Source organism: Pelmatolapia mariae, linkage group LG12, assembly GCF_036321145.2.
Source record: "Pelmatolapia mariae isolate MD_Pm_ZW linkage group LG12, Pm_UMD_F_2, whole genome shotgun sequence".
Taxonomy (NCBI): Eukaryota; Metazoa; Chordata; class Actinopteri; order Cichliformes; family Cichlidae; genus Pelmatolapia; species Pelmatolapia mariae.
The window spans coordinates 30,778,132-30,922,310 of NC_086237.1; the positions used below are offsets into that span (position 1 = coordinate 30,778,132).

General features: G+C 40.1%; 4 protein-coding genes across 5 annotated transcripts; 3 read left to right on the forward strand and 1 right to left on the reverse strand.

Moving 5' to 3' along the window:
• Nucleotides 1-2,877: 2,877 nt before the first annotated feature.
• gpat2 (glycerol-3-phosphate acyltransferase 2, mitochondrial) lies at nucleotides 2,878-94,148 on the forward strand. The gene is made up of 22 exons (XM_065471811.1): nucleotides 2,878-2,943; nucleotides 56,150-56,260; nucleotides 56,494-56,564; nucleotides 56,659-56,769; nucleotides 57,203-57,325; nucleotides 60,642-60,741; nucleotides 63,729-63,862; nucleotides 64,051-64,150; nucleotides 66,986-67,165; nucleotides 68,472-68,570; nucleotides 69,268-69,350; nucleotides 74,518-74,648; nucleotides 74,755-74,825; nucleotides 75,086-75,239; nucleotides 75,343-75,456; nucleotides 80,461-80,642; nucleotides 81,239-81,316; nucleotides 82,032-82,157; nucleotides 89,368-89,488; nucleotides 91,164-91,232; nucleotides 91,612-91,667; nucleotides 94,032-94,148. Exons 1-22 carry the CDS (start codon nucleotides 2,878-2,880, stop codon nucleotides 94,146-94,148), a joined length of 2,397 nt encoding a protein of 798 aa, XP_065327883.1.
• A 1,921-nt stretch (nucleotides 94,149-96,069) lies between these two features.
• Nucleotides 96,070-107,237, reverse strand: fahd2a (fumarylacetoacetate hydrolase domain containing 2A). Of its 2 annotated transcripts, none has more exons than XM_063490252.1 (8): nucleotides 107,118-107,237; nucleotides 105,312-105,577; nucleotides 103,214-103,430; nucleotides 101,793-101,852; nucleotides 101,539-101,701; nucleotides 99,413-99,521; nucleotides 98,819-98,906; nucleotides 96,070-96,655 (listed from the first exon to the last, which is right to left on the reverse strand). In XM_063490252.1, the coding sequence occupies exons 2-8, from the start codon at nucleotides 105,575-105,577 to the stop codon at nucleotides 96,593-96,595; spliced, it is 966 nt and encodes a 321-aa protein (XP_063346322.1). In that variant the 5' UTR covers nucleotides 107,118-107,237; the 3' UTR covers nucleotides 96,070-96,592. The 2 variants fall into 2 exon arrangements, with proteins under 2 accessions (XP_063346322.1, XP_063346321.1); XM_063490251.1 differs by having other exon boundaries at nucleotides 107,055-107,167.
• A 325-nt stretch (nucleotides 107,238-107,562) lies between these two features.
• Nucleotides 107,563-116,848, forward strand: zgc:152830 (uncharacterized protein LOC767682 homolog). The gene is made up of 16 exons (XM_063490249.1): nucleotides 107,563-107,679; nucleotides 108,484-108,525; nucleotides 108,612-108,702; nucleotides 110,937-111,085; nucleotides 111,189-111,297; nucleotides 111,587-111,714; nucleotides 111,782-111,881; nucleotides 112,063-112,138; nucleotides 112,223-112,308; nucleotides 112,797-112,901; nucleotides 113,140-113,215; nucleotides 113,292-113,410; nucleotides 113,496-113,579; nucleotides 115,022-115,079; nucleotides 116,062-116,243; nucleotides 116,334-116,848. The coding sequence occupies exons 1-16, from the start codon at nucleotides 107,669-107,671 to the stop codon at nucleotides 116,466-116,468; spliced, it is 1,551 nt and encodes a 516-aa protein (XP_063346319.1). The 5' UTR covers nucleotides 107,563-107,668; the 3' UTR covers nucleotides 116,469-116,848.
• Nucleotides 116,849-117,780: 932 nt separating this feature from the next.
• pcna (proliferating cell nuclear antigen) lies at nucleotides 117,781-121,003 on the forward strand. Its single transcript, XM_063489379.1, has 6 exons — nucleotides 117,781-118,177; nucleotides 119,104-119,201; nucleotides 119,290-119,357; nucleotides 119,450-119,644; nucleotides 120,216-120,339; nucleotides 120,442-121,003. The coding sequence occupies exons 1-6, from the start codon at nucleotides 117,957-117,959 to the stop codon at nucleotides 120,516-120,518; spliced, it is 783 nt and encodes a 260-aa protein (XP_063345449.1). The 5' UTR covers nucleotides 117,781-117,956; the 3' UTR covers nucleotides 120,519-121,003.
• The last annotated feature ends 23,176 nt before the right edge of the window (nucleotides 121,004-144,179 follow it).

Below are 144,179 nucleotides of genomic sequence, written 5' to 3' on the forward strand. Positions count from 1 at the left end.
GGCAAGCGGACCGCCTCCTTATCTGCAGTAGCAGGGAGGCCCCGCATCGCAGACCCCAATCTGACGGCCAGCACCTCCTCCCAGCCCCCCAGCCCTGACGGCTAACAGAACTGGGGTGAGTGAAGACCCCAAACCTCCCTCCGCCCGCTCATATGTAGTGTTGCTGTGTGCTGTTCTAAAGTGCATTTAAAACACAGGAAGGCACGGTGCTTCCTGCCAGAGAGCAGCACGGCTCCTCCCGAAAACCCTCAGTGTCTATATGCATTAAAATTGAGGGTAGGGCACCAGCGCCAGAGGTGGGTTGGAATACACCGACCATCCTCTGGATGCTGTAAAACGTGCCCACCCCCAAGGCCCTATATGTATGTGTTATGTGAGAGTGTGAGTGTCATGTCTCGGCTGTGTGCAGGCAGGCAGAGAGGAAGGACCCAAGATGCAGGACTCACGGAGGCGGAAGTAACTCAAAGGACACAGCTTTATTGCTGGGATGGAACAGAACAGGAAAAACACTAACTAAACTGGGAGAACAGAATAACTAGACAGGTTGGCAGGCTGGCAAACGGAACACACAGAGGAAGCGAGGGCAAACTGACGTTAACGACGCGACACCGAGTAGGGGAAGACACAGACACTAAATACAAGAGGTGAATGGAACGAAGAGGAAACAGCTGGGAGACACGGCTGACGCTGGTTACACTGACGAGACAGGGAGAGCACAAAGCTGAACGCACTGACATAGGACACGGACCTACAAAATAAAACAGGAAGCACACGACAGACAGAGACACAGACGCAGACTTATAAGCAAGCATAATGACATCATGGACAGACAGAGGGACATACGGACAGAGGAGACTAAGCAGAGGCAACCTAAACTAAACATGAGGACAAGATAACAAAACCTAAACCAGAAATAATAATAATCATCATCATCATCATCATCGGACGGCTAAAGAATCAGGATATAATTATAATCAAAACAGTATCACCAAAGAATAAGAACTAATCCACAATGCAAAGATAAACCAAAACCTAAGGAACTCAAAATGCTGGGTCGAACCGACCCAGGACCGTGACAGTGAGTAATGTGGATGTCTAGGTTGCAGAATAAAATTGAGGCACAGGTGGCCAGAAGGGGACGGGGGGGGGGGGTGCCTCCCCTGCACCCTGGTGACATATCTGCACCCCAAGCCCTGCGTGTGTGGGTGGGTGTGGTAGAGCGGGAAGAGGGAGGTAGCTGAGGATGGGGAGGGAAGAAAGGGAGGGGCAAGCGGCCCCTCCCTGGGGCCAGCTCCCCCGCTGACCCCAGTAGGCACCCCCAACTCTGGAACCATCAGGGCAAGGGGGCCCAGGCCCATCCGGACCGGGGCCCACAGCAGCTGCACCGCCCAGCCCTACAGAGTCCGGGGCAGCCCACCCGACTCCACCGCAGAGAAAACTGCACCCACCCCATCATCCAATCATCTCCCAAACTACACAAGACAATAGACACCCAGGTTGAGTTCATTCTCTACCTCTCCTATATCTCTCCCCCACCTGCAAAGTTGTTGCTCCTGATACAAGTTCAGAATCAGAATCGCGTTTATTGGCCATGTATATGCACAGACACATACAAGGAATTTGGTTCCGGTAGATGGTGACTCTCAAGCACAGCAATGTATATCTCAACAATGTAAGCAACACAATCCCCCCCCCACACACACACACATACACACACACACACACCCTTCACACACACACACACACACACACTAAATCTTATATATATAAAATACAGGATAACAGAAATGAAATGAAGTGAAATGAATACCACAGAATGTACATAAGGTGCAATTGCAGTCTGGCAGTGGGAGCAGTGTGACAGTTCAACTGTTTAGGAGGGAGATGGCGAGGGGATCCTATGTCGGGTGGTCCTGGTCTGCAGGCTTCTATACCGTCTTCTACAGTCCGCTGCAGTCTGCGCCTGTGCTGTTTAGTGGCTGCACCATACCAGACTGTGATGGAGGAGCACAGGACAGACTCAGTGACTGCAGTGTAGAACTGGATCAGCAGCTCCTGTGGAAGACTGTACTTCCCAAGCTGTCTCAGGAAGTACATCCTCTGCTGGGTCTTTTTGAGGATGGAGTTGATGTTGGTCTCCCACTTCAGGTCCTGGGAGATGGTGGCACCCAGGAACTTGAAGATCTCCACAGTCGACACCGGGCTGTCTGATATGGTAAGGGGGAGCAGTGTTGAGGGATGTCTCCTGAAGTCCACTGTCATCTCTACAGTCTTAAGCGTGTTCAGCTCCAGATTGTGCTGACTGCACCAGAGTACCAGCCGCTCAACTTCCTGTCGGTATGCAGACTCATCATGTCATCTGCAAACTTTAGGAGTTTAACAGCCGAGTTCTTGGAGGTGCAGTCATTAGTGTAGAGGGAGAACAATAGTGGTGAGAGGACACATCCTTGAGGGGCACCAATACTGAGGGACCGAGTTTCAGAGGTGATCTCCCCCAGCCTCACTTGCTGCTTCCTGTCTGTCAGGAAGCTGGTGATCCACTGACAGATAGCTGGTGACACGCTGAGCTGGGAGAGTTTGGAGGAGAGAAGTTCAGGCACGATGGTGTTAAAAGCCAAACTAAAGTCCACAAACAGGACCCTGGCATAGGTTCCCGGGCGGTCGAGGTGTTGCAGGATGTAATGCAGCCCCATGTTCACTGCATCATCCACCGACCTGTTTGCCCGGTAGGCAAACTGCAGGGGGTCCAACTGGTGGCCTGTAATGTCCTTCAGATGGGCTAACACCAGTCGTTCAAAGGATTTCATGACCACAGACGTCAAGGCAACAGGTCTGTAATCATTCGGTCCTGTAATGGTGGGTTTCTTGGGGACCGGGATGATGGTGGAGCGTTTGAAGCAGGAGGGAACTTCGCACAGCTCCAGGGATCTGTTGAAGATGCGGGTAAAAATGGGAGCCAGCTGTTCAGCACAGGTTTTGAGGCAGGAGGGTGTTATAGCTCGTAGAACTGTAAAGCCCACAAGACAATTTCCCAGATTTCTTCACAAAGAAATTTGCTTTTAATTAAACCAAGTCTCTCAACAATTAACCTTTGCATTCCCTCACTACAACTAAAAAACAATAAAAAGTTTTATCTTCCTTTATTGCCAGTTTTAAGAACATAATACCCACACGAATGACAATTTAGCGTTGCAGATTTGAGATGTTTAACCCGTTTAAAGTCAAGGATCATTATAAAACAGTGAGTTTTTATGATTAAGCATTGCCTAAATTTTACTGTGCGTGTGGAAGCAATGAAAATTGTGTTTGCCTCTCTCTCTCTCTCTCTCTCACACACAAACTCTCTTATGCAGTTTCTGAAGTGGTGGATGTGTGCAGGCTTCTCTACTACTCCCAAGCCTTAAAAAATTTGAGCAGCACTCAGCTCATGGGGCTCCTGCTTGTATCGAGTCCAACTTGGTAAACTCTGACACATAAATCTGCATCACTGACAAATAGCAAACCCATATAGACAGTGTTGACCTTTGAGGGAACACAGAGCTAGAGAATACAACATCAGGCAAGCTTATTTTCTATATTGTACAATCGAATTTTATATCAGGCTGCACTGCTATGGTGTAGGTCATTAAAAAAAATTAATGGCTTGCCAACAGTTGATTTGTTTGTTAAATAAACTTTGTGAACTCATTGTTTTGTTACTCTCTGATTTAAGATAGCAGGCAGGTCCTGAATGAATTAAAACATTCAGTATATTCCTGCTTAATCAAAGGCTGTTGCCATGTTGAACTGACATTTGGGCAGGGTCACACATAGAAGACAGAGGCCAGACTTTAAACGAAACTTGTTCCAGTGCAGGCAAAAATGACTTTTTATAGTTAGAGGCACATTCTCGAGTGGTTTAAACCTTAACACCTCATGTTCTCAGCCCTTCTCAGCTGCACCTAGCCTTGATGAGGGGCAGGACCTTTGCTAAAGTGCCCCTCATCAAAGCTAGGACCTTTGCTAAGCTGGCAGTCAATCAGATCTGGCAATGCCCTGGCAAGTATGTGAAGTATGCTCTCTCCACAAAAGGGATTTACCACAATGCAGGAAATGGTTTCCAAACTATGTTCCTGTCAAAGTTTCATAGCTAGTAGGTATTTGTTATCAGCTGCAGCTTGTAGACATTTTCTTAACTTTTATGTGGTAACATAAATTTGTGGGCACAGTGGAACAGTGGTTAAGACTGTTGCTACAAGGCAGGTAGTGTTTTAGGTTTGAATCCATCATCTACCATCCATCTTCGACAGTACTTTTTATTATCTAATAGAATAATTTGCTATGAAGTGGATTAATGATTATAAAAAAACCTTTTCCAGTCATGTAAACAAAGATGAAATGTGTTGATTAAAGAAGGATTTCTTTTTTAAATAATGAATGTTGCATACTTACTGTGGGAATGGGATGACCAAAAAGAACAGAAAAAAGCCCTGAACATTATGAGAAACATTCATCACCCTTCAACTTTACAAACACTGGTCTAAACATCAGCAATAGATGAAGTCCTGGATTCTGGGATTTAATAAAGGTTATCCAATAAAAGATAATGATTATTATGGGCAATTCTTTGATGAGACAAATGAGCAAAACAAGGCTTTCCCTTGGTCTCTGATCCCGTCTAATACCTCTATGACTGACGCCACAGTTCACTCCCAGAAATTGTATTAAATTAGAGGGGAAAGTTTTTAACCCAGTCAAAAGGAGGTTAAGTATTGTGTGAAAAATTATACAGATAAGCAAATCAGTGTAGCCATAGCAGTACAGTTACCAGTTACCAGTGGATCTACTGTGTACTATGTAAAAGTGTTGTGGCATGCAGGAGGACGCCAAATTCAGGGCTCAAGAAACGAGAAATAAACTTAAAAGCAGATCAGCAACCAGAAAATCTAAACTAATTCTCATGTTGAAAAAAACAAACAGCAAGGAGAGAGACAGCCATGAGGATGATGATGGAGCAACAGGTGACACTAATTACAGGTGGCGAGACAGGAGAAGTAGGACTAAAGAGAAAGAGGCCACAAAAATAAAACGGGGAGAAACAAAATACAGGAAAAGAAACACAGACTTGACACAAAGACGGAAAGTCGAACAAACATGGAGACAAGACTGACTTGAGGCACGATGACAGAAACAAGAAACAGAATACAAACAAACTAAAACCTAGACCTAAGAATACAAATACTGAACAGAGGAAATCAAACAGATATCCAAAATCAAGGACTAAGCAAAAAGGAATAACAACTATAATAAGAACCAAAGCCTGAAACTACAATCTTAAACTCAGAATAGTAAATGAACAAGAATTCAAAAGTCTAAATACCAGCTGAGGTGATATGAACATGTAAGCAGAATTCCTCCTTGGCTCCTTCCTTTGGAGGCTTTCCAGGCTTGCCCAGCTGGGAGGAAAATGCACAGAAGACCCAGAACTTGCCAGTAGGAATATATATCTTCTCTGGACCAGCAGCATCTTGGGCTTTCCCTGGAGTACCTGGAACATTTTGCTTGGGAGAAAGATTATGGAATACCCTGCTTAGCCCTTGTGACCTGACTTAGGATAAGTGAAAGAAGACAGATTAAGGGATGTCCTATCTATATTTCTTTATTTAAAGACGTTAATAAAAAAAATCACAGAACATAAAACTTTTTTTGGGTGACTTCAAACTTTTCAGCAGTAATGTATCTGTTCGTATCGACACCACCGGACTTTGGCCTTTAGAGGAAACTCATAATTAATAAATCACAGAGCGTTTCAGACCTGCTCTGCACATCAGAGCCTGGTGTTTGATGTTATATCTCCTGTTTCACTGAGCAGTCTTCTTGTTCCTGTAGCCCAAAACCACAAGTGGCTAAATTAGCAATATTTAATCAAAAGTAGTAGTTTGAGAAAAAATTGGAGGAAAAAAGTAAGAACCTTTGAAATGTGACAGTGTTTTTGGATATGTGTTGAAGCTCACAAAGCCAGTTACTCACTGATATCATTGTTCCCCGTTAAGGGAAATCTTGGAGATGCAGAGAGCACTTCACGAACCACCTAGACTATGAACTCCAAATTGAGCTGCATTTTCTTTTTGCGAAGCCCCAAATGAGACTCATGAATGCGAAATCAATTTTCTGAACTAAGTGATAACACAAAAGCTTAAAATTATTTTTTTTATTCAAATATTAAGTGACACTGGGTGTTAAATAACACAATCTCATCCTTTTTGAGTTGGTGATATAGCAGATGGAATGCTGGTACTTGAATTATTCCTCTTCAATTAAAACAACACTCTGTCCCACATTTAGCCTTCTGATGACATTCATTAAAAATGCATTAGCGTCTGCATTCATATTGCATGTGTTTGCATAAAGTATCCATGGGAATAACAACAACCTCAAATTCTGGGTAGTATTGTCATCTTCCACCACATTTCTAGTACACCCACTTCTTTTCTCATCAAAGCCATCATTATCAATTTGCCATGATTCATTCTTGATTTTTTGTGTATTGATTTATACAGTTTTAAAATTTTGGATAGCTTTCCAGGGTTGCAAACAAATAAGGTTTTGTTGGAATCTGAAATAGCAAGACTGAATGTGAGGGAGTGGGCGACAGATGGGAAGCACAGAATCTGGTCTCATGTGACTGAGCTTTTGCTGGAATTATTGGTCAAATCAATCTGAAGGCTAGGGCTGTCAGCCTGCAGGGCAGGAGTAGGAGTTTTATTATATCCTTCTCCTAGAAACAGACAGACGTACACATACACAGACTGAAAATGTACTGGCTTTTACCTTGTAAGGTCTCTTGTCAGTTGCTGTAGTAGGGTTGTACTTAAAAATGTTCTTTAGTGTATTGTTGATTTGTCGACAACAAAGTGTGCTTTATTGTTATTGTACAGCAAATGAAAAGTTCTAAAAAGTATTCAATACATTCATAATTTGAAACTTTTGAAAAAAACTTTTTTGAAGATGCAATTTGCTGTCGTAGTGTTGCACTGGATTACCTTAACTTGTAAATGTGCAATTAGTATATTACTGTATATGAAACCTCTAAGTTACATTGGACAGCCTACCTCCGTTCAGTATAAGGCAGTCTTTCTCGACAGTATTAGAAAGTGCAGCATCACAAATTATCATAGACCTGAGTCAGCACAGTTCTGCTACCAGTCTTAATAAAAGCTGAACATCTTAAGGTGATACAAGGTCCAGGGCTGTTGTGTTTCATTAGATTGTGCAGCTCTTATGTCTTATCTGATTATTTTCTGTAAGTGTATTTTTTTTTCTCTTTACCAAGCTGAAGCATGCCTCCTTGGTGATTGTGCTATGTTCTATTTACAGGAACACATGAAGCAGAAAATTCAGTTATGGTTTCTGCATTTTCAGCAAAAAAGTAATGCATTCCTTCTTTATGGATAAATTACAGCATGTTTGAAAAAATATTCTGTAAGTCTCTCTATATCATTACAGTCACATTAGAAAGGTTTCTAATTATGTAAATATAACTGTGATTATTCAATCTTGAATTATAATAAAGACTAAAAATAAAAACTTCCAAAATATGACAAATGCAGTAAACATTCAGAGTTGATAAGCTTGCACCAGAGCTCAACTGAATTTGATTGCAAACTTTGTGGCACGCGTTGTTCTGTCATCACAAAAAAGACGTGTTAACGGCTCAGTGTTATCTTTGACCTGATTGTCGTTGCTGTGTTTGGAGGAGGGTTCAGCACACAAACACTGGGGCCAGAATGAAGGAAAGCGTATCTTAATTTTTAAAAGTGAAAAAAGTAGGAGACCCAGCTTTTTATCTTGGTCAAAAGTTATTGTGGTGCATCTCTAAAGAAAAAATACCCCTTCCCTATTGGTGGAAAAATGTACCATGTTGACCAATCAAAAATTATATGGCAACATCTGGCATTTTGTTGTTTAGTTAGAGGGGGAAGTTTTAGGAGTGACGGCGCCGAGAGAAAGCGAGCGAAAGAAAGAGGGGCAGCGAGTTTTGAGACGTGAGAGATTTGTGACGTTTAGCGTGTTTGGAGTCTATAGTTAGTGTGTTGTCTTGTGTAGTTAGTGTGTATTGTAGTTACAATTAGAGATGGACCGATCCGATATTACGTATCGGTATCGCTCCGATACTGACCTAAATTACTGGATCGGATATCGGCGAGAAATAAAAAATGTAATCCGATCCATTAAATATCAAAAAACACCTCACAAAATTTGCGACACGGCGTAACTCGGCTCATAACAGTAGCACGTCGGAGCAGTGTGCTCACGTGATAGAGCGGCTGTGTGTATTTGGAGCCTCGCTACCAAACCAGCATTTCATCTCCGAGGAAGTTATCCCAGAGAGAAGTAAAGCAAGTGTGTAAGTTCATCTCTGAATGTTTGTAAAGCGTTCCCATGTTAAGCTTAACAACCGATATATGGAGCGTCTGCCTCTCTCTCTCTCCCTCCCTCTCCTGCTGCTACTTCAATCGTGAAACTGCTTAATGATCAGCTGATCGGCTTTTCTGTCGCGAGTCCGTCTCTCTTCTTTGTTTTGGCCCACTTTGCACCAGAAAGAGGAAACCAGTGGCTGAACAACAGCAGCACGTTTAAGCTTGATAAGCTGTTGTTAGAATTTATTTAATATTACTTTCTAGACCAGGATCCTTTTCTACGTAGCTGACGGCTGGTAACTGTGCAGGGGCGGATCTAGCAAAGTTTAGCCAGGGGGGCCGATATGGCATGAACAGGGAAAAGGGGGGCACAAAGACATACTTTCCTTTCTTATTCTCATTTAAAATGTCTAGCTTTTAATAAATAATTATCTGAATCTTACACCCAAAGTTTTAATCTGATGTAAAATGTATAGAAGTCCATTACTGTATATAGTAACTGTTAAGTCTAATATACCCTAGTAAGCTAGTACTTTTTCCTTTGGGAAAGTACCATCTGTGAATTCTGCAATTCTGTTGAAGAAAGATGTTGAATCTATTTAATTATTCTTGAAAAATAATTTATTTCTGTGCATTTTTTTCACCCTGCATCAAATTAAAGTTGATTACATCGATTAAGCATCATGAGGTGGAGGGTAGGTGGTGGTTCCCTATTTTTTTTGCTGGGAGTTTGCAATCCTATTAGTTAGGTTGCTTAATATTTCTAAAGTACTCTTTAAAATACCAGAATAGGGAGGATGGAGTAGGTTTAAGTTTATTAGATTGATCAGTATTGCTGAACTATGAAATATTTTGGGTGCAGTGTATTTTTTGCATAGGTATTTTTTGCATAGGTATAACAGAATAGCTTTAGTGTTGTTGTTTATTTAAACTTGAGTATGAACTTATACAAAATGCAGCAAGATATTAAAAAAACAGTTTTATTGATTAAAAAACACACTGTATCGGATTCATATCGGTATCGGCAGATATCCAAATTTATGATATCGGTATCGGTATCGGACATAAAAAAGTGGTATCGTGCCATCTCTAGTTACAATACACGAGTGAATGTCACAGCTGCTGCAAAAAAGCCACCAAAGGCAGATTGCAATGTAAACGTTGTCTCCAGGTGGAAGACAGGAGTGATGCACCACCTGCTGTCAGACCTGCAGGGTTTAGGCCTGTGGTGTTCTCCTTTATTTCATGGCGTGGCACAAATAATTTGTGTGACTTCTTATTTGATGCAGAACACCTGATTGTTCTCTAAATAGTTTTAAATGGTTATATAAAAAACGCCTGAGGCATTGGCTGAATTTTTAGGTAAATAGCTGTTTGCAAAACGTGTGCATAATTTTCTTTAAATTTACTATTTGCATTTCAAGTTATGAAAGTGATTTGTTAAGCATGTTTGTGGTTGTTACAGTAAAAAATATCATTTTTTTCTACTCAGATTTCGTTTTTTTGTCTGAATTTAGAACAATTGTGTTAATGCAATATGTCAAGATGAAAAAATAATTGTAAATTCAAACATGTTAGGTTGTGTTGAAAAGAGTGATATGAAACAAGGTAAGATAAATGGTTTTTAAAGGTGAAATATAGAGGTAAAATCAAAAGTAGTCAAAAATGGCCAATTATACCCTGGAGGGTTAATATATTGCTATTTCTGTTATTTTCTTCTTGTTTTTTTCCCCACCATATTACCAAATTTCAATAATTTGTTATGATATCTAAACTAGTCAGGACTACTGTCTTTAAACCAGTTGATCCACCTGTTTTTTGTTTTTTTTTGGGGGGGGGGTTTAATCTCAAAGTAGTTTTTGTATTTTTATACTTACTGCATTTTGCAATTTAATTCATTTTTATTGTATTCCTGGGACAATTTTTTACAACATCACTTGAGACTATCTGGGTTTTGCTTACATATTGTTTGTCTTGGCTCTTATATGAAAGCTTTACCATAAATCTACTGTTTGCAGTAACTTGTTTTAAGACCTTTGTTGTTACTGTCCATAGTTGTTGGATTAATTTGTCAGTCAGATAATTGATGATAACCCCGACTGCCGCTTGGACTTTATTGATTAAGGCAGGATGAGTTAAATGTGCTGAAACAAGAGAATCAGACCACATTTCAATAGCAGTTCTTGTATCCAATTCTTTTTGTAAGCTCTTGGTAAGAAACAGAGCAATCCTGAGAATCTTGCTAATTTTGGAGAGCCACAATGATTGAAGATGATTTGATTGGTAGTCTCCAGAAGGGAACTTCATAAATTAGAAAGTTATGGCCTGATTATCACATAAATTGCGCGTTAAATAGATTTTACTTTCTTGGCAGTGTGCATGCTTGAATTATATATGTGTGTGGAGTGGGAGAGTCAGAAAGTGAGATCCATTCAAGATAACTAGCTCACCATTACTTATATCAACGGCGCAGATAATGTTGGTGTGGTTCTTTTATTACCGTCATCAGTTTTATTGCTGTTGTTAATACTATGGTTTGTTCCCCTGGCAGTCTAATGCAGAAGAGATGAGTGGATCAATCACAGCTAGATTGGGTCCTGGAGGAGAAATAACCAGCATCAGGCACAAGGAGAGTTGGGTAAAGTGAGCGGCAGAAAGAGATAAAAAGCAATAATGAGAGAATCAGGTGATATGAAAGAATGAACAAAATAATTGAACAAACAAATGGGAAGAGATGAATAATTTGTCAGGAGAGAGGAGCTGAAAGGGAAAGATCAGAGGAAATGGGCTTTCTCTCTTCTATGGGCTTAAAAGTGATTTTAACTTCAGAAAAAAAAAATATCCACACAAGGACTGTCTTTTTTTTTTCTTGAAGGTGAAAGAGTGAGCTTTTGTAGGGAATGAGGAGTGCCAAGATGAGAATTATAGAAAGACTGCCAGAGCAAATAAAGTGAATGCTTTACTTTTGTCTGTGTTGCTGAGTAAAGCACTATCAGCACTACCAGGACCAGAGTCTCTCTAATATTGATACAAACTGCTGTGTGTCTCCTGCTGTAACTCATTCGTTTCACTGATGGAAACCTTGGCAGAAGACAAGATGTGTTGGATTAGGTTTTGTTTTTTTGTTTCTTGTTTTTGTCTTTTACTGCAGCCGCTCATCATTGTGCACTTTATTAAGTACTCAACACTACAGAGAATAGGTTGGTTTGACAGCTTTGTGCAAAGACTTAACACACATAGCCACCAGTCCCAATTTATTAAACTATATCACTAATTTATGGCAAGTTGAAGACAAACAATAGGCTGTTCAGTCTGTTCAGTTTCAGTCACTGAGTCCGCTACTGGAGCTCAGAGTTAGGAATGCAAATTTTAAACTTACTACTAACACTGTTGCCTCATGGCAAGAAGGTACTGGGTTCAAGTCCACAACCTGAACCTTTCTGTGTGGAGATCTTACACTGTCTGTGTAAGATCTCTTTGTGTACTCCAGTGTACAAAGACATGCCATTAGTGGGGTTAGGTTAATTGGTTCTAAATTGCCCATAGATGTGAATGTGAGTGTGAATGGTTATCTGTCTCTCTGTGTTAGCCGTGTGAAAGACTGGCAATCTTCTTCGCGCCCTATGGCAACTAGTATAGGCTCCAGCACCCCCATGATCCTGACTTGGATAAGCGGAAGAAGATGGATGGATTTTACTATTTCTTCTTCCTTTGGCTGTTTGTTTAGGGATTGTAATAGCAGATTTTCTTCCTCCATCTCACCCTGTCCCTTGCATCTTCTGTCACTCCAACCGACTGCATGTCCTCTCTCACTACATTCATAAACCTCCTGTGTTCTCTTGCTCATTTCATTTTGCCTGGCAGCCCCTTATCCACTATCCTATGTTTAAAAAAAAAAAAACGTATTTTCACCCCTGACATGTACTGTTGGGAATTTGAAGAACAGAAGGCCACTAAAATTAAAAATTTAATGGCAAAAATTAACATCTATATTCATAACTGAGCTTTAATTCTCCCAGCAATTTCTAAAGTATTAAATACAGTAACTAACCTGCAGTCTTCCATAGTATATAACCTGTAACTTTAGAAATATTTAGTTATTTTAGGTTTGTTGTATTGATTCTTTAGTTTATGAGCTGCTGGCAACAGATGTTCATCTGTAACAGATGTCCACAAATATAGTCAGAGAAACTTTAATATAGTCAGGGGAAATCTGTCATGATTTACTGCCACCTCTAAAATGTTTTAATATATCAGTTTAATTGTAATGTTGTTGGAAGCATGTGTAATCAGAGTCCTGCTGCTCTTTCTAAACGTCAGCAGCGTTAGCAGCTAAAGCTAATCTCTGCTGACAGAGACTAAGCTCCCGGCCTCTGTTAGCATTTTGAAGTCCGAGTTTAGCACGAGCCTTTGCTAACCGTTTAAACTGGACAGGGTCTCATTTGGAAATTGAGATTTAAATGGTCTCAGTCCTTCAAAATGATAACTAATACTTTTTTTTATATACTGGTGAGTAGTGCTGGGCGATATGGAAAAAATATTTATCACGATATGAATTATTTTATATCATGATAACGATATATATCACGATATACGACCTGACCTGTGGTCATCTAGAAAGTACGCAGTCTGTAAACAGCGAGTGCCGACGGTGCAGTCTTTGTTTTGAGTTACCGTAGAGTATGTCGCAAATCCGGGTGCACGTACAGCAGCACCAGCTCGCAAACCACGAGATGGAGTTTCTTTGCGAAAAATATCTTTTTTTTTATACTTTATTTTTTCTTGCATAAAGTTAAGAGCATGTATAGTCAGAAGACAACACTAATATATTTGCCACAGGCTATTTAACCCTTTAAGACCTACCATAGAACCAAGTCCGCCAGAGCTTATCTTTATGTTTTTACATGCTGTAGTGCCATTTGTGGGAGCATTTCAAGTTTCCATATATCAATACAACCGTTATAGCCCAAATTTTAATAATATGTATGCATTAAGTCCATAGTAACTACATAAATTGCAAAAACTTGTAGTGCAATAAACTACAAAAAAATTGAAAATCGTTTTTGTTTTGTTTTTTACATATATTTCTAGTTAAAAAGAATTTAAGAGGTGTATCCCTCAAAACTGTCAATTCAAAAGTTTCCAACCACGAGAAATTTATTTTGAGTGTCTTCATAGTTTTATTTTTGAGATATACTAATTTTTATATACTACAGGAAAAATGAAAATAAATATTATAATGCATCAAAATAAACTATTTCCAACAGTGTAATTTGAGTTCTAAGCATCCCAGAAAAGCATAAAGTCAAACATGTCTTTTAAAAACACCAACATAGGCTTATAAGGCCCTTTCGCGAAAATGACGTCACTTCCGGTTTCGGGCAGGTAATGGCGGACATGTGATAGTTCGCGCTGACGTATATGCCAACGTAGGAAGTCTTATGACCGTCGGCAAAGCATGTTTCTGGAATATTATCATTTTGTTGCTGCAAGTTTGGAATATTATGTTTTTGTTGCTGCAAGTGCTTCTTATGCAATTTTTGCAAAGTTATATGTGGAAGGAAACCGTGACCTTGGACAAGCTAATGGCATAAGATGTAAGTACAACTCCGGTTTCACATGCAAAGAAAAATATTGCACTACCTTACGTGGTTCCAGTTCTACAGGGATTTAAAAATAGTTAGGTAAAACGGAGTGTGCCTGCTCTGACCGGTTGTAAAGGGTTAATGATATATTTTATGTAATAATTTATAAAATTTGGGTTAGTACGATATAAACGATAGACGACAAATGGCACGATAGACACTTTTCTATCGTCCACACGATATATATCGTCATATCGCCCAGCACTACTGGTGAGAGAATTTAAAGTTTGGATGCATCAGTCAACAGCAAAATGTACCAGCTGTGATTCACTATAAGTTGCTTGATTAGATTATATTCAATAAACAATGACTAAATAAAAACACAAAAAATGATTTAAAAAATGGAACAAGCACTGTTTTCATGTTTGTATTAGTCCATCATCGCTACCAGGTCTCCACACCTCAGTTTCCCAGTCGAGATCCACACGGACTCTACCTTTTGAGCAGAAGGGACCAATATTTTTAATTTGAGGGAACCGATGCTAGAGGTGGAGGGAAAAAAAATCAGTACAACATAGTATTGTGATATTCTCCCGAGAACAGCGGGAGGGTTGGGAGGGGGCAGCAGGGAGGAGGAGGTGGTATCTTTGATTTTAGTTTATCTTTCAGGGTGGCTCAAATAAGTCAGACCAAAGATATAGACCAAAAACAAATGACCACTATAGAGGACATGAATAATTGGGCTGGGTCTCATGCGGATTTATTATTATCTCAGGATGCGATATTGTATCAATTCAGGGAATCCAAATATCAGTATTTCATTAAATAAACTTAAATATTTAATAGTTAAAACAGATTGACAAAGTTGAACTTTGAGGGCATAATTACCTTTGAAAAAAGGTGATAAATTGCAAACAAAAAGGCAATAATATGTATCGTGAGTGATATTATTGTATTGTTGTGTGTCTGGTGATCCCCACCTCTAATTGATGCTGAAAGTAAAATGATAAGTGTTACAGTTTTTTGTACTTCACATCAGGAAAATGTTGTGGCCACAGTGGATTTTAGTATATATAGGATTTGTATAGGAACAGGTGTTGGTGTAAAGAGAGCCTGGAATGCTACCAGTATAACTGCTCGTCACTGTTTTTAGAACCCAGATAAAGGCCACACAGAATTCCAGTAGCAGACACATCTCTACATCAACTGTGCAAATCAGGCCCTTGTGGTCAAATAGCTGCTAAGAAACCAACACTAAGGTAAAGCAACAAGCAGAAGAGTTTTGTTTGGGCCAAGAAACACAAGAAATGGGCATTAGACCTGTGCAAATCTGTGCTTTGGTCTGATGAGTCCTAATGAGATATTTGGTTTCACCCCCCATGTCCCCCGCAATTAGCTGGGCTGACCTTATGGAATATGTTAGGTTAACCGAAGACGAGCTGGAACCATGCAGCTCAGGCTGAAGCCAGCGAAACGGCTGTCCCACTGGATTATAGAAGTTATCTCACTGGATTACAGCACCAAGGGTCTGGCTTTGCCATTCCCCTGGTGGAATGAGCTCTCGCACACTGAGGTAACCTCATGGGGTCTTTTTAAAGGGGTCCCCGTAGGTGATATTTGTGCTTCAGCTAGTACCACACACATTTTTTCAGTTCTGTCGTTTGATATTACAGCTCCTTTGGTGGCACACTAAGGTGCTTATAGTCCGACTCTAGTTTGGTGGCTGCTCTACAGGGCGTGTATATATGTCCCATACGAACAGTTATATCTATAACTTTTGTTCTCTGAAGGAGAGGAACGAGGTGCAACACAAGGTTGCCGCGCCACACCACTTGGCTTGGTGAAGAGTGGCTATCGAACTGAGGGATGACTGTGATGACAGGGGTATATGTCCAGGCAGGGCCGTGCGCATCTCATCACAGTTCATCTACCTGTAAGGCATAAATAGAGGTTTCTTTAGCCAGGACCCGCGGCGGCGTGATATCCCATACTTACTTCATTGAACAGAAGTTATAGATATAACTGTTTGATTTGGCTAGGGCCGGCATCTATAATAATAATAATAATAACTTTATTTATAAAGCTCTTTCAAACAAAGTGCTGTACAGCTATTTGAAAATAAAAAGATAAATAAATAAAAGCGATACATAGCAATACAAGTTAACAACACAATACAAGTTATAAACGTTAAGAATTTAAAAACTAGGCATAGAAGGCGTAGAATTAAGACATGTAGGATAGGGTGAACAAGTGGGTCTTCAACTTAGTTTTAAAAACCTCCACAGAGCATGCCTGCCTAATATCTTGAGGGAGGTTGTTCCACAAAAATGGGGCACAAAAAGAAAAAGCACGCTCTCCAATAGTCTTTTTTCTGGCTCTAGGAACTACTCAGCTTTAAGATCACTCTGGGTTCTACACAGCTAGGTGTGCATGTTTTCTTTATAGATGCTTGGAAAAAGTTGATGTCATATTAGTGGCAATAGATAGTTATTTTTGGCCTACTTGTAGTTTGCTCTTTACCACTGCATTCTTGTGTTTTGTGGCATTAAAAATAGCATTAATATAGCTATTCTTCAGAAGTTGTCACTCTATTGACATTTCGACCGGCTCAACTTTTACTCAAAGATGAATGTTTGGTTTGCACGTAGTTGGCAAGTGTTTGCAGATAATTCAGCATCTTGCATGCAAACCATAATGCAGGTATGCATCAAGGTATTTGATGCAGAACCCTCTTTGCTATCAATCTCATATTGCAACAGCCAGCAACCCCTTGCCAGGAAGTTACCAAGGGGTCGTTGACCAGAGTCTAGGCCTAACAAACTGATTACAAGAGAGGCATGATAAGAAATAAGACGTTCTGTTTTTCCTGGTGGTTCATGTGAAAAGACAGAATGAAAGGCTAGTTGGGAAAGTTAACTGTAAATAAGAGGTTTGGTATTTTGGTGATGGGTTTGGACTAATATAACATGTGCTTTTGCCCATTTTTGTTACAGTGGTGGATGTTCCTATTAAACCTGGCCAAAGTTTCACACATCAGCATATGTACAAGTAATTCCTATAAGCCTAAAGCTTAGGCTTCAGACTGCTCTAAATGCAGGGTTGGAGACTGTAGAGCGTTTTTTTTCTACTTTTGACAATTGGCAGTCAATTGGAAGAACGCTGGTTTTAGGGAATAGGGAAGAGTACTGAAACAGCTCATTTCAGACAGTGTTTGAACTAATTATGCAAATATTTTAATAGAGTCTAAGGATAAAAATACGGAGCTGGAAAGGCCCCTTTGTCAATACAAGTTAAGTCGGTGGTGTTTTTAAAGTTGTTGCTTTTACAAATTTCTGTTGTTAGCTTTCTGATAAAATGTGCGGAAAAAAACAACCAGATATTGGATGAACTCATCCATGACATGGAAATGTTGATATGCATTGGCACTAAAAGCCTCAATCAAGTACACTATTTGAAATGATGCTAAATATTGTATCAACCTCCTTCCCTAGTTGTTGTGATATGGGTAGAAAATCTGAGGCGGTGGAAAAGAGGACGACTGTTATTACCAGGCAGAAGAAGATGGTGCAGATAAGCGAGTGATAGCAAACGGGAAAAATATGTAATAAGAGGAAAGGCAGCAGATGATAAGAAAAAAAAAAGGCAGAACTTTAGAAAAGGAGAAGACAGATGGTGATGGGAAAAGAGACTCAATATAGACCAGTTTCAGTCTGTGTTTCACATTAGCAAATGCAAAGCAAATGAGGAAAATGTTTCTTTAGTTCTTTGTCGTGCTGGTTAAAATTCAAGAGAAGCAAGAAGAGGAGACTTGAGTGCCAAAGAAGCAGAGTTAGGAGGAGCAGAACAGAGAGAAGGATGACAGTAAGACAGAAGATGCTTAGGCAGTGTTTTGTAGTGTAATTAGAAGAGCTCTTACCCCGAGCTGTCATTGGGGATGTTTCTTTTCTCCACTTGAGCGCTTGGTTGTTTATCTGCACAGCTGGTTGAGAGAGGAAAGGGGCAGGGGAGAAAAAAAGACTAAATGTGCAAGTTTGAAACAGAGGAGGAAAGCGCTGGGAGTGTGTTGTGTTTTTGAAGAAAAATATGTGCACACCTGTGGAGTAGCTCATCACTTGTGCATTCTAAGATCTACTGTATGTGCATTTAACTGTATGCGACCCTATTAGCTACACTGCTGGGCTTTGATAACTGCACAATAAGGTAAAGAAAATAAGTAAGTAAAATAAGTGACTCAGCATTGCTGGATCACTTTGGAAATGATAAATTAGAAATTATAGGTTACTGAAGTTTTTCTTTGTACGTTCCTTGCATGTAATTGCTTTTTCATCCCATTTAATTGTTACAGATCTTTGACAATAGAATGATACAATAGTATAACTTCAGAACCCTTATGGCAATTGGGATAGTCTCTACAACTCTCGTTATTAAACGTCTTTAAACTTTTTCTTTACTTTCTTGATGTGCGTTTGATGTGTATAACACAAATTTGAGGCCTTTTAATTGGAGAACTGCCTTATGCTGCTCAGAAGTGAGTTGACTTTGAATTTGCTGGCTATAAGACAAAAAAGAAGTCAGTGTTTTCAAAGACTTATCCATCAGAAGCTGCCAGAACCACACCGCACATTTTTCAGTGAGAGTGAACAAAGAAATGATCTTTATTTGGGATGAGCTAGAAAGACCAGCAGAAGGGTGTGATAAAGTGTCAAGTTGTTCAGATGAGGAGTATTCTGTACGGAGAAACTGAAGTCACAAAAATCACAGCTTTATTTCTTGTCTCAGCATCCCCTTTACCTTTTATTTTCTCTTTCTTTTGCTGCAGGAGAGAAATGGAAACTGTATACAGTATAGAAGCAAAGGTCGCTTTGCCCTGACAAGACTGTTTTGTTAGAAAATGTGAAGTGTTCATGAGTTGGGTGCCTAATACCTAAAGGTTATATAGTTCAGAGTACAAGGCTCACTGCACACTAGAAGACAACCCCAAACTACAAATTAGGGCCCACTACACAAAAACAGAAATGATATAAAATAAATATCTGCTGTTTAAAATTTTACAGCCAGTGTAGTGTCATGCCTGCACACAAAGTATTGCAGGCATTCATACAGAGTTTACATTTTCTCTAGTTTACTAGTTTTCGAGCAATTTAAGATTTGAAAATGCCCACACTGAAAATAATTCTTGTGTGATCGGTTTTGTTGGAAAAATATCTTTGAGGTGAAGAGTGATATTGTTGTCCTTGCCTGTGCTCTCTCTGCTGTACACCAAATGTTGGTGGACGGCTCACACCTACTATTACACGCCTCCACTACACCGAACAGACGAAGAAAATAAAGGCAGCTGACAAAAAGACCACATAGTCGATGTGGGCAGAGGAGGTAATTCATTCATTTAAATGCACACTTGGGTCTCTAAGGTTTATAACTAATTATATTGCTGTCGGGCATCCCAAATCCAGCTTTAACACCAATGAAATCCTTTATTACAATGCGGATTATTAATACTATAAATCCTTTAAATTATCTAATCTCCTGACTAACTTCCAAGCTCCATAGCTTCTAATGATCCCCAAAACACTTTTAATTATGAAAACAAATATTATTTTATATTAAGTAAAGTTGTACTATTATCTGTTATCGTCATTTCAAATGCAACACTAATTGAAAAAAATATCTTCTTGTAACTAACATATTTGAAATGAGGAATACTCATTAAATACTGCTGTGGGTATGATTCAAATCTGTTGAATTTGGGCAAAAACCTTCAGTAGAGGTGAGACACCGTTAACTACCTTTTGCTTTCTTTTTCAGTTTCTTTGAAACTTGCGAGGAATGATTTCTAAGGATCTGTGCTGTGCTGTAGACTTCTTACTGATCAAATGGATATTCATTAAAAAAAATTGTCATATGTGACAAATAAGTAAAAAAACACAACAGTTACAGGTGATCCAAGCCACGCGCTCTGCATGGAAAACTTAAGACATGTTCTGAGACATGTTTGAAAGTGATGAGCAGGCCCAAGTGATTAGGTTTTTTCAAAATGCCAAAAAGAAGAGATCAAAGTGACTTTGAAAGAGGGTTCATGTTCAGTGCAAGGGCGGCAGAAGCTTTGGTCACATAGTCTGCTCAGTTGGCTAGTGTCTGAATAGTAACAATGACTAGAGTGACACATCTGATCTACTGGAACGATATCAGTGAAAATTATGAGCAGTGCACATTTAACAGTGATGCTCATGTATTAGAAAAGACAGAAGTGCAATTATTCCTCAGGTGACTGAGATTCCCCCCAAATAGGGACCCGAATGCATTGGTGAGAACAATCCCCTGACAGTTACATAGAGAAGAACATTACATTTGGGTTACAGTGCACAAATCCTTCATTACATCTGAAAAGTCAGTGATGCAGAAACCATAGAGGTCTGCAAAGATGAGTCATCCTTCACTATATTCTTGACAAGTGGGCGAGTGTATGTGTGATGCAGACTAAATGAACAGTACAGACTTGACTGCTTTAGCGTTAGGGGATCCAATAACTCAGTTAATGTTGTTAGGGGTATATTGCTAACACTGTTTTGGTCCACTTGTCAGCCTAAAGGGATGGGTCACTGCAAATCAGGGGGTTGGGAAGCTCATCTTGTAACCGGAAGGTTGCCGGTTCGATCCCCAGCTCTGTCTGTCGTTGTGTCCTTGGGCAAGACACTTCACCTACCGCCTACTGGTGATGGCCAGAGGGGCCGATGGTGCGATATGGCAGCCTCGCTTCTGTCAGTCTGCCCCAGGGCAGCTGTGGCTACAACTGTAGCTTGCCTCCACCAGTGTGTCAGTGTGAGAGTGAATGAATAGTGGAATTGTAAAGCGCTTTGAGGGTCTCGAAAATCACCTTTCAGGAAATATTTCTACCCTGATGGAAGTGGTTTTCTATAATCCATAGGGCAAAAAGCATCACTGAATGGGCTTTAAAGACTACTGAAGACAACTGAATACATATAGAGCATGCTTGATATCTTGCTATAATTAAACTTTGACTGAGAAAATATTTCTGAAATAATAAGATTTCACCCCACCAGTAGACGTTCAATGCCAAGACTCAACCTAATATCTCTGCCATTATACAGTGCCCAAATACTTACTAAGATCATTTTTTGTTGAGGTTAAATCTATATACCCCCCTTGTGCCCTTGTGCTTGGATGTTACAAAAATTCAGTTTCAACACAAAGCTCTTGTTTTTTTAGCTCATCTGTCTGAGGAACGGGCAAGCTTACGTGATTGTCTGTCCACAGTTCACGAAGATCTCTGATCCTCCTCCGGTATTGGTCAGTATTTATTGAAACTTGTACAAAATGATCCACCCAAACTGTGCTCAAGATCACTGTTTGCAAGCCTCCATGACTTCACAGTGGATTTTTAATTGCCATTGTGTTTTAGTCATTGTGTTCACCCCCCACCCCTCTGCGTTTCTCTGTCTTTCTGTCAAAATCTGATTAATTCTTGGTGTGTAAGGCCATCACATGCACACGAGGCCATATAGCATTGTGTGCAACATTTCTATGTTGGTTATTTACTAGGCTGTTTTCACAACCAGCAACTAAGATTATGAACTGTACCAAAAAATCCCATGTAAGAAGGATATTGATTGCCTATGTCTTCACAAAGCCCTTCTGAATGGGTTGTTTTTACCTTACATCAGCTGAGTTTATACCTGACAGGATCACAAATACGCCAAGTGCTGGAGGACCTTCAGGTTAGATTTGAGTAAGAAAAATCTCCTTTTAGGTTGAGCACCCTGGGATACATGTTAAGCTGTGCTACAGTGAGAGAAAACCATAGACACAAACAGGTTTAAACCATCAAACACAACTTTTACACTCAAGAGGTCGGCCAAACCATGTTTACAAGACATGAAAGATACTGAGGCAGATGGACTCACATCATCAGTGACGTAAAAGCTGGTGATGCACAGTTGAATGCCAAACAGAAGCCTTTGAGACAACTAACAAAGTTCAGTGAGGCTAAATTATTTATATATCAACTACAGGTGTATCTACTGACTTCCAAAGAAACATATTATAGTTATAAATCATCTGATTCGTTTGTCACCTAATGTGGCGCTGCTTGACGTCAGCGTAGTAAGTGGTGAGTTATATTTCTACCCAGTTTATGGCTCTTAATATGAAACTTTTCTTTTGGTTGTGTGTCTCAGCAGCCCAAGTTGAAACACTTTGCCAGTTTTAGTGTAAATTATTCACAGTTGCATTTTCAAATTTGTTTTCCAATTACATTTCCTGGTACAAATGAAGGTTAACACATCAAATGGACCCAAGCGTACTGTTCAGGTGAAAACCAATTTGTAGTCCTCCCCAGGTGACATCAATGGGGGCAGCAGCGTTGCAAACAGAACACGGTCTGACTAGGCTGCTGCCTGTTTAATTTGTTTCCTGTTTAAAAACAAAACAAAAACATTTGTCACTGAAATTGAAGTGTGAGGACTTGAAATGTAAGTGCCTTCAGTACTTTAAATAAAAGTGCCCTCTTCATTTTCTGTCTTTTTAAATGAAATCACATGAATGAGATGGGATTTTGAAAAATCACAACTATGTTAGAGTCTTATTCATTCAGTGCTGGTAACCCAAAAGATAAGTTTATAGTCTGTTCGTGAATCCTGTGTGACATAATTTCTTTTACAGCTGCAAATATCCTGGAGCATTCGACAGCCAATTTTATCAGTGTATGCCCCTAACCCCCCCCCCCCCCCCCCCCCAAAAAAAAAGAAAAAGAAAAACCCTAACATCCAAGTTACTGCGTGAATCTGCACTGCTGTCCATTTTAGAGTATCCTTAGGGCATTGAGCAAGCTTTGCACTCATTTCAAACTGTTTGTCATGTGGTCAGATAGCTTCAGAAATTTCCACACCTTTCCGGTGTCAGATAAAGCCCTGTCAGTGTTCGATTTCTGTGATTTCACATTCTCACCCACTTCACGCTATGTTTGGCCAGCTGTGAAGAGCGAATTAGGAGCCAGGCATTGTACTTTATCCTGCAGTTGTCTGCCCCCCCCCCCCAAATTCTTCTCAGTTATTTGCAGCAAATATGAACAACAGAGTGCAACACTTCAAAATTTCTTCCTGGAGAGACTTTCATTAAAAGTTAAAGCAATATCTAGTAATATCCTCATTCTCTTGACCAACTTTTCACTCTGACTTTGAGTGTTGTTTTTTTTTTTTTTTTTTTTTTTTTTTTTTTTTTTTTTTTGTCTGTCCCATTTGGTTCTTTAGCCGTCAGAATTGTTGTCTGAAGACCAACAAGGATACCAAATGGATTTATTTTGCCAAATGGATCATCATGGCATTGCCGTATTGGTCCATTTGATCAACTTTTGTTGTTATTATTTATTTTATTTTCAGTAGTTACAGATGAGACAGACATGATTGGGGGATAGGAAAGGGAGAAAGAAAGAGAGGAAGGAAAAGAAAAACAGAAGGGAAGAGGGACAGTGAGAAAGGGCACTTACAAAGACAAAGAGAAAAAAAAATCTCCTGGATCACCTGTTGAGAGAAAAAGAATAGAAAACAAGCAAAAAAAAAACAAAGCAACATACTAAACACAACACCATCATGTTAATCTAGCTAAGTGTAAACAGCAATAAATACTAAATATTGAATGTTGTTGTGCAGCACAGACAGCGCACAATGTGCTTTGAAGTAGCAGCTAAGAAAGGTGTAGTTTATGTCTACGAACAGTGAACACCCATGTGCACACCCGTGTGGATCAGCGCGCTTGTATACAGAAGGTTTCCCCATGTAACGGTCTGCTAGAGGGTGTGGAGGGCCATAGCCCCGTCCCCCAGGGCATGAAGCAGGCATGGAGGAGATCCAGGCTCCAGACATCCAGGGACCCCAGAGTGCGAGAGCCCAAGGAGTACCACCGGAGGGGCATCCGTGCCACCCTCCTGGGAAGGGCTGAGGAGATCCCCAGACGAGGGGTCACCCAGTAGCCACGGAGCAGAAGCCAGAGGGGGCTGCACTGGCGCGCCCGCCGGCTCTGCCGGCAGCCAGCTGTGCCAGAGTGAACCGAGCTGCAGGCCCCGAGGCCGGAGGTTCGAGGGCCCCCTTTGCCCCGGAAGAGGCCTGACCGAGCGACAGGCACCAGGCCCCGCCAAGTAGCCACCGGGAGTGAGCTGGTGTATACCTGAGCGCCCAGCCCCGGACACCAAGAACCACCAATGCACCGACCCCTGAGTGCATCAGTTACCGGCAGGGAGTGTGGTGAGGGGAGATAGGCCTCCACACTTTGGAGGGCCTGGGTGTTCCCAGGGAGGTGGAGTCTAAGACCTGACCTGACATATAAACACAGACAAACAGGCACACACAGACACAAACATGCATTCCCACCCTCATGCACACATATACAAACACTCAGCACTCATCCAACGTAGGAATAGACATATATGCACATGTACACACAATCGCACTCCCCAAACATACTCTATACCCCTGGGTCCAGGTACCCTCGCCCCCAGAGGGGGAAACGGCACCCAGACCCAAGAGATGTGACCCTTTCCCCCCGGGGTGGAGGCAAGCAGACCGCCCCAGGCCCTGCGGAAGCAGGGAGGCCAATCTGTCAGCCAACACCTCCTCCCAGCCCCCCGCCCCGATGGCTGGCAGAGAACGGGGGTGTGTGAAGACCCCATACCTCCCTCCTCCCGCTCATGTGTAGTGTTGCTGCGTGTTGTTCTAAAGTGCATTTAAAACAGGGGAGGGCATGGTGCTGCTGCCGGAGAGCAGCAGGTGTTAGCACGGCCCCTCCCGAGAACCCTCAATGTCTACATGGATTTAAAATTGAGAGGTGGGCACCGGCGCCAGAGGTAGGGTTGAATACTCAGACCATTCACTGGACGCCGTTGGCGTGGTCACCCTCAAGGCCCTATATATATGTGTGTGTTATGACAGTGTGAATAATGTGGATGTCTAAGTTGTGGAATAAAATTGAGGCACAGGTGGCCAGAAGGGGACAGAGGGGGGGGATGTCTCCCCTGCACCCTGGTGACACACCCACACCCCAAGGCCCTACCTGTGTGGGTGGGTGTGGTGGAGCGGGAAGAGGGAGGCAGCCGGGGATGGGGAGGAAAAGAAAGGAGGGGCAAGATGCTCCTCCCTAGGGCCAGCTCCCCCGCTGACCCTAGTAGGCACCCCCGTCCTCTGGCACCCACCAAGGCAAGGGAGTCCAGGCCCATCCAGACCGGGGCCTACGGCAGCAGCACCGCCAAGCCCCACAGGACCCAGGGAAGCCCACCCTACCCCACCGCAGAGGAAACTGTACCCACCCTAACATTCAATCATCTCCCAGACTACACAAGACAACAGACACCCAGGTTAGGTTTGTTCTCCACCTCTCCTATGTCTCTCCCCCACCTGCAGAGTGGACTTCTGCAAGGATGGAACAACCTCCCCGCCAGTTAAAGAGCCCCCCAGTTAGGCCGATGCACCAGAGGCCCCCTGCGCCAGGGCTGAGCCCCCGTGCACCCACCCGCCCACAACCTCGGCGACACACCGACTAGGACCGAAGCCCCAAGGCCCAGCCAGAGCCCCATCATGGAGACGAAGCACCCCCGAACCCCAAGCCCCCCCGCCTGCCCCGGATCCACTCAGGGGCAGCCAGGCCACCAGGCCAGTAACCTACGTCCGCCAGCACAGACCATCCCCCAACCCCCGCTGCACGCAGCCACGAGGAGAACACCCTCTAAGAGCGACCAGAGCCACTGACCAGGTTATGACCACAGCCCCCCGGGTTGAGCCCTCCCGGGATAACGTCTCTAGGGGTCCTCCAGGCGCCCTAAGCCCGTCCCAACCTCCACATCAACCACAATAGCTAAGACGGGACCAAACCACGACCCCCCACCCCCTCTAGGTGACGGAGCCGATCAAAGGAGCCCAGAGGGATTGATCTAATGTGGTGGCAGAGGCTGTATCAAGACTAATGTGATCTATTAGATGGTTTCTATATTGGCTAGAATTAAGATTATTTTTATTTTTCCAGTTCATGAGGATCGTTTTCTTGGCGATGCATAGGGCAGTAAAAACCATGTGGACTGTATTAGTTTCTGTAGTGACATCATCCAATTTTCCCAACAAGCACACTAAAGAGGAGGCTGGAATTTTACATTTCAGACACTTTGATAAGTCTTCACATATCTCACGCCAAAACTTCTGAACTGGTGAACAGAACCAAAGAGCGTGGATGTAATTGTCTGGTGTATTGCCTTGACAGTGTGAGCAGTTGTTGGAAGATGTAAAGCCCATCTTGAACATCCGATGACCAGTATAGTGCACTCTATGTAGTATTTTGTATTGTATTAATTGCAGACTGGGATTTTTAATCAATTTAAAGGTTTTTAAGCATACCTGAGACCAGAAGTTTTGGTCTAAGCTTACTGATAAATCTGCTTCCCACTTTGCAATAGGAAGGGATACTGATTCATCTATTTTAGAAAGTGTTCTGTATATTTTAGATAATAATTTGGGGGATTTAAGAGTAAGAAAATGTACCACACTTGGTGGTGTTTGTAATTCAGCTTGACTGGGGTAAAATTTCTTTTTTACTATGGATTTAATTTGTTGATATTCTAAAAACCTTTTCTTGTTAATCCCATATTGTGCAACTAGTCTGTCAAATGAAATAAATTCTGTTCCCTCTAATATATGTTCTAAGTATTTAATTCCTTTACAACTCCATTCTGGAAAATTAATCATATTATTGTTTTGTAATATGTCAGGGTTATTCCAGATAGGTGTACGTTTGCATGGGATTAATGAAGACTCCGTTATTTTTAGAAACTCCCACCATGCTGTCAGAGAAGAGCTGATGTTAACACTTTTGAAGCATTCATATCTTTTGATGTTTGAGCTGATAAATGGTAGGTCTGAAATCTCTAGATCATTGCATAGTGCCTGTTCAACATCTAGCCAGGGCTCATCTAAGAGGGTATGTTTTAACCATTCTGAAATGAACTGAAGCCTGTTGGCTAAAAAGTATTGTTGAAAATTAGGCAGATCTAATCCTCCTTTATCCTTAGTTCTTTGTAGCGTTTTTAAGCTGATACGCGGGGGTTTATCTTTCCAAAGGAATTTAGAAATATATGAATCCAGAGATCTGAACCAATCTTGTGATGGTTTGTTAGGGATCATTAAAAATAAGTAATTTATTTTTGGCAAGATCATCATTTTTATAGTGGCGACCCTTCCCATGAGTGATATGGGTAAAGATTTCCATCTAGTCAGATCACCTTCTACTTTCTTAAGAAGTGGGATGTGGTTTAATTTAGTTAAGTCTGAAAGCTTAGGAGAAACATTAATACCCAAATATTTAATGTTTCCAGATTGTAGTGGGGCAGAAGAAGAGTTATGGAAGGAGCAGTTAATGGGAAGAACTGTAGATTTTGACCAGTTAATTGAATAATCTGAAACTCTTGAAAACCAGTTTATTAGAGTAATTACCTCAGAAAGGTTGGTTTGTGAGTTTTGCAGAAAAAGCAACACATCATCTGCATAGAGATTGATTTTATGTTCTACGTTCTTACATTTTATGCCCTTAATTGTTGTGGCCTGTCTAAATGCTGCCGCTAGTGGTTCGATAAAAATTGCAAAAAGTGAAGGGGAGAGTGGGGATCCCTGCCTGGTGCCCCTCAGGAGGCAGAAGCTGGAGGATGTCTGGTCATTTGTCCTGATACAAGCTGTTGGAGAATTGGAGAGTGTTGTTAACTCATTGGGTTTCTTGAACTGTTATTTACACAAGAGCTACGTCTGCTTTTGTAGAACCAGGACTTCCATCAGTGCTGTAAAAGCCCAGTGGCCCATCTGGTTTTAGTTAACCCCCTCAGACTCAAGTATTGGAAATTTTAAAATGAATATAGAGGTTTTAAAGATGTTAACAAAAGCTGCGAACATTAAGGTCACAGATATATAGGTCGGCCTATGTATCTGTGACCTTAATGTTCGCAGCTTTTGTTAACTAGTTGACAACCCCCCAGTCAATCTCCAGTTGGTAGGAAAAGATGTGCATTCCCCAAACAATCGTTGAGTTTTTGCTGGCTTTTCCAAGGAAAAATTGGTCTTCTTTGTGATTGCTTTGGCTGCTAGCATATTACCTCAGTTGCCCATAGACTGGGCACTAACTTGTCTACGAATAGTTGCCAACTACAGAACGATCACCTTCAGAGTAAAAGTTGTCCCTTAAGGCTGTTAAACACCAAACACCTCGCGTAAAAACAACACGAAATTCAGAATTTCGAGATGCAAACCTTGCCGTCCACAAAAAAACGGAACTGAGCTGGTTCTGATTTTGCTAAAGAAAAAAGGAGGAAATGAAGATTCTAGGTTTATCCAATTCTAAAAAGAAGGCAGCTGCAGGGAAAATTTAATGGTTTGATCAAGGAGGTGAAGCTGTATTACGGACACTTTCATACATATTTCAGGATGTCAGTGTCATGTTTGAGCTTGTGCTGGCAGAGTTGGGACCATATCTAAGGAGGCAGAGAAATAATTTTAGAGACTTAACCTACCCGGAGAAGCATCTAGCTGTGTGTCTGAGGTAAAATAGGATTATTTAAGTATTCGTGTTTTGCTGTTTGATTCCTGAGATATGTTTATACACATCCGAAATATCGGAAAAATCAAACTCAAAACCACAAAATAACTCCTGCAAGTTCATCCATCATAATTATTTGTAATGATTTGTAATGGCGACCACAGAAATCTGTATGTAACCAAATATCTAGCAAGTTTTTTTTTTCTTTCTTTGCAGCATTGTATGCCTCCATCCTTATTATATTTTATAGCCAAAATATCCAGAAACTACTTGCCAATCTGTCGGGAGTACACATTTTCCCCAATGACCTGTGGTTGTCAGCTGTTCTTTTGGTTATTATTATTATTATCATTCGTTACTAGCGAACTGATGCCATGATCGTGGTTTTACAAATGTATAAACAGAAAAAACTATTACGAAGTTTAGCAAAAGGAACAAAGAATAACTGGTATAACAGCACTACTTTACTACAATACTATTTTGTTGAGTTTAAGAAGACTGTAATTGCAAGTTATGTTAGAACAAATCATTTTTTTTGCTGTATTTGAACATTAACTGTGAAAGTGTGAAATGAACTGCGCAGTAGCACCTAGCCCAGCAAAGCTCAGATGTTTGGTTTGTGCCACATGATTATGACTTGTGCTAAATTAAATGAATACAAGACTAAATGTCCCTGTTTCCGGTTGAAGCCTCTGGGGTTTTTAGGCATAAATGATACTCTTCTGTCTGCCAGATAAAGTTCAGCTTGTTGCACTGCTCAGCATTTGCTTCACTGTTCTTCTCTTTATTTTCCATTGTAAATAAAAGTTGTATTTACTCAATATTTCCCAAAGGGCTGCCACGGCAGATCCGCATGTTTGATTTGGCACAGATTTTATACTGGATGTCCGTCCTGATGCAATCCTTCTATTTATCCGGGGTTTGGATCTGCACCGGGAGTACACTAGTTTGGGACCCTGAGGCTTGGTTTGTCTCTCTTATCTGTCTGAAACTGGGAATCTCTGCCGTGAAAGAAATCTGTGAAAGAAATCTATACACTATGGAACCTTTATTTACATTACAGCATCACAGAAACATGTTTTGGTTAAGTGTTTGTCCAAGAGACCGTGTTTTTACTAAAAAATATTGACACTGACATGCACCTTACTATGTAATATTATTCAATTTTGTTGGATGGTGACTTAGATCAATTGTCAGCTGGTGTTAACTCAAAGTGTTTTAGTTCACCTTTTTATTCATGAAGTCAATATTATTAGCTTGTAAACCACAGTGATCTTAACCCAGTAGTTAAAAACACTGAAAACTCAGTTTCAGTAAATGAGGAGAATTAAGGCCAATTAGCAATGAGTTACAGCTGCTGTTACTTTCTATGTGTTGACAGTTGTTGATGTTGCCTTTTGAAAGAAATTTGGCACATTTTGTGCCGATTCAGAAAATAATTACACATTTTCTGAAGGCTGCAAACACACTTTAACAATTTTAGATGTTGCTTTAATTGATGGATTTAGATCGATGGCTTGAGGTAGAATTGGGTTTCTTTTAATCTTTTATCCACTAGTGACCACCCGAGGCTGGGTTTGGGTCTCCTGTTGGTTTCCAAATGGGAACCTTTCACGTGCAAGGAGAGGGTGTTGAGTTCTACACCACAGTGTCTATATTTATATCCAAGCAAAAGAAAATGTCTTGATTTTGATTAATATGTTTTCTTTAAGACACCAACTCTTTACAAAAAGTTATTTAACAGCAACATACACCCTACTCTGTAATCTTCCTTTGTAACCAGCATATTATCAAATTGTACCTTGGATCAGTTGTCAACTGGTGTCAGTACAGTTTCAGTTCACCTTTTTATTCATGGAATCAATATTGTGAGCTTGTTATCCTTATAAATCTGTATTAGGTATTAAAAAAACCCTAAAAACTCTTGGGTAAAAGCTGGTAGTTCAGTGTCTAAGAGCATTCAATCAGCAAACCACAGCTCATTTAGAAGATGTTATTGGTTGTGAAAATCAATTAGGCTTGCTAAATTATGGGAAATTTATGTCGGTTAATTTATTGTCTTCCACTCAGTACTGTACTTTCTGATCCTTTGAATAGCTGCAGCTGTTTATGAATAGGAAGCAAAATATTAGAGTTGTAATAATTTAGAACTTCATGTGCTTTTAGATGACAAGGGTAATAAATTTATACAGCAATGTATTTAAAATAAGAATTCAGTAAAATGTTAGGTTCATTAACTGTGGATAATTAAGGTCAGTTAGAAATGGCACAAGTCTGTTTCAGGCTTCAGGTATTTCTTTGAGGGATTTATGTGGATGACTTGAAGGAGAGTGATATACGTCTAAATGTTTTATCATTTTTTTGATAAAACAAACTAGATGTACTACTCTGGCTAATTATTGGGTACAATGTCATCAATTGGTCAATTACCTGCTGAGTTTAATCAGACTCATCCTAACACATGTTGTTATCAGTGTAGTTACTAGATGACAATTTAAACAATGGCTTCACTTATTAAATAAGTGGCCTGCTGTGTGGCGTAGCGCCAGTGCTTGTTTTCCCCGCAGCTTAATAAGCCTGATATTGTATTTCATGAAAATGTTACAGTTCCTCATGACATTTCGTTCATGCAGGAAACATCTACTATAAATACTCAATGAAACCTTGGGGGCAGATGGGCTATATTAACCTTTCTGCAGCAACAACAAAAACAGCTTGTTTTGTGTCCTTGCCTTAATCTGACATGGTTTTAAATAAGTTTCTGTCTTTGTTTTTGTGTTTTTGTTTGTTCCACATATTATGCTAAAAGCAAAACTCCAATGTTTTACAGAGAAAACATTTTGATGTTGGACAGGAACCCAGACATCTTAAAACTAGTTGCAGGCAGTGTTATCAAGCTTCTCTAAAAACTAAAATCAATTTTTTAATCTTTGTTAACAAAAAAGAAGAGTATTAGCTTCCTCCTACCTCACATCTTCTCACTTTGCTTCTCTGTTCACTTGCCTCTGGAGTGAAAAGTTTTTTCTTGGGTGTTGTTTCGTAAGAGTCATATAACTTGTACGTTGTTTTGAGATCAAGCCTTACAGGAAGGTTTGGTATTTTTCACTTTGCAAAGACGTGATAAAGGCTGGCAAGAAGGCAAACAGTAACACCAGTGTTTTACTGAAACCAGTCTTCCACAGTGAGGATGAAAAAGAGAAAGAGGGCAAGATTAACATAGAAAATTCACACTTAATGACCCTCACATGTCTCCTTCTCTCACTATGGCATATAACCACAAAGCCCTCAGCACTTATTGTATTAGTTTATCCACTATTAGAGATGCAATCATGAGACCTTAATAAATTGCCTTCTATCTTTTTTTCTCAGAAGTCTTCCAAGCCATGTGGCAGGATTGCATACACATTCACATTACCCTTTTGGTGGTTAGTACATACTAGAGATGGCACGATACCACTTTTTTATGTCCGATACCGATATCATAAATTTGGATATCTGCCGATACCGATATGAATCCGATATAGTGTTTTTTAATCAATAAAACTGTTTTTTTAATATCTTGCTGCATTTTGTATAAGTTCATACTCAAGTTTAAATAAACAACAACACTAAAGCTATTCTGTTATACCTGTGTGTAAAAAAAAAAAAAAAAAAAAAAAAAAAAAAAAAAAAAAAAAAAAAATACACTGCACCCAAAATATGTCATAGTTCAGCAATACTGATCAATCTAATGAACTTAAACCTACTCCATCCTTCCTACTCTGGTATTTTAAAGAGTACTTAGCAGAAATATTAAGCAACCTAACTAATAAGGTTGCAAACTCCCAGCAAAAAAAAAATAGGGAACCACCCTCCACCTCATGATGCTTAATCAACGTAATCAACTTTAATTTGATGCAGTGTGAAAAAAATGCACAGAAATAAATTATTTTTCAAGAAAAATTAAATAGATTCAACTTCAATTTCTTCTACAGAATTGCAGACTGCACAGATGGTACCTTCCCAAAGGAAAAAGTAGTATAGCTTACTGGGGTATATTAGACTTAACAGTTACCATATACAGTAATGGTCTTCTATATATTTTACATAAGATTAAAACTTTGGGTGTAAGATTCAGATAATTATTTATTAAAAGCTAGACATTTTAAATGAGAATAAGAAAGAAAAGTATGTCTTTGTGCCCCCTTTTTCCTGTTCATGCCCTATCGGCCCCCCTGGCTAAACTTTGCTAGATCCGCCCCTGCACAGCTACCAGCCGTCAGCTACGTAGAAAAGGATCCTGGTGTAGAAAGTAATATTAAATAAATTCTAACAACAGCTTATCAAGCTTAAACGTGCTGCTGTTGTTCAGCCGCTGGTTTCCTCTTTCTGGTGCAAAGTGGGCCAAAAACAAAGAAGAGAGACGGACTCGCGACAGAAAAGCCGATCAGCTGATCATTGAGCAGTTTCATGATTGAAGTAGCAGCAGGAGAGGGAGTGAGAGAGAGAGGCAGTCGCTCCATATATCGGTTGTTAAGCTTAGCATGGGAATGCTTTACAAACATTCAGAGATGAACTTACACACTTGCTTTACTTCTCTCTGGGATAACTTTCTCGGAGATGAAATGGTGGTTTGGTAGCGAGGCTCCAAATGCTCAACCAGACCGCCGACAGGTCTCGCACGCCACAGCGCTCTATCAGGTGATGCATACTGCTCCGACATGCTAAGGTTATGAGCAGAGTTACGCCGTGTCGCAAGTTTTGTGAGGTGCTTTTTTGATATTTAATGGATCGGATTACATTTTTTATTTCTCTCCGATATCCGATCCAGTAATTTACGTCAGTATCGGACCGATACGTAATATCGGATCGGTCCATCTCTAGTACATACACACAAAAGAGGAAACGTTTAATGTTGCAAACACCTAAAGAAAGAAGGGAAAGATGTCATATGCTGTACAGAATGTGTGCCCTGGGGCAAAAGTGTTTCGTGGTAACGGCTTATGTAAGTAATTTTAATTTACTTCAATATGATGGGAATTAAGGAAATAATGTGTTATGTATGTGGAAAGGCCTTCAGTCCAAGAAAGCTTCTTTAAATCTTAAATAGATGACTGCAAACACAAAAATAAAAAGCTAGATTGTCAGTCAGGGCAGTTGCAAAGACTCTGTTGTCCTGTTTCGTCTTCAGTAAATCATCATTAGTTTTATGTCAGAATTCCCTAATCAGGGAATTTACTTAATGCTGAATATGGTTAAATATTTATTATATTTTTCTTCATAATGCAGTTTGTATTTAAAGAGACTGTTTGATAAGTAATAGATCACCCTGTAAAAACAGGTAAATTTTGTCTTTTTTCTCACTGAAGAGAGCTTTTGTCCCCGGAATCATCTCGGTCCACTCCGGTACAGTGTCCTAAAAGGAAAATAGAACAAAACTCAAAAAGTCAAAAAGGGGCATCATTAGGCAAAAGAATCTCCAGGTGAATGACTACAATGAGTCATTCTCCTCAACTTTTAGACAGCTGGCACAGTGTGGGCTAATTTAGATTTTTTTTTTTATGTCAGTTACATTGTAACCTGTAACGATTTTTCATATCAGTTATCCAGTGGCTGGCTCTTCCCTTACCTTTTTTTTTTTTTTTTTTTTTTTTTAAAGTCAGTGTGCCTCTTTGGGGCCAGACTTTGCTGTTAAAATTAAATTTATGTAACTGTGGGCCCAAGGGTTCTGATTTCTGGATGTACTTCCTACCAGGCCCGTGAATCCAAAAAAGGTTAGTGCATTAGTGAATCTCCCTGTATTTTTGTGCTTGCTCCATAGACTTTTGTTAAAGCTGGCTTGAAAGGGCACAACACAAGGAGGGTTGCAACACAGGTTTATATTCTAATTACCACCATTTATTAAGAAAATAAAAGTCCTGTGTGATGGATGAAGAGGGCGAGAGATCAAGAGGCCAAGAGGGCGAGCTGCGAAGGAGGCTACTTAAATAGGCCCAGCCCACATAATTCACAGTTGTCCTGAATCTGTTATCAACGGAGGGCACCTAGAACGTAAAGATACAAATCATGCACACATCAGCCAGATGATATCAATGTCAAACTGACGTGTAGCATTTTACACTAGGATCATAAAAAAAATTAAAACCAAAAGTTAAAAATATCATTTAAAGATGGCTACTTTCCTAGACACGAAATTAAGCCTAGTTGTGAGCTGCTGTGCACAGTATTGATTTTATTTATATAATGCCAAATCGCTGTGAATTGAGGGGATCTTGACTGGACAGGCATCTGAGATAGTGGATTGTTGTGAACTGGCCAGATGGTTAGTGTTGTTGGCTCACAACAAGAATACAAAGAGGGTACGACTCCATCAGTCAGCTGGGGCTGGATTTTTGGCACTCCAGCTTTCTCCAGCAGATGAAAAACATGCATGTTAGGTTAACTGCTGACATTTAATTGGCCATACTTGTAAATGGTTGTCTGTCTCTGCATGATAGTCCTTAAATAAACTGGCGTCCTGTTCAGGCTGTTCTCCACCTCTAACCCAACAGCCAGGATAGACTCCAGCACCCACCATGATCCTGAATTGTATAAGTTGAAGAGGATATATGGATGTTCACTTTTGACTAAAATGTCTGCTAGATCCTTATAAACATATAGGGAGTGGGGCAGTTTCCAAAGCATTGCACTAAACCAAACCTTATTTAGCCACAGTCTCCTAAGTATAAGAAGGTCTGAGCAGTTTACGTGAATTTTACCTTTTTCTGCACAGGTCCCCAATTGCTATTAGAGTTAATGGTTTGCAAAACTTTACACCGCTTAGCCTTAACCTGCTCTGTAGACCTAGTAAAGCCCACCCAAGCAGATATCCTAGCCTGTGGCCTCTGATAGTTCAGTGCTTCTCTCACTGGCAGACTCATAAAAATGCCACAGGACTCAGCCCCAGTGTTTATTGCATTGTAAGCACTTTTTAAAAGCCAAAGTAACAATATACATTTTACAAAGTGGTCTTCAGATAACTACTCTCACAAAACCTAGCTACACTTTAATTTTTTACTTTCAACTTTCCTTTTATTATGGGTTTTGTTTTACTCTTGCTGCTGTTTTACTATGTGCTTCTTTTATTGCACCCTGAGCTGCAACCACTGTATGAAAAGTGCGATACACATGCATTTACTTTAATGTGTATGTATATAGTTACTATGGCATTTATTCATTACAGCTGGAAAAACACCCAACCAAAAAACATGGCTGTGGATGCTGGTTATATAACGGTTTTTCTTCAGTAGTTTAAGACATGAGGGTTAACCACAGAGTTTAACACAAGAAAATCAGGCAAGTTGAAATGATTACAACCCACGTTTTCTTGGGTTGGTACGTGAACGCTTTACACTTCAGTTCACGTGCCATATCTTATAGTGTTTCAGTGAAATTCAGTCACCCTGCTGTGATCTCTGCCTTCAGTACCTTGTCATTTCACTTCAGTGTAACTCAGTTATTCTCTCTTAAAACTAATTACTGTTTCACGAAGTGAAATAGCTTGTATGCAATGTGTTTGAGCTTTGTGCAGTTCCATATTGTCCTGTTTCTTTTCTAATTTAACATTGCTGTCAACCTTTTTTTTTTTGTGCACCTTCAGTAGAACTGCTGTGACCGTGAATACAAATATAAATAATTACACACCTCTCTTCTCTGACATTTTTCAGCTGTAGGTCAAACATCACTGAAGAACACTGTGTGTGTGTGTGTGTGTGTGTGTGTGTGTGTGTGTGTGTGTGTGTGTGTGTGTGTCCACACACTCTCTCTCAAAGATGTCCCTGCACATCTGCTGAACTCTGTTTCTTAAAGCATCCATTCATTTAATTGTACATCATAGTGTATTCTCTCTGCTACATCTACCACATCTATCACATCTACTTGAGCACTAAAACTCTGAACATGTGTATACGTGTGATCGATGCTTTTAAGCCTACAGAAGGATTATGGATGTTTTAGTTGTGTGCGACAGTTGAACACACTCATACCATCCAGGTCAAGTGTTTACCCGGCTGCATGTTTGACTAATGACTCGGTTATTGAATTATACACATCATCAATAATAAAGTGTCCACTAAACTGAAAAAAGATTGTACCAGGCAATGACTACCTCACAGACTCCCCTGCATGCTTTTCAAAACTTGTGTTACAAAATGAGTAACTTTGAGTTTTGTGGAAACAGGAGGAATTTGCTTAGGCCTTTCCAGATGTGATGGACATTGTTTGCATTTGCTTTGCTCTGTGATGTTAATCATCAACATTTATGGAAGCAGTGGTTGGAGACTGCTGTACTGCCAAATTAACTGCAACTGTGTGGAATTAACTTGTTATCTTGTTGCCTTTTAAAATGTCTTTTTCAACTGCTACCTTCAAAAGGACTTGTGCGTGAAGACCAAAGATGCTGATAAAATGGCGAATAGAATCAGTCTGATGGCAAATTCTAGTTGGCAATGTTGGTAATTATTTGTAATTTGTATGTGATAATACAGTGAGTAACTGTGATGTATAAGAAAAAAATTGCAAATCTGCTGTCATCTGTTGAAAATTTGTTGTTCCCTATATACACAGAAATTCATGTTAAACGGAAATGTATATGAACTATTTACATGCAGAGTCCAGCCAAAGATAGTTTCATAGATTTGAAACTAATATTCTTCCACAACTAGTGATGAAGTTGCTGCAGGACAACAATTTAACTGCAAAATGATAATAAGGACATTGCAGTGTTGGTTTTACATAGGAAAATAACCAGAATACAGCCAGTTGGCAACCAATTGCCAACTACAGTCCCGTATTGCAAAGTGACATGTTTCCCACCAGTTGCACTCATCGGCACAGACTGACACCTATTGATTGCAATGTGTTGTCTTTATAAATTTATAAATTATTTGTACACCTTTGCTAATGTGTCTGAGAGTGGTTGCAGTCTAAGTAAGCTCAAATTAAAATAAATAAATAATTGATTTGAAGTCGTGCTTTCAAATTCATTCATTCAATATACGTTTGATAAAGTTGGCAGTTTTACACAGAGGTCTGAAACACTGGTAGAAAAGTAGAATTTTAAAAAATTAGGAAGAAAAAAAGGAAAACATGGTTTTATTTTTAACTGTGCTTTCTCAGTCTAGTATTAAAGATAATTATAATATTTGTTTGGGTTTTGTTTTACTGCTATATACAAAAACAAGGTTTGTTTTCAATATTTAGTTGTCACTGAGTTACTGCTCCATTCTAAAATGTGGTGGAGCTCAGTGCTATCTTAGCTGCCCTTAAACTCAAATTATTCACAGCTGTGATGAGTTTTAAAAGAGCTCAAAGAAATGCGCCGCTTGTCACTATTTTAATCCACCATGCTGTGCGTCTCTCTATAATGCAGAAGGTCAAGCAGCAAAATCGCTCAAGAAAATTACTTATGTTGGAGAAGTTAAAAATGTGACTTCAGTGGGTCCCTCTCATTATGAATCTGTCCTCTGCTTTCTGTTTCTGTGTGGAAGTAACATGGTCACTCAGTGTTCCTGCCTCTTGTGAGATATTTATAGCTGCTGAGGGATTTGTACTCACAGTACCATAGGGTTCATAGGCATACACACTGTTTGGCTTTCAATATGATCAGTATGTTCTTCCTTTCTTATTTTCACCACACATTGTGTGGTCTGTTGTTGCCATAGAAGCAGGGCAACTCTGGGTGTTTGTTTGAAGTTAATGTAAACTTAATATGAAGTGGGTGTTATCAGGCAGTTGGTGTTGATCAAAGAAGCTTACATTGTTCATTATAAGTGCAGCCACTAAAGACTTCTCATGTTTGACTTTGCATGAACACATTTTACATAGTTAATTCTCAATTATTGCATAAAAGCTGTAAAGTCTTCAGTTCACGAATTGATTACCAGGCAGGCCAGTTGCATAAGAAATCAGGTTGCAGTATGATGTTTAAAGAAGATGTCTCCTAATCTCTGTTTTTAAAGTTTTTCTTTTTTTATTTACACAAATTTTGAAGGTTTTCCAGAGCAGATGGGTTAATATGGCCCCAGACTCGAATGTGCATGTTTTAAGAATAGGAGGAGGAATGCTTGCAGGTATCTGGCCTCTTAGTCTGCCTCAGTCTTTTCCCACCTTGCACGTCTGCCCAGGTGTCTCATACTCCACTGTAGTTAATTAAACTGCATGGCTGTCAGGGAGCAATGAAAACCCGTTTAAAGGTATGATATAGGGGAAAATGTGAAGGTGTGAACAGAGAGAGATGACGGGTATCTGACGTGTAATTAGTACTCCTTTTTTGTGAATCCACTGCGAAGTGGAAACCTTTTTATCTGACAGTATCTGATAGAAACAGCTCAGTGATCCGTATAATTATCATCAGATCCTATTAGTCAAAAACACGTTGATCAGTGTAATTATCATCAAATCCTTTTAGTCGAAAACAATCTGATCTCTGTTTTTCCAAGCCTATCTTCCTCCCCCCTCCTGTTTTCCCTCAGTCATATCTTGTACAGTTTTGTGCATGCTTTAATGTTGTTTTTATGAAAGAACATCAAAAGTCACAGCAATTTGTTCTTATTCTGCCTCTCACACATCTTTTTTATCATTCTGCCTGGGCCTGTCGAGTGGGGTCATTCAAAGGCAAGAAAAATATCATTTCACCATCGGAGATATTCCGGTGATTAAATTGTCTTTGAAACTGTACCCAAATTATCAGCTCACGTGTCAGTGGCAGTGGGTCTTTTTCACAATAGACATGTTCTCTTTCCATCTGTAGCAAGAACACAGGTACATATGGCTTTTTTATGGATGTTTTACTCTCTTATTTACTCTTGTACCAGTCCTATATATGTTATTATTACATACATACTTGTCAAACAATAACACATCAGAATGTCCTCATTAAAAAGGGCTATCCAGCTTTAATTTTTGCTTAGCTATAATGAGGTAAATTTGATCACTTGTGGATCTAGAGAAAGCATATGGTAAGGTGCCAAGAGAGGAGAGAGGTAATCTGAGAGAGGATTATATCAGGGATCCGCTGGGCGCCTTCTTGTTTGCAGTGGTGATGGACAGGTTAACAGATGAAGTCAGGCATGTGTCTCTGTCGACTATGATGTTCACAGTCTGTAGTGAGAGTAGGGAGCAGGTAGAAGAGAGCCTGGAGAGGTGGAGGTATGTTCCGGAGAGCAAACAAGTGAAGGTCAGTAGAAGCAAGATAGAATACAGAGGGAGATGGGTGGAAAGCGTGCAAGGAGCAGAGGTAGTGAAGGTAGATGAGTTAAATACCTAGAGTCAACCATCCAAAACAACAAACAGGGCAAAAGAGAGGTAAAGAAGAAAGTGTGGGCAGGGTGGAGTGGGTCGAGATGAGTGACAGGAAGGATTTTTCACAGGAAGATAGCAGCAAGAGTGACAGGGGAAGGTATACGAGATAGCAGTGAAACCTGCTATTAGGTATCGTTTGGAAACACTGCTAAAAAAGAAGCCAGAGCTGAAGATGTTAAGATTGTCATTAGGAGTGACCGGGGTGGACATGACTGGAAAATCATATTAGAGGACAGCTGAGTTGAGTAGTATGGAGACAAAGTTAGAGAGAGGCAAGGCTTAAGTGTTTTAGACACATGCAGAGGATGGTAAATATATTGTTTAAAGGATATTTAATATTGAGCTGCCAGGCAAGAGGAAAAGAGGGAAGACCTTAGAGAAGGTGAAGGAGCACATGCGGACGGTTGGTGTGATAGAGGAGGATGCTGCAGTGAGATGTGGGTGGATGATCTGGTGTAGTGATGCAGCAGAAAGAAGAATAGAATCTTTGAGGTAATATTACTTTATATACTAGTCATTAGTCTTTTTAGTGGCCTTGGATCGTGTAGTTCATTTTATCTACGCCTCATGTGCCTAGCACAGCAGTTTAACTAATTTATCTTCCTTAATGTTAGTATGTGCAAATTCCCAGTTGGCAGGATGTTCCAAAGCAACAACACAAGTTGTTGTGATTAATTATACCTCACGGTGATGTTGCGGAAAGTTGAATTGATAATCAAATGATACCAGACTTCATACGGAGGAGTGGCTTTGTTTCAAACCAGGAATAGCATAATTCTCACTAAGAGTGCCCGCATATGTTTTCCAGACAAAATGCCACCTGCTGCTTATGAATTAGTAGCTTTGTGCTACAAGAAAATAAAATAAATGTGAGTAATAGGCACCAGTAGATGCACCAAATTATCAGCAGTTTTACCTGCCCATATTTACCTTGTTGACTGGTATTAGCCAGTAACTAACAAAACTGTAGCTTTTGTTAATTACGGCAGAATTAAAGCCTTTGTCACACATATAGGAGCCGTCTTCTCTATGATAAGGCTGCGGAGGAGCTAGTCTTCCCATAAAAAGAGAATTATCTGATGCATCACATTAGTGTTGCGGTCAGTGTATCTGAGATCGTGTTTCATACATTTTATAGTTGAACGTTTCCCACATGTTGTTTAAAGTATTTAAAATGAAAATGTTGATGTCTGCTGCTGCGTATCCTACTACATGCTACACAATTTGATTATCAACTGAAAACTGGATTTTCTTATTTGAAATCACCTGTGAGGGTTGATTTGATTGATGTGTAGAAGTCACACTGCTAAACAAAAATAATTGGCTAAACGGTAGCCAATTTAAATGTTCAAGTTATTTTTGCAGCGCAGAATTTCCAATTGAGCTGCACTGATTGTTGTAAAGTTTAGTTCTCTTATTTGGAAAATGCAGAAGTTGCTAATGTACTTTTTTAAAAATAAAAATTATTATTTTTTAAAACAACCTCAGCTATAGCGCTCAGTGAATCACACAAGATGAAAAGATTTCCATGCTGGCAAAAGACAGGTAATTGATTGACAAGTACAAGATAACAAATAATTGTGTGAAAAGCTGCTGTTTGATACAGCACATTTAAAGCCTTTGTCACACATTTAGGAGCTGTCTTTGTATATGATAAGGCTGTGGAGGAGCTAATCATCCCATAAAAAGTGGATTATGTGGTTTTCTAAATTAATTTTGGGAGTAATTCTTGCACTAATATATTATAAATTATACCACATGTTAGAATTCTGACTTAGATGAACAAATATGAAAAAAGGTCATAACTAATCCAGCTCTAGTGCTATTAGTTACAGATACACAACTCTGTTTAAACAGTTTTATTTGATTGATAGCTGTCAGAATGTTTCTGTAAGGATTATCTACATGCACTATATCATTAAAGTGAAAACAGTGTGGCTGTAGGTGGAAAGAGAGCAGAGTGTAAAGTTATAGAATTCCTTTTGTTCTGGGAAATCGATGATGCTCTCTGGCTCCGTGACGCAGAGCTACTGATTCACAGATTGATTTTCTGTGTGTGTGTGTGCGCAGTGAAGCAGTGAGACAGCTCACACCTTCAGTTGAATAGTTGTGTATATTTACCATATTAGCATTCTTTTTTGGACAGCCTGGGTTTCTTGTAGACTGTAAATACAAGGCTATCACAATGCTGTCCCAGCTGCGTAATCTATCTGCCTGCTCAGCAGAATCCCAGCTCCCTGGTGGTTTGTTGAAGAAGGCTCATACATGTCAAAGACATGCCAGTAATGTTATCACCAAGTACATTATGCAGCACTGGATTTTTAAACTTGTGCTTTCCTTAATAAAACCTTGCTCGAATTGAATTTTCTTTATAATAGGAGGGCTCATTGTCTGTCTGCTGCAAACATTAGTCACTGTTATTATTGTCACATATTGGCTATAGATTATTTCACACTAAATATTGTAACAAAGTAAGTGGTCGTTGGTGGGGGGTGGGGGGGGGGGGGGTGGGGGGGGGTTAGTCAGTATATGAGTGGACCAGTGGTGATATGTAGCTCTTCTGTTTAAGGCGGTGCTGGTGATTTTCCATCCCATGCAAGACAGCATAACAATGAAACTCTGCAGCAGTTTATGGGGTTGTGGAATTTGATGAGACATTTCCAGGTCGGGATTGTTATGGATAAAAGAAAGTACGACAAATATATTTGTTTCCAGAAAATTCCACAGTATTGGGATATTCAATCCACACTGAAGCCATGCTTGTATTTGTTTAAATGAAAAAAAAAGTTAAGATATGTGTATATATATTGTACAGATATTTGCGTGTATATTTTACATAGCTTATCCATATTTTTTCCATGTCTTATTTCTTTAATATGCAGAACCCCTCTAGCACTATTTTTGAGACATGCAATGTATTTTTGTTGTGATATGCACTGTTTGGTTTATTGTCCAAATAATAGTTTGTCTGTCTTGACCATCGCTAGTATCAGAAAAGGTTCATCTTAAGCTACGTCCACAACAGATCATCATAGAAAGTGAATGACATTTGGTGATTTCAAGCAGCTGCGGGCAAAATAATGTTTGGTGACGCAAGATAAACTTGTGATTGCTCTGGTTTTAATCGATTGCTACACTCAACCACTCAGGGAATATGCAGTTTTCCCTAGTTACTGGGGGTTGCCAAAGGGTCATTGGCCGGTATCTTAGCTTGTTGATGGTTTCTTTGCCAATCAGTTTCACAGCAATTGCTAGGATGTCTAGCAGGCAATAACATGAGTGAGGCACTCGCCCCCCCACCCCCCAAGACCCAAGCAGCAACAGGAAACAAATCCGTTCTTTATAATGTGATTTATTTACAAAGTGGTAAGAAGTCGAACCTAGGGACAACAAAACGGGAGTGTCAACACTTCAGGGTGAGCCAAGGCCAAAATAATGAACAAAACAAATCTAAACAAATCCCGCACCCCTGACCTTACCAAAACAAAGTCAAAAATAAAGAGTCTGACCTCTGTAACTAATTCAAAACAGGAGAAAACTGGTGATCAAAAGAAACGGCAGCTCACCCCTACCCACTCCACTTCTACAACTTTCAAAACAGCACTGCAGCCAGCAGCTGTCACAGGTATACTGCTGGGTCGTGAGGAGAGACGCGAGAACCTCCCTCGCCGCGGCACTCCAGCCTCCTTTTAATGGGCGGGTCCTCCAGCTGGAACCAGTCACGTTGGGCTATATATCCACGCACCAATCAGAGCAGGGCCCTGGCACAGCTGAATTAACATAAACAGATACATTAACTGCACAAAACAAACACATGAAATGCAAGTTCATAACAATAGGAATGGGTAGTTGCCAACTCCTGTGTGACACAGGGGCCTTAGCTGACTTAACATAAGGCAAATCTTTTAAAGTTGCAAGCTGGATGAAAGTAGATGCTTATACTGTTACCTTTTAGAAAAAGGTGTGGCTTCTGGAGTATTAATGACAGTTTCATCCGTCACAGCATTGTTGTTGACATAATATCCTAGCATCCTCAATGACCAGGGACTGGGAAATAAGCTGTCAGGCATTTGTTTCTGGAAGTTCTCTGTGATAACCCCAAATTTCAGTTATTAATCTGCAGCTCCGCTACAGTGTACAGTGATGCTTACTGATGAAAATCCTTAATATTTTCTTCTGGCTTCATTGTGTAGTAGTTTCCACACATTTGCCTAACAAGCAAAACATCCCTGGTTCAATTCTAGGAGGAGACGCAAATCCCTTGCAGGTTGAAACAAGGAGGGCGTCTGGTGTTAAATTCCCAAATCAAACATGTGAGGCTACCTGCTGTGGTGACCCCTTGTGAATAAGGGATCAGCTGAGAGTAGTTCTGCTCACTGACAAAAATCCCACTTTACATGCACTGGCAAAGCCTGCATCATAAATACTCTCGTGGCTCACTCTCTTCATGTCATTTATCAAACACACCCTCCCAATTTGGCAGTCTATTTAACCTGCAGACTTTCTCATCTCTGCCTCTGACACGTCAGTGCTGCTCTCCACCACCTGCATCCACCTGGAGGCTGAGAAGAGATATTTGTTTATCACTCTCCAGTTTTATATGTAACACATTTGCATGGACTTCAGAGCCTGAAGCTGTATCCACACAGGAAGTGATTAGTTTGTTGCGCATCACTTTGGTCACTAGTGGACATTTTTTGGCTCTGGTTGCCTAGGTAACTCAAATGTATTTACTCATCTGTTGTATAACAATTACCTGTATCCTGTTCTTTAATTGGTAGCAGCCTCAATCGCTCCCTCAAAATTGAGAAACCTTTATCCTGAGACCCACTTGCTTCATGTTGTCAGTGGGGTTTTTTTTTTTTCATACTTAGTTGTTTGAAGCCCAGTCAGATTTCACAAGTGGACATTTTGGTCTTTGTTTTGATCATTTCAGCCTGATTTATCAAACGGCTTTGGACAAATACACAACAAGCTTCCCCGTTTTTTGGTTTGTGAGGACTAGGGATGGGTATCGAAAACCGGTTCTTGTTGAGAACCGGTTCCCACTGTTTCAATTCCTTAGAATTGTTTGCCATTTTTGCAAACGATTCCCTTATCGATTCCAGTCGCCCCGAATGACGTCACCACGTTGCGGAGCGTCATTTACCTGGCAGGAAGCATGGCGGCTCAAACGCTCAAAAGTTTGGTCATACTTTACGAGAACAGATGACAACAGGGCAACTTGCAATACTTGCAAAGTAGATATTTCATTTAAGGGAGGAAACACTACGAATATGCAAAAGCATTTGCTCACAAAACACGTGATAACCTTAAATGAATGTCGTGTTTTTAATTCCGCTCCGGACTCGTGAATCTCAACCCAGCAGCAGCGGTAACGTTTGCACGTCCTCTCCCGTTAATGCGGCAGGTAAATAATCAACTAACAGTGCATATTATGTTAGCGCGATCTGCCTTATTACAAAACCTGCCATTACTGTGCATTTAGGTGACCATGATGAGAGAGACAGACCGAGTCTGGCTGGCTCAGATGCTGGCATTTCTCGCTGCAGTCTACCGGTAGCGTCTCCTTTCAGGCCAGGATAGACGAATGTCACCGAGCAGTGACTAAGTTTGTGGTAAAAGGCTTGCACCCATTTGCCACAGCAGATGCCCCCGACTTTCGGTAAGTGAATGTGTTTAATTGTATGCAGGGACATTACTGGATATTCTTGTGTAATTGCTACAGAATAGTTTATGTTATACTTTGTTATTGCTACAGAAGAATATTTATTTTATTATTTTACATTTACAATTTTTTTTCCCGGGGACCCTGTGACACCCCATCGAAGAGCCGTAGGCTGTGGATCTCTTAAGATCTCACTGTTGGGTTTGTAAGGCCATGTTACTCCTAAATTTCTATCTTGTTCAAAGAGAAGATATAAAACAAAGTTCTAAGCTAATCGACCTTAGTGTTCTCCTTTTTTAAAAAGAATCGATAAGAGAATCGATAAAGAATCGAATCGTTAAACAAAATCGAAAATGGAATCGGAATTGTGAAAATCTTATCAATACCCATCCCTAGTGAGGACTCTAGCCCATACGAGTGGTTTCATGAAAAGGAGTCACAATGACAACACAATTTAATAACTATTCATGCCCACAGTCATTTTGGCTCATATTGATGCTGTTTTATTACATCGGCACTCTGTAACATCTCATTTTCACCAGTGAATCCCCAGTGTGATAGCGGCATAGATTCAACAAGGCATTCACAGCTTTTAGTCCATGTTGACATGACAGCATCACACAGTGCACATTTGTTTGCTGCACGTCCACAATGGGTGCTTTATTGGACTGATATCTGATGACTGTGGAGGCAATATGGCTCCTTATCCTGCTTGAAGCGGCTATCAGAAGATGGGTACCATGTAGTCATAAAGGGATGGACATGATCAGCAACAATACTCAGGTAGTCGGTGGGGTGTAAACTACGCTTAGTGGGTACCATGGGTCCCTCACATCACTACACTACCACCGACAGCCTGAGCTGTTGATAGAAGGCAGGATTGATCCGTGTTTTCATGTTTACACCAAACTCTGAGCCTACCATCCAAATGTTGCAGCCGAAATTGAGACTCATCAGATCAGACAACATTAGCCCAACCAAGATGAAAAGCTGTGTCAATTTCCCGTTCCTAGCTGACCGGAGTGGTACCCAGTGTGGTCTTCTGCTGCTGTCGCTCATTTGGCTCAAAGTTCGTCCTGTTGTACATTCAGAGATTCTCTTCTGCATAGCTTCATTATAACAGGTTGTTGTTTAAGTTATTGTCTTCCTCCTTTCCATCCACTTCCACGCAATCTGATTATTCTCTTCTGACATCTTACATTGCCCAGAGAACTGCTGCTCACTGGATATTTTCTCTTTTTCAGACCATTCTCCATAAACCCTAGAGATGGCTGTGCAGGAAAATCCCAGTAGATCAGCTGCCTGTTCAGTGTAATTCAAATTACACCACTTCCACGTATATGTTGCCATTTTGACGCAAGCTTACAGTAATTCGTTGCTGTCTGAATTGTTCACATGGTGTGTTTACAACATAGTTATTTTTGTTTGCAGAAGGAAATCCTGGCTCTAAAGACTAGCGCTGACAGAAAAATATCCAAATGTGAAATACTGCTATTTTCTGGGCGTTACCTTTGATATTTGATAGACAGGTTATTAGGCTAATTAGCTACCAGTGCCGGTTACAGCTGCAAACGTGCGTCTTGCTGACGTTAGTGTTCAGCATTACAAGGACTGTTGCAGGGTAGAGGGGCTTGTAAAGCTAATTTGTATGCTGTGGGGATTTCAGCTGTGACAGCATTCAAAACAAACAAGTTAAACAAGTTTCTACTGCAAGAGGTGAGTTTTACAAATTCTGTGTTTGACGTGATGCTGTAATTGTTACTTTTTAAGGTTATTGTTAGCTACTATAATCTTGTTGATTATTTAGCTGTCAGTGAAATACAATCCTTTTTTGCCATCAGTGTGGTGTTCAGCTAAATTCAGTATACGTAATGCGCTCTGACAGCATTCAGAGTAACCTTTCCATTTGTCAGATTAAGAGTGTTAATGTTGTCCTTGTGTATTTCAGTTTAAGTTCTTTAAGCTGTTCTGGCAGAAACATGCAGTTCATTTCTGTGCGATTCCTCTGCTGCTTTGACATTGCCGTGGTTTAATAGAAATATTTACAGTTTATCTTTTCAAGCTTTTGCAGAAAATCAAAACGATACCTGCATAGAGATTTAAGGAGAAACTCTTCCTGCGTCCCTCATGGACAGCAGTGTAGCTCATTGATTTCTGATACACAACAAGAGGGCCATGGGTTTTTACCTATCTAGGGCACACTTTCTTGGGTTTTTCCCTGGAGTTACAGTTTCTCCTATCATCTAAAATGATTTGTTGGTGCTGCCTATCTTAACCCTATCTGAAGAGTTTCATTTCAGAGTTGAATTGTTCTAGGAGGTGTGGAGGATGAATTTTAAACAAATGTATTCTGTTATCTTCTCTGTGTGCAGCTCCTTTTCAGATAGATGAGCTGTTATTACTGTAATTATTATAGCATATGTGTACGCTGCTTAAAAAATTAAAGGAACACTTTGAAATCATCAAGATCTCAATGTGAAGAAAAAGTCAGGCTCAATATCCATCTTGATATGGACTGAGTGAGGTGTTAGAAACTAGGATAACATATTCTTTGTCTATCAATTTAGTTCTTTCATCAACCAGAAAATCGAAGAGAGGAAAAAAAGACTTTTGCCAGAATTTCATTGCAGGCACTTAAAATGGTACTCAGTAGTTTGTGTGGTCCCTGTGTTTGAATGAATGCCTGACAATGTCGGGGCCTGCTCCTAATCAGACAACAGATGGGATATGGGATTTTCTACCTGATACCTAATGACCTGGGTTCCAATTCCCAGCCTGTAGAGTTTGTGCGTCCCTCCATGGATTTGCCTCCCCAAACCATCATTGATCCGCCATCAAACTGGTCATGCTGAGTGATGTTACACGCATTATAATGTTCTCCAGACATTTTCACGTCTGTCACATGTTGTGGTATTCTGGAATTCTACAGCAAATTCTAGTTGGGATTCACAATGCCAGACAGCAAGCACCGGATAGGTCCCTCAGGCAAACCTCAAGAAGTTTATTTTTGATTGTTTGGTCAAAGACATTCACATCAGTGGCCAGCCGGTACCCACTTGGGGTGTGAGGAAGTTTTTTTCAGTTTCTTAAATAGGACGTGCAAGAAAACATTTGAGTGCTTGCACCATTGAGGAGTACATATAAAACAAATAAAGATTTTTATTTATTTATTTTTAATACAGATGGGCGGACCAACCAACTAATGTTTAATGTTCTTGGTCTGGTCAGCTTTGTGTATGTCTGATTATGCACCAGTCCATTTCATTAGGGCTGGGTATCGTCACTGATTTCTAGAATCGATTCGTTTCCGATTCACAAGGTCCCGAATCGATTCGATCCACGATTCGATTCGATTCGATTCGATTCAATTAAATTCGATTTGAATCTGGGAAATTTTGACAGTCAGAAATATTATAATTCAGATCAGTACATTTACATATTTTTGTATCTATAAAAAGGAAGCTGACACACGCAAGACTTTATCAAAGGTGTAAGCGTCACAGCAGACGCCTTTGTGTCAAAGTAGCTGAAGATAAAACGCAGAAAAACATGAAGGTGATTTTCCTGGCCTGGGATTTTATAAAAATATTCTGCAGTACATCAAAAACGAAAGAAAATCATTAATCAACATATGAACGTACCTCTGACGTTACAGCGGTTTTATTAGACACACGGCTAAGCGTTTTGCATTTTGCATAATTTTAAAAAGTTTAAATTTGTTCAGTATTGAACGGCAGAAATTAGGTTTTCTTTTCGGAAGTATGTATAACGAAAAAAAAAAAACAGCGGCCGACAGCGCTGTAAACAACAGTAGACTTGTGTGTAACAAGCAAGCGAATAATGCAGAAAACAGATTTTTAGACGGGAAACTGTTCTTGAAGTACAGAGAGAGAGAGAGAGAGCTGTGCATGACGTGTGATTTTATCGTGGGTGAAGCAAAACAGTAAAAGTCAGAGTGATTTCATGACGATGTTTATGTGAAGCGTAGTTTGGATCTTCTTTTGTTGCTGGTTCGGTCAATATTGTTTGGAGAGAGATCAAACTAACAGCTTTAGAATCAGCGCAAAAAGGGCGTGAACACAAAGCGCGGACCCGCCGAAACATCAGAATCAGCGAGCTGTCGGCTTTCAGCCCCGACCGTGTCCGTGCTGCTGTTGTGCCAGAAAGTGATTGCCGTCCGCGGGAGCGCGCGCAGCCGCTTAAAGCTGCAGCGCCCGTCAGCAGGGTGAGAAAGGCGACATCTCACTGATTCTGATCCGCGGGTCCGCGCTGTGTGTTTACGTCCTTGTGCAGAATCCGTGTACCTGCTCTCATTTTCTGTCTTAGCTGTTTGGTGGTTGTTGAAATTTTGTGAGGTTTCACCTGAGATTCTGGCGTTTCGGGCAAAATAAATTTATATCAAAAAATCGATTCAGGATTTTAATGAATCGATTTCGCGTTATCCAAGCCAGAATCGATTTTAATCGATGAATCGATTATTAAAACCCACCCCTACATTTCATGCATCTGTGATGCATGCCCCACAGTGGTGCAGACAAATAGTTGCACATACTGACAACCACACACTAACATGTTATCAGCAAGGAAGCTCTTCGCTGTGAGTAAGTACAAAGTAAACACTGAGGGGACCACCATGAAAATGTTTATAACAACAAATCTAATCAGAAAGTTAAATCACCCTCACTCAGCTGAACCTGAATTTTTTATAGAAACAAATAAAGGTTAAGTGGCTTAAGCTAGAGCCAGCAGCCTTGGTATGAGCAAAGGATCAAAAACATTTATGAGGAAAATTAGGGAGATGAATGAAAAATGAGTAAAGGGTTGGTGTCCTATTGTCTCGTCACAAACATAAAAAAAATAATCAAAATGACTGACATTTGTTTTGTTATTTAAATCTGTTCCACCTTCTTCTGTTTAGTAAGATAGAAAATGTCAGCTAAAGGTGGGCAACTTGTTTTCAGAGAATTATTTGTTCCTCCTTCCAGCAGCAAAATATAGTATATTCAGTTGTTTATGTAAGAGGAGAAACCTGTAACTTAGTGTGGTTTGGAGGAAATTGTAAAGTTTATTAATTAATTTCATTTCATTATAATTATGAAAATAATAATTAGCATTGAATAAAAGTTGATTTTGGTGTCATTTATAAATCTTGGGAAGAAAATTGGAAGCTGCTAAAATCAGTACTTTGCAATGTTGTTGACCGATGCCAATGGGTGCAACTCTAATTTGTAACTTTAAATCATGTAAAGCTACTCTAATAGTCCAAGAATAAAAAATATTTAGCAGGAAAAAAAGCAATAACACCCCCTTTTAAAGCCTCTGCTAATAACTCCTGGTTAACCCTACCCTAGACATGAATGCACCAGCTGACATCCCTTTGACTGCTGGTCTAAAATGATCTTCACTCTAATCTGTCCTGGCATCTTTTAATGGCTTCTGATTTTTAATCTTATTAATTCTTAATTCTTTCTCATCATGGGCCCACTTAGGTCTGAGCTGTCACGTTGGCACACTACAGCATATTAATTAAATACTATAATTGATCAATTAAGTTTTAACGAGTGGAAGAGTCAAGCAAGAATAAATATGAGTGCTCTAAGGAGGTACCTGTGGCCCAGATCTCAATGTTAAACTGAATGTTTTTACACGACTGCATTCATTTCTGTACTGTATGTTGACTGGTAAGATGGCACATAGAAAATTAAAATCTTGTTTGCAGTGTTACGTTGACCTGGCCTTGGCATACTGCTGTCTCTAGCTGTTTCCATGTGGTCTTGTATTCCCTTGAGTGGATTATATAACCCCATTAGAGACTTTGCTGTTTCTCTGCCTGTGTAATTTACAGTTTTACACTCTTTACTCCCATTTTGCTGCCTTGTCTCTTTCATCACCTGCCGCACCTGTGAAACACTACAGAGCCCTGGGAACCTCTTATCATTGTCTGCCGTTTCCCACAGGAGTTGGTAATGAATGTGGGAACTTGAGCCAGTTGAAATGGAGCGTCTTCCCATGGGGAGGTCTTAAGTTTTAATTAGCAAAGTTAATAGGGCAGAATGGGATCAACACAGTGAAAGACAGAGATGCAAAGGAAGAGTCTTTCATTGTGCCTAATGAGACTCCTGAATCGCGTGGATGTAGCCAAAAAAAAAAAGGTTTATTTGAAGGCAGCAGCACACGTCTTCATCCTTTTGTAGTAGAATCAAAAGCCTTATACAAACCAAAGGTAATCTCTCTCAGGATGGTGGCTTTTATGCTTGCTTAGCTCTCCCTTTGGAGAGTGTGAACTTGAATTAATCTGAATTAAATCTACCTTAATTTCAGATGATTACTCACTTGAGCTCCACCACAGCCAGTGCTATCAATTAGATAACCTGTTTAAGCTAGATTGTATTACACTGTGACCTATGTTGCCAACGCTCATTACTACGGTTCAGAGTGGGCAAGGGACCAGCATCAGTTACATAAGAGCTGTTTTTCAGCTGATGGCTATGTTCCCTGCTTTTAATGATTTATAACCTACTAGTGAGCATTTGTGCAGCTCCACCTGTGTGTTGCTGAGCAAGGACAGCCTCGAGTTCTTCAACATCTCTAACCTCTTAATGGCAGTTCTGTCCTTGTTTGATTCCTACCTGCATATAGAAGTAAGCAGAAAACTTTTAAAGTGAAGTTTGCCACTAGAAGTCCAATAAGAGGACACAATAGGAAACCAATTCAGTGATGCTGGCAGCAAGAGGCTGATATCCCTTAATTTGAAAAGAATGAAAGGAGTGTTGAAGAATTTGAGAGAATTTGTGATGGTGCAGGGCAAGAAAAGGGTTTGTTAGGTGGGTGAAATTGTAGCTAAGGGCATTGGGAGATACTATCAAGAAGGAAGCTGAGATTGTGTGTGGATGAGTGTTTGTTTCCTTAAATCGCAAGGTGGAAGTCTTTCTCTGAGCCCTATGAAATGCCTTCAAATTATTCCAAAAAGCACTACACACATTTACATGTGATCACGCGCATACCATTACAGTATAACCCAACATAACATCAGAATGCAGCATTTTTGACATGACTCCTTATACTCTTTTCCTACCCAATCTCTCTCTCTCTCTTGTTTTTTTTAGGGTTGTGGTTGTAAATCAGCAGGGGCCTCACCATGGAGCAGGAGAAGAATGATGGGATAAACAAAGACACAGTCCTTCCACTTCCAATTCAGCAGAATAGACCCGCTGTAAGAACTGCCTGCATGTCTCTCTCCCACTGTCATCTCCCACTTACTCCACGGGCACTAATCTCAAACGCTTTGTTCTTCACAATCACGAGAGAACATGCGTGGCCCCTTGTGTTTAATTCTGTTTGATGTGCCAAATCAGTGGATGTGATGCATCAGTGAGTCATACATGCCCATCAACAAATGAATATAATTTTTAAAGGAATACTGACATTATGGTAAATATGCCTATATATTTCATTGCACTGAAATGAGGAGGTGTATACTGTACCATTTTCACATCTGACTTTGTGTGTTAGGGTATTCAGCTGGAGGCGATTAGCGTAGATCGGCATAAAGACTGAGAGGAAGAGGAAATCGTTAACAAGCATTCAAAAAGGATTTAAACTTCGTAGTATGTATTATCTGTAAAAGAAATTAAAAGCAGTGGTTTGAAAAGGATACATTTAGTCGCAGTATTTGTTACTAATGTGTTCCCTATAGATTTTGAATGTTTTTAAGTCACACAAAATATATATCTAATATAATCTATATTTGGTACCATATTTACTCTTCAACAAAGCCTGAACGTTCTTAGGCAAGCTGTCTTGTAATTTCTTCAAGTAGTCTTCAGGAATAATTCTCCAGGCTTCTTGAAGAACATCCAAAGCTCTTTTTTTGGATGCTGGCTGCCTTTTGTTCCTCTCTGTGTAAAGATGATCACACACTTCTTTAATAATGTTGAGATCTGGGCTTTGGAGAGGCCAATCCATGACTGATACTTTGTGTTTTTCTGTCTAGGTATGCTTTTACTGCATTGGCATTTTGTTTGGGATCATTGTCATATTGGAAAGAAAAGCTGTTGCCAATCTGATTGGCTAGAGTTGCAGGGTGAAATGTAAAATTATCTCAGAAAGTCAATAGTTTTTCACACTGCTCTGTCGTGCATCCTTTGACTTTGTGGATATGAATGTTGCTATTGAAATGAAAACAATACTTTTATAATATTTTTATAAGGTGTTTATAGGATTCTGGGCGCATAAATGCTACAAATGGGTCATTTTAGCGCATTGGTTGGTGGTTGCCAGGCAACACAATGACGTCAAACTATCTGATCTAGATATAACCCTTCAGGGGCCTAAGATGTACCTGTGTGCCAGCTCCTAGCTGTGTAGGTGGACTTGGCGGGCCAACTCAGACAGATTTCATGTTGCATAGTGAGAGTTTGGGGTTTTCTGCTAAAGACGAAGTAAGCAAGCAAGATTGTTGCTCAGCTCAAACAAATCATGAGTTTAGCCGTAGAAAACTCTCCTTAAGTCTTACAGATCTTTTAATATTTAAACATTTTGACAACAAGTAATGAGCTGCCAAAGTGAACAGCAAAGGCGAGTCGGGCTCTTGGCGCTGAAATATCTCTATGGCTCTAAATCAGTAGTGTCGAACATCAGCCCACCAAAGACTACAATTTGGCCCACTGGACAGCTTCGGAAAACGCAACATAGCTTTTAGACTTTTAGCTGTATTTTTATAAGCTGATAAAGCAGAATGTATGCAGGATACAGATGGCCAGGGTTAGAATCTGTTCTGGTCTTGGATGCATTTTCTGGCATGATTTTATTCCCTAAGAGCTCCTGAAAAAGTAAAGAAAATGTTTTGGGCTGACCAAATCAGTACTCACCTTAATCTAAAAAAAAATGTTGTGGAAGAGCAGAAATTCTTTCAAGTTAGCATGCACATCTAACCCAAAGTCACTGGAAAAATGTAGCTGCAGTTTTTGTTACATACTGAGCTGTTTCGCACACTTTTTGCCTCCATAAATCTCTTTGTATAACTTTCTTAAATAGGTAAACAACAGTCTAATGTTTTCATTTTTGTGAGTTGATTTTTCTTTGAGTTTTTAGGATATAATAATGCACAAATAGAGAAAATTCCCCCTGATATGTAGAAGCCGAATAAACTTTTTTTTGCCCTCCTTATTGCATGACTCTAACTGATGGTACATTGAAAGATTTTGTTTTGAAAGCATCACTACTTTAATTATTTCTATTCCCTGTCGAGTTTCCAAACACCACAGCTTATGAATGCAAAGCTTTGTGGCAGCTGAATAGCTCTGTGATCAGACTTCACAGCAGCATCTGAATGCACCACCAGGAGGGATTCATAGATCACCCCATGATTTTAAAACTCCTAAATTAAGTGACTCTAATAAAATCCAAGGCACACGTGTTCTCTTTATGTAGCTTTTACTATGCTGAGCAAGTTTCAAGGCCTTGAAACTTTCAGCAAAACTGAAATGAGCTAAAACTTTAAAGTGATGTCATGCCCAATAAGTCCACTCACATACATTAAAAAACAAAATTCCTCACCAGGAAAGTGGTGATCACATAGCACCTCAAACCCCAACCCGTGCCAGCACAATGTAAAATAGAGTCAGTAGATCCCCTTCCTGTCTGGATCCAGGGTTTTCTTTTTTCTTTCATTCATCTCTTGTTATGTACAGCACTCTTAGCAGAAGAACAAAACTACAAAATAATAATCCAGAAAATTAATGACACATCATGGGCATCAGATTCAGATCAAAGCATTTCTACCTTCTCCTTGGAATGAGCAGAGATAAGTGCGTAACTCTGGTCATCGAACTGGGCCAGCTTATTTACACACAGGTTTATCCTGATAATCCGCATGCCTCTCATTTTTTGGGTCTACCTCTTTTCTTTGTACTTTTCCCCTGAACGAGTATGGCCCTTTAAATTATTGATAGTTCGATCCAAACTTTCATGATCGGAAGGTTTTGTCTTTAAATTGACCTTTTCTGCCAGTCAGCTGCTCTCTTTTCTGGAATCCATCATCATTCAACTTGGAGAAAGTGTCATTGATCTTAGGAGATTGATTAGGTCTGTTTTTCCAAAGCCAGGCGAACACTCTGAATCCTGATCAACACAACACCTCGAGCATGATAATCAGTCGGTTGGCGTGTTTTATCGTACTGTACTGCAAATATTTGAACACCTGACCAGCAGTCAGCTTGCTCGGGGAGGCCTGAAGTGTGGTTGATTAGTATACAGTACACAGCCTGGCTTGTTGAGCGCATGAGCTGTTTGTTTGATTTGCACATGGAGCGTCTGATACAGGGGCTCACATGGGAACTGTATTAATATTTACTGCACTGCTAGTAATGGCGTGCTGACATGAATTCAGAGTTAAACCAATCAAAGAGACAGAAAAAGTTTAACAAGCTCAAAAGACATCAGGGTGAAACAAATTAAAGTCAAATAGGATAAGAAACATTAGTTTTAGCTTTATGTACGTAATAATATGGCAGTTGAGTGCTATTTCAAAAAGTGGATGTGGTTGTGGTTTTTCTGCATGTGACATCCTGTTTTTGTTGTGTCTTTTTTGTGTTTCTTCCCAGCTGTCATGTGGATTAAAGATCAGGAGAATGATGAAGACTGTGCCTCCTTGTTTGGGGAAGTTCAGGCCAGTTGTGGGCCAGTGCTGCCACCAGTGCACCCCAGACAGTCTGGTGAGTGTGCAGAGTAATTATGGATCTCGTTCACTGAGTGAAAAATGCTGACTTTATATGGCATGCAAAGGTTGTGAGTATAAAGATCCTCTTGTAGCTATCCCCATTCACATAGTATCCTTCAGCTATAGCCTTCTTTTATACAGTAAATTGGATTGTGCCCCACACAGCCCATTCGTGGTTGATGTTGACATGCAGGTCATCTATCTTTATCTGTTTTTGTCATTGCTTAGAGCAAGAAGCTTGGACAAAACTATTCCCTTGGTTTCCACAACCTGCTGAGTGTCAATGAGACACAAACCAGGTAGTAATAGAATCCACTGCATTCGGGCAAAGCCACACAAATTTATTTGGTCCCAGCGCTCTCACTCATGCTCATTTCTTTGAATTGTATGCAGGTATCGAGGCTGGCTGGTGCGGAGGGTGTGCTGCGCCCTGTTTGTGAGTGGGTGCAAGGTTTACGGCAGTCCTGTTAGCAGCAGGCTCCAGCGAGTCTGTCAGAGTAACAGGTACCTGAGGAGAAAGAGAGGGAGGATGGCAGGAGTAGAGATGCTGGAGGAGAGTAAATAAATGATAGGCAGAGATACAGAAAATGAAATGGGTTCCTGCAGTTCTGCAGCGAGAGAATGAGAAAGGACTAGTGGAGATAAGACAAAGACACGCAAAAAACAGAAAAGTAAGGCTATCTCAGGGTCTGTAAAGAGTGAACGAAGAAAGATGGGATAACTTGAGGAGAGGTTTCACACTTCTATCTCTGTCACTGTTCCTCGGTTTGAAGCTGTTGTTCTCCCTCCTCCTGTGTAATTGAGTTTAACCTTTATGTAACCTCCACACTCAGGGATGGTGTTGTTGTCTTACTGGAAGGCTGGTGTTTGTCTAAGTGTAGCACAAATGAAGCTTTGTTCCGTATTAACCCTGCTGTCCTGTGACCATGTGTTTCAGGGTGAAGAAGGTGCTCACAGCAGAGCACAAAGCACCTGAGGGGGGAGACGGCCACGGGCAGCTAGATTGTCTCTCACCATTCCTCCCTCTCATTAACACCTGCATCTCCTCTGGCGTCTTAAGGTTTGTTTATGTGTGCATGAGTCGATTGGGGGGGGGAAAAAAAGAAAAAAGCTAGGTTCAAAGATGGTTGTTTGTGTGTATTTACTAATACATTACATTTGCATATTGATTCAGAGCTGTGCTGTGAGACCTTTCATTTAGAAATAACGAGTGAGATGTATCATATCGGTGTGCCTGAAGCAAAAATAGAGTTGCAGTCTGCAGCGATTTCTTTTAATGATTTTTTAAAATCTTTTGATGTAGAAAAGATGAGCCTTTTGATGATATAACGATTCTAAAAGATTTTCACATCTTAATTTATGAGAAATTCCTATTTTATTCTCATTCATTTGCCGCTACTCCATAATGGCTAAGGAGTTAATTTTATATATTGTCAACATTAAAGCAACATTGCTTTTCTAAAATCTAATTTAGGTCTATACTATTGCTTTACCCATATGCATTGTTGTGATGCGAGTTGCTCAGTTTTAGAGATATTGCCTTCTCTTGAATATAACAGAACTAGGTGGCACCTTTTTTGTGATGCTCAAAGTGCAAAAAAATACATTTTTAAAAACTCAGCAGTGACGGCTGTTTTTTCAAATGTCATGGCCAGGTTACAAAAAATAAAATGCAAAATTGTGCAGTTTCATGGAAGAATTTTTTCTTTTGTCCTCTCTCTATCTGCCAACTAAAAGATGCGTGCGGCGTCTTTTAGTTGGAGGACACGATCGTTACTGACTTTTTGTCACAAGCCTCTCATCATGGGTAGATGCTCATTTTCTTCTGCGCAGTGATACAGTAAACGGGCGTAATTTGGTATAAAGAAAATAGTTCCTGCATGAAACTTTCTCTACTTTCATGAACGTGATATTGATGCTGAGTTTTCAAATGTTTCACCAAGTAACAAAATAGATTAAATGAGATTTATTCCCATTGGTAATCAAGAGAAGCGTTATAAGAGAGAGACGGCATTTCAACAAATCCTGAATGGAAATCTAGGATTTGTTGGGCTTTGGAGAATTCTGTAAAGGCAAAAATTATGTTTTTTTGTTCCTGCCCTCGAAGAGCCAGTCAAGAGCCAGGCCAGGAAACGTGAGTTATTGCTGTTTCTGAATTTCTGCCCACACACAGTAAAAGTACACCACAGTTTTAACTGTGGTTGTGCTGTATACGTACTTGTTTTTGACCCATTCTGTGGTCAGTAACCTTATGGGAAAAATCTTTTTAAACGTTATTTTGCAGTAAATGTATAAGATCTGGATTTTTTTTTTCTTTTAAAAAAAGTTAAAAGAAATTAATTAAACATTAATTAAACAATTATCGTGAAAGTTAAACCTGCTTGCAGACCAGTTGGTATCATCCAGATAAGCTGCGGGCAACTGCAGTGACCAAAACAATCATAAGGAGGTTTTCAGGAAGGCGTGTATTCCTCATTGCAACCAGTTTCAGCAAAAACTCCACAATCATTCAGGAAATCCTGAATGATTCTTTCTCTAAAACCAATCTCTAAAAGTGATCAAGAGTGTCACTGACTTACTTAAACTGACAGCAACCACTCGCCATTAGTTGAGAAATAGTCAAGTGTGACTGGTGGTTGCTGGGCAGCCCCCAACTGGTTTCTAGGCTGGTGACTGGCACTTTTGATTCATTTGTCAAAATAACTGACCAAATAATTGTATTACTAAGATGACTGGCGAGTGACAAGACTTGCCTCTAGAAGGACTTTGATGGAAGGCAGACAAGTCCACCACTAATATCTCCAAAACTGGGCACTCCAAAATAAAATAACTAAAAAAAAAGAGCCATCTAAAATACCAATATCAGGTCAACTGTCCCTTTAAAGCCTCAACAACACCAAAGCCACCCATCAACTGATCCTGCCAACACGTATCATTTGTGCACTCAAGGTCTTTAAAGCTTTTTCTCATTTTCATTGAGGGTCTATTCTGTCCAAAAACTATTAAAAACACATTAATGAGCCATTTGCTGAATGCTTTTTAATTACAATGAACATTAACAATGTTGCATCAATTGAACTTAGACCGTCCTTGTGCTTTGAACCTTTACTGGATCAGTGTTGAAGAATAGTCCCCAACAAGCACGGAGAAATTAATTAAAAAGCCTCTTTTAAAGTGACGTGGCCATTCATGAGTCATTTGTACATCTTTCATTACATAGATGGACTGAATAAGTGAAAAATGTTAAGAGCTTAACTAACACATTGTTGGCTTTAGTGTTTTTGCAGTATTAGTTGGCGATACCCAAAAAAAACACAGCTGTGGTTGCTATGGCGAACAGGCCAATCACAGGGGGGGAAACATAGCTCTTATGAATATGAATTAGCAACAAAATAGCCCAAGATAATTGCCCGATTCATTAAAAAAATGTCATTTCAGTAATTATGTTTATTTATGTATTTTTTTTTAAAGCCAGCAGAAAAAGCAGAATTTCAGGCTCAGGGTTTCGGATTTCTGTCTTACAAGAATGTTCTGTATTTTTGTACACAGGATTGTTTTAAGAATTTTTTACTAGAAAATATTGGAATAGTCAGCTGTCAGTGGAGATCTGTAGATATCACAAATTCCCACTTCCCCAAACCCTAAATTGTGTTGAAGAGACAAACAGAAATGCTTATGTGCTACTGTAAGACAGCTCAAAGCTTCTTGTGTGACTGCTTACAGATGAATGCCTTTCTAGCTGTCAATCATCATGCTCTTCAAGATGACTGGCAGCTGTTTGAGACACAAACTTGTCCACGGCCAGTGGACGGCATGTTTTCGATCTCTGCACTAAGTAGTATTTAAATTGAAATTGGATGTTATGACTCTATCATCTCTTGGGACCATGTTTCTGTAGCCTCAGATAGTGTCAGAAATTCTTCAAATGTCTAGTAGTAGAAAAGTAGAAACTTTATTTTTTTTTTCTGAAGAACTTTTTGACTGTTTTGAAGTTTAAGAAATCTCTTCAAAATCCAATTTCTCCTCGCCTCCTCAGTCTCCCTCATTTATAGACTTTGTCTCTATCTACAGCTGTCATCCTCTCACAACTGCTGCTTTATTGCTTACTGATTCCCTTCTTTCCTATGTCATCATTTTTTTATCTCCATCCTTTTTCCCCCACTTTCTCTTGCCCCCACCTGTCTCATTTACGTAACATCACATTTAACACTGTCCTTTCCTCCCGTTTTGTGCTAAACTGTTTCCTAAATTATATTATTGGTGAATATTTCTCTTAGCTTCATTTGTCTATTACGGCCTTGTGTGCATCTCTTGTCATTAACTTTTTCATCTCTTCTTTCTATACATCCCTCCACCCACTATCCTCTTTTGACTAGATTCGTGTGCTGGGTGATGCTGAAGATGTTTGCTTCTGTGTTCGGCAGCATTCAAGTTAACCTCAACCATCTGTCGGCTTTACACAGAGCCTCACAAGAGGTACAAATGTCTATAAATGCACACACACCTTTGTAGATTAAATATCTGCTATGCTGAAGGGTGTCTCTTGCTGCAAAAAATGGAAAGTACACTGTGTGTTTGCACAGTGTTGATACTGGGAGGTTTTGGCTTCACATTAGGCTGTGCTCTGACATCTATTGAGATGGTAAACAAGCTGCCGCCCCATTTGTAAACACATCTACTCCAAAAGATTTCAAGGTAAACAGAAATGTGAGAATATATTCGGTAAGGTGAAGTAAACAGATCTAATTGTCTGGAGTCTTTTGAAAGTTGAGGTTTCTCCTGCTTGCCTTTTTATGTGTAATTATTTTCCTTTTTTTTTTTCTAACAAACTGCACAGTCTAATTACATGGTTGACTAAATAAACAGAAGTAAATAAGTCTGAATCAGGCTTAAAATGGGCATGAATGATTTCAGTGAGCGAGGTCTTCAGCTTTGTTATCGCTGAAATGTTGTGTGTTACTAAAGTTGTTTTCACAGATAAACTCTGGAAAACGTCAGTACATACAGGATGTTGTGTGAAGTTGTGCTTTCTCACATTTCACGTAGCAGTGCATGTGAAAACAGCTTCAGCTAACTGAAAACCTCAAATGTTATTCTTATGGTTTTTTAATGGTTTTCAAATACTCTGCTGTGAAAAATTAAGTAAACGTGACTTTTAAAAGTAAATGTGTAATTCATTGCGACATAACGGCAGTCAGTGGAAAACAAAAATCTTCAATCCAGTGAGGACAGATTCAACAAAAATCAAAGTTCACAATTTAAATCACACGCTGATGTGACTTGCATCTTTAGGTGGCTCAGTTATAATTTTGACACCCATGTGCCTGTATGCACATTGGGGTGGGTGTAGTTCAGGAGTAAGGTTGGTGGTTCGATCCCTGGCTGCTCCACCCTGCATGCCAAATGTTCTTGGGCAAGATACTAACACACAGTTCCTCGCTGATGCATCCATCAAAGTATGAATGTGTGTGAATGCTAGATAGGAAGCATTTAATCATAGAAAAAAGAAGTGCTTGTATGAATAGTTGTTAATGGGTGAATGAGGCGTGTTGTATAAAGTGCTTTCAGTGCTCCGGGAGAGCAGAAAAGTGCTATATAAGAAACAGTCCATTTACATCCAACAACATCTGGACTCCTCTTGATAAGACAGCAGATGGTGTTCTGGGGATTTCTTCCCAGATTTGGATCTAAATAGCCTATGGTGCTATTTCTGTGCCAGAGCTTCTCAACTGGATTCAGGTATGAAGAGCCTGAGAACCACTCAGTAGTTATCAGTGCTTTTGTCATTCAAGCACTAACTACACCATTTGTCCAAGAGCATTGTGTTGCAACAGGAGGAGCTGCACAAGCATGAGGTCTGGCAGTGGCTCTGTGAATTTCATAATTTCATCTTGGTACCATTGGCTGACACCTGGAGGTTTGTGTGACCCTCCAAAGATAATACCATCCCAGACCATCACTGACCCATTGCCAAACCAGTCTTGCTGAATGATAAATTGCAGGCAGCTTAACATTGTCTTTAGACTCTTTCACATCTGGTGTTTTTTGGTAAACTGAGCTTCACAATGGACTGTGAGCACAGGTCCTGCTGAATGATGTCAGGCCCTCATGCCGCCCTTGTGCAGTCTGTTTCTGACAGTTTGGTCAGAAAAATGCTCATAAGTAACCCACTGGAGATGATTTTTTCAGGGCTGCAGTGATATTTTTCTTGTACCTGTGTCCTGGTATCTCCTTCACACTCTACAGACTGATGTTGGGAGACACAGTAAACCACCTTGGATGTGCCATTATGGAGGAGCTCAACTACCTGTGACACCTAATTGGTTTGCAGGTAGAAGTAGTGACAAGGAGACCAGTGAAAAGCAAAACTAGAGAAAAATTAGACAGGAGTGATAAGACGAGGCCCCCCTCCCTTCCTGAGGGTTGCCTTGTCACTGCCTCTCCAGTGCAGGTGAAATGGATTCAGATGTGTGTTTATGACTTTGTATTAAACAGTGATGATCAAGTGTTTCTTTAATATTTTTGAGCAGTGTAATTGTCAGGATATATTGAGAGTTATTTCTGCAGGGATTGTGTGCAAAATCAATTTAAATCTTGATTTTTCAAATGAGTAGTCCCATTGTCTAAATCTTTACCAATTTATTCATCCATAAATTGTTTCATGACAAACCTGAAAATCTTTCATTTTCTGCGTTATTGAGGCAAGTTGGGTTACAGCGTGACCTCACTGAACTGTTTGAATCACTGCATACTGGCTGTAGTTACAACCAAATTCATATAAAATAATTTCAGGTGTTATTGTGTCTTTCACTATATTTAAAAAAACAAATAAAAAAGTAATAAATATATCTTTTATCATGAGTTTATGAAAACTACCAATGCTCAGGCTGTTTATGTGTTTTAATTCTGCAGCGCTTTTATTGCAAAGCGCTTTTTGCTGTAGCGACAATATCGCATGCACAGAAGTGCCATCGTGTTTTATCTCTCTGCTTTGACTTCACTCAATATATAATTGAGTTTGCGATAGTAGCTCTTCATTTCCATGTCCATAATGGAAAAAATCACTAATGCTACTCGAAAGATAAGGGACCACAAAGCAAATAATAGAGCTGTTGTTGACACTGGGATAAAAACAAAGTTGTGCTGTCAACTTCTACAATCAATCCAGCCATTCAGGCATACTCACCACCTATACTTGAACTGTGTCTGCATCTTTAAATACTTGAATGTTGACCTCACACATTTTTCACTGCGTCTTTGCTAGTTTTAAAACATAAAATTAATTTTTCTTCATTGCCTCCTGTTTCCTTTGTGTGGCTTGATCAAAAGCTGATTTAATCTAAGGTCACGGATTCGCTCCTTAATCTGTGCGTCACCTCTGCACAATCCGTGTTTGTTTGATGTAATGAATGACAATGTGAGGAATTTTGTTTATCAGAAGCTCCTTCTGTTCTCTAATTCAGGGATCTCTGCTGGTTTATGTGTACGTGCGTCAGAGCGCCGTGGACTGCGCTCTCATCCCTCTCGTGCTCTTCTGTCACAGCCTCAGAGTCCCGTACACTGTTTGTCCTCTCCAAATTAAGAACGCCTCCCTAAGGTACATTCATACACACAAACACACACGCAAACTAAATAAGATGCTGTGTTTATCACTTTTATTCATGCTACTATTTTTGAGCTGGGCAGTTTTATTTCAAACAGTGAAAATGTGCATGAATGACTTTACGCACATTTTCTTTGATTAAACTAGTGTTTGAGTTATGCTGTGCTTTGTTTATCCTGCAGGTCAATCCTGCAGAAAGTAGGTGTAGTCCTCCTGCCTCCCTCTGCACCTACTGAGGAGGATGCTGAGATGGACACGCTGTACCAATCTGTCATGACTGCTGTAAGTTAGAAATGAGAAGGGTTAGTATATAAGAGTTCCTAGGTCTGGTGATTTTCATACTTTATTTTTAAGGAAAAGAAATTGGTCTCCATTTTAGACATCAAACTTCCGCTTGACTGCTTTAACAAGCAATTGCAGTGGTTCTGAGAGGGTTTATTTAAGTTAAATGGAAACATCAGGACATTAACAGGCACAAGCTGTGCCACACATGAGCTGGCATAGTGTTAAAGTAAACAGATGCAAACCTCATTCTAGCACATAAAAAAGGGAGATACTGACATTTGTGTTCCCTAAATGTCATAGCAGACCATGAAATAGCTGCTGAGATTTTTAATTTTCTACCCATTTTTTTTAACTCGGGCAAATATTGCCTGTTTGTAGTCTAACCCAGTGTAATTAAAGGGGACCTATTTTGCTCTTTTCCAGCTCCATATGTTTTATTCTTAGACTCAACTGGAGAAGATTTGTATGATTTACAGCTGAGTCTTATTTATCTTACGATGGCTATTGATACATCTCCTCCGGTGATTGAAACAAGTTGTCCTCCCTTCAACCTTTAAATCAGCTGTCTTCTGTGTCGCTATATTAAGAATTTTCCCTCTCTTTGATGTCATACAGATCCGAGAGCGGTATGAACTGTCTGAACCTGAGCATTTAGAGCACTCTAAAGTCTGAGCTTTTGGCTCACACTGATCACATTATTTGAAACTTTGTTCATGTTTGATACGAGCATCCATCAGTGTAACAGCATATTCACTCAGTGGCCACTTCAAAGATCAGATGTTGGGTACCCTGTGGTCATAAAGGGATTGAGATGGTCAGCAAGAATACTCAGTTAGGCTGTGGCATTTACACAATGACAAATTGGTCCTAAAGGACACAAAGTGTGTTAACAATATCCCCCACGTCATTACACCATCACCACCATCCTGAACTGTTGATAGCAGGGAGGATGGATCCATTCTTTTGCGCTCTTTACACCAAATTCTGACCCAACCACAGCAGAAATCAGAACTCAACAGATCAGGCAGCGTTTTTCCCAATCTTCTATTGCCCAATTTTGCATGAGAATTATTCCTGTTCTTAGCTGACAGAAGCCTTCTGTAGCACATCTGCTTGGAGCTTTGACGTGTTGTGCTTTCCGTAATCCTCCATTGTATCAAGTCATCTTTTGACTGACTTCTTGTCAGACTGAAGCATGTTCAAATATCACTTGAATCACCTTTCTTCTGCATTCTGATGATCGGTTTGAACTTAAACAGATCATCTTGGCCATGTCTACATGCCTAAATGCATTGATTTGCTGGCATGCGACTGGTTGATATAGATAATTGCATTAACAAGCAGTTGAACAGTTATACCTAATAAAGTGACCAGTCAGTGTGAATTTAAACAGATTCTCTTTAGGTGACTTCTGCAGCACACCAGCATCAGGGCAGTTTACCACTTGGGTCACAATATGCAAATGTCCAATTTTATGGGCAACTACTAATTGAGGTTAGAGGCACAAATTTTTCTGTGCCACAAGTCATAAAAAGTTCTCCTGGTACAAATTCCTCATTAGCGCTGTATGTGAAAGTTAAAATGACACACTGAGCCCTGAATTAGAAATCATGTTGCTAATGCATTTTGATGAAAAATAAATCCTATACAGCAGGTAATTATATAAAATTAGAGGGTAAACAAAAATTCCTATCTTTGTAATTTTGCTGCTTAGTGTATGTGCATTCATTTCAATTCATACTCACAGACACGCAGGGACTTTTCATTGCACTACATGGCGGATTGTTATCACAGTCAGCTCCCCAATCAGAATGCAACCTGCCACCCTACCATCACATCCTACTTTCTATTCATTCTCAGAATTACAAAGTAGCTTCAGTCTTTGCTAAAGAGATTGCAGCTCTGGAAGTTGGCTATAGTGACAACGCCATGAGAACGAGGGTGGGGAAGAGCGGTGGTTAGTTTAAATCAGGAGCTTGACAGGTCGGTGCAGGTTGTTCCAGTTTTGGATGCTGGCTTGCACGTCTTCCCCTTATCCGGGAGATATTCGTGGTGTGTATTGTTTTCTCCCACATCTTGCATCTTTTATAGTTTCCTCAAGTGCCTGTCTAGGTGCCTCAGTTATTTATTTTTATTTACCAGTAATCATCAGCATCTATTTATTCTTAATATCTTCTGTTTATATCTAAGGAGCCAGCCGCTTTGTGATCTGTATCAGTTTACCTAAAGCCACATTTCATTTAAAGGCGCTACTGTCTTTACTAAGATCAATATTGTGTTATACAGTTCAATAAAACAGCTCAGTCTGATGTCGGTATACAGAGACTATAGCTAAAGTGAAACATAAACAACTTGTTTATGAATTGATGCTGTGAGATGTTTTATTTCTTTGTTTGTTTTCAGTTGCGCTTCAAGTGAGAAAGCATATTTGTTTTGCGTGAGAAGGCAGGCTTGTTTATTGCTTGTATTTCAGTGTTAATAGACCTTTATTGTTTATTGAGTGTAGGCCTGTTTAGCTGCTGTTCAATGGTAATTGAATTTCTCTTGTCTGTAAGGGGGAAACAGGATTTGGGGTGAGGGAAGTATCTCTGAATGTCATTAAGTGTCCCCCACAGTCTCGCTTTATCTCTGCTCTTTATCCTGCCTGCTTCCTGCATTTTGACTTGACTTTCCTCCATATTCTGCCTCTGGACTTTTTTATGTTTCCTCCATCTTCTGGTTTGCATTATTGCTTATGTGTCTTTTCAAAATGCATTGTAGGCGTTTATGTTAATTGTTCTCTGACTGCCAGGACTTTTCACACCTCTGTCTTTGCCATCTTTCTCTCCTCAGCTGGTACGTGAGCTGCTACATGAGGGCCAGGCAATAAGTATTGGTGTGTCAGAGAGGTCTGGCCTGGGTGGCCAGTGGCTGGCTCGCATCAGGCAGCTCATCAAAGAGGGATCTGTCCCCGACGTCAGTCTGGTCCCCGTGGGCATCTCGTACGACTGTGTACCCAAGACCTACATTCAGGTGGATGTGTGTAAACAAACACTTGCAAGCGCACACACATACTTAATAGGATCCATCTGTAACCGTTCTGTCCTCAGGAGCAAGTGAACAGGTTTGCTTTAGTGCTGTTTTCAAACTGCAAAAAGGAGAAAGAACATGAGGCAGAAATACTGCATATGGTGAAAGGAACAGGTGCTTGCCAGTGTTGTAAAAACAACAGGAAATTAGTTATTGCAGTCCGTGCCATTCATTTGGCTCACTTATCAGCACGACCAACAGTTGGAACAACAGCAGTTGCTTTGACATACAGCTCATGGAGGCAATCAACAGGCAAACACTTTTTAAGATCCAACTGAGTGAATGTGAACACAAAGACCTTTCACACACAGTTATAGATACAGAGCCACTACATCACAGAAAAAAATAATGCTTTAATAATGTGATGACTGTAAAATGTACCTTAAATTCACTTTATTTTGTACAGTGTTAACTTGCTTCAGTTATTACATCCAAGCATAGCTGTATGTATGTTTACTTTGAAAACAGGAACTGCTAATAGATAATAAGCAGACACGGGCAAGTTCACTCAAATGTAAGCAAATACAGCCTAAAACGTTCTGTTCAAGAACCCCCAAAATAGCTGTAGTTAGAAAAATAGGAAAAGAGAATTGTCTACTCAAACAGAAGAAAGACAAAGAATATTGAGTCCATTAAAAATAAGATTTTGTAGTTACAGTCCTGTGATCAGGATATCTGTGTTGTGTGTTGACAGCACAAGTTTCTCAGATTTTTGTCTAAAGAGGTGCTCACAGAATGAAACTTGTTGTCAGTGATGACTCTCCAACTTCGAGAGCTTTTCAGTTCAGTTTTATTTATATAGTGCCAAATCAGAACAGCAATCACAACAACAGTTGCCTCAAGGCACTTTCACAACTTTGCTCTCTAATTTCTCACTGGGGAGCTTTGGTCGATGAGTTGAGGTTTGCATTTCATTTTTTTCAAGGCAGCTGTGATGATTATTAGTCTCCATTAATAACGCCCTTTGTTATCTGCACTTTGAGATTATACCGGAGAGTGGGTGTTGCTTTTGGTTAATTGCAATAATAAGGTCCTTGCCCCATCATTTCTGCTCTGTCATTCAGACACTGTGCACATACAGTGCTGTACACACAGTTCTTGTACTCCTAAGCACACTATGAGGGCGGCTGTTTATCTTAGTGCTCGTTATAGATCCTGCTCATTAGTGGTATTGCTGTTCACATGTCCTCCTGAATGCAAATATGTCAAGATATGTTTGTGTGTCTGTGTATTTTACATATCTTCATAGGTTGGGTTGAAATCTATCTTCCAGTGGTTGTGGTGCCTTTTCTGTGGGAGGCCAGAAGGATGTGTGAGGATTCACCTCGCCCAGCCCTTTTCTGTCAAGGTACGCAGCAGGAAGACCACGTCATTAAAGACCCCATTCAGCTGTACTGGTGTTTACTTTGAGAATGAGTTCTGAGCGTTTTAACAGTGGTTAAACAAACAGTCATGTTATCCTAGTGGAAAAAAAGAAAGGCAGACGTGTTTTTGTCGAAAAGAGCTGAGACTGTTGTCTCGTGACGCTTTGTGGGATCATTTATTTGTACACTCTTGTGCCAGTAAGCTTTGTCATAAATCACACTTTTCACATTGTAATAATTAAATTAGCTTCACAAATGAGTTTTGAAATTATTTCATTTTAAATTAGTCTTACTTAAAATTTCTTTTGAGCTGTAAAATCTTTTTTATAGCATACTATATTAAGTAAATAATAAATCAATTTCTGCATTTATGCCCTCTGTTTTCTGCACGTTGAGACTAGAGAGAATGAGTATAATTCAGCACACCACAAGAAAGATAATAAGTTAAATGCCTCTTTGGTTGGCATTATAGCTTTTCAAAAAGTAGAAGGACACACTGTATCACTATATATTAGTTTTAGCTAGATATACCTAATAAACTGGAAACGGAATAACTAATGGAGACTTTGTGCAGTTTTATGAACCCAGTTAACAAGAACATTAGTTTTAAGTAATTTAAAGATGCAAATTTAAAGCTCTTTGCGTGTGTAAACGATCCTGTGTGCGTGTGTTTGTGTGTAGGAGATGTGGGAATCAGGCAGGTGCAGAGTAGATGAATGGCTCCCTCTACAGGACCTGTTGCTTCCTGTTATCCTCAACAACCGGTAATCAAAGCTTCTGCATACATGCCTGTATGCGTGAGTGAACATTAATACTGCATATGAACAAACCACAGTGGAACTGCATTGTGTTTTATCTGCATCTGTGAAATTGAAAAGTTGTTTTCTCCTAAACTTTGAAGAACTTTTCTCTAAACCTTAAATCTGGCACGGATATGATGCAAGCACTGATGAGAGTTTTCATCCTCTTAGCCTCGGTCCAATTACCATCAACATTACACAGTCTGCCAGTGAAAAAAGATAACGGAAAGAAAATAACATCCCCGCTCAATCTCTGCTTGGCTTCTGATGAGCAGAGTGGCTTCTCCCATCATACATTTAATTCTTCTGAGAGGGATGGAGGAAGAAACAGCCGGAGTCAAAGAGATGGCAAGCGATAGAAAAAGAGAGGAGTAGAGATGGGTAGTTAGATTGGATTGTCATCTGCATGTGAGCAACTTCAACTCTCTGCGCCTACATCATAAACATGCTTGGGCACTGCTCAGTGCCTCTGCTGCACTCTCTTTTTCCCTAGCTGCTGAGGTTTCAGCTTTAGAGCATTTGCATATCATTTAACCATTACATATATTTAATTCAGAATGCTACAAACACACTGTATCAGATACTGAAGCTTAGACATTTTAGTGTTTTTTCTCCCTTTTGTATTTGCATGTTTTGATTTGAATGCAACCACATTTGGGAAGGAGCATTGCCTCACCTTTTAACTACAATATGTAAGAGCTGAAGAGACAGACAACTCTAAAACAAACAAAATGTTTTCCTGATCTTGTGCAAGGCAGGATATAAACTGCTCAGCAGTTTTGGTTTGACAGTGTACTTCATTTTTTAATGGTTTGCAGTATATCATCAAGCATTAAGGGTGCCTTCACAGATATGCCATATGTACTTGTATATAGGGATTCTATCATCAACAGATTCTGGGCAGCATGATAAACCTTTGGAGATTCTCTTTTTTTTCTTCAGTTTTTCCATGTAGCTCATAATAAGGTTTAAAGATACAGTGTTTAAAATTTCATCACTAGATGTCAATGAATGAATGAACTGAATTGTATTTTCTCACCCCTCTGAATTCAGGGGCGTAATCTTAGCTACAGTGGCTCGTAAAGAACAAACCACTTTGGCCGCAGTTCATCTGTAGTGAGTATAGGCTGTCAGTCCACTGTTTATATCAGCCAGGTGTCCATGTATATGTACTCTGGAGGAGGCGGTAAAACTTTGTGAAAGGAGCCCGAAACAAGTAAATGAGTCAGTGAAGCTCACTCCTGTCCAATGACAATGATAGTGAGGTGAGTTGGTCAGGATATCCTGAACTTTTCTGTTAGTAAACTGTGTTGTTTTTGCTGCTGTTAGTTGGTGTTAGCCTCTGTTAGCGGCTGCTAGCTGCTAGCTGAAATTTTTCATTGTAGTAGATCTAAAATTGTTGGACTCAGACACTTAGTAAATAAACTTTCATATTATGTGAGAATTTAAACTGTTTATCAGAGGAAATGCCAAGCCTAACATTAGCTTGTTAGCTTCTAAAAAGCAGTTGTTGTTTTTTGGAAGCTTGGTGTAAGCTGTCTGGATACAGGTGAGATCGCATGTCCAGTCTACTGAAAATAGGTAATTGTGACTGTTTGCCTCATTGACTTCTCAGTGGATTTTAATTCTCATTATTTTGGGAACTACAGCCAACCAATGACAATAAAATGTAGAACTTTCTTTCTATATTTCACACATTACAGTAACCTGTGATTTATAATGGATGGTGAGATGGATAACTTTTCTTAGTTGAAATGAACAATTTCTGTCTAAAATGTTTTGATATCTTCTCTTAAAAATAATATAGAACCAGAATGCATCAGTGCTACACCACTTTTAACACAGCATCAGATAAACAGCTGAAAAACATTATTGCTCATTATAGGCACAAATGTAGTGTGAAGTGATCCACTGAACTCTTACTGAACACTTTTAGAGTTAACTTGAAATTGTGATGCATTTATTTATCTATTTTTTGGGTCAGTGAAATTATTATTATGTAATATAATTATGTAATAAAATTATTCAATATAATTAGATAAGGCTGTTGAAATTTTTTTTTCAGCTGGAGCAAATAATATCAACACTGATTCACATGATTTCTTACGCAACTCCCCGGACAATGAGTCCACTTCACTTCAACACATTCAAATCGCTGACGGCCAATACAGGATCTTTTCAGTTCAGAGACTATGTTATTATTCTTTAAAGTTATAATCATTTCAGTTTCATTCCTTGTTTAATGAGTGCTTTGTTTGCTGTGATAATTGCAGTTGTGGTTTAATACACCTCCAAAGACTCATTGAGCACAAATAGAAAGGAACAGCTAGTGCTGCTGTTTATGGCGTCTCTCAATATTTTTCCATTTACAACATTAAGTATATTAATTATAAATTATAGTAATTAACATAGTTGTTTTTTGTGGAGTGGTTAGCACTGTCATTTCACAGCAAGAGGATCCTGGGTTTGAATTTAGCTGTGTTTACATGCATACACATGTTCTCACTGTGTCTGCATGAGTTCTCTCTGGGTTCTCCGGTTTCCTCTCACAGTCCATGCATGTAAGGTCACCTGATATCTGTTGGGTCAATACTTGCCATGAATGTGAGAGTGTGTGATTATCTGTCTCCATGTTGGCCCTGTGATGGACTGGCGACCTGACCAGGGGCTACCCCTGACTCTGGATCAATGACAGCTGGGATAGACTCCAGCCCCCCTGGGATCCTGAATTGGATAAGCAACGAATAACGGATGGATGGCTAGAAAAAAGGCCAGGAATGGTCATCGTCTCATTTTGTACGCTAGATAAACTATCGCATACTAAGTGCAGAGCCTGCTTCACAATAAAAGCAACCCCATGTTTTAATGTGAGATGGCTCTTATATGGAATACAAAGAGCGAATCGTGAAAGGCTGCTGCAGAACAGCATGCAGCACTTTTGCCCGTCCCCAGTGACTCCATGTGGCTTTGACAAAAAAAAAATGACAGAGCCGATTTGTCCTCTCGAGAGCGGTGGTTTGCATGGGTGTACACACGTAAATGTCTCATGTTTATTTAAAACATGTAACAGTTCGTGGGCAGATTTGTTTACTTTCACCACCAACCCTCCTGGCTTACCAGTACATTTGATCTGCAGCTAGATTTGAGTCAAAATTAAACTGAAAGTGTTCAATTTGTTTTACTTTTACTTTTTTATTTGTTAAGCCATTAGTCTGTTATATTTTTTTTATTTGTTGTCAATGCAGATTGCTTAAAATATGATTGATCTTTACAAACACAGGTAGGGTTTGGGTTTCAAAGCGTCTGAAAGCTTTATAGCTACTCTGTAGACCTAATCTAAGAGATTATTTTTTCTTCACTTTACAATAGTTTCATTTTCATTTCATTTTTAGCTATAAATTAAATAATGTTTCCAGTTCTATAATGTAATACCTCTAAAAAATGTTAAAGAAAAAGAAATGTTAAAGTACTAGATAATTATAAATACCCCACTGCAGTCACATGTGGTAAAAATTTATATACTTAGACCTTTAGTAATGTCTGTGAGCTCATTTACACTTACTAGGCTGCCTAATCTTCATTAAAATAAGAAAAGTAAAGCTGTATTTTATTTTCCCCAAAGCTGAAAAGGCTTTGTTACAGCCAGTTAAAGTACCTTTGATAAGTAGGCATTATAAATTTCACTGGAGGTCTCACCATTTCTCCCATATAATATATACAACTTAAATATTTTACCAAGAGGCTTTATAAGATCCTCTTGAGCCTCCATGTAGATAATGCTGACAAAGTAAAAGGCAGATTGGAATCTGACCTGGTTACTATAGAGCCGGAGGCCTGGAGTGGCCTCTATGGCCTGTGCAGCTCTCCAGTGTCCTGGTCTTTAACTCTGCTTGGGAGAGGCAATTCAAGATTTTACACAGGCTGTACATTATTCCTGAGGGAATCCAGCCTTGTCCAAGTATTATGCTAAATGTCAGTCTTCTGTAAGATCTTATTTTCATTGTTTGTGGAGCTGCCCCCCATGTCCAGTAGTATAAAGTAATTTTTAAGCATGCTCTACATCTTGCTGCAAGGACTTGCCTGCTGGGATATTGAGCTTGTGGATCAATAATAAAACTCCTAATCAGTCACTGCAAGTTGGGACAATTATGATTCCATTTGAAGCCTTAAAAGATAAGCCTTTCCTATTCTACCAGTATAGGAAAGAGACCCATGTAACTACCTGGGTGTCTCTCTCGTCGGATGAGGTTGAGGCTTGCAGATCTGGCCTGGAAAAAGGATGTGATGCCATTGTTTAATATGAGACTGCCCTGTCGTCCATGGATTCTCTGGACTCATTTTTACTGTTACTATTAGTACTAGTTTTATTACCCCCTCAGCCATGCAAGACTAATTGTTTTAGACTTGTATTGTCATCACCCTGCTGGGTGGGTGGGCGAACACCGTGGATACCCAAGTTTGTGAATGTGAACTGAAGAATGAGGCAAAGTAGGATTTTGAAATTCATACCATAGGTACATCTACTAGAAATCTTGGACAAGTTGAATTTCACTGACCTTGACCTTGACTTTCTTAAAACTGACTTTTTTGTCAGTTATCTCTGTTTTATCTCTTTTTTGATGATGATGGTCTCCAACTGCTGGGTTAGGCTGTTATCAGAGATACAGTTATTCTGATGAAATAAATATGTGAATTGGGATCCTTAGCATTAATTTCAGTGGTCAGCACGTACATCGGAAAAAGTGTTTCCAAAGTTTCTCTTCTTTTTCCATGCAGATTATACTTCTGCAGCGATTGCACAAAGTTACAACAACATCCCTTTTAATTCAGTTAAAGATACAGTATGGAAAACTAAAGTACGATGTACCATCAAACTGTTGAAACTGGTGTGAACGTCTACTGTGTCAGCACAACAAGCTGTTTTGCTCATAAGTTTTCCCATTTCAGTTGTTATTTGTCTCTTTGGCATCGGGGACAAGAGACCAGCTCTCTTTACATAGAACACTTTGAGTGCCATATCCTTCTGTCTCTCTTTCTATGACATCATCTCTTCTATATAAGATAAATAAATGAAAATCTAAATTTATGCTGGTATTCTTCTCTTTTCATTCCCCATTTTTTTTCTTTGAAGAGCTGGCAGTGCATTCGGGCAGAGGAGAATGTCGTGGCTCCTGCCGTCTTCTTATTATGCATCTGAACTTGAAGAGCCAAGTCGGTCGGAGAGAAACCTCAGCATTGCCACCATCCTCCACCTCATCTTCTGTAAGTACAGGATTATCTTCCTTGCTGAATAGTAAATGAGTCTATAATGGTATGCAAATTGTGCTGCATAATCTGTGTGTGTGTTTGTGTGTATGTGTGCATCTAGCTGCAACTTCCTGCATGGCTGTGATGCCCACCAGTCTTATGTCCAGTCTTCTGCTGTACAAACACCGCAAGGTTCGTGTGTCAGCCCCTGTGTAGATGCAAACAAGTTTCCCCTTGCTGCTGTGAGTGTTAAAATCTGCTGCTACCCCTCTAAGGATCCATCAACACTCCAAGCGGCTCATAAACAGAAATTTTTTTTCGTGCAAGTGTAGTAGAGTGTGACAGTGATTTTCTGAGTCATACCCACCAGTCTCTAACTAATGTCAGCAGATGGTTAATGTTCATGTCTGATTTTGGAATTAGATTTCTCTTCCTTCTTCTCTCCTCCGCAGGGTGTAAGTACATCTGTTCTGTGTCGTGATGTGGCTTGGCTCACAGAGGAACTTTTGTTCAGGAACAAAGACGTCGGCTTTGGGGGAAATTTAACAGAGGTTGTCCACTACTCCCTGTCCCTGCTCGCCCCTCACCTCATCATAGCTGCTGCTCCATCCAAGTCAGTTTCCTGTCATAAAAGAAAAATGCTGATGAGCTGTTGCTCATCAATAATACATTCTACCTTTTATTATTTTTCCTTTTGGTACACACCTCTCCAATTCTAGGAAAGACCCATTGATTGTGCCCTGTTCTTCTCTTGCTGCCACGCTTCACCTCGCCTACATGGCAAAGACGGTCACACACGCCTTTATATTGGAGGCTGTTGGGGGTGAGTGACATTGAAGGCATGCGTTTTATGTAGGTAACATAATTTTCGTGGACGTTTATTTATCTATCATCTTGTCACCATCACCATGTGTTCTGGCAGGCACCGTATTTTTTGTAGGAGGCCTTGGCAGTTACTCTGTTGGCATGTCAGCTTGGAAAATCAGTTCTAGAGAAAACGTTTTCATTTTTAAGAACTTATTATGCGTGACATTTAGGGGGTTAGCAAGTTTTTAGCAGTGTCAGGGAGTGTGCACACAGAAGGAGTTTTTTTTTTTTTTAACTAGCAAGTGTCAGCAGTGGAATTAAACTGTTTCATTTTAAGTTTACATTTCTTTAAAGTCCATCGCTTCCAGCTTTAGGAGTATGTGGAGATTCGTATATAATGCTTGAACTTGAACCTAAACGTATAGTGGGGGTGCGCTGGGAATAGTTGCCTCAGGTATATCAGCTGCACATTTATGATGTGAATTTGCTGTTTCACCACATCCTAAAGTTGCTCTATTGGATAATAAAGCACGGAGATAGTATAGTTTTTAAGTTATTAGTGTTTAATTTTTATTTTGACTTTTTGCTTTTAATTCAGTTTAGTTTCAGTTACTTTCCAGAGCAAGTAGGCTCATTTTAGTTGTTTTTTGAAACTGTGAAGTTTCACTTTAGTTTTTTTATTACTTTCAGCTTTAGTTTTAGTCTTTATTAATTATTGTTGTATAGAGGGCATATGCAAGATGCAAGATTTAGGAAAATTAGTACAGGTATTACTGCAAAAGTAAAGAACTTTTTAAAGCATCAACTCACGGTCTTGTAGATGTCCAAATGATTCAATAAATATGTCCGTCAAAGCCTCATCAGACAAGTTTTGATAAAAATGTGTTACCAAAATAACAAGCACTTAATCAAAGGATATTTCCTCTAGTTTCGTTAGTTTTAAAGGTTCACAGAATCGTTTGTTTTTTTGTTTTGTTTTTTCAAAAGTCAAGTATTTATATTAATTTAGTTAACTAAGATTTTTATTACATCTAGTTTTAGTTTTTAGTTTAGTTTTAATTAACTATAACAACCTTGACAGACAGTGTTGGGAAGGTTACTTTTAAAATGTATTCCACTACAGATTACAGAATACATGCCCCAAAATGTATTTTGTAACGTATTCCGTTACGTTACTCAATGAGAGTAACGTATTCTGAATACTTTGGATTACTTAATATATTATCATGCTTTTTTACAACTACATGAATGTACTATTGCTGTGTGGTTTGTTACTATTACTGAAAATAAGTAACAGTAGGTTGACATTAGGTAAGGCTGCACTTTTTGCAGTTATCTCGTATAGAAAACTATTCCGCGTGTATATAAAACAGGTCTGCGGCTCCGAATCATAGTAAAGGGACCTCTGGCTAATATGTCGGGTTCATGTCGGGCTCGTAGCCAAAAACTAGCTTTACTTTGTTGTCTGGGTCAACTTTGCTAGCGAGAGACAGAGAGAGGCGTTGAAAGGCTGCTCCAACGGAACTTATTGTTTTGGAGGAAAACACGAACACAGTGTACAGTCGAGTCTTAATAGCTTACTTACAACTGGGCTCGTCAGGCACTCTTCTTGGCTGCAGTGGTTATTATTATATTTACATGCTTCCAGCTCCCGTTTCTGCTCGGTGACAGCTTGTACTTTTCCACTCTCCTTTTTCTCCCTCCCTGGCGCTCACAGACACATAACGGGTATGGCAGTCCATTCTCCCTGCAGCACGGACTACACTGCCCATGATGCTACATTCTTTAGGGCTACACCTATAACACTCTGCCTATTGCCTTCATATTAAATAATTTAATAAAAAAACATTTCTTCACGTCATTATGAGATTGAGACACAGGCATTTGAGCCTCTTAATGTGTGTTTTGTTTGGGTTTCCACTGGCGTGGAATTGCCAAAAATAGAGAGGCATAGCCTAACATATGAAACAGGAAAAGACCGCCATGTAATCCCTTTATTTCAACAAAGTAACTGTATTCTGAATACCACCTTTTTAAATGGTAACTGTAACGGAATACAGTTACTCATATTTTGTGTTTTAAATACGTAACGGCGGTACATGTATTCCGTTACTCCCCAACACTGTTGACAGAGAATCAGATCTGATGACTGTGGAGCCCATTTGAGTTACCATCTCAAAGTACAGTTTGAGATGGTTTGAGTTTTGTGACATGGCTCATTATCCTGCTGGAACGAGCCATCGGAAGGTGAGTACATGTGGTGACAAAGGGATGACATGTTGTACATTCAGAGATGCTCTTCTGCATGCCGTGTTTGTAGCGAGCTGCTATGTAAGTTATCGTTGCCTTCCTGTCAGTCTGGCCATCCTCTTCTGACCTCTGACATCAGCAAGGCATTTTTGCCCAGAGAATTGCAGCTCACTGGATATTTTCTCTTTTTCTGACCATTCTCTGTAAAGTCTAGAGATGGTTGAGTGGGAAAATCCCAGTAGGTCAGCAGTTTCTGAAATTATCAGTCTGTCTTGCATCACCAACTGTACCATGTACACAGCCACTTAAATCACCTTTCTTCCACATTCTGATGCAGTTTGAACTTCAGCAGATTGTCTTGATCATGTCTGCGTGTCTAAATGTATCGAGCTTTCGTGTGACTGGCCAGTGATAGTATATCAAATTAGTAGTATATAGTATATGTCAAATTTAAAACAACAGTACTTGAGTTGCAGTACTTTAGTTTTTGTTGGCTGAAGCCTGTCAGATAACTCTTACAGGTTTTATTTAGATGTTTCCTTGGCTGCATTTCAATTTCAGTCACTACAAATAAAGCTCTGTGAGCTAAACTGTACATCAGCTGTCTTGTAGACAGTTGGCAGTTGCTTCAGTGACCATCCATGAGCAAGACATGGACAGCAAATCAGACTACAAATGCAAGATGTGCATTAGGGTCACATTTGTATGGAATGCATGTAATTGAATCAAACTGTATAACATGTGGTACTATTAAAAACCTCCTCTTTTGGATAGAGACCGGAAATCCCTGGTTTAAATTTGATTGTGTTAACTCCTGTGTGAAATTATAATAATGGGCACATACTGAAAGTCTATCATAACCAGCATATGGTGTTCACATATGCTGATTGTGCTCTTTACATTTTATTTCCATTGCCATTATTCATTCGGGAAATAGATGGCCTGGATGTGAGCAGGAGGAAATAGAAGTGTGGAGGTTTGATTATGGATGGGCGTCCAAGTCATTCATTTCATTTAAAAGACATAGTTTGTCTTCTGTCACAGACCTGCACTTTATTTTTGTGTTTTAATATCCGCAGCTGTATTTTTTTCTCCCACATTTTTTTTTAAACAAACTACACCTGTACCACAGATATTGCTGAAAGCAAGAATCTAAAGAGTATTGGCACTGAATATCTGGTGTTTTAATTTACAGAATTATCCAGTGTCTTGTGTTTTTCTTCGGTGGTGTGGTTGGGAACAGAGCGATAATACATGACAGTAATATATGGTAATCGTCTAATGGCAGAAATCCTAAAGCCTAAATCTATACTTTACCAGATCCTCAAGCCCAGAGCTATCTGCTGAAATCTTATTTTCATGCTGACAGGCAGACAGGAATGAAGCCATAGAAACTGTAGCCCCATTTTAGGATTCCTGGTGGAGGTAAAAATAATGGTTTGAAGTACAGGAAGCTACTTCTCCAGCATGATTCACTGTTCCTGCATGACCTCTTTTGGTTGTATAGGAAGTGAAACTGGTGGGCAGGGCGCTTTGTACTGCTGAAAGCCTCTTTGTTGTATATTCATACATGGGTGCTAACCTCAAGTGGTAAAAATAAGTTGCATGAGGTCCTGTATACAGTATGTTGTTGTGATGTTGTAGCAAATCGAAAGAGCGATGTGATAAACACACATTTAGGGTTAGCAATAGTCAAATCTCCCCCGCCTCCATAATGGTTTTTGTTTAAAGTGGCTGTGTTATGCTCATTTCCTGCTTCACAGTTTTATTCTTGGGCTCTACTAGATTAGCTTTTCATGATTCATAGCGATTTATGTTATGCTGGGCATGGTGCGGTCCCTCAGGTTATTCCCTAGCCTGCAACAAGCAGTTTTACCTCTTTGCAAACGGATTATTTAAAAGGGTGGTCGAGATTACCATAATAGAAACGCCCACTTTTATTAACCTCATCCAGAGCCAAGAGTAGGAAAAAAGCTGTTTGAAGCCTGAGCTTTTGTCTCATGTACATACTAGTCATGTGCCCTTGAGGTGTTGCTGCTCCGTAGTTGGGACCAGAAAGACTAGTCAGTTAAACAAGTAGTAAAATAAAATCCTTCTTTTATTTTATTAATATACACTGGCAGTGCCCTGTCATCAAGAGGTTACAATGACACTCACTGACCTTCTTTATGTGATGGGAAGTTGTAAAGAAGCGAGGTGAAAAGCTCCATGAATGAGCGCAGTTCTGCAGTAATTTGATGCAGAAAATAAATGGCTGTATATCTGCAGTGCCAGAGTAAAATTACATATAACCGTCAAGCTGGAGCTATACCTAACCACACTGAGTGCAGGCAGTGTACTGTGGATGATAACTTAGCAAAGCACAGCTAAAAAAACCCTGAATTTAATAAAATAAGGAAAATGGATCCACTTCACCGTTTGTCCATCAGGTTTGAATTTCCCGATGTGTGACAGTTGCACAGTTTAGGAACATGAACAATCTGGATGTCAAGACTTTCCCACCAGGACATGAAAAAGCAGGATAATTGGGATTGAGAATGTAAACAAAGACTTAATAACACTTGTGTAAATGACGGAAATCCGAGCTCACGCTTATCAGCAAAATCTCATCAGTTGATCTATTTTCCAAAGAGCGTGTCTAATGGCTAACAGATTTCAGCCAAATTGTAACCTACTTAGCTGTCATAAACAAACACCTGCTTTGCCACACAACACCTGTGCTGCACATTTGGTCTTGAGGAGGCAAACAATAAAATGTTTGTGTTCGTAGCGTGTGCGGTGTCAGCCATGCTGTGCGAGGTGGCTCACAGTGGCGTCAGCAGCAGCGTGCGGAGTGACGTGGAAGGAGAGGAGGTCAAAGGTGACACGGAGTTTGATGTGGTGCTCTGCCAGTCTGAGCTCACTGCAAGAGCCTTGCAGCTCTGCCATCTCCTGCCTCCGGGCTTCATGCCAGTGAGTTTGAATTCATATCTCACTCACACACACACACACACACACACACACACACACACACACACACACACACACACACACACACACACACACACACACAGAGCCAGCGTGTCTCATTCAATGGATGTTTAATGGAGCTGAACAGCCATTCATCCTGCTCTGCTGCCTCTGTCTCAGCCAGAGAGAGGTTTTGGATTGTATGCGTGCACTGTGTATCTGTGTGTGCGCTTGTGTGTGTGTGTGTGTGTCGTGTGTACATGCTCCATCAAACTGACTTCAAGGGCTCCGAATCTGAGCCAGAAATACTATTCCTTTTTGTTTGCCCACCTTTCATTTCGGCAGCTGCTCTTTCTTGTCTCTGCTGCTTGCAGCTACATTTCTCTCCCCATTCCTCACAGAAAAATATCTCTCCTGCTCTGATTCCCCTCCCGGGCACCCCTTATTCTCGTTCTAAGATCATTCCTACGTCTCTACTACACACCTTATATTCCCTGTCAGCCGTCTCCCTCTGCATTTCTTAGATATGTGATTGGCTGAAGCTGTTTGTAACCTTGCCTCACCATTGAATCATTTGCCCTCTCACATTTTCTCAATAGCCTTGTCAGTCTTCCCAGAGTTTCGCGCTGGATGCCATTGACAGTCTGGTTCGCTGTGGCATCCTGATCCAGGAAGAAGTAAGAAAAATTTTAATAGTTTTAAAAGTTGGGCCTTATAAAACTGCATAATTTAACAAACAAAACTGCACTGAAATCTTGTCCTAAAGGTAGTTTAATGAATTAAATATGTAATAGATCTGGTGTGTGTTTTACCCAAAGATGCAATTTTAATGTTACCTTCAACTCTTTAATGTTTTCTTTGTTTGAATTTGGTTATGTAACTATTTAAGTTACTCTGTACTCATTGGAGACTTTATATCATACACCTCCACAATCTAATGCAGTCCAGCACCGCTAACGAGGCCACAGTTCAGGATGGTGTTGTACTAGAGAGTGTTATATTGCATTGCTTTTAGACTTCAGTAGAAATCAGGTTCATTTAACTCTTTACCCCTTTAAAGCCCACTAGGAGTAACTCTTGAAGCCTTTTTCTGAACGCATTTCAGGTCTGCTTACAGGAAAAGAAGTGTCTGGGTTTTCATCAGAAGGCTCTGTCTATAAAGTTTCCCTTGGAAAAAACTACTCCAGTGGTGGTCAAACCACATCTTTATTTATAGATACTGAGATATCAAAACTCGTGGTTAAGGGTACAGGGCGGTTGTCAAATGTCGTCTTTATGGGGGAAAGAGTTAAAGACACAATGTCATCCTTTTATCCTGTGGTCTCAATTATATTTTGCATATTATATTAACCAGAGCTTGCTTCTGTCTGTTCTGCCCACTATCCTCTGGAGAGTCCCAGGGATGTTCCCATCTGTGATTTCTGGAAGAAACAGGAGGGTCCTCTGACCTGGACCACTTCTGACGATCCTTATCACAGCGATTCTGACTGCGAGGAGCCGGACCTTTGCTCCTATAAGGTACAGAAGACCACTGGTTTCCCTGAGCCTCTGTAGCTCCTTCATCTCTCTTCTGTTGTGTCCAGTATAGAGCTGATTCCACATCTTTCCACTGAGAGAAAGAAAAAGACTGGATAGACTGAAAAGTTACATAAAAAAGTTGAAATGACTCATTTCAACGTCTGAAGTGAGTAGGCTTCATAGACACTGAAGTGACAGTTGAAATTTAAGGCCCACATCTGTGATGAAGCCTTAAGATTTGGTTGGCCGTGATTTTCTTCCCACGGATATTAACTCATCGTTCTCTAAGTAGCACTACTTAACATTCAGCTCTTGGATATGTTTATTATGGTTGTTTGTTCTCAAAAGGCACCGTTGTGGGACTGGCTGTGCGCTGGCCCAAACTGCCTACAGGACATGCACAAAAATACCAGAACCACCACATGAAATACAACTTTAAAGCAACTGAATCTCCATTATAAAAGCACCTGCATGGATAGAGCCCACATCCTGAATGCCAATTACCAGTAAGGTCTTAGATTTAAAAGAAGTCCAACTGTCGTGACTGTTGGACGTGATATCCGACTTCCAAGGGGTCCAAATCACCAGCTGTCAAAGGTGCAGGCATGTTATTCGTAATCACTGCAGAGCAACTTTGAGGTGATGGTCTCGGGAGTCGTGACTGTACAAATGTAAATCTGCATAGAGAAAGAGCAGCAGTTTTATCAGACTGATGTGAGCAGGCATACTATTTAACAGCTCTGCTGACAGCTATGGAGAGAGCAGTAGCATTAACCAATGAAGCGTTTTAAATGCAAGCTTCAGCATCATAGAATCCAGTAAAGATGAGGATATTTTTTATTTAAAGTTGTAGCATCCACATGCTTGGAAGCATTTTGTTTGCCGGATGATGGAAAAGGTAAGAAACTGCATATTTGCTTATTTCACATTAAAGAACCATAATGGCCGTGGGCGCTGGCATCTTAAAATGGCTTTTCCTGTTTAAATCTTGGAACAATGAACATTTGCTAACACTGTGAATAGTCGACACTATGAGGAGTTTAAAAAGAAAAAAAAGGTGATACCAGCACTTTACATTATGTTTTGCAATAGAGAGCGTTTTCAAAGACTTCAATATATTAAGTCTTTATAGATGTGTTGGTTATAATATGTAGGACATTCAGTTATGTGTGCCCACCACCTGTCTGTTTACAAAAGGCAAGCCATATATAGATTTGGTGCTTGTTCAAGTCTGCCACTGAGCTCTGCATCATCATTGCTTCGTTGCTTCCAAAAACACATCACCCTCCACCTCCTTGCCTCCTTCCTCCTAATAGTATTTAGTTGTAATTTAGTTGGTAATGTTAATTTGTTCATATTTGTTAAAGGTTGTGTATCCCAGGTTCTATGAAAGGAGTGTTGTGAGCTCAGTGGTGCTTTGTGTGTGTTTCCTGGGATTTATTTCAAGCATCACATGAGAAAAGTCATACAGGCAAACAAAACTGTACTTTGTAATTCTCCAGTAAATAGTGGAAACCTACACCTACACTTTCAAATGAAAAAGGGCTGGCACACATACTTCAAACTCTGGAAAAAAAACCATCTAATGATGTTACATTTTAGCTTCAGGGCATTTTTTTGTTCCTATTAGATCATTTTAGGATATGGACTGATAAATGGACTGCCGTTATATAGGGCTTTTATCAAAGTGCTTTACAATTTGCCTCCCACATGCCCATTTACACACACACACACACACACACTTGTGTTTCCATTACCTCACAATCATTTCCTACAAACTTACAGACTAAAACTGACACTTTTCTGAACCTAATTTTACCTTAAACTAAGTTTTCACAGAAAAACTTAAATTAGAACCTTTTTTCTTCCCAAACAGGAGTCAGGTGGTCAGAGCAAGACTGATTGCGCAGATTTATATACCCACAACCTGAGCCATACAAGTATGCACACAGAAACTATTGGCAGTAAGGTGCCATGAAGATACGACCTAACCATAACCATTAGGGGCAGGGAGGGTAATTGGGGTCTTAAGCAAGTAGACTTCAACATGTGGGCAGGAAGTATCTGAGATCAAACGCAGACCACCAACCAGCCAGATGACCCTCTACCTTCTGAGCTACATGTCACATGATGTCATAATAGTAGGTAGAGCCGTCTATCTGTATATGACCTGCTTTTCATATGAATGATTGCCAAGCGACACCTCTGAATATTGGAAAAATTGCACTCTTCAGTGTGGAGACTACTCTTCTTTTGTCCTTCGCAATTCTCTACTATTCATATGCCTAACTCTGGAAATACAGGCCCTGATTTTTTTTATAAAGATTTTACTAGCATCACCACACAACAGAAAGAGCATTCTTATGACTGGCTTTGCCACATGTAGCTCGCTGGCTGACTGCATAGTACAGTGCCACCCACGCTGGCATAACTTCTTCTCATTTCAGCTTTGTCCACCAAGGAAGTGCCGCACTACAGTTTACAAAGCTCCACTCTTTCAAATCCCATCTTTTAACTCTCTCCATCCAGTGCACTCATTTTTCTTATCCTGCCGCCTCTGCACTGCTACCCTCAGTTCAGGTGCTGAAGCAAGACTGCATACACCTACATACCAGACAGCAAAAAGTATTCCCTAACCTCAGTTTGCCTAGGTAGATTCACTTTTGTTTTGCAAAGCAACCAGGCAAGAAAAAGCAAGAAAACTTTGCTGTTTTGTTTTCCCAAATGCATGTATATATTTTTTTGTTTGTGCGTATTAGGTTATTTATTCATGCTGCCTCTCAGTTATGTGAAACAAACAACAAAATGCAATATAAATAAATCAATATGATCGACATTTTAGTGTTATTGGATTCTATTGGATTTTCCTTTTGGATCCAATTTTATTTCTGTAGTTTAAATCTCCTTATATTACCTGTGTAAATATTGTGCTGAAAATGCATTTTTTGTTGCACTTTGCAAACATTCAATCTTTGTGTAATGTCTTTGCTAAGCAGTCTCTCTGGACTTGTTTATACAACAGCTGCAGTGCTGACCTTTTTGTTGTGATGTGCTTTTACTGCTCGTACAACTCAACTCGTGGTTGTTACCCTGACGGCTCCGTTTTCATCCTGTCATTTTTGTTTCCAACTTTTTCTGTGTATTTAAGTGCTTCACCTTTTTATATGATGATTGTTTAAACGCTAATTGAATTAGCCCAGCTGACTAAGTGGCACAAGCTCATTAGCAAAAGCATAAAAAGTTGTTATAAAAGCTTAATTAATGCATTTTCTTTAGAAAAAAAAGGATTGTATGCAGCTATAAGGTGCTGTGCAAAAAGCCCCATTTCTTTATATTTTGGGTATCTAAAGAAGCCAGGCTTTCTTGTAATGTTTTAAAGTGGTCTTGAGAAATAATGTTCAAGGTTCTGAAGGTCTTTCAGTTTTTCTGGACATTAACTGCTTTTTCCACCCAGAGGGATGTTTTTTTGTATTGTTTCTTCACCCACTTAACACTGATCTGTGAATCAATACTTCGGTAATTAGGCACCAAACACAAGGGATGAACAGAGAGTTGTTTCTAAACATAGAGGACATCTTACTGAAGAAACAATTTTATTTTAGGCGCTTTATTTCTAGCAGCCTGTCTCCGAAACATTTGTTCTTATTTTTTTAGTCGAATCTATGGATCTACACAGTTTGAAAGGTATAAACTGGTATTTTTTAACCAATAAGCTGATTTCACAGAGTTATTAGCTGAAAACTTGGTGTATCTTGGGTGCAGTGTGTCCTTAACTGGATAGGTAGAGGACAGAAGAAAAAAAAAGGCCTAAAAAATTATCTACAACATATGAACAGTATCTGAAAGTCATCTCCTTTTAGAGAGAAAAAATCGACCTGACACAGAACCTGAGAAATGCATCCAGCCCTTCAACTCATCCATCCACTCCTCTGAAATGGTGGTAGGGTTGCTGTCAAGAAGCAATGCTTAGGGAAGGCAAACCAGGAGAAGAGGCTGAGGTGTGCCATTATACAAGAACTTGACTGAAAATCTGTGACAATAGGTCTTGATGGAGTGATGAATCCACATTTGACATTTTTGTTCAAAATGTCTACAGCCATCTGTAAAACATGGTGGTCTGTCATGGTTTAAGGCTCCATTTCAGCAAGTGGCATTGTGGATCTTGTCAAAATTCATATCAGGTACCATCAGAAAGCATCTGACTGGAAACAGCATCATTTTTCAGCATAATTTTGATCATAAAAACACTTCCAGTGCAGTAAAAGCATAACTGATAAGAAAAAAACCCCCACAGTGGAACACTATCAGTCATGGAGTTGTCTCCCCAGAGCCCAGACCTCAACATTATTAAAGCAGTGTGAGATCATCTTGACTGAGAACGGACCAAAATGCAGCCAGTGTCCAAAGAAAAGCTTTGAATCTCCTTCAAGAAGTCTGGAGAACTAATCCTGAAAAGTTCTTAAAGAAAAGACGAGGAAGCTTGTCCAAGAGTTCAGACTGTGTTGAAGAATAAAGATATCAAATATTGACTTTCAAGGCACAAACTATGCCTTACATACTGTATTTCCGTGTTCGTTTCCACGTTTCAATAAACTACTGCACCTTAACATATTCCTAGCAAAGTATAAAGAAATGAGGGATGGCTCAGACTTTGATATACTAATGCAAGGTCCAGCAACATTTAAGGTATAAGGAACAATTTTATTACTTGATCAGACATTTTGGTCTGTGGCCTTCATCAGGGTGTCACCCTGAATTATCTTAGACCTCTTAGGACCCTTGTTCTTCTCCATGCACTTTGAAAGTTGTGGCAGAAACCTCCATTCTCTTTCCACAAAACTTAAAGTTTAGATGAGGAGAGCAGAATCAACCAAATATGAGCTGCAAGCTGTTCGGTGCGCTGTAGCGCTATAAGCATCCATCTCTTTAGAGACTAAACATTAATGACTCTTTGCAGTTGTATAATGTCCGAAAAAAATAGAACATTTTACAGGAGCAGCTGAACTCCATAATATAAACTGAGCGCTCATATTTTCATATTACATGATTATAATGTCCCCACACACTTTATAAAGTAGTTTAATGAACCACCAGCTTCATGGCCCCTCTCATTATCTGATGTACTCATTAACGCAGTCTTTATAGCAAAGTTTATTTCCAGTTTCTGAGACAAATAAAGAGCATTTTATAGAGTAATTACACAGTTTATCCAAAGTTTGAGTACACAGCCAAGGACCTTAATGTCAGGTAATGAAAGATTCAATTTTAAAGCATTTATGGATGTTTTAGAGAACAGTTTGCTTCCAGTTTTTTGGGCAGCTGTCACATTTCATCACGACTGCTGTGGTTAAATCCAAGTCCTTAAAGAAATGCTTTTCTTAGTCTACTGTTGAGGAATCTGACTTGCTGAATCTTAGTTTTCTAAAAGTTTGGGTTAACAGTTTTAAACACTGTTAATAAAATTTTAACCAACTTCAGATTCAGTTATTTTGGACTGCAATAGTGTTCATATGCTGGAAGTGACCTTGAGTTACTGCAGTAATTCATGTTATTGCAAGGACCACTCCACTAAGTAAACAGAAAAGACACTCTATCTTTACTTTCAGACACGAAGGTCAGTCAGTTTAGAAAGTGTAGTCGTAAAAACTATCAAATAAAAATGGCTATCGTGTTGTCTGCTTCAGGAGAGGAAGGCCGAGACTTCCCTTTGCCGCAGAGGATAACTTCTTAGAGACTCAGAGATGAACAATTAACGGCAGCTCAGATTAGAGCCCACATCAGTGCTTCCCAGAGTTCAAACAGCAGACACATCTCAATATCGACTGTTGAAGGGAGGCTGTGAATCAGGCCTTCATGGTCGAATTGCTGCAAAGAAACCTCTCCTGAGGGAAACCGATAAGAAGAAAAGAACTGCTTAGGCCAGGAAAAAGGGATGGGAATCAAGAACTGGTCTTTACATTGTCCAATCCATTTTTTCCTCTGGTAGTTGCAAAACCATGATGTCAAATTCACAGGAGTTGAGCTTTTACACAGGTGAAATACGTGATTCTAAAGCTGGGGGGAAAAAATCTGTATACTCTTAATTTTTTGTTCTTCTTTGTACACAGATCAGGAGGGATTAAGGGATTTGTATCAATCAAACTGTTATCAATATCCATCCCTACAAAGAAACACAAAGAATGGGTTTCTGGGCTTTGATCTGAGTCGAAGTTTTGGGGTTTAGATTTTTGGTTCAGCCCACTCTGCGACACAGAGAAGGTGAAAGGATGTCGTTCCTGCCGTGAAGCATTGAGATTGTTGGTAATACTGTTGCAGATTTATCCACAATTGAAGAGATCTATACAACATCCTGCAGTGACACAGCATCCCATCTGGTTTATGATTAGTGGGGCAATCATTTATTTCTAACACCTATTTGACCAAGAAGCAGAGTATTTTTGGTAGGTACTGCAGATTAGTCTGTTGTTTGAAGTCATTGAGAAGGCTTTGTTTTCTTTGCTGGTCTTTCACTTGAATGTAATGCACTTAAAAAAGGCCACTTGATGCTGCATACCTCTGTCAAGGCTTAATATTACCTCTGCACCATTCATGAGTTGTGTATCTGGATTAGTTTTTTTGTATCTTCGTAAAGACATTAAGAGATTTCTCAGATTTAACTGTGATATTAAAATTGTGCATTTGTTAGAATGTGACACAAAATGTCCAATTTACTCCCGTCTCGCAATAGCAGCGAATCCTTCCAAAAAAATCCTTGAATTCAGATCCATATTGGTATCGACTCCAAAAGTTAATCATTTCTAAGTTGGGCCAAGCCCCACTTTTGTGAAGTTTTCATGCAGATCTGTCCAGAACTTTTTGAGTAATCCTGCTAAAAACAGACAAACAAACCAAACCAATCGCACGGCTTACTTGGCAGAAGTAATTGGGCGCCTTCTGTCGTACCGTTAATAGTCTTGGATGTATTTATTATCCACTGCGATTTTCTTCTACAAACAGTACATCAGCAGCACTCTCATAAAAATATGTTGCCTTCAAATATTCAAGCCTCAGCGAGTCAACAGTTTATTTTGAGTAATATCACATCCCAGAGCCTCCTGACAGTGAGTTTTAAGTATGTGGTATTGTAGTAGAAAATAAGCTTTCAGTTCTTCACTGCCTCATTCTGATTTAGTCTTATGTGTCCTTCGTGGTCTGTGTCAACTTTTTCTAGATACGACAGCCAAGTCACTGTCCAGAGATGCTCTTCTTCCTCTGCAGAATGCTAGCTGGACATCTCAGGGCGCTATGCTGGACCACTATGGGGCTGGATCTCTTTGAGATGCCTCTGGCTGGTATGTGGACACTGTTTAAGGGAAGCTGGTCACCTGTGTTCAGTGTGGGGTGGTAAACATTGGATAGGTCATAAATTCCTTTTGTGGTTACGAGTAATTTGGCAATCTCATGATCTGGTATTAGAGTGACTTTTCAGTCAGGCCTACTCTAGTATCGATGCATGCAGTGAATGCTGGTGACATTTTTCATGTTTTGAAAGACAAAACTACTGATTTAAACTCACCTGCAACAACAATTTCCATGGTGTGGTCTGCAGCCCCCTAGTGGCCATGAACGTACTGCAGGTCAGCTACAAATAGTCACTAAAATTATAAAAACTCTTAATTGTTAATATGCAATCAAAGCATTTCAAACTAATTATGCATTAAGTATTTTTTTTTTATTTTAAATGGTTATTTATCTCAACAGTTTTTCATTTCTCTTGATTAGTGGTGTAGAAATGCCGTGTTGCCTAAACAAAACCTTTGGCTGTCGAATCCGCATTAAGTGGACTCCCAAAAGAGCAAAAGTTTATCAATGAAAACAAAGTGCTGTTTTAATATGTGGGAACCTCTGCACTGCAGTGTCTTCTCACGGTGAAGCACTCACTGCTTCAACTAGAAATGCCATTCTGACCATTTTCCCCATGTACATTTAAAAATGTTCCAGAGACCTAAAACCAGAGCACAAATATCAACTTTTGCAATAAATTGAACTCCCTTCTGTGTTGAAGATAATCACCAGTGATCAGAGCTGGGTCTCCAGCCACAACCCAAAGTCTTTATTGGAGGAGTTGGATTTTCCAGGCCCAAGAAAGACCATATGGTAAATGGCCTGTATTTGTATAGCGCTTTTACTAGTCCCGTCTAGAGACCCCAAAGCGCTTTACACACCCAGTCATCCACCCATTCACACACACATTCACACACTGGTGGAGGCAAGCTACAGTTGTAGCCACAGCTGCCCTGGGGCAGACTGACAGAAGCGAGGCTGCCATATCGCGCCATCGGCCCTTCTGGCCAACACCAGTAGGCGGTAGGTGAAGTGTCTTGCCCAAGGACACAACGACCGAGACTGGCCGAGCTGGGGCTCGAACCGGCAACCTTCCGATTACAAGGCGAACTCCCAACTCTTGAGCCACGATCGCCCCGCAGTGTCAAAAACAGAATGTGAAACACGCACAATGTTTTTTTGTTTTTTTTTTCACATTAACAGTAATGTACCTTATTAATTTATCCCCCATGTTCATATTGTGAGTGCAGAGTTCTGCTATATCACCCTGTAACATCTGAGAGTGAGCATTAAGCACAAATGACCCGAGCTGCAGGGTGTGCTTTTGGCCACACAACACTATAGCCACTTACACTCCCCGCCCCCATTCGCCAGATTTAGCTTCTAGTGACATCTTCCTTTCCCACAAACTCAAATTCAAATTAAAGCGTCACCTCTTTGGCAGAATGGAGATGATGCACCAATCCTCAGAGAAGTGGGACATCCAGTGCAGAGGTGACCAAGGAGAGGACCTTGAAGGGGATACAAGCAAAATTTAAATCAGATATGGTTTTGCTTTTACAGGACGAATCAAAGAGCTTTTATCTAGTAGCTTGTATAATAAGATGGCTTTATCTTAGCAGATTGTTCTCACTTTGTTTCGCTTGAATAATTGCCTCCATTTTCATGTCTTTCCTGCTGCAGAAGCTGAGTTCGTGGCTCAAATACACTCACATCTTTGTGACACAGCAAATAAGAAGAAACAGCACTATGGTGAGTTCAACCTGACATCCCTCTGGAAAAAAAAAGAAAAAAAAACTCACAAAGATCTTCCATTTTTCTGTCAAAACTTTAAAAGCTTGTCACCTTGCCTTTTTAAAAAACTGATTCAGTGTGTGTTGTAACAAAAGTACGTAGACCAGAGAAGAAAAACAGCTCCTTTCACTCCCATCACATGCTATCCCCCTTGTTTAAAAAAACACCAGAAAAGATAACCAGAAAGTACCCAAATGACACCCTTCAATATTACACTCTGAAAAAAAATTACAGTCCCACTGGTATGGCTTTGTTCTCCTATCCCAACCTGCTTTTTCTATATTGGATATCTGTCTGTTCTTTTGTTTCATGTGCGTCTTTTTGCTGTATCTCACAGAGAGCTGCTCAGAGGAGGCGGCGCACACTGCAGTCAGAACACTAATAGACCTGGGGGTGAGTGACAGCCTCTCTGTGTGTGTGTGTCTCCAAATCTGCCTGTCTGCCGGGAATTATAGCTCCACTCAGGACTCAAAGTTGAGGTGCAATCCAACTCTCAAAAAGTTGACTTCTAATGTGAGTCCTGGAATCCAGCCCAAATCTCAAAATCACTATTAATCAATCAAACTGGTGGCATTTTTCAGTAGCTGTGAACAGAAACCTGATGTTTGATGCAATAGGAAGACTCTCTGCCTGGCTGGAACCAACCAAATCCAATCATGTAGGAGGCAGAAATGTCAGTTCATAAAGAGAATTCACTGGGCCAAAGACATGAGTTATTTAAAATTAGAAAATGGAAAAAAGTAGCGCAGACAGGTTGAGGTCTCTTAGCTGTGACAAAGTGGTTTACATTTGACATTCAGGTCTTTAACCTTTCCCACCCCAGAGGTCCCTGTGCCGGTGCCATTTTTCAAAGGTTGCCAAGCATGAGGCCAGCTAGTACTTCACTGTATGAGCAAAATGATTTGTGTTGAGCTCCATTGATGTTTCATCAAATTTGGTAGGGTTGCATTGAGAGGTTTTAAAGCAGCATTTACACATGAGATCAGTGTTTACAGTCCCATATTTATAAGGCTCTAATTAACTCTCTAATTCACAGTTGGAAGTAAAATGATCGATAGAACAATCAATAATAGTGTCTCATTATAACCTCACTGTTTTTAAATGAACCTGTAATGCTGTTATCACAGTCTATTTCTGTTTTTACATTTTCTCCCATTCTAAGTTTGGACTAAAGATTAAAACATCTTTCGATCTCTGTAGATGTGCTGCAGTTCAGCTTCTATGTGGAAAAGGCTCCTCTAAATGTTGGTTGGTTGGGATCAATGATGCATCACTCTAATCCTTCCATCTCAAAACTTCAAATATTGTAATTTTTACTTCAGTGCATTCATTTCACAGCTGCAGTTCCTTGAGACTTTACACGCTAAATATATGATCCCCTTATAAAAAGTGATTTGTGATTATAGGTTTTTCTCCCCGGAAGAATTTAAAACTACTAGACTCCTTTCAGTAATAAGAACGTAACCTTGGAAGAGCCACGTGTTGTGGAGTGCAGGAGTTATACGCGGAATAGGAATTATTTTAACAATGAAGCATTGCTGATTTCACTGAAGGATATTATGCTGCATATTTTGCTGGAGTGTACGAGGCAACAAAATGTGTTTTTTTTTTTTAGGAATCCTCTGTGGCACATTTCTCTTTCTTCCCGTTGGGTGTGAGATGACCTGATATGAAAGCACTCCACCAGGGCACAGTGAACTCTGGATTAAACAGAAACTTTGATGAGACTGGATAAAGGCTTCATGTATATTGTGATAGATTATCATGCCGCTGCAGCTTTCAAGTCTACGGATGTTTTTTTTTCTTTCTTTTCATAAAATGAAAGTAGGAACACAGCAAATGGTTTGTCTTGCAGAAGAATATGAGCCTCTCTTATCTCCATCTGCTCTGATTCTGCAAACAGCAGCAGGGAATATCGAAGAGAGAGAAGGGCACCAACTTAAACTCCGAAATCTGAACAGAAACGCAGGATTTTCCAGAATGATTTATTGTGTAGCTTTTGTTTAGTGTTGGTTTTATTCATGTAAAGGAGTAAAAAGCACCATATAAATGAATGTTACTTACTTTTACCTATTGTTTTAGGAGGTATGATTTTCAGAAGAAAGAGCAAAGAAGCAACATTTTTATCCCTACTCTACCACTTCACCAGCCTTTCAACTCAGCAGGCAAAGTGTCTGCTCCCATCAGTCTTCTCTTTCAGTCTGCGGGCTGGGAATCGCTGTCTTTTTAAAAATAGAGCATCATTGACCCATTTATCTGCAAACATCTCAAGAGGCAATTATTAAGTTTATTATTGAGGTTATCAGTCAGAAATGGACCTTATCTTCATCTTAAGCCTCCGATGGTAAGGCAGGGGGAATTCTAAGATCTACAAGTTGAAGCAAACAGGAAATGTGCTTCTAGTTTTTAGGAAACTTTAAAAGAAAAAGGAAGGACAACACAATCTTAAGTTTGCCTCGTTCATTTGGCCTCATTATTTCAGACCTTGCTAAGTAAATTAGGTGATGTTGTTTATGTGAAATCTGTAGCTTTGTTTTTCTCTTTCATTTTTGAAGCGTTGTTGCTTTGGGAGCTTTTGTTTTTATCTGTCTTATTACCTCACTGTTTTTTATTCGGCCTTGTGCAGGAAGCGCTCTGACGAAGATAAGAAAAAAAGCTGCGCACTCACTTTGTTCAAATAAAGGTTACTAAATAATAAGCACAGTGGTTGCGATGCTACTAACGTATCTGTGTTTCTGCTCGTTATTTTCAATTCAGGTCCTCTTGGAGGAGTGGCAGAAGGAAGGCGTCTTCCTGGCTGTTAGTCCTTTGTTCCAGTTGTCAGAAAACAGGCAGAAACTGCACCGCTTCATCTCTCAGTACCTCTACAATTAATACATTTAACTGAGCAGCATGACTCAAGGCTTCAACGCGGCTTTGTTTTCTTGCCGAGTCTGACCTCATCCTCTGTTTGTATCAAGGAAGCCTGTGTTCAGTTAAAACGGATGCATGCTGAGCCAGGACGCTGGTGTCTTTAGGTTAATTGCATTTTGATTTTTCAGTGATGAGACATTGATTTTAAGTTTATCTTTAGTAATAGCATTTGCATAAAGCCGCAGGAGAGGAGGATTATTAAGTCCCTGTAATCAGTTGTGAGGACTCGCTGTAGGATGACGCTCGTTGGTACAGTTTGCGCATCCACGCATGTTTATGTTGTAACGAAGGGATGCATCAAGTTTTGTCTGTTCCATGAGAAAATGTTTCTTTGGTTCTTTATACTCAAATAAAAGTTCCTGTGTCATCATGACTTGAACAAAAGCGCAAAAAGTTCACTGTGTACAAACTAAACCAACTACAGCCCTTTAAAGTAGTTTATTAGTTATAATCTCTTGCACACAGCCATGGTTCTGAGCTGCTCTCCTCCTGGATGTAGATCATTCAGTGCTGAGTCAGACCTCTGGAGAGTCTGTGTGTCTCACGTAGACCTTTTGACATCAAGATGCAGAGACAAATCGATGGCTTGCTTTAATGGGGACTTGGAGGCCTCTGTATTTTGGCGTTCACAGCTGACTGTTTGTACAGTCACATGCCAGTGCAGCTGTTTTTACTCCTTCAGCCAGCACAGACCACAGCCGCAGTGGTTGAGCTGCCATCGGCCGTGAGAATCTACTGCCATCCAGTGTTGAGCTGAGGATACTGAGTCTCAAATAGTTGTGGAACTGGCCTCTAGCCATAGCCCACTCAGAACAGAAATTAAATTAGAAGGTTTGCATTTGAGTATCTGTTTAAGAGCAGCTACCGAGACTTAAAACAGAGGATTTGCATAATAAGAAATGTGAGTTTTGAGGGCTGTTTTCCATGTGAGCTGCTCTCATGTGGAAAAAATAAAATCATGAACACCTTTAAAAACAAACAAAAAACAGGATAGGGATTGATTGGCTGTGGCATTTTAAAGTCGCAATTCAGATGATGCAAAATACTTTTTTTCCGAGTTATTATAATTGTTATACAGTTGCCAGTGGGGGTGAACTAATTTAGCATTTTTTCCATTAATTTCTGTGAATATGTAAGTCTGATTTCATATTCGAGGCATTCCTTTAGTCTTCACAATTAAAAACAAGAAGAGTGCTGAAGATTCCCTCTGCACTGCGTATGAAGCGAGGCTGTGGATCCAGGATAATAGATGGATCTGGGTTAGTTTGTTTTCTCAAGAACTTCAAACAGTGTCTCCAAAATTTCCTTATGTCCAGTTTAACCTGATTTCACAACTGTAAAGGTTCCTTCCAGAAACTCGTGAATCCAGATTAACTCCAAAAGTTTATCTTGGGCCAATCCCCGCCTTCGGTAAACACTTTCATGCAGATGTTTTCATAACTTGTTTAGTAATCCTCTTGGCAAACAGACAAACCAAACTAATCACGCAACATCCTTGGATGAGGTAAAAATCTCCTCTGTGACTCGTGAAGATTGCCTGAAGCTGAGGTTTTTTGTAGGGTATTTTAAGGTTAGCGAGACACTGAGCTGCAAAGCACTCCACTTTGCACCATATATGTTCAACAAAAAGTTAACTGATCTTAAACTGGAGCAGTTTACAAATTATAAGGGGATACAGTGGTCGAAATGTAGCTGTCAGTTTGAGGATGTCAACATGTCACACTGCTGCAAATTGTAAACAAGTACAGTGAATCCATCATTGAAGCTCTCTGTCAGACATTTGTATTTAAAAGCTGCTACATGAGTCGAAACACAGATCGAAGTAATTACAGAGATTTTTCTCCCGGGCAGTTAAAAAAGAAAAAGAAAAAAAAGAACACAGTTGGAAAGCAGCATTTTTTTATTTAATTTCCGCACATCTAGTAATCTATTTTCTTTCTTTTATGGGTAAGATGATGTTCTTTCACTTCTGACTGAAGTTTTATACACAGTCTTTGATCCTGAATATTAATCATAATTAGAAATACTTTTTACGTCAATGTCAAAATATTTTTTTATTTTCACATAAAAAGAAAAATCAGTAGGTTCACGCTTTCTTCTGCACAGCACGAGTGGGCGGATGCTGACGGAGGGTATTTTTTACAGCCCGTGATGACTCTGAGGTTGAGTCACATAATTACTCTGTTTTGTGTAGTAAAAGAAAATAACACATTTTCTCTCCTCACAATTACTGAAGTATCATGAATAAAACATTCATCAGGCAGTTTTACATATCTCCTGATGGTTTTTCACATTATTCAAAAGGGGGAAAAAAACTATTTGAATAGTAATTCATTGTGAGTAGCTGGCGATCAGAAGGTGCAGTTCAGCGGCTGATGTTCATTCATGGATTCTCTTCTCAGGGTTTACACCACTTTGTTGATTATAGAACCTAATTGTTCTATCTGGCACTCCACCACGTCCCCTTTCTGGAAGAAAAAAATATTTTAACACTTAATTAAAAAACACATTTCAAATCACTGCCTTATTATCTGTTAGTAATTAATGGGGGAAAGGACAATAGAGTCCTTTTATGCCTCTTTTCAGCTACATTTTTTAAATTCTTTGCCTCTACTAAAGTGGCTTTGCATTGTTTCACAGTTTAATTTTTTTCTGTTTTAGCTTCTTTCTCCAGGAAGAGCCTTGCAGCAATATAACAACCGCAAAATGTCAATGAAATTAAGCGACTTGCAGCAACGACACAAAAAATAAGTATTAGCAATGCAAAGTAGGCAGGTGCCGAGTTGGCTCAGCTTTGCTGGCCTCACATCCAAAACCACTGCCTCTCATATGAGGGAGTGGTATGTTCATTAGATGGTTACCTAGGCAACCAGAGCCTGAAATGGCCATTAGTGACCAACTGTCGTCTACAAAGCGGAACAATCAATTTATTTATGTGTGACCTAAGGCTTTATTCTGATTGGCTGGCCTTTGTAAACAGACGGTTTGAACAGGAGATGTGTGGAGATTCTGTGCTCACAGCCAAAGTCACGTGGAAAAGAAAGTCTTCACAGGAGACTTTCTTTTCCATGTGACTGTAAGCGCCTGAGATGACCACAATAACCTTCTGAGGTCTAAATCATCATCAGTTTCAACCCTCAAATTTAACCTTAAGCCAAATTCTCAACTTAGGTACTCTGAAAGAGTCATTTTTTCCCCCTTTCTTCACCCCTCGGCTGTATGGCTCATGCTGTATTACCATCGCCCCACAGTATGAGCATGTGTCATGGACACGCATGTTCGTGAATGCGATGACTCGAGAACGAGGCGACGTAGGAGTTTGAAATTGATACCGTAGTGTTTTATTAAATTATTCTCCCAAATCTTGGCAATAAGGGAACAAATAAAACAAGAGCACTCAAAGAGCACAACTCCCCCCAAAGGGCAAATGCTATACTACAACTTTGATGTTTTATTATGTTTTTAATTACAAAATGATGATGTCAGCCTGTTATGTTATCATTGTGATATCGTAGGATGTTATTGAAAAAATAAAAAGTGTGTTATACAGCTCCCTCTATGCCCTTTCACGTGATATGTTACTCATATGATTTCTTGAAAAATGTTTTCACGGTCAAATACTTATTCAACCTAGGTACTCATGACCCCCAAGGCCTAGTATATTGTTGTGAAGTTTGAAGATGATTCATAAAAAATTGTGGGTAACACAATTTTCTTTACAGGTTTTCACATTTGGTCTGACGTCGACTTTTGTTTCCAAAACCTAGAAATAAGGTCGAGTTATCACCTCTGATTACTTGAGGCCTGCATATTACTTTGTTGCTCATGGTTGGTTGTGAGCGACCTTCCTAACCCTCTAATGCAGGGTGTTGAACTACAGTCCTCGAGGGCCAGTGTCCTAAAACTTTTCTGTCCCTGCTGCAACACACCTGAATAAAATTAGTAGGTCATTAGCAAGACTCTGTAGACTTTGTGCATGGTGCAATAAAAGTGCTTTTATTGCACCATGTTCATTCACTCAAGAGCTGCTGTAACATGAATCAAATGGCTGAATTGCTGCTTCAGCGTGCAATCAAGTTCAAGAGTCTTGCTAATGATCTACTAAATTTATTCAGGTGTGTTGCAGCAGGGATACTTGTAAGGGTTTCAGGACACTGGCCCTCGTTGACTTGAGTTTGACACCTGTGCAAAATTTAGTACCCTGTCAATCATCTGTATCCTGTACTTACTGGTGATCATTTCATGAACTGGGCTCAAAAGTTCTTGAATGTCACCGACTTTCTACAATCTCTGGTTTCAATATTGCTGCCATTTCTTGGGTCAGACTTCTGAGGGTTAACGAACCTTCTTTGATACCATACAGAGTCAAGAATAGAAGGGAAAAAGCCATCTGATAGATATTACCTGTGCAAACACCAACCTCATTATTCGATACTTTTACCATGTTTGATAGAGGCATAAACCACATTGGTAACAACTGATAGAAATGAAGGAAACCCAGAATAGGTCCTCTTTAACTCTGTGACCTTAAGTTTCTTTGGATGAAGTAAAAGTAAAGATGGAGCTGCACAAAACATGTCCAGACCAGCTGTACATGCTGCGAATTCACTTTTGTCAGACTATAAAATCACCTTGAGAAAGATGGGCGGCTTTCTAAATGCACCCACGCCTGGAGGAGTTCCTGTCAGAAACACATCGCCTGGAATCAATGTCACAAACCTATCAGGAGGGGAAAAACACAGAGTGGAATATCAGAAGAATTACCATCACTTCAGCAAATTAGGATTTTCTTTCTCGTCGTCGAGCAGTATAATTCCAGTATTAATTTAGATTAAGCCGGAGCATGCGAAACAATATCTCCCACAGATTATTCCGCTGTCTGCACAGATCCTGTGAAAGGTGCTGTGGGCTGCCATTATTAAGAGAATAACACAGGCATTATCACCAGTAAGTTGAGCGAGAGTGGGAGAGGCGTTGTCGTCTTAAAATCTCAAATCAGATCAGAGAACGCTCCAGCTGGTCAGGGTGCCGGTTGGGGTGGATAAGTCTTAAATGAAGCATGTAATTTTAGCTCAGAGTTGGCAACTTTTTGTGGCTTCATTTCTTAACTTTCTGGAATCTGAACTCTCAGCTTGAGTTACTCAAGCAGAAAAGAGTACTTTGTGTTATGTAAATGAGTACATAAACACACAGTAACTGAACTTCTCAACATTTATGGAACTTACTTTGAGACCCAAGCAACAAGTGCTGCTGTCTTGAAGATGATCTGATCCGTGTTGCTGCTCTGGACCGTGTCTCCATTAACCAGGCAGCGGATGCTCAAGTTATGAGGATCTGAAGGAGAAATGACACATGAAGTAGTTTCCTACTTGTGACTTTAGGCCTAAAGATAGGGGACAAATTTGAAGGGAAATCCTTTTATTCTTTTAAAGAAGCTGGTGGAAAGTAGTCTAAACAAATGTATTAGACCACCTGTCATGAAAACACTACTATTACTATTATTTTTTTCAAGAGTACACCTGCATCGTGGATAACAACAGTTTTTATGTTTTAGCATTTAAATATCATTTCTGGCCTGTAGACAGGGGCACTGTCTTTTCAACAGTGCACTATAGGATGCAGGTGATCACTCAGAACTTTCTTCTGATGTGCAGTGATGTTTACACAGACTAAAAGCATGCATTCAAAATGCCCCCGACAGCATAACACAGCCACCACATCCTCTCCCTGCAGGGGGGTCAAGCATCTAGGTTTTTCCTTTAAATTGTCACCCATCCGTAGAGGGTTTTAATTGCTCAGCTGCCTCTGGTTTACCTGCACGCAAATAACCAAAGTAAGAGGACAGCGACACTTGTGGAGGGTAATTACTAATAATAAAAATTATGTAATTATCATTTTCAAACAGGCAGACAAGCACACTCGACCTTTAAAGAGCAATTTTCATTCTAACTAAACTTAGACTGACGTGGTCTTTGACAGCGATGGTGTTGAATAATTTTTCAAGTGTGTTGTATAAAAGAAAAGCCTCGTCTCTCTGAAGAGGACATGTCAGCACGGCTTAGTTTTGCAAAGTTGCATCTGAACAAAAAACAAAAAACTTCTGAAACAATGTCCAGATGAGACAAAAGTGGAGACATGTGGCTGTAATACACAGCACCATGTTTGGTAAAAACAGCACATCAGCACCCTGTAAACCATGGTGATGGAGGGGTGATGATCTGGGCTTGTGGTCCATCCGGAGGCTATTTAAATGTCACCTTCCGTAGACGTGGGCACGCTGCTACCCTGCTCTGCTCCTGCACCATCTCCACACCACATCACAACATTTGGTTATTTTGTTCTCCCCCGAAAAAAGTGAGAATGTCATCAGTTCGGATTGTTTGTTTGTTAGCAGTCTAGCATCCACAGTTCTCAAATTATCTGTCAACGTAGCGCCAATGAGAGCTCGAGCTGATTTAATTTTGGTGAATTTTGGTCACACCAAATGTGAAAAATCAGGACTAAACTTCAATATTAAAGTTTAGCCCTCGTACTCGCTGAGTGCTCTTGTTTACGTGATCATTTAGGCTGCGATTCACACATACAACATCTGACATATACAGACTGCTTTACAGCACTGATGTGGATTTACATACATCATCTTTACTGTTGAGTTTAATAAATTTAGTCTTTATCCACGAGCCGTTTGTAACATTCACAAATGAAAGCCTGAATGAACTGAAGCAACAATGTAGCACTGTTAAAAAAAAAAATCATACAGAACACGATGATGATGATTTATTGCAGATAAAGGTGGTTTTTACAAGCTACTGAATAATGGAGTGTACTCAATTTTTCACAACTGCATGTAACAATAACCATTTATAGTATCTCACGCTAATTTTTTACTTATCAGCTCAAATAATGGCCATAACCTTAAAAGCATCTATCAGCGATGATCGCCTGTCAAGCATAGAGTACATCATCGTGGGACATTTTTATGTGAACATCTCATCTTTGAAAATGGATATTATGATGTGATGCAGGAAGATTCTAGTCTGCATACAGAAGTAAGAATTGTTTTTGGTTTTTATTTTTATTAAACAGTGTTGAATCGTAAACATGATGGCCCACATTTGACAAGAATGTTTTCAGCCTTTAGAAATCCTAATGGTTACCATTATCATCTGGTTGGGGCTTTCATGCTGCTCCCATCAGCTACAAAAACAACATTTCCTCACTGAATTGCAGCTTGTTAACTCGGTGAAGCTGCTGGCGTACGAAATCACAGATAATTGCATGATTCACCAGATTGTCTTTAATTCCCCCCTTTCAGCCTCACGCTTCCTGCTGCGGATTCTCGTTCTCTCACCTGTCACCGTGTCAGTGGTTACTAAGGCCGGGCCGAGAGGACAGAAGCTGTCAAATGTTTTTCCTAGAAGCCACTGCTTCCCGTTACGATTCATCTGCCAGTCACGAGCGCTGACGTCATTGGCCACGGTGAACCCGGCCACGTAGGAGAGAGCGTCTTCCTCCTAATAGAAAGAGGAGTGGAAATCGAGTCAGAACAGCTGCTTCGCCGGAGCGTGAAAGCACCGCGGCCTTCATTGATGCTGTGATGCTGACCTTGATGTGTTTTCCTCTTCGTCCTATCACAAAGGCCAACTCCACCTCCCAGTCCACCTCCTTTAATCGCACAAAAGGCCAAGATGATGTAAAAACAGCGTCAAGAAGCACCACATGTGTATTTTTTAGCATTAATAAATTAAAGTATACTAAAAACAGCTTGTTTATTTTTTTTATGCAAGTGTTGTGCTGTTAAATTATTGTCTTGCTCACATCTATCAAAGAAAACAAAAGAATTCATTTGATTGGTTAAATTTTAATCAGGCACTAAATGTGAAATATGTTGCAAGGCCTACTTTTAATGGCAAACGTAAGGAGTCCACAAAATCTTTTCTATAATACTTTGGTATTTTCTCAAAATAACTTCAACACTCTAGCCTGGCTTGTCCAGACCAGATTCCTACTTTAAACAGTGAGCTACTCAACCTTTAACCACTCATGTAAAAGTATGTTTCCATTAAAAGTAAATGTTAATGTGACAACTTTCAAGGTATTTGAAGTTCAAAGGTACAGAGATGCACTTGTATGCAATCCTATCCAATTCGCATACTCTGAGATCAGTATGTAGGTAGGCTGCTGCTGATCAGCAGAAAAGGTCACGTGCAGCTGACTTCAGTCTGTCTGCAGTGGTCAAAGTGTGTGAGCTGTGCAAACCTGTGCTAAACAGACACAGCTGACTGCACTGACTCTTTGATAACCTACATTATCAGCTCAATCCAAAGTTTCTTCATTAGTTCTGGTGTTTGAACTAAGGAACAACACAACCGATTTGAAAAATATGACAGAGATTACCTTTATCTGCACACCACACTGCCTTTAACGTAGATAATGTTGGTCTGTGTCGTCTTTAACCTCCTAGGACCTGGCGTCCACATATGTGGACATCACATTTTGGGACGTCTAGACCAAAATACTTAATTTTTCTCTACAAGGGCCTGATATCCACTTACGAGGACATTATACTGCCACTGTTCTATCAAAATTTGAAACAAATGCCCTCATATGTGGATCTCATTTTTCTCAAAAACAAAAATTAGGTAAAGATATAAAATAAAATTGGTAATTCTTTGTTTTTACATTCTTTAGGTCCCAATCAACCCAAATAGCAAAGAAAAATTAAAAATGCATGACATGAAAGAGTTCGGGTCTTAGGAGGTTAAGGCTACATTAGATGTGTTGTGTCCTTCGGGAGTAATCCTGGATAATAAGAGTGGAGATTTCAGGCTTGTTTGAAGTCAAGGCTGATAAAAGCTAGAGGTGATAGCTCTTGTGGTGGTTATTGCTCAGAGATCTTCAACAATCATCTAACAAGAATTTTATTTATTTTTGTCTTTTTCTAGATATAACTTTGACTTCTTTTGAGTTAGCACTGTTCTTCCTATTAAGGCCTCTGTCAGTCAAGTTAACTTTCTTGGCCTCACCTGGCTCTCAGAGGGCAGTATGATGTCATCGTACGGCCCTGTAATGGCGCTGGCAAACTTGTTGAAGATGATTGGTTCTTTGGGGATTGGAGCATTTTGTTCCAGGCAGTGGTCGCGGTAGTTCATACCCACACATACCACCTTCTCTGGACCTGTCACTGGAGACAGCAGCTGGATGTCTGCTTGGTCTACTACACACTTACCGGACGCCAAAGCTCTGAGGATGATAAGGAGGAAGACTGGTTTTAGATAATGTGGAAAATAGAAGTTGAACAGATGACCAAGCTTGTTGACGTATGTGAGAAAGAAGATTGTGTTAACTGATGTTACGTCCCTCTGCAGCCCCTAATCTCCTCAATGTTTTCAGCTGGTGCTAATTGGCCACAACTAGTCAGGTGTGGATAAAAGCTTACCTGAGGCAAGCTTTCCGAAAAAGCTCACTAGTCTTTGCCTTGGTGGCACCAGCCATTTTAGCCAACCTGCTATGCCATTTTAAGATAAAACCTCTTCTCACTAACACTCTGGTATTCATCTCCTTTTTTATGTTGCGGCTTTTGAGCCGGGCCGTAACGTAAGTGGGGGCTCGTCCGGGATCTTTGGACATTTTAGTGGAGACTGAATATCAGTTTTTTGTTTTACTTTTAAGTGGGTGAGTGATGTTGTTCACTGTAATTGAGCAAACTCTCTTTAGTTAGTGTTTCAGCTGGGTGGCTGTGCTGCCCTTCCATCGAAGCACTTGTTTGTTGTTTTGCTTTGTTGTTTTAATGTGTTGTGTTTGGTGGTTATCCTGGGTGAGGGTACGCTTCGGAGTTTAGTAGGAGACTATATCTCTGGTCTGCTGCCTGCTCTCGAGTTCGCGTTTAAAGTTGCCTCGAGCCTGGTACACCACTGAAGACTAAGTAGGTAAAGTTAGGATTTTATTGTTTTTAGCGTTTTAGGCTGGGAGTTGCACATAGTAAATCAGTGGCACCAAACTTGGCACGAGGTTTGAGACCATTCATTAATTATGGTCTTGTAGCTGAGGCAGGTAGGTCGTTTTTAAGTTGGCATAGAGTGTGCACCGTGTGTGCATCTAATATATCAATGGTGGTGGATGCCAAACGACATCCTAATGAGGTGAGTGCTGTGACCTTTAGTGTTGTGGGGAATATGGCTACTTTTGTTGGATCACTTGTGAGTGTTGTTGGACAGGTGATGGCAACAACACTGTGGGGTGCTGAGCCACCCTTGTTGTGATCATTGTGTGGCCACTACTCTCCATTTTGTGGTTGGTCACTAGTATGCTTGCTTTACTGAATTTTGTATATTAAAGTAACTTGTTGTGGTATGAGGCCACTTGTATGTGACCTCTTGTGTGGTGGAGACCACAGATCACGTGTGTGTGATTATTCGTGGCTGCTCTCATTGTGTTGTAGCAGGTTGAATAATCATTTTGGGTTTGACTGTTGTACTCCCTTGTGTTGGTCACGTTATTTTTTGTGTGTTCAGTGTGTCAACTTCAAATCCTCATGCAGGGGCATCTGTTTAAAATGCCAATTAAAGAAATGTGAGTATTTAGTTTTGTGTTAGGAGAGCTGGTAATAAAGTGCTCAAGTTTTTGCTTTGGCTCAAGTGTTTTTTTTTTTTTGGTTTTTTTTGTTTTTTTTGGGACCTGAAGGCTTCAGAGGGGCTTTTAATAAATTTAGGGGTCCTAGAGGAACCCTTTTGAGGGAGGAGGTGTTACGTCCCTCTGCAGCCCCTAATCTCAATGTTTTCAGCTGGTGCTAATTGGCCACACTTAGCCAGGTGTGGATAAAAGCTTACCTGAGGCAAGCTTCCCGAAAAAGCTCACTAGTCTTTGCCTTGGTGGCACCAGCCATTTTAGCCAACCTGCTATGCCATTTTAAGATAAAACCTCTTCTCACTAACACTCTGGTATTCATCTCCTTTTTTATGTTGCGGCTTTTGAGCCGGGCCGTAACAGTATACTAAGATGATGATTTGAGATGAGGAAGATGAGTGTGATCAAATAAGCTGATGAGTCATTTGAGTAGAAGGAGCATAAGGCAATAGTATGGCTGTATTAATTAGTGGTTTAATGGAAGAGAGTTGTTGACACCTCTGTGCACACTCCAGGCCCTTGTCTCCCAGCTCCAGAAGCTCTCTCATTGTTGACGGCATCAAGGGGTCAAATGCCTTCAGATCCACCACACTGTGCCCCTCACTTTGCTCCACTCCCACCCTGATGCTTGCTCCTTCACCACGACGTCGAAACTGCACCAGACGCATCGCTGCACCGCTGAGTCCTCGCCTCTGCACGGCCGCCGCTTGCCCCCGAGCGATTACACTCCTGAAGATGCAAAAGGAGCGAAGAGGAAGTCTCATCTGTTCGTGTGAGAAGAAGAGGAAGTGGAAAGGGATAGTAGAGGTCATACCTGATCCTTCAACAAATGCACAGTCCAAAGACATGGATGGTAGTTTAACTGATTTTGTGTGAATAAACATGAATAATCGTTTGTCTCTATATGTTAGCCCTGTGGTAGATTGGTGACCTGTCCATGGTGTAGTGTGACTCTCAAAGGGATAGGCTCCGACCCAACTGTAACTTTGAATTGGATTAGGGAAATAAGATGGAGGACTATAGCTTCATTTTCCTGTTGTTAGCTGACAGGAGCGGCACCTGGTGTGATATGCTGCTGCTGCTTCAGGTGTGCTGTGCACAGAAGTTCTTCAGTATACACCTTGGTTAATAAATGGTAAATGGACTTGTTCTTGCTGCACAAGGCCAGGTGTCATGGACACCCAAGTTTGTGAATATAAAAATTTAAGAATGTGCTCGTTTTCTGAAAATCACCTAGGATTTTAACATTTATATTAAAGGTGCAGCTACTAGGAGGCTGTAGTGTAGCACTGGTGACCACTACCATTTTCTGCTTTACTTGAGCAGTCAGTCCTTTATGCAGCATGTCTCATTCTCACACACACACACTCTTTTAGATGTAAGTGATTTCTAACATTCACACATACATTAACACTCCAATTAAGACTGACACTAAGTTTTAGTCTGAGATGCAGAAATCCACCAACAGTAGACCACCTGAGCCACAGCTGAACAATGACTGGATATTTGATTAAAAGCAAATACAGCATTTTCCCCCAGAGACCTACCTAATATGACTGGATTATTTCCCCTCTATTTCTGACCATTCTATGTAAACTGTAGAGCTAGCTGTGTGGGAAATCCTAGTATATAATCAGTTTCCGAAATACTCAGACCAGCCCGTTTGGCACCAACAATCACGCCACGTTCAAAGTCATTTAAATCACATTTCTTCCTCATTCTGGTGCTTGGTCATCTTGACCATGTCTGCATGCCAAAATGCATTCAGTTGCTGTGACTGGTCAATAGGATTTCTGCATTAAGGCCCAGTTGCATAGGTGCGCAGGTGTACCTAACAAAATGACCTCTGAGTATTTAAAGACATAGGCATACAGCGTTTATAGTGCAGTGCAACAATTCTGTCATGCACTACTTTTCTAATATTATCCAGATTCTTTTTATGCCTCAGTCTAAACTCCTTAAACTCATAAAACTTACGTGAACCCAAACTTTTCTGAGAACCGGCTGCCATAATAGAACAAGTGCAAATTAAGTTCGCTAATCTGCACAAAATAATAACACGTAATTATCTCCTGCTGTCGCATTATAATAGAGCTGCAAGTTGTAACCACGGTGGAAAAAGCAGCTTCTCTGTGCAGCTTCTGTCCCTAGAAACGGTACCTGCAGCTTAGGGTGATTTGCTTATCTCGGATTTAAAAAATAAAATCATTTTTAACACTTATTGTATACTAAAACACTTACAGAACAACCGTGACACCTACTGCTTCCACTTCGACCTTTGCATTGGCTTCAGTCAATACTCACCTCCCCAGTTTTTGCAGCTCTGCACAGAAAACACTACTTTTAGCTACTTCCGGTTAGCGTTTGTAGTCCATCAGCTCAGTCTCGTCCAAAGCGAGATAAATCACTGAGCCAGCGACGGAGTGCAGCCACGATTATCATTTATATCATTGCTGGTTGTAATTTATATATATATGTGTGATGTAATCATCTAAATTGAGCTTTTGGCTTTTTAATGAATCGGAAGAAGAAACTACAAATCCCTGCTGTGTCCTTATTGTGTCTTGACATACAGTAGGAAATTTAGACATTTAGACATTTTCTACAACAAAACACGAAATAAATTCACAGCACATAATTTTACTGCTTAATCACAAACTAAACCAGCTGCTTAGTGTCAAAGCTGCCTTTATTAGCCGACCCAAAAAGCACTTTACTGTTAGCTTGTCTTTATCGTGCAGCTACGGAAGTCCGTGAAGGCAGCGTGAGTGGATCATGTGACCAATTCCTGACCGGTGTAGGAAGGATCATTTTAGGCTTTTCATCCTGAAGGTAACAGAGGAAGACGACGGAAAATGTGCACCAGGTAGTATTTACGTTTTATTTAAAATTCAAAACGGCTAATTCAATGGTTTTCTGACGTGCAGCTTTCTGCCGCATGCTCAGAACCTGATACGATTTCAACATATTTTGTATATTAACCCACAAATAACAGGCTGTGAAAATAAGATATGTTTTACTGTAATATAAACTTAATGCAATAAGTCAGAGTGGTAATATAGCAAAAAAGGAGGCCATATTAATCCACCGTGTCTCACATAAACGCCTAGTTTTAAGTAGTCGTAAGTAGTAGTAATGATATTGTTGTGAGTCTGATTACTTGTTTTATTAAGCAAGTGTTTAACTGGCTTTGCACACAGCTACATGAGCTTGAATTTATTGTTTTACGTGTTATTTATTTAGTTAAAATGTGGATAAATCCGAACCTACCATCCTGCTTGCAGATATTTATTCATATCTAGTTTTCACTTTCCCTTACTTCCCTTCTTCTAAGCGTCATATGATGCCAGAAGTATCTGACTCATGTGAAATGAGTCAGTCTCGTGAGCATTTTATTCCCTGTAAAGCGCAGGTGAGTTGCAAAGTCTGGAGACGGTCATTTTAGCTCAAGCAAAGAGATTTTTGGCTTCAAGGTGCATGGACAAGAAAAGTCTAAACGTGTTTACCGCCACAGGAAATGTATTCTGTGACACTTTAGCAGCTGCAGACAACACAGAACCTTGGCCCACTTTTTTATCAGTAGCCTGCATTATAAAAGACTCTGATTGTGCAACTGTGTCTTCTGAGATATCGTGTTAGGCTCTGCTGACATTGCAGTTTCTCTCTCCAGTGTCCAGCCCATCCAATGGACGAGCGACCTCAGGAACCAGAAGTAAGTATCAGGGCCCCACTTCCTCTTTGACTGTAAGTTTTTATGCTTTTGATTTTCTTAACAGACAGTTTTTTACTTTTTTCTAGTTTTGATGGCATCATCTTAGTGACCCAGAGCCATGAATCCCTGCCCTCTGAACTCGAGTCCCTGAAAGCCCCACTGCAGGACTACAGTGCTGTAAGAGTCCGACTCTCTTCTTTCGACTATATATTTGCTTGCAGTTGTGCAAAAGATGGACATAGAAGCTAGATTAAAACAATAAGGTTAAACAAATAAGACCAAATTAACATAAACTTGAGGAGAAGTTAAAATAATGAGAAAAAAGGTACATGTCAGTATATTTTCATGTTTTATGTCCTTGGAGAATTGTTACAAACTTAAGGGCATTCTAAATCTGATGGAAAAACACTTTCACATTTAAACCTTGTCTCAAACGTTCTATAAGGGCCTCACCAAAGCAAATAATGGAAGTTATGTGGCGTCAAAATTCCTGCTATGGAAATCAAGGCAAATAGCTGATGTGCTTTAAAAGTGAAAGTTAAACGTTCTCTAAAACATCAAGCTAGTGAAAACACGTCAGGACGATGTGGTGTGATGTGAGCTGTTAAAACCAGTTTGAAGACGATCTGCTGCATTCTTATCTCAGTGGAGGCTTTTGTCACTAGCCCACATTTTGCCAGGTTGGACTAATCTGTAGATTGCCTTTCCGTATTATTTGGTGGAAATGCATGGAAGCAGTTCTAGTTTGGTCACGGGCGCCACACTGGTGGAAAAAGTGCATTTGTTTATGTCGGAAAGTTGGGCTTAGAGAAAATAGAACAATACATTTTAGGATTACTGATTCATTCAGGATTGATTGTTAAAATTTGTATATTTCCTCAAGTGTGCATGTCACATCTAATCCTTGTTGTAATTCAGTCAAATAGGATACTATGTTGTGAAAATATCCACAATGCAGTAATGAGAGTACTGACTGTGACCAAAAAGAGAGACCAGATTTCTACCATATTAGCTTAAAAGCTTTCAAATCCTTCCCCTCACATACAACATCCGTAATAATCAGACCCCGTTATATCTTAAACATGTCAAAACAGAATGGGAGGGAGAGCCTTCAGCTTTCAGGCCTCTCTTCTGTAAAACCAGCTCCCAGTTTGGATTTGAGAGACAAACACCCTCTGCTTTTAAGACCTTAACCTTAAAACTTTCCTTTTTGATAAAGCATATAGTTGGAGCTTGATCAGGTGACCCTGAACCCTCTCTTAGTTACCCTGTAATATGCCTAAGCTGCTTTGGGCTTCCCATGATTGTTTCTTCTTCACTCATTATTGTTTATACACCACCCTGCATTTAATTATTAGTCATTAATTATTTCTGGCTCTCCTCCACAGTGTGTCTTTTGTTTAGTCTCCCTTGCTTCAACCCCCAACCGGTTGTGGCAGATGTCTGCTTCTCCCTGAGCCTGGTTCTGGTGGAGGTTTCTTCCTGTTAAAAGGGAGTTTTTCCTTCCCACTGTTACCAAGTGCTTGATTATTGGTGTCTCTATCTTATATTATTACCTTATGATATAAAGTGCTTTCAGGTGACTGCTGTTGGGAATTGGTGCTATATAAATAAAGCTGAATTGAATTTAATAAAAAGGTCATTTTTCATTTTAAAAAAGTATGCAGAGGTAAAGAGTGAGGACTGTTGACTTCTGTAGCAACAAAAGTTGTTTTGCAACCACAGATATCGCCCTCTAGTGGCCATGAAAAAGAATGCAGGTTTAAGGCACTTCAGATTTGATATCTATAGATGTATACAGATAGGTACATCAATCATATTGATGTACTTATATTGGGTGGGTTGCAAAATGCAAAAATCATCTTAAATTGAACCAAGTGATTGGTAATCATAAGATCCACAAATGAAACAATAATCTCACAGAGATTTGGTACTGATAACATATTTGGAACAAAAGTATGATTTAAAAAAAATGTTTTGGAAGATTTTTTTTTTACCTTTTTTTGTATGAAAAACTGAATCATTTCATCTGTTTTGGTTTGATGATATGTGTTAAGGCTTTCCATGATGCTCTCACTCCTACCTTTCAAATTTAGCTACATTATATTAGATTTAAACAATCACTTTATTAAATCATCACAGTTTTAGCAGATATTCGTCATTATATCTTGTCAGTACTCATTCCTTCTACATTAGTGTGAAAAAGCGTCACACAGTCAGTCTGTTATGTTACTTTGACAGTAAGAAGTTAAAGAAGTGTGATGGATGTGAGCAGCTGCATTGAAGGACCTGAAATTGCCTGCCCTCTAAAGCTCAGTGTGACGGTGACGTACTGCAGTCGTGGTACTACTACCCCCCCCCCCCCCTCCTGATGCGTTTTGCTTTGTGGTGCTTCTTTGTGGTGATTCTAGGTGGACAGCGGTCTGGGGGAGGAGGTGGTGGTCATCAAGGTCCCTGGCCTTCCTGGTAACCGCTTGGTGTTTGCCTCCACTGGCCCCGTAAACCGCGACTACGATGACATCAGGCGCTTCAGTGATGCAGCAGTCAACGGGATCCAGCGGTCAGTTGGAGGCAGCTGACTTTTTTTCTTCTCCTTCTTTGACTTGAATTGCTGGTTTACTTCCATGTTTTTTACCTCATGTGGTATCTGTTTGCCCTTTCAGTGCCTTAAAAGCTGGCATGCAGCGCCCCCTGCTGGTGTGCCCTCCACACGCAGACTACAAGAACAACACCTTGGTGGCTGCACTCGGAGCCCTTCATGCACTCTATATGGTGAGAAAACATCTTGATTGATGGTTTACCGTTTGCCAGTAATGATAAGTTTAGTGTATAAGCGCTATCATCCATGTATGGAAATTGAAAGGTGTGTGAGGTGGACACAAGCAGCTGCAGACACTACACACAGTCACTCTAGAGACGCTGTCCGCAATCATAATGATGCTGTGGCCAAGTTTAGAAATTGTATTCAGATAGTTTCCCTGTATGGAGCCATGAATTAAAAACAAGAAAAATGTATCTGTGTGCAAAAAGGACACTCATTCACTCTCTTTGTGCCCAAAAGCCTCTTGAAGTGAGAGAGAGCAACGTGAAAAAAAATGACCACAAGGTGTGTGTTCTGGGACTGTGGGCAGCGGAAGAGGCTCGAGGAACAAAGCTGGTGGAGCTGGCTAATGCTCTGGAGAGTGGGAGGTGAGTCAGATACTTGAACTCATTGTCTGCACACGTTTCCTAAGCTGACCACATTTGGCCCCCTCAGACTGGCGTACCGTGACATCGGTGGATCAGACCCTGAACGTATGGCTGCTCCTCGTGTGGCTGATTACGTCCAGGAACTCTTTAAAGACAGCCCTGTGAAGGTAAGAACGAGTATTATTACATCTATATTCTGCTTTTGTTTTTTTAAGAAAAATTCAGAATTTTGAATTTTTGTTGATTTATTTTCAGTCTACAACTTTTTTTTAAATTTATCTTTGGTTCTTCTGTGACAGTTTAATCCACGTTTTCTCACCTCAAACCTCTGTGTTTGTTCACCGTCAGGTTGAAGTGGTGAGCGACCTCAAGACTCTGGAGAAAGAGTATCCGTGCCTGGCTGCGGTCAACCGCTGTGCCAACAGTAAGACGGCACTGACCCACAAAGCTGTTAAGATGGGTTTTTTTTAAAGTTATCAAACTGATTTAATGTTTTCTTCTTTTGCAGGTGTACCCCGTCACCAGGCCCGAGTCGTCAAACTGCAGTACTGCGGAGAGGGGCCGATCGAAAAGACGCTCATGTTGGTGGGAAAGGTGAGACTACACTCTTACGTGTCTGCCCTTGAACCAATTAAATTGCTTTATTTCAATATTATTCATATAACACCAGATCATTACATTAGTCAGCCCAATGTACTTCATATTATGAAGTTGAGACCCTACAAGATGATATTAAACCTAAAAGAAAAACCCCCTCAAATATTATATAGTCATATAAAACATGAATACATTTCACCATGTTACACCATGTAACTTCAGAGTCCATGGCATTGACTGACTTCATGCCCACGATGAGCATATGTAAACTTGTGATCACAAGTGTATTTATCCAGATTACATATATAATCTGGTAAACACCATAGAGGCGCAGATGCATATATTAGCAATTCGTAACAGTGTTTAATTATTATGGGAGTTAACAGGAAGAATAGCAGCATGGTGTCAGGTAGGAAATCAGAAAGAAGTGGCAGGTATTAGTGTGTACTCAGTCAGCAAATGTGCCTCTGATGTGGCGTTTTCAGGGTATCACCTACGACACCGGTGGAGCAGACATCAAGGCTGGTGGCATCATGGCCGGGATGCACAGGGACAAGTGTGGAGCTGCTGCTGTCGCTGGCTTCTTCCAGGTGAATAATCGCCTCTTTGCACCTGAACAATAAATACTTGGAATAAATATTCATCACTTGTGACTCGGCTATAAATCAGCACTGCACGCTGCTGAGTCACCATTAATAAAAAGCTTATTAGATGCACAGAGGTGAATATTTCGCCTCCCTGCAGTCTTCAGAGGGCCGCTATACATACTGAGATTTGATACATTTTAAATGGCGTCGTGAAACTTTTGAAACTCCTCTTGCACTTCAGATCGTAGCCCAGCTGAAGCCACAGCACCTGAAGGTTGTTGGCTTGATGGCCATGGTGAGGAACAGCGTGGGTGCAGGTCAGTGGGCTTCCATTTGTTTTTCCACAATATTTCTGTGGAGTCTCGTCAGCTGACATTTTTTGATTTTACTCAGATTGCTACGTGGCGGATGAGCTGGTGGTTTCCCGTGCGGGTCGTAGAGTGAGAGTGGGAAACACTGATGCCGAGGGTCGTATGGTGATGGTCGACCTGCTCTGCGAGATGAAGGAGAAGGTCGGAAAGCTTGGGAGACATCTTTAGCTGTTAGTTTTCAGTTGCATTCCTTCCCAGCGTGACCTTACCTCTGCTCTCCACACAGGCAGTAAATGAAGTTTCTCCTCAGCTGTTTACTATCGCCACTCTGACTGGTCACGCCATCAGAGCCATGGGACCCAACTACTCTGTGAGTACTGCTGAAACTCAGACAATATCTTCAAGAGCTGTGTTTTTATTCAAGAGCATGTTTAACAGTTGAAATAAACCATTTATGTAAAGCCTCAAGCAGTTATAGCTGCTCTCCCTTTAAAAGAAATTTCTTTTGATTGAGTGCTCCTTGCAAACAGAAGGTTTGAACAGCAGGCTAATGGGACTTCTGTGCTCACGGCCAGAACAGCGTGCCTGAGCTGAACATACGGAGGACATCTGCTCTCACTGACTTGTAGCCTAAAGTTAAAAAATAAATAAATAATAAAACAGATTGTTTAGAGTAATCTGAAGATGGAGCTTTTGGCTTACAGGGTTTCTTATGCATACACTAACTACTTTGGGAATGTTTAATATGAGCATGCATTATTGTAACTCGTTTTTTTTATCAATACAAAACAAAAAACAGTTTGAACACATTCCTCAAACCTAACCCACCCTACCCCTAGAAAACCAGATCAAGGATATGAATATAGTCAGACATTATTAACATATTTACTCAATCATGTATAAAAATATGTTGTCATTCTGTCACATGCATTCAGTACACCAATACTGTTCAGTGTTAGTAATGACAGCTTCCATGCTTATACTATGCAAATTATATAAATGGTTGCCAGGTAACATAAAATTCCTCTAGTGTTGTATCTGATCTAATTTAATTCAATTCAGGTTTATTTATACAGTGCCAAATCACAAAAGCAGTCGCCTCAAGATGCTTTATATTATGAGGTAAAGACCTACAGTAATAAGAGAGAAAAAAACCAAACAACCCTCTGTGAGGAAGCACTTGACAACAGTTGGCTAGATGACAGGGGCAGAAAATCCTTCCATGGAGAGAGAGTGAGCCTTCTAGCCAACAGAGATAAGAAAGCAGTCACGTTCACTTAGAGAGATATCTAATGAGGCCACCCCAAACAGTGAAATCAATGGAGATGGATGTGCTGTTTGTCCACATATTTTAGAAAACAAACCAAAACATACAACAGTGATCAGGATCCTCTGCATCAGTCACACGATGATCAGCAGACCAATGACCACTATGTACAAGTTTAAACTGGACTACAGTTTGCCCAGTTGGGTCTGAGGTAGATTTTCCCAAATCAGTTTCCCAGTTTGTTTTTAAGATCTTCTAAACTAGTCAGATCATGCGTATTGAGAAAAGCATGGATTTTACTCATAATCTCTTTGCAATCAAGTGGGCATTTAGAAATCTGACCTGAATTTGTTGTTGTGGTACATAAACGGTAACAGTCTGAATTCTGAACTAAATGAAACAAAGAATCTGTGACCCCTCCTTTATGATAGGAAAAAAAAAAACAAGAGCACAGTAGGACTACTTTGAGTGTCCAGACACTCCAGTGTTTTAATCATCATTGTTGTACTATTGTACTAAGTTAAGTTTGGAACATTTTGTTTTAGATCATCATGGATAACGGACCGGCCCATCGCAGCGGGAACGCTGCTCAGTGGCAGAAAGGTGAGAAATATTTACAACTATAGATTTACTTACCTAAGGCTTCTCCAGCTCTTTCAGCTGGAGCTGAATCCTTTTGTTAACAGTTGAGTTAGTTCACCTGTTTTGCCAGGTGTACAAACCAAAACAGCCAAGACAACTTCACTGACAGAGGAAACGCCGAATAATCAGTCCTTTAGTTATTTTAACTGTACAGATGATGCTTTGAATTACTCTGTTCTGCTCATTTCAATTACAGCTAAAACCATTATTCAATGAATGGACTCCTTGATTGCTGCACATTTACTCAGATACTTTGAATAATTGGTTTTCAATATGTTTTAAAAAATGAATTATGTTTGCATCGAACTCTGTTAAGACATAACTTTAGTGCAGAATGTAGACTTTATGGGACCTGATTTAGGGTCTAATTAATTAGAAAAATCTCCCCAGATCTTTACACAGACTGTCTAAAGCAGGGCAGCCTTTCAAAGCATATTTATATATAAAGTGAATCATGTGACCTCTTTAGAATCTATGTTTTCAACAGCTTTTAACAGTTTTTTTTTCGGTGTAACTATTATTGGAGCAAATTATAATGATATAATCAGTGAGACCTCTCCTGTTGGCCTAGCACGGTTTTGTAGTTTAGGCTTTCATAAAATTGCAGTACTACAGTTTTCCCAGCAGATGCTGCTATTGTAGGAATTGCAAATACTTGAAAAGAAGTAAAAGCACATTGCTTCATAAACCTCTTTCCACCAGTGCAGGGTCCTATCTTGTTCCTGTTTCATGCATTCAGCCCACACCACTATAAAACTGCTGATCTCATAGCTGGAACCACTGATGTTAGCTGAGGGGCTGCTGCAAGATGGCACTGATTCTGTCTGCTGTGACTTTGATTCTGTGAAATGACCCTACCTTCTCCTATACTAGCACAATGTTGCCTTCAGTTGGCAGAACTCTGCCTTTGATTTACACTAATATGTGGCCCTCTCCCTTGCAGCCGGAGAGGTGCTGGGCGATTTGTTTGAGGTGTCTACTATCAGGCGCGAGGACTATGAGTTCCACAAGGGCCAGTCTGAGTACGAGGACATCCTGCAGTGCAACAACCTGCCGTCCTCTGCTACACCTCGAGGACATCAGACACCTGCAGCTTTCCTCATCATGGCTTCAGGACTCGACAAGGTGCTTGCACATTTTATTCATCTGCTATTAATGTGAAATGTGTGCATTCGTGTGGAATAACCTGTGTTACCTTGTGCGTGCCCACCGCAGCACGGCGTGGATTCTAAAGCCCCTCTGCCGTACTCCCACATTGACATCGCCGGGTCCAGCGGTCCTTTCCCAGGTGTACCAACAGGAGCCCCAATCATCACCATGGCAACCAACTACATACTCTCTGATCTCTAAACTGAGAAAATTCGTCTCTGCACTTAAACCCTGCACAAATTTCTTCCCATCCAATTTCAAAAGAAACACCTGCTACAGCACTTAAAAAATTAAAAATAATCTGTCCTGTTTGACATGAATTAATACCTCAGACTGCTTTTCTGTAAGACTGTTCGCTGCTTCATATCTGAATCAAGTGTCAAACCAGCCTGTCAAGTGGCCTGAATCAGTGCATTCTCAGGGGTTAAATGGCCGTGCAAACGTAACATCCTTTTCTATGTGTGCCTGTATGTGTGCAACAGACTTGGGATGTGATTTGTGTAATTTGTGACACCATGTGCTTGTCAAACCAAGTACTTCATCAATAAAAAGGTTTTTGAGGTCTTTGTGTTCTCTCAACATAACTTGTTTTCTTACAAGGAGGAAGCCCCATTTTTATTGCCTTTGGACCAAGTTTAAAATAAAAAAGGAAGTGACAGATTTTTATTTTTTTTTTAAACAGGAAAATCCTAACTGATGTTCAAAATTGTTGCACTTGTAGTAAACCTATTTTTAAAAAGACAATACATTTAGCCAACTATTAAGCTTTGTAAAATTTTGAATATTTAGGTGATAGCTACAGTTAATTTACACATTTAGCATGCAAAACTTTCATATTACAGTGGTCATTTTATATGACAAATACATTTTGTTTATAGAGAACAAGTACTTTGGATGTGAAGATTAGCTCCCACTTTGATTTAAATTCAATACTTTGTCACTGGAAAGAAGTCTAACTACAGATTGAATCTGTCTGATACCATAATATAAGAAAACGAAGTTAAATCACAACAGTGTGTCTCAGTTTTGTTTTGTAATAAAATAAATCTGCAACTGCTACACTTTGGACTTACATTTTAAGAAATAAATGTGTAGCTCATTGCCCAGATTGCCCTGTATGTATAAAACAAAGTTATTTTGTTTGCTTTTTCTGTAGTTGAACAAGAACTTTTATGTTATTTATTCATGTATTTCTTAATTACTTTGGTGTTGTATGAATGGCTATGGGAAAGGTCTTTATCGGTACTAAAAGCCTGTAAAACCTCTGAAAGAAATTACAAAACGTGATACCCACATTTTCCAAAATTGTCCAATGGGCCAGATTTGACTTTTTGCTAGGCCGATTCTGCCCCCCCACCCGTGCCCTATGTTTGACACCCCAGCTGTACAGTGTTGTATAATATTCTGTATGATTTGTCCAGGTTACAAAATTGTCCTCTCCAACATGGCTGAAATAATCGTCTACTCTTTTAAGCGGTTGTGGCGTCGACAAGGAAACGGAAATGACGCAATCGCGCCCCCGAATCATTAAAACCGGCGGTTAGCGCGCGCTTCCAGCTTAAACTCCTCTGTACCGTGAGAGTGGTATTCACGTGCCGTGTCTGTGCTCGCCAGCAACACAAAACCTGAGCTCTCAGAATACCCTTTCTCATCTTTTCATCTGCGCAGACATAAAACTCCACAGCAACCATGTTCGAGGCTCGCCTGGTCCAGGGCTCCATCCTGAAGAAGGTGCTGGAGGCTCTGAAGGATCTGATCACAGAAGCCTGCTGGGACGTCAGCTCGTCCGGCATCTCCCTGCAGAGCATGGACTCCTCTCACGTCTCACTGGTGCAGCTCACCCTGCGGCACGATGGCTTCGACTCGTACCGCTGCGACAGGAACCTCGCCATGGGTGTCAACCTGAGCAGGTGGAGCACACATACCAAACATTAAAAAAAATAGTTTATAGGTAGAAAATACTGTCTTAACACCGTTTGATGCCAGCCCGTTGCTGGTTCTTGATGGGGCTTAGCTAAGAGGAGTTTCTGCTGACTAATGTCCCCAGGTTGACAGGTTGAGTTGTCAAAGTTTATCGAGTCTAATAAGACGAAAAAAAAATGGCTGCTCGGTTTGTGACGCGGTTACTATTTTTGAGTCTCACGACCGCTTTTAGCCTCTTTTAAGCGCACTTTATTACATCTTCATGCAGCTTCTGATGCTGACAAAGAACAAGGCCATCTTGGCGGAGTTGCCCGGGCATGTCTGCCTCCTGAACTTAGTTAACTCTTTAGTGACCGCTCTGAAGCGGCGCGCTTTGTATATTAGATGTTTTTAAGGGGGCAAAAAAAGTAGTTCGGCTTCACATTCACCGTTTAAAGTTTAAATTACGTTTGGAGCAGTTTGAGAGAGTTCCGCTGCTTTGTGATTGCGCGGTGACAGCGTTTTAGCGCCAAACTGTGCGCCGGGAGGGTTGGCGGGAATTGTTGTTGAACCCGGGAAATACCACTTCCGTTCCTACGTCACTGCCTGTTTAGCTTGAGTCATGTGTGATGGATGTTTAGCTGTTTACAACGCTTTTTTTTTTTAATCAGCAAATTAGACTGTTAATAATATTTATTTTAAACGGTTTTATTGTTTAGCCTGTTGTCGCTGCAGGTCCTTCTTTTAAAAAGAGAACAGACTGAATAATATTTTTAACTGACTACTTGTTGAAATTTTTAATTATATTTTGCAGAAAGGATTTGATTTATTGTGTGAATGACGTGGTTATATTAGTTATTTATTTAGTTTTGTTGTATTGTATAATGCAGCGAGACTAAAGTTTACTGATTTATTTTTTACCTCTCTTATCCAGTATGTCAAAAATCTTGAAGTGTGCCGGAAATGAAGACATCATCACCCTCAGAGCAGAAGACAATGCAGACACGCTCGCTCTTGTCTTTGAGACTCTCAGTAAGTTTGAATTCTATGTTTATTCAGTAACATCAGTCTGACTGGTGGTGTCACGGTGGTGTATTTACCGCTCTCTTCAATCTTGCAGACCAGGAGAAGGTGTCAGATTATGAGATGAAACTGATGGACCTGGATGTGGAGCAGCTTGGTATTCCAGTAAGTCAGCTGTTACATCCTCAATTTGTGTACGGCAGGGTTTTCCTCACACGGTTGCTAACCTTTCCATGTCTGTCTGTCTGTTCCTCCAGGAGCAGGAGTACAGCTGTGTGGTGAAGATGCCCTCCGGGGAGTTCGCTCGCATCTGCCGTGACCTTTCACAGATCGGCGACGCCGTCATGATCTCCTGCGCCAAGGATGGTGTCAAGTTCTCCGCCTCAGGCGAGCTGGGCACAGGAAACATCAAGCTGTCCCAGACCAGCAATGTGGACAAAGAGGACGAGGCTGTGAGTATGAGAGCTCTGCATGTGTTGGCAGACATGAGCAAGACAACTGCATAAAATTTACATGTGCAATAATTAAAATGTGATGGTTTAAATATGTATTTTGTGCTCCGTTTTAACTGGCACCTGGTGTAATGTGCTATTACTGCCAGAAGGTGGCAGTAATGCACTCACAAGCTGTTCAACAGCAAAAACGCAATAAAATAAAAAGAGAGAAATACTGACCTATGACTGGATCAGTTCAAGTTTCTACCAAGAAGTGACTTTTGCTGTTTGTACAGAGTACAGGTGGAGGTTGAAAGCTCTGCAGATGTTTCAGTGTCATGAATTCATGACTGTTTATTTAAAGGCATCAATTAGTTACCAGCAGTTTTAAGACCAACTTTTTTCTTTTTTTTTAAATAAATCAAGTATTCTTAAATATTTGTTGCCATCTTAATGCTGAGACAGCAATTAAGGCCTTTACTTTAAAACTCCTTATTTACTGTATGAGCTGGTGATCCGAGTGAGTGTGGCAGACTTGCTGTTGTGGCAGCACCTGTTAAGTTCTTGGCTCTTCCCTTCCTGTGTTTAGGTTACGATTGAAATGAATGAACCCGTCCAGCTGATCTTTGCCCTGAACTACCTGAACTTCTTCACCAAGGCCACGCCGCTCTCCAAGACCGTCACCCTCAGCATGTCCGCTGATATCCCCCTGGGTACGTGCATCTGCTCTTCCCTTAAATGACTGCAGGATTCTTCGTTTGGTGTGTCGTGGCCCAGACTTGACTGATTGTTTGTTTTTGTTTTTCTCCCTGCAGTGGTGGAGTACAAGATTGCTGACATGGGGCACATCAAATACTACCTGGCACCGAAGATCGATGAGGAGGCTTCTTAAGATGTTTCTAACAGACCAAAAAGGGAGAATAGAGAAAAGCGAGACGACTGCGACTTGTCCCGAGTGATTGAAGCACTGAAGTGATCTCATGGTGGTCGATCACTCTGCCCGAGGTTTCTGATCTGCTGTTCGCGGTGGAAGGTCGGCCTTTTATAAGCAGCCAGCTGTCAGCTGTATGAATGGTGCCATCTGTGTGATGCAGTGAAGCCTCAGAGCACCTGGCTCTGGTCCAGACATCCCCAGTGTAAATGTCAGCACTTGCTCAATCTAAATTAGTCGCTCTCTATTTTTGCCCGTTTTTGGGAAAGCAGATTTAAAATATCCTATGTCATATTTCTTTTTTTTCATTTCCCCCCTTTTTTTTTTTCTTTTGTAGATAACACATTTGTAAATACTTCCTGTGGTTTAGCACTGTCGGTCAACCGCAATGTTTTTGTATTCATGGATTCATTCCCAAATAAATAATTCAGATTGTTTAAAAATAATTTTGTCTCGTTTTTCTGGACATGTGTGAATATTCTTTCTGTGTTTATCACACTCCTTGCAGATCTCTAAGCTGTTATGCCTGTTTTCAGTCATGTTATCAGGTATGATTAGATTTTAGTACACTAAAAAATGTTTAGCTTTCCTGAAACAGAGGTTAGTTGAGGGCAGTTAGGGACCAAATCAAGTAATATTTAAAGTCATTATTGTGCAAACAGACAAGAAAACATTAATACTGCTTCCTTTACATTAATGTAATAAAATACACACATTGCTCCCGTCTCCAACAAGGTGAACTAATACGAAGATAAAATACTTCAGTTGACTGGAAAATATTATCTGTTCATTTGAACCTAGAAATGTAATAGTGCAATCTAATAATTTCTATCAAAAAAAATGGAGAACAATAACTAGCTGTAAAATGAAATGTTTCTTTTTTGCGCCGTCTGCAAACCACAGCAACGTGAAAGTACGACTCAAGAAAGGAATCAAAATCTAAAAAAAATCTGAAAGTTTTTGTGATTTGGAAACAAACAAAAATTCTCACTAAGAAAAGTATTGTCATTCCTGTCTGTTGACCACCAAATGGTGACTTGTTATAGGTAGTTTTTTGAGAAACCGGTCATGTTCTCAGCGAAACCCTGTTTTTAAATAAAGAGTTCATTAAAATGAAAGCGATCCATCTGGCCTGTTCATCATCATAGAATCATTGAGAAAACAGTAAATAATGTCCTGTTTTTTTTCTCACATTCACAAGCTAAGAAATGTAAATCAGGTCTGTCACTGCACAGTTTTTATCAGTCGTAAAAAAGACCCAAGTTTGCATTTAAGGTTATAAAACTTTGTCAGCAAACTCTTGCTTGTTATTTTTCCTAAAAACCTTCCCAAATCTTATTGATTCAATCTTCATTGAGTCAACATGACGCAGTAATCAGAAATGGCCACTAGGTGATGCTCTACTGCTACTTCTGATTTTGTTTTTCGGGTGAATCAAATTACCTGCAAAGGTAAAAACTGACTAAAATAGTTTTTTTTTTTTTATTGCAATCCTGGTGATTTTATTCCTCATTAGGGAATTTTCCTCTGCAGGAAAGACTGCACAAAAGCACAAAACACAATTTTGCAGTTTTCAAACAGTATTTCAGTTTATTTTGCACTCAAATCTATCAGCCACCCAGCATCCTTTTTCATAATCTGTTTTCAACTGTGTAACTGTGACCTCACTGCATTTCAGTTATTCAACCAGACAAAGGGGATTTTAATGGATTTTCCCAGAATCGCAAACATCATAGTTAAGCTGTTTGAGTCAGGGTCCTCTGGAGCTTCAGCTCTGTGCTCCTGCAGCTCGATGACCAAACTGAACAAACTCGTGCATATTCAGAGAAATCATTTAACATGCAGCAAGAAATGCATCTGAGAAACAAGAGTGTGTGGCTGCAGCTGGTTCTGTTGTCTGTGTTGGAGGGCAGTAGGCACTGTAGAGTCCGTTTAATCCTCATAAAGCTTTAATCTGACTGGCAGACGCATCTGGCACTGCCTGTGTTTCGTTACACAAAGCAGTCTGCCACATGACATAACTAGCTGGTGGTGCTAGTAAATATGAAGCTAAGAGATTGGAAACATTAAGGTAGCAGATTTTTTTTTCTTCAATTTTACAAAGTAATTTTATAAAAACAGGGAACAAAAGGCAGAACAGAAACATTGTTTTAACCCAGAATTGGCACAATAATTGTTTTAGTCTTGATTTACTTGTTTTTAATGTTTTTGTTGGAAACTAAAATTTGATTAATAGCAAAAGCAGAGGCTTACAAAAAGACAGAAGTCTTTTTGATTAGTCTACCCAGACATGTTATAATTGAGAGACTCAAAGAGGCCTGAAATAAAATATATGGGAGATTTCAACAACATTAAAGAAGGTGGTAGAAACATGGCTCCCAGGTTTCACTGGTGATTCTATACATGCAGCTTTTATGTCATGGAGACACCTGAAAACGTGTAAACTTAGCTTCTTTTTTTCAACTTTATTATAAAGCCCACATTTTTTTATTTTGCTATATTTTATGTTAATTTCATCATGGTCCCTGCAAATGCAACATTATGAGCTCCAAACAAAATCTTTGAAAGAGCACCACAGGCCTGCCAAAGACCAGTCGTAGGTCATGTTTTTGCTAGTAAAGGTAATTGAAATAAAGCCTTATGAAAAAAACTCGGCCCAGTCATAGATTTGCTTTTCGAAAGGCCAAACATAAATTCTATGTTAACTAGCTTAGTCATTGTAAAAATAGATGCTTTAGCATAGCCACAACAAAGTTAAGGTTTAAGATTTGTAGAAATTCAGACTGGGTTAAAAAAAAAAAAAGGCTGTAGTTAGCTTAGGCTAGCTTACAGATAGACACTTGTATTAACTTGGTAATCTTTCTTAAACCTTTTCTGGTGCAATAAAATAATTTCAAGAGGGAAAAAAGACAGCAAATGGTGCATAGCAGATTTGAACCCAGGCTTCTGCAATGGGTCTCCTTCAGACCTGGTCCCTTTTTTTCCAGTCAGTCTCCAAGGCCCACCCCTAGTGGCTCGGCTGGGGAGCACCCCACAGTTTAACAGCCACTTTAAGGCTTTAGTTGAAGCCAACAAGTTTAAGGCTACACTGAGCTTTGCATACAGACTGGATAAATTGGATTAAGGCCATTGCAACTAGGTAGGTATCTACCCGCAATACCACATGATATGGACCTCGTTTAATTTAAAGGGTAAAAACATGTCCTTAACAGGAGGGTTAGCATAACTTCATACAATGCTGGGGCTTGGGGCTAGCTATAGATGGCTGCTCCTGGCCTATAACCACCTGCTTTGTTTTCTTGTCTGCAGATAGATTGTTCCTGGCCTTAGTTTAGCCTAACATCTTGGACAGTTAAAAAACAGTATGAACCTTCATGTCTGCTCTATGCAAAATGAACAGTGCACCATGTATCTTTAATCCATACAGAAAACTGAAGCATAACTCCCGCTTAGCAGTTGCCAGGAGACTGAGAGGGTTAGTTAATGCTCAGTGGCAAATTGTTTGTTTATGTAAGGATTAAACAGTATACCACGGGTTAATTGGTTAGCTTTAGGAGTGTTGGGAGAAGGATTTTGCACTTTCAGGACCTAGTCTGGCTGTGTGTGCATGTCCAAACTTGGTGGTATGCTTTTTACCTAGTATCAGTCTTCTCATTGTTACCACACAGCAACAAAGTAAATATTTCCCAGACTTTTTCCTTTGAGAACATTTCCCCATTTAGAGGAGTTTTCTCATCTTCAGGCTGTCAGTGAGCAATCTGACTTTGCTTTTACCTGTCCCAGTTGAATAAAGGATAAAGGCAGCCGAGAGATAGGGGACAGCAGGGTAGAGAGACAGCGCAGATTATAACCTCACAGTAGACTGCCTGCTTTTGTAATCCCAGACTCCATCTGAATTTTTCTGCTGAAAGGGCTGAGCTTTCACCCAGCGCCACGAAAAGAGGATTTTTTTTTTAATGCATTCATTCATGTCAGATAGATCTGATGAGATGTGTTTCATAACTCCTAGTACCTGAATGTCTAAATTCATTCCAGCTCTCACCAGCTTTTTACCCTCTAATGAAATGTTCCACAGAGCCGTGCATGCAGCTGTGCTCGCATTATCTTACTTCCTAAAGTACATTGTGTCTACCTGATAGAGCCAGTGCTTCAGATAAGAGCAGAACTGTGTGTTGTCTCCAGATGCAGAGGAGCAAGGGAAAAGATGGGACTGTCATCTTAGGAAGTGACCGATAAAACAAAGCGACAGCGCAGCCATTTAAGCTGCCTCAATATTTAATTAAGCACTGCCATCCAGGTTAAGATTAATCACGTCCTGGAAGAGAGCGAGGAGGGTTCAGCCTGATTGGGGTTTCCACGCCTGAATTGGCCACAATTTTAAACTGCGTTATCAGCCGTGCTTTATAATAATGTCAGAGCTGTGTGTCTGAGTTCTGCTTAATGGACAGAGCAGACTGACAAAATCAGGCCACTCAGATAATCTGTCTATGACTCAGAGCTCCACAGCGAGTGTGTGACTTTTGTGTCGTGCTGACTTGATATTGTTGGAAATCGTTTTTGTTTTCGTCTAATTAGATTACAGTTACCATAGATTGTGTTCTTAACAGATATAATCCAGAAGGTGATAATTACCATCCAGTCTTCAACACTGATCATTTGTCTTAACAAGCACAGTGAACCGCTTATTATCTGAGGCAATACTTTTTAAAATCTTCTTATTTAAACAGCTGGAGGCAGCACAACTCAGAGGAACATTTCATATAAACACTGGGATTATTTATACGCACTCGGCAACCACTTTGTTAGGTACAGCTGTTCAACTGCTTGTTAACACAAGTATCTAATCAGCCTACCACATCACAGCAACTGAATGGATTTAGTCATCCAGACGTGGTTTGGATGACCTGCTGAACTGAGGATCTGAGGGGGGAGAAATGTGATTTAAGTGGAGGTGGTGTGGTTGTAGTTGTGTTGGTTATTTCAGAAATTGCTACTGGGAATTTCCCACACAACTCGCTCCATTTGAGTTACTGTTTCCTAGGAAGACAACAGTAACTCAAACAGCCAACTGCTACAATAAGGTATACAGAAGAGCATCTCTGTGTGCACAACACATCAAACCTTGAAGCAGATTAACTACAGCAGCAGAACACCACACCGTGTGACCGTCCTGCCAGCGAAGAACAGGAAGCTGAGACAGAAGATTGGAAAACCGTTGCCTGGTCTGACGAGTCTCAACTTCTGCTGAAGGATGATATGCAACGTCAGATAATCTCAAACTGGTTTCTCAAACTTGCCAATGAATTCACTTTACTCAAATGGCCTCCACAGTGGCCAAAGAGGAGATTCGCATCATGGATGTGCAGCCAGCAAATCTGCAGCAGCTGTGTGATGCTATCATGTACTTTACCCACAGAGTTTATAACTCTTAATGGATTTAATGAACTTTAATCATAATTCAGCTGAAAAAAATAAATACATGAATATGAATTGAGACATGCGGCAGCTTGGGAGTGAGTGAGCTCTGGCTTTTAGAGATGGGCAGAAATAAAAGAAAGTGAGGACTAAAAGGCAAAGTGAGAGCATTATTATAAACAGAATGTCTGACAACAATTATCTCATTTATTCTGTTTTAGTAATCAAATTTGATTAATTAATTACATGCCATCCCCCATCACTAACATTTGAATAAACTGTATGCAAATTAGCAGGAGAGCTTAGAGTTTTCAAAGCAACATGATAAAAAAGTATCAGAGAAGTCACCTGAAACTGAAACAAGTGCAGACGGAGTGAGTAATGATATATAACAGTATACGGCCAACACAAGAAACAAGTGCACAGTGACACCAACCTGTAGACTGAGGCGGGAAGTAAAAGTACAAATACAAATACTTTCAGCCTCCAAACATCAAACCGATCTGAGCCTAAACACATGAAAGGCAGTCCTGTTCGTTTATTATCACCAGAGGATGGAGCATAGAAACTCAGAGATGGAGAAAGATAAGAAAGACAGGACAGGAGAGGAGAGGAAGAAGAGAGGTTAGATTTAAAGGTAAGGAAAGCTCACATGTAAGTTCTCATGTTTTTAAATCAGATGTTGTGTCTGAACATGGGACCTTTTTTTTTCAGATTGTGAAACATGCTGCATAGCAAACTGAGATAGACTAACTGTGTTATTTAAAGGCTGCATGTTAGTGCAGGATAAAGAGGTTAGTTTGCTGTACTGTGATGGGTTTAAAGTAAAGAACAGTGTGTAACTGATGCACAGTAGCTGTGATTTCATTGTCAGATTCAAGCTGAGTATAATTAGAATAAAAAAAATTAGATTTAAGTCTGTATTCCCATCTACTGATATTATTTTATTATTATGTTAATACAGCACAAGGTTCAGTTAGCTTTGCATAAAAATAGAAACTTCCTCCAAAGAACTACTTTTTACTTTCTTACTTTGAGTACATTTCAGAGCCTGTATTGTTTTACTTTTACTTGAGTTAAGAAGTTGAATCAGTACTTCAACTTTTACTAAAGTATTTTTAATAGTAGTATTTGTATTTCTACTTGCCAACTCTGCCTGTAGAAGATTATCTTTTGGGATTCAGCCAAACTAGCTGATTCCTCCATTTCCGGTCTTTGTGCTAATCTGTATGGACATGAGTCAGGTATTGATCATCAGCAAATAAGCACCTCCCCCAAATGTCAACCCATAAAGGTGGCTTGACAGAGCACAGGCTCCTGCAGGGCCACTGTCAGAGATTAATCAGTGTCGCTCTTCACAAAGAAAAGTTTGAGGAATCATATCTCACACAGGTCTGTGGCTGAACCTTTGGACCTGCTCCCGGTCAGCCTGTTGATATTAGATCTTGGTCTTAATGTTATCATGTAAGTTCAAAAACACGTCTTTATTACCAGAAATACACTCAAACCATAATCAAATGTTTATATTGTTTGTAACATGTCTATATTTGTTAATAGATGGTGCTCAGATGTAATTGTATTTCACTGTTGAATACTTTTATGCATTTTTACTGTAGTAGGCTTTCGCTTCTCCAGGATGTGGACTGTTGTATTCAAGTGAACCAGATGCCTGCTGGTTTATCATGAGGTTGCGTTCCTGCATCGCTCTGACTCGCTCCCTCTCCTCTGTCTCTGTCTGGCCTTTAAATTGCTTTCTGGAGGCAGGGGATTTTGGCCAGGAAGATAAGGGGAATGGGATGAAAGACTCTGCCTGGCTGTCTATCTCTGTCTTCTTCTGTGAGGCAGGGGGAGTCTACTGACAGTGACGCGGTACATTTACTGAGACAGAGAAGAGAGCAGGTTGTTCTCGGTCAGGAGATGCCGGCAGCATCTTTCAAACCCATTTCACACCACTATCGGCCTTATCAGCAGCAACGAAACAAACCGCTGGTGGATTTAAAGTGTCAAGCCGTACAGTGGATTCTCCCAGAAAATATCGCCTGTTTAGAGCCGATGTGGATGCGCGGTATAAAGTGCGAATGCTGCAGAACAGATGAAAGCCTGTCCAGTAAACAGATTTATGTTGTCGTGGTTTGCACTTCTCTTGTCAGCCAGTCAGGTCCCGGAGGGTCAATCCCGACTCTTAGACCTGACTCTTATATAAGCCCCCAGTGCTCATCTGTCTGTGCATAAGAGCAGGTCGCATGGATTATTGATGCCAGCAAAGAGCAAACAAGGCCGCACATGGCAGAGACATGCCAGTCACACACAATCCACAGTCTGCCTTGCTTCAGACTCCTCTCTTCAGCATTTCAGATGTTATTCAGTGGGATAAATGTGCTGCTGTGCGGATGTGGGGATTCCCACAAACCCACCAATTTAGCTTTTTATGCACCCCATCCACAGTATATGCGTATTCACCTCCTCTTCCTCCTCCCTGAGCCCTGATTTTGCACAGTATGCCTCATAGCTGACATATGTGTATTTCTGACTATGCTCGGCGTGTTGAAGTCATCCCCGCATGGATTAGCATATTAATGGGATGTCCTCTTTGTCCCTGTTTTCTGTCACTCAGATTTCACAGCAGCGAGGGAGAAGAAGAGGCGATGCAGATGGGGAGGAAGATGCCCGCAGAGGCTCAGGAGCCACATCTGGGTGTAAGAAGTTCAGGTGGAACAAATAATTAATGCGGTTGTTTGCTCTTACTGTGTTCACCATGACAGTTATGTGTTTCTAAGCGTAGCTTATTTCCTCATTTTAAATATAGAAACTAAAGCACAGAAAGAAAACACACATTCACACTCCTGTTTGGACACAAAGTGAGAACAGAACTGAATAGAAATGAGCAATCACAAGAAGAGCCCAACACATGTGTTCATGTGACCTCCAAATTTTACTCAAAAAAAGCTTTTACTTAGTGAATTTTTAAATAACTGGCGTGTTTATACATTTTCAGACAAGTCATCAGGTTTTGGAATAAGTGGGTTATTTGTACGAATGTATGGACCCAAATAATTAAAGTACATAACTACATAAGCAAGAATTAAATCAGGATTCAGGTAAGTTTCACTCTGGTAAGCATTGCTGCACAGAGACTGAGCAGGAGATTGGATTTTCCTTGACAGCTTAGTGTTTTTTGATAAATCCTTATAAGAAAGTGCTCCGTTTTCTTGGTGTGAAAGCTCCAATCTTGATCCAGCCTTAGCTCACCACTGGCAGGTGAACAAGAACTGCAAAGTCAGATCACTTGGGAGGTAAGTTACTCAGAGGGAGTGAGTCTCATAACCACCACAAAGGTGATGACAAACTGAGGAGGAGGAGTGGAGGTTTCAGCTGGCCTTTTGAATCCCATAGTAATGAGTAGATGGGAGACCGGTGTGCTGACTGAAAGGAGGAGGCAGGAGCAAAACCAGACCTGTAGCCAACTCCACCTGAGAGCGAAGAGAGAGGGAGATGAGCTGGATCTGCTGGAATCCTAACACTCGCTGTATAAAGTGATGAATAAATATACACACAGAGCCTACAGGTGGATGCTGGCATGGCGGAGAGGTTCAAAGAGCAAGAGAGAGATGTGAAGCTTTGCAGCTAAATAGCCCTTCATATTGAAAGGGTGTGTTGCTGTTTGTTTCTGGGATATCTTTATGCAGATCTTCCCTCTACGCTTTCCTCTCACACACCAACTACCTGTCCTTGTGATTTCAAGATTCAAAGATTCAAAGATTTTCTATTGTTAGTTTGCTACATATACGGGGCATACAGGAGAACTGAAACACTGTTTCCCCCTCACCTTAGTGTAAAAGAAGAACTAAGTGAATATCAAAAGTGTTCACTCACTCATCCAAATCATTGAATTTAGGTGTTCACTTCCACGACCATAGGTGTATGGAATCAAACATCTAGGCTTGCAGACTGCTTCTACAAACATTTGTGAAAGAATGGGTCACTCGCAGGAGCTCAGTGACTGTCACAGGATGCCACCTGTGCAACATGTCCAGTCATGAAATTTCCTCGCTACTAAATATTCCACAGTCAACTGTTAGTGGTATTAGAACAAAGTGGAAGCGATTGGAAATGATAGCAACTCAGCCATGAAGTCATAGGCCACATAAAATCACAGAGCGGGGTCAGCAGAGGCTGAGGTATATAATGTGCAGAGGTCGCCAACTTTCTGCAGAGTCAATCACTAAAGACCTCCAAACTTCATCTGGCCTTCAGAGAACAGTGTGAAGAACAGTGTGTAGACAGCGTAATGAATGGGTTTCCATGGCCAAGCCTTACATCACCAAGTGCAATGCAAAGCATTGGATGCAGGTGTGTAAAGCTCACCGAGTTTGGGTTTGGTGGTTGCCAGCACAGCGGTACTTCTCTGACTGCACTGTGCCAAATGTAAAGTTTGGTGGAGGGGGGATTATTGTTTGGGTTTACTCTTCAGGAGGACTCAGTTTGGTGTAAGAACTTGACTGGCGTGCACAGAGCCCTGACCTCAAACAGATATACACCATTGGGATGAATTAAAGTGGAGCCAGACCTTCTTGTCCATTATAAGTGTCTGACTTCACAAGTGCACTACAGGAAGAATGGTCAAAATTCCAACAAACAGACTCCTAACCCTTGTAAAAAGCCTTCCCAGAAGAGTTGAAGCTGTTTTAGCTGCAAAAGGGTGGGCCAACATCATATTAAACCCTATGAAGTAAGAATGGGATGTTACTGAAATTCATATGCATCTGAAGTCCGATGAAAAAATACTTTTGAAAGTATAGTGCATAAAAAAAAATCAAACCTATGTATAATAGTGGCAGTAGTGTAAGCTATAAATAAAATAAATAAATAAATAAATGAATAGAGTAGCTTTTGATCCTGGTTCTCCTGGAGGTCTCCTCTTGTTAAAAGCGAGTTCTTCCTCTCCACCATCATCAAGTGCTTTCTTATAGGGGATCCTCTAATCATTGGATCTCTCTCTTTAATATTGTAGGGTGCCGCACAGTACAAACCACCTTGAAATAACTCTTCTGAATTAAAATTGAATTGAACTGTTTGATATGTGATGTGAGAAGAGGTGTGATGTTGCATGTGTATGATGCAGTGTAGCTCAAGCTGCCTGCCTGAACTAGCATGCAGGCTCTGGTGCATATTTGCTCTTCATTTGCACATATCAGAGTGCACTGAAGACAATTATTGTCCTTTATCTAAAAAAGCAGCCCTGTTTTCAGGTTTGTGATGACACATTTCTCGCCTAATCTGATGCCTTTTATGTGATTTACAGACACTGCTAAAAAGTGCAACTTAATCCTTGGAAAACACTGAATAAATTTCAATATTAGAGCCTAATAAAGTTATTAATTAGTCAGTCCTCAGAAAAAAAACCCTTCTGTATTAGTTTCTGTTCTGATTTAGTAATTTTAGTAATTTTCTAGTAATTTAAAAAACTGATTGCCAGGAATATGATTCTTTCCAGAAATTTCTTCAAATGACATCAGGACTTTATATTCAGGACTACATAGGTCTGCTATCTCTCATAGACCGACTGTTAAATCCTTTAATCCTTCTTCTAAAAATTAAGTGTTTTTAAAGCCAGTACAAAAGGAAAAATGTGTATTCTTCAACTGCAAGTGGTTGCTGATAGTCACTATTAAATCATAGGGTTGGACTAGCTAACCATAAAGTATCCCTTATTTATTGCTGCTATAGGGTGAGGCTGCTGTGCGAATCCCCATTACGCACTAAATATTTCTTCTCTGCTCCCCTCTTTTCACTCACCATATGTTTATAGGCCACTGCTGCATGTCATTACCTTCTGTCTAGTTTGTTTTGTCTTTATCCTTGCACGTCCTCTCCTTTTATCGCTTGCCCCAACCAGTCACATAAGATGTCTGAGCCTGGTTCTGCTGGAGGTTTCTTTGTGTTAAAGGGGATTTTGTCCTTCCACACTAGGTGTTTATCCAGACTATACACTGGCTCTTGTCCTATGTCACCAGGAGAAGAGGCAGGTGTCTCAATGACCTTATATGATGGATCAGTGTCTGTTCAAATCATGTTGAGCTAATATTTGAGTAGAAAATCTCTGAGCTTCTCTGAGTTCTGCTCCTTTTGTTGTCTTTTTCAGTACAATAAAAAAAATGTATCAAGCATTAACTTAGGTTTCATGGTTGTCATGATTTATTTTAAAAAAAGAGAAATCCATAGAACAGTGAAATTAATATTTAGGCACTGCTCTGTTGGAGATTTGTACCCTGTACAATTTAGTAATATAGGAAAGTGCCTTACTGCACCTTGTTTCCCATCACAATCACATCTCTGTTTCTTCTCTGTCTGGGAAAGCCTCGGTTCGCTCCTTAGCAACTGTTTCCACGGCTACAAAGTTGCTCCTTGTTTCACCCCCATCTCGCCTCCACCCAAAGTCATTGTAGTCCTTCTGCTTCTCTGTGTCCACTTCCCAAAGCCTGGCGATGAAGCGAATGTTGTACCCGGGACATCAGTGAAGACTGCCTTTTAGTTTTATCAGCTCCAGTGGTGTTCCTCTGTGAGGAAGGATGTTACCTCTCAGCTTTTGGTGATTTTACTTGTCCTAGGAGGGCTTTGGAAAGTGTATCTCATTGAATGTGACAACCTGATGCCTATTGCACTCAGGCATTGAGACCATACAGCTCAGCACTAATGTCACTGAGACAAATTACACTTCATTGTCTGCACTTCCCTGCTAACCATTCATGTTTCTGACTGTCATTCACACACACACACACACACACACACACACACACACACACACACACACACACACACACACACAAACACACTTGCTCAGGAGGAAGGCAGATAAATCTATGGCTGTGTTATATAAAAAAAACATGTCCACAGAGACACATGAATAAGAAAAATTATATACAGTAAAGGCTTGGGGGGATATTCACACAAGAATCCAAGCTTTGGAGCTACAGAAAGATCTATTTATATCACTCCTAAAAATAGACATTCTTCTCCATAGAAACATGAAATCCTTCTGAGGGGCAAATTATTCTCGGGCTGCTGCTGTTGTGTGTGTGTGTGCGTGTGCGTGTGCATGCGCGTGTTTTTCTTCAGCTTCTTTCAAAGGTGAAGGAAAATTACCAGCTGTATGATTCCAGCTGTGAGGCTCTTTCTTGGGGAATCTCCACTCTCCCACTCCAACAGCAGCAGGCAGGATTTACAGTGCTTTGATCATCAACCCCCATCCACCACCTTTTCCTGCCTTCACATTGACGGGCTTTAAGCCGACAGGCACGGCGTACATTCATGCACATTAGTTTACAGTAGCAGAAGGTGGCGGAGGGGGGACTCTTGGGCTAATCTGTTGTGGAAAGGAATTGTCTCGTTGATGTCTGAAAAATGTCAGGGATCTAATTTTATCTCATTCGAGCAAAAATGCTCAAAAGCCAAATAACCCTTGTGTAAAAATGTTAGCATTTAACTGCGCTTATAAAAGCTGACTGTCTTTCCCAGTGCGTTCTCTCTGTAATGAAGCCTTGAGCTTATAAAATAACATGGTAGTATCACCCTCACCTGGTTAATGTTCACTATAAGCATATTTATCCCTTGCAAGCTGCTTAGTAACCCACCTCCACTCCCATATTCATGCTGTGCATGCCATTTTTGAGTCAATCAGTGTCTTATCTGTTGTCACTGATGCCTGTTTTGTTCTGTCTTGCTGTAGACTTGCTGCTGATGTTGCTGCCTTGCATTTGTGAAAAGTAGGGGCGGTCCCTGCAAAGAGCCATGCGGCCAGATTTAAATGACTAAAGATGAAAACATAAGCCTTCTTTTAACTATAGTAGTGAGAAATGCCAGAAAACTGAAATAACCTAAACTCAGAATAAAACAGACTAACTGACCAAAGACTATGTTTCCCCTTAGGAAATTCTGCTACACCCCCAATGACACATAAATTAAAAAATTAAAGGGACAATCTAATTAAACAACAAAAAATACACTCTGTTGCTTTAATGCCGTTGTACCGCATGATGCAGTTAAGCAATTAATGTCCTCTGTGAGCTGTAAACATGCTGAGCTGGTCTCAGTGGATTTTGTTTAAAAAATAATAATAATAATTGGCCACTGCAAAAGATTTAAATGAGTTTAAAGGTGGTTCAAAGGGAGCCCACGGGATGTAATGAGTCACTGAATTTTTGATGAGCGGAGACATGACGTGAATCATTGAAGAAACTTGTTACATGACACTGAAATGTTATTTTTTAAGAGTCTGGGAACAGTGATGCTGTTTCTGATGTTTTTAGTGTTCACTGAGGTGTGCAGCATTGTTTTTGTTTTTTTGTCATAGTGAAATGCATAAATGTATAAGCAATCAGTTTATTTTATTTAGGTTTGTTATTCTAACTATCCAAATAGAATTTATCTGCACAGTTCATCATAGTAGTTGTAAATCTGCACTGTATGGCCACAAGAACCGAAGGGCTTGATGTGCCTCCATATTAGTCTTAAAAACAAGCCCTAAAAACAAACTGTTATAAGGGCATAATGTTTCTGGTGCTTTTTAGTCAGGACTCCCAGAAGGAGCCACTAGATGATAAAATAGAAAAGAATGAGGAATATGTGCTTAAAGTACAGAAGTCCACACTTTTTATTGTATAAAACAGATTTCTATGAATGCTTCTGCAAAAACAAAACAACAAATTACTCTATCCTTTCACAACCTCAAAATTTGCCCCCTGCTGGCCGTTAGAAAGGCTGCAGGTCATAGGCACATGTACATAGGCTTCCCTTTTCAGACCTGGAAGCTACGTCTTGCTTTCATGCAGTCTGTGGCCCCATATCTCATCTCTCCTGCAAAAATTCCCAGCTTTGCCTCCACATCTGTGCACTCCTCTCACAGGAGCTGATCTCTGTGTGTCTGATGCATTTTCCTCTTTTCAGCAAAGACTATGGGTGTCCTTGGGGGGGACCAGCAACAGATTGAAACAGCTTGACTGAACCATCAGATAGCCCACCCCACACCCCCCACAGGGATCAGAGAGCAGCTGTCGATCTTCAGCAAGAGTGGTTTCCATCACGCTTATACGGTGCGAGCTGCTGGAGTTCAGCTGTAGCTGACCTTTTTTCACTGATTGTTTGTCCGACTGAGCCATTTTCTCCGATAACTGCCATTCTTCCTTGCTGAAGGGAAGCCAAACCAAATGCTGAAAGTGTATTTTAGAGAATAAGATCTTGAACTTGGACGATTGAGTAAAACAAAGCAGACTTCTTGTAAAAGTGTTCACTCACTCTGTCACTCAAACATTAATCTGCTGTTTTCCTTCACTGGCCTCTAAATAATGCTCGCCCAGTTATAGAACAGGAGGTTATTTGTGGGTCACCCGCTGTGAACACAGTCTGCAGTTGTGTCTCTGTGTTACTCAAACCTAGTGAGGCAAAGGAAATATGGAGAAGAAATAACTGAGATAACGTGAGCTGACAAGAAAAGATGCACTTTGTCAAAACTAATTTAGAGATAACAGTATAACTAACAGAGTTATACCTTTCTGCTGACCCTCTGACCTTTCCACTCCAGAATATTTGCAAAAGCCTCTTTTCCACAAGTACTACTCTACTCTACTCTGGTTTTGCTTGCTTTTCCATTACATTTGAGTACCACCTCAATGTGCGTGGGGTTGTGATACCAAAAGTAATGGCGTGATAGCGAAAGTCCGTGACATCATTTGTGTGCAACACAACACAACAATGGAGGTAATTGAATATATGGTATACGTGCTGCTCAGTGTATGGCTTTTTGTCAGACTTGAGAAACACGGTGTTGGTGTTTTTTGCTGCCGTTTCCCTCTCATGACTCATGACGAGCCACTGACTAGCCAATCATCTGCTGACGTCACATTTTCAGATCCACTCAGATCGCTTGGAAACCCTGTCGAGTTGGTACTAAAAAAGTACCTGGTAGCAGGTACTACCCTACCACCTAATTTAAAACCCTAAAACGTTTTTAGAAAAAGCTCAGGTTAAGCTGAGTAGTTACTAATGAAAAAGGGCTAAAAGGATTTACAATCAGGATTTCTTTTTTTGCATCACAAACTTTTAGCCGTGACAAGACAAAAATATGATAGTGGGATGCTTGTTCACCATAAGCATTGATGTTTTGCCTGTGCACGTGACACATCCATCAAAACATAGATATTGCATTACTGTGACATTGACTAATTTTTATCTTTATACAGTGTCAAATCTTCTTGAGTTTCCCTGCCAGAGAAAGTATGTAAAAAGAAAGTAATCTGTTTGAAGATAAAGTCCTGCTCTGTAAATAAACAAAAAGCTGAATTCCAGCAAACAGGCGAAAGTCATACTCTCAGAAAAATTATGGTTCTTAAATGGTTCTTCAGATGTCTTCATGGTTCTTTAAAGAACCATCATACGTCAAAGAACCTTTTTATTTTGTAGACGGTTCTTCAGCTATTACAAATGGTTCTTTAAAGAACAAAAGGCTCTTCATCCTTAGCTAAGTTTGATGGTGTAAAATGGCATAAATATTTATTCACTATAATGAGGATGTGAATTATACTGTGTGTTTTGTTTGTGTGCGTGTGTGTGCGAAGGGGGAGGGCGGGTTACCTGGCAATTACCCTTTAAGAGCAGATGGTAGGAAACTGAATATTCAAATAAAAGTTAGAAATACTTGCTTAAAAATACACAGACACACCCCTAACCCCGCAAACCCATTGATCACAAATAATGTGGTAATAGAATATGGAATTTATTATTAAGATGTTTATGAATATGGTGAGTTAACAAACAGTAGACACAATACACACATTCAAATACTGTACTTTAGTTTTAAATTTTAATAAAGCATTACTATTTTCTGCTTCAAGGCATTACTTTTGAGATTATTATATATTTTTGAAAATATAGCATAATGATAATACTAGTTATTGTAAACTTTACAAACCACCCAGCAGTATGTAAAGTCAAATTATAAAATACAAGTAAATAACAATTGCACAACAGAATGTCAGTGTAATGAACACACACTTAGTTTTGACAAAGCACACTGCTTAGGTAAATGATCTGAGTACTTGTTCATCACTGAGCAATTTGTTAATATGTGTTTCGAGCCAAATAAATGACAGGGAGAGAGAGAGAGAGTGACGTCAGATCAGGTCATACTATAACCTCCCGGGAGCGGACGGAGGGGGTCAGTCGTTGGGATGCGCATGCGCAGACAGATTGCGCGAGCGGCAGGCCTTGACCTTTCTTAGGGAAAAAACACTTTCTCACGGCCGGTGACAGCGAAGCGGATAACAGTCCTAAGTACCTGCTGGACTTTGAAGCTCTGGATTCTGGGACGGTTGGAAAAGGTAAAACATTTTCATTAAAACCTTATTACTGTTTTGTTTTTGTTACTTGTCATTGTAGCTTGCTGTTAATGTTGTGCTAACAGTAGCGATTAGCTAGATACGTTAGCCGTTGACGTCAGCGCAATTTAGTATCCGAACTGTTTTCCTAACAAAACCACTGTTATAATTAAGTGAAGGTGCTCCCAGCTAATTTGAACTTTTGGCTTCTAAAATATGTGGTTCAATTGCGTGCTGCGTACATAACGTAATGTCAGCTAGACCGATATTAAAATTTATAATATTGTTAAAGTCACTAAAATGGCACCTGAAGCCTGTTTTGACATGAGCTCTGTGTCTGCTCTAGAAACTCTGAAATTCAGTAGATCTGAGCCGTACATTAAATACTCACATGAACCTGTACTTTGAATTCTGTATGAGCTGTATAAAATACAGCTATGCATAAGTGTTTTGAATGAATAGAAATGTGACACATGAGAAGGTGTGTCTTTGACTGTTCCTGTATAACTTATTTTTGGACTAGTTGACAAGTTATGCTCCGGTTATTTGATGTTTCCAAGATAGATGTTCTTTTGTAATATAGTTAAATTTTCTTTGTATATTTTATTTATCCACCATCATACATACAAGCCAAAAAGAGTTCATTATACTAACAAGAGGTATCAACGCTGGGCCAAAGTTCAGCACGTGGTTAAAGTTTGTAATCCAGCCAGGATGTAAATATCACTCAGCAGCCAGTCGTAGAGCTGAAGCAGGTCGCATCAACACATAAATCTACCCGGCTTAAATCACAAGAGCACCTCTGACCAAAAAGCTGTAGATTTTTCTTGTTTGCACAAATTAATCCAGATTCACATTAATACTGTTCACAGCTCCAACAAAATGAGGAAGAGGAGGGGGAGAAATACAATTAGATTGAATTACAATTGGATGGAAGGCGAGGACAAGGAGAAGGAAGCTGAGGAAGAGAAGCAGCAGGAGCATCTTTAGGGATCCCTATGATGTCATTGAGGTTTGTTTCATTAATATGGTCCTCTCACAAAGAAAGATGGCTTGTTTTAGTTCACCTACTTCCTGTATTAAATAGTGATGTGCAAAATGTTGTGGAAAACCATGGAGCAGGCACGTATAGTGCATCTGCAGGTAAATGAACATCAAATCTCTAAGACAGACTAAAATCTGTATTGTACTTTTAGTCTTAAGAACATATGTTGTATATTTATCACCCTTATGATAAAACCCATGTCAGCCATTGGTTTATGGACTTTGTATTTTGAAGCCTCAACATTTGCTTTATTGCTATTGCTATGCTGGTTTTTTGAGCCTTTTGGGACCATATTAGGATGAGGGATCAGAATCTGGAGTCGTGCACACTATTGTTTCATTTAGCGTGTATCCATAAGATTTGTACAGCAGATCCAAGTTGTGCCTTGAAAACAGGAAAGTCGTCTGCATAGAGGAGAACTTTAATAGCAGGCTTGTACAAAGTGAGGCTGTTACGTCCCCCCCCACTGTGGTGGGGGCAAAGGTAGGAAGGAGACAGCAACACCGGACAACCACAATCAATGAAGGAGGAGGACACCAGGACAAGTCAACTTAACAACAGAAACAGGTGGGGGGAGGAGGACTGGGCGGTTGAGCCAAATCAAAGAAAGTAATAAAACAAGAGGTCGATAGCTTCCAGGGCCTAACTAAAACAAAAATGCAAAACAAAAGGCCTACCTAGCTGCTCGACAAAAAGTCAGTGAAAACATACAAAAGTGGCATCAACCGCATAACCTAGTGTGTCTAACAGTTTAAAACCTGCAACCAGTGTATAGGGTACCCCAGCTTACCTGTCCAGCCTCCCACCACACACAATACAAAGAAGAAGCTTGACACCTGAAAGATAAATAGACCACAACAGCAAAGCCACCACCTGGCACGTAACAGAGGCTTTGTGCTCACATTTGCTGCAAACACTCGTTTTACTTCTGTCACCCTGTTTTGATGCAGAATTCACTTGAAATCAGGCAAGAACTGGACTTGTTTTTAATAATGTGTTCTTGTGAATTGATTGTGTATCGCATATGTTTGATTTGACTTTCTGCAAGACAACAGTCGTCCGCTGGGCAAAAACGTTTTCCAGATACTTCCACGTGATCAAGCCTGGATTTAGCAAAGAATAGCAAAAAGAATCTGCACCTCCTGCTTCACATGCAATTTGTGTTTGTGTGTTCAGAGGCGGCGGCGAGAGGGGAGACCTCGGCTGGAGGGCTTGACCAGGAGGAGTAGGACATTAACTCTGCTCTTCCAGGGCACAGTGCAGACTCGGCTGCTGGCATCGGCGAGGGATGACGTGAAAGCCAAACTGGAGTCCATCACAGGTCGACTGCAGGTATGCGAGTCAGACCTTCTGAGGAGGGTTTCACTTTTCTCTCTTCTTTATAATTGACTCTTTTCTCTCTCTTTCAGCTCCTTGTCTCAGAGTGGGAGGGATTTGAAGCACAAAGGGAGGAACTTGTTTGGTTGGCTGATATGGATGTCCGCCTGAGTGAGGTTGACCAGCTGACAGGAAACACCTGTGAAAAACGGAAACAACTGCAGGTGTGGGCTTGTTTTGATATGACATATATTTGATATGATACATATGTCAGAGACATTATCCTAAACTGGACTAACAAAGGACCATGAGTCCAACATGAAACTTATCTTACATAAGTTCATTGATCATTTTAATGATAAACTTGTTGAAATATTTTTACTGAACATGCAAGCATCTGCTGATGAAAATGTGTTGATTTATTGGTCTGTTATGAAGCTTTTGCTATTTCTAATGTGTTTTATCACTTTCTGATGTTTTATTAATTAAACAATACATGTATTAATTGTTGTGTTATCTGTAGATATAGTATTTATATATATTTATTTATAGTATAGCAAATATATTTAATTGCTGGCTGTCTGAGTGGTGTCCCAGAAACGATGTGGGCTTCATAGATAATTGGCAAACCTTCTGGAGGAAACCTGGTCTTGTTAGGAGAGACGGCATCCATCCCACTTTGGATGGAGCAGCTCTCATTTCTAGAAATATGGACAAATTTATTAAACCCCCCAAAATCTGACTATCCAGAGTTGGGACCAGGAAGCAGAGTTGCAGTCTTACACGCCTCTCTGCAGCTTCTCTCCTCCCGCTACCCCCCCAAAAAACCATCTCCATTGAGACTGTGTCAGCTCCCAAACAGACAAAAAACAAACCAAAAACCAGCAATAAAAAACTTAAACATAAAAAATCAAAAAGAAAGAACAATACAGAATCCACATCTGAACCAAAGAGTAAAACAGTGAAATGTGGATTATTAAATATTAGGTCTCTCTCCTCCAAGTCTCTGTTAGTACATGACTTAATAATTGACCAACAAATCGATTTACTCTGCCTTACAGAAACCTGGTTGCAGCAGGATGATTATGTTAGTTTAAATGAATCAACACCCCCGAATCATTCTAACTACCAGAAACCTCGAAGCACAGGCCGAGGGGGCGGTGTGGCAGCAATTTTTCACACCAGTCTATTAATTAACGAAAGACCAAGACAGACTTTTAATTCATTTGAAAGCCTGATGCTTAGCCTTGTCCACCCCAGCTGTAAAACTCAGAAACCAGTCTTACTTGTTATCATCTATCGTCCACCTGGGCCTTACACAGAGTTTCTCTCTGATTTCTCAGACTTTTTATCTGATTTAGTGCTCAACTCAGATAAAATAATTATTGTGGGTGATTTTAACATCCATGTAGATGCTAAAAATGACAGCCTCAAAATTGCATTTAATCTGTTATTAGACTCAATTGGCTTCTCTCAAAATGTAAAAGAACCCACCCACCACTTTAATCACACTCTAGATCTTGTTTTAACATATGGCATAGAAACTGAACATTTAACAGTGTTTCCTGAAAACCCTCTGCTGTCTGATCATTTCCTGATAACATTTACATTTACAATAATTGATTACACAGCAGTGGAGAGTAGACTTTATCAAACTAGATGTCTTTCTGATAGTGCTGTAACTAAGTTTAAGAATATAATCCACCCACTGTTATCATCTTCAATGCCCTGTACCAACATAGAGCAGAGCAGCTATCTGAACGCTACTCCAACAGAGGTCGATTATCTTGTTAATAATTTTACCTCCTCACTACGTACGACTCTGGATACTGTAGCTCCAGTGAAAACTAAGGTCTCAAATCAGAAGTACCTGACTCCGTGGTATAATTCTCAAACACGTAGCCTAAAGCAGATAACTCGTAAGCTGGAGAGGAAATGGCGTGTCACAAATTTAGAGGATCATCATTTAGCCTGGAGAAATAGTTTGCTGCTTTATAAGAAAGCCCTCCGCAAAGCCAGAACATCTTACTATTCGTCACTGATTGAAGAAAATAAGAACAACCCCAGGTTTCTCTTCAGCACTGTAGCCAGGCTGACAAAAAGTCAGAGCTCTACTGAGCCAACAATCCCTTTAACGTTAACTAGTAATGACTTCATGAACTTCTTCAGAAATAAAATTTTTATCATTAGAGAAAAAATTACCAATAATCATCCCACAGATGTAATATCGTCTACAGCTACTTTTAGTACCATTAATGTTAAGTTAGACTCTTTTTCTCCAATCGATCTTTCTGAGTTAACTTCAATAATTACTTCCTCCAAACCATCAACGTGTCTTTTAGACCCCATTCCTACAAAACTGCTCAAAGAAGTCCTGCCATTAATTAATTCTTCAATCTTAAATATGATCAATCTATCTCTAATAATTGGCTATGTACCACAGGCCTTCAAGGTGGCTGTAGTTAAACCCTTACTTAAAAAGCAATCTCTAGACCCAGCTGTCTTAGCTAATTATAGGCCAATCTCCAACCTTCCTTTCATATCAAAAATCCTTGAAAGAGTAGTTGTCAAACAGCTAACAGATCATCTGCAGAGGAATGGCTTATTTGAAGAGTTTCAGTCAGGTTTCAGAGCTCATCACAGCACAGAAACAGCTTTAGTGAAGGTTACAAATGATCTTCTTATGGCCTCTGACAGTGGACTCATCTCTGTGCTTGTCCTGCTAGACCTCAGTGCAGCGTTTGATACTGTCGACCATAATATCCTATTAGAGCGATTAGAACATGCTGTAGGTATTACAGGTACTGCACTGCAGTGGTTTGTATCATATCTATCTAATAGACTCCAATTTGTTCAAGTAAATGGAGAGTCTTCTTCACATGCTGAGGTTAATTATGGAGTTCCACAGGGTTCAGTGCTAGGACCAATTCTATTTACATTATACATGCTTCCCCTAGGTAGCATCATTAGAAGACATAGCATAAATTTTCACTGCTATGCAGATGATACGCAGCTCTATCTATCCATGAAGCCAGGTAACACACACCAATTAGTTAAACTGCAGGAATGTCTTAAAGACATAAAGACCTGGATGGCCGCTAACTTCCTGCTTCTTAATTCAGATAAAACTGAGGTTATTGTACTCGGCCCTGAAAATCTTAGAAATATGGTATCTAAGCAGATCCTTACTCTGGATGGCATTACCTTGGCCTCCAGTAATGCTGTGAGGAACCTTGGAGTCATTTTTGACCAGGACATGTCCTTCAAGGCACATATTAAACAAATATGTAAGACTGCTTTCTTCCATTTGCGCAACATCTCTAAAATTAGAAATATCCTGTCTCAGAGTGATGCTGAAAAACTAGTTCATGCCTTCATTACTTCCAGGCTGGACTACTGTAACTCATTATTATCAGGATGTCCTAAAAACTCCCTGAAAAGTCTTCAGTTAATCCAAAATGCTGCAGCAAGAGTACTGACAGGGACTAGAAAGAGAGAGCATATTTCTCCTGTTTTGGCTTCCCTTCATTGGCTTCCTGTTAAATCCAGAATTGAATTCAAAATCCTGCTCCTCACATACAAGGTCTTAAATAATCAGGCCCCATCTTATCTTAATGACCTTGTAGTACCATATCACCCTATTAGAGCACTTCGCTCTCGCTCTGCAGGCTTACTTGTTGTTCCTAGAGTATTTAAAAGTAGAATGGGAGGGAGAGCCTTCAGTTTTCAGGCCCCTCTTCTGTGGAACCAGCTTCCAGTTTGGATTCAGGAGACAGACACTATCTCTACTTTCAAGGTTAGGCTTAAAACTTTCCTTTTTGCTAAAGCATATAGTTAGGGCTGGACCAGGTGACCCTGAATCCTCCCTTAGTTATGCTGCAATAGACGTAGGCTGCCGGGGATTCCCATGATGCATTGAGTTTTTCCTTTCCAGTCACCTTCTCACTCACTATGTGTTAATAGACCTCTCTGCATCGAATCATATCTGTTATTAATCTCTGTCTCTCTTCCACAGCATGTCTTTCATCCTGTTTTCCTTCTTTCACCCCAACCGGTCGCAGCAGATGGCCGCCCCTCCCTGAGCCTGGTTCTGCCGGAGGTTTCTTCCTGTTAAAAGGGAGTTTTTCCTTCCCACTGTCGCCAAAGTGCTTGCTCATAGGGGGTCATATGATATGATTGTTGGGTTTTTCTCTGTATTTATTATTGTGCTATCTACTGTACAATATAAAGCGCCTTGAGGCGACTTTTGTTGTGATTTGGCGCTATATAAATAAAATTGAATTGAATTGAATTGAATTGAATTGAATTGAATTATTACTGTTTAAATGACTAATATGTGACATGTATTAGTAGTGATGTTGTGCTGAGGGTTAAAATGCCTTTTTGTCTTTTGGTATACTACGAAATGACAATAAACCATTAATATATGTCTATGCTGTGCTCGTATTTATTTTACCCTACTCAAATTCAATTTAT

What these genes read in the sequence shown, in the direction of transcription:
- gpat2 (XM_065471811.1), top strand. Translation starts at nt 2,878, where the DNA reads ATGATGGTGGAGCGTTTGAAGCAGGAGGGAACTTCGCACAGCTCCAGG. An exon ending in TACCCAAGACCTACATTCAG is followed by an intron (nt 67,166 to 68,471) that starts GTGGATGTGTGT and finishes ATATCTTCATAG; the next exon opens with GTTGGGTTGAAATCTATCTT. An exon ending in CCTCATCATAGCTGCTGCTC is followed by an intron (nt 75,240 to 75,342) that starts CATCCAAGTCAG and finishes GTACACACCTCT; the next exon opens with CCAATTCTAGGAAAGACCCA.
- fahd2a (XM_063490252.1), bottom strand. Translation starts at nt 105,577, where the DNA reads ATGAGACTTCCTCTTCGCTCCTTTTGCATCTTCAGGAGTGTAATCGCT. An exon ending in GAAGAGGAAAACACATCAAG is followed by an intron (nt 101,702 to 101,792) that starts GTCAGCATCACA and finishes TCTTTCTATTAG; the next exon opens with GAGGAAGACGCTCTCTCCTA. An exon ending in AGCCGCCCATCTTTCTCAAG is followed by an intron (nt 96,656 to 98,818) that starts GTGATTTTATAG and finishes TTTTTCTTCCAG; the next exon opens with AAAGGGGACGTGGTGGAGTG.
- zgc:152830 (XM_063490249.1), top strand. An exon ending in TTAAAGACAGCCCTGTGAAG is followed by an intron (nt 111,882 to 112,062) that starts GTAAGAACGAGT and finishes GTTCACCGTCAG; the next exon opens with GTTGAAGTGGTGAGCGACCT. An exon ending in CCATGGGACCCAACTACTCT is followed by an intron (nt 113,580 to 115,021) that starts GTGAGTACTGCT and finishes ATTTTGTTTTAG; the next exon opens with ATCATCATGGATAACGGACC.
- pcna (XM_063489379.1), top strand. Translation starts at nt 117,957, where the DNA reads ATGTTCGAGGCTCGCCTGGTCCAGGGCTCCATCCTGAAGAAGGTGCTG. An exon ending in TCTTGTCTTTGAGACTCTCA is followed by an intron (nt 119,202 to 119,289) that starts GTAAGTTTGAAT and finishes TCAATCTTGCAG; the next exon opens with ACCAGGAGAAGGTGTCAGAT. An exon ending in GTCCGCTGATATCCCCCTGG is followed by an intron (nt 120,340 to 120,441) that starts GTACGTGCATCT and finishes TTCTCCCTGCAG; the next exon opens with TGGTGGAGTACAAGATTGCT.